The following is a 112,849-nucleotide window of genomic DNA, read 5'->3' as shown; positions in this document are numbered from 1 at the left end:
ATGTTTCTCATCTCATTCCTGTGTTTTTCCTGTGGTGCAATCAAACGATCATTCCTGTGTTTTTTCTGTATTTTTCAATCATCTACTCCCTCCGTCCCAAAATATAAACATTATTAGCATAGTGACAAGTCAAACATTTTTAACTTTAACAATTAATAGCAAAAAAGAAGATCAACCATATTTATCATTAAATAAACTATCATAATATGCAACTCTTTTTATTTAAAACATCTTACTTTTATAGATATTGTTGGTCAAAGAAGCATCTCGAAGACCGTGTCAGGTCCAAAAATTCTTATATTTTGGGACGGAGAGAGTATTTTACACTTGTTTTTTCTTATTTTTTTTAGAGAAGGGTATTTTTTACCCGGCCTCTACATCCAACCGGATATATACGGCCATTGAAATAGGGAACTTAGCCCCGCAAACAACCCAATCTGAAATTCGCTCCATAGGAGATTTGAACTCAGGACCTTAGGGTACTACGCAGGTCCCTGCACACTTGTATTTTTGTCAAAATCCTATGTTTTCTCTATTCCTCCGTTTTTCTATTGCTAAGATGCAAATGGACCCTTTACCTTACCACGACATCCGTGAACAATTGGATATAACCAGGAGTAAATTTTATAAAAATATATTTTATTTTTTTAGAATGCTTGATATAGTTTTCGGGCACTTGTAGTTACCGTTCTGCAGCGGCAAGACCAGTAAACGCGCAAGGGAAATCCTGGATCGTCTCCTAAGGCTGCGTTCTATACCACCAATGGTTCACAACTTTCCTCCTTTTCAAACTGCTAAATAATACTTTTTTAAAAAAATTCTATACGAAAGTTATTAAAAAAATCATATTAATCCATTTTTTTAAAAAATAGCAAATAATAAATTAATCACGTGCTAATCGCTGCTCCGTTAGTTCACAACCCTAAGAGCCCAAGTACCTTTTGGAACGTATCAAACTCATTTTAATTCCACAAATTTCCTGTGAATTTTAATAACTGTGTGCAGAAAATCCCGACTAGTCGCGCGCCACCGCCCCGCCCCCCCCCCCCCCCCCCGGCGCGCGACCACCACCACTAGTACTACAGTACTACTATATTAGCTAGTAGTCTACTACTATAGTACTATAACTACTACTTATACTACTATTACTAGTACTACTACTAGTATACTACTATAAAAAAATATATAATTTTATATGTATATTTTTTATGTATAAAAAAATACACACATACAAACTTTATATATGATGTGTACAAACTTTGTATACAACGTGTATAAACTTTATATATGATATATACAGACTTTATATAACGTGTACAAACTTTGTATACGTACATATTAAAAAAATCAAAAAAACTAAAAAAAACATCACGTATATTCGTATACACATATACAAACTTTATGTACACGTATACAAACTTTGTATACCTGTGTATAAACTTTATATATGTGTATACAAACTTTGTATACGTACATATAAAAATAAAAAAATACACGTATATAAAGTTTATATACATGCATATAAACTTTATGTACACGTATACAAACTTTATATACACGTATATAAACTTTATAAAAACCGAAAAAAACTGAAAACGATAAAAAAGAAAAAGAAACCAAAAGAAACCAAAAATACGGAAGAAAACAAAAAACGAAAACAAAGAAAAAGAAACCAAAAATACGGAAGAAAACAGAAAAAACGAAAACCAAGAAACCGTACACGCGCTGGAAGAAAACAGAAAAAAACAAAAAAAAAAGAGTACCGTACACGCGCCGTCCGCCGCTCCGCGCGACTTGTCGCGGATTAGCGTTTTCGTAAGATGTGACGGTGGTTCTCGTTTCACAAACGGGCCAAAATCTCTAGTTAGAAGCTTCCAATCGTTGGGCCTGCAAAGTGAAGAAAAATGAAGTGGCCGAAGAATTTCAGCCCATGATAAGCAGGCCTAATTTCAAACAGCAAAGAAGGGGTGATATGACTTTGGGCTTCACATCTCAACTCCAGATAGGCCTTGCCGCCTGGGCCGAGCTGTATGCATGCATGTTGATGACATAAGCATGACCTACTAAGCACAAGGCACGTACTCCCTCTGTTTCAAAATAGAGAAATTGTATAATCCTTTAAAAATTATCTCGAGATACCTATATTTTATATTTTTTTTACCTCAAAGTACATAGTAGCTGTAGTACCTGGATGCATCAAATTTTACATTAGAAAGTATGATACTTCCTGACACATTCTCAATGATAGTAAAATTGTCCTTCAAAATAAATCAATCATGATGGTAATGGGATAAAACTTAATACAGCAAATCTGGATAGATTGATTTGTTTAGAACGGGAGTATAAAACCTTCCAAAAACAAAAGTAAACATGTGAAAAAAAATAAAAAAAATGAGTGATAGGAAAGTCAGATGCAGTAGGTCAACGGCCCAAAGGCCAAGGCCAACGGATCCATTCCACAACTTACGGTGTGTTTTTTTTTTTTCAAAAAGTGATGAACAAACTAATCCTACCCACTAATCACACACATCAGCATCTCAGCTCCATCTAATCACATCACGTGGCAGCCACAACCGACCGTGATCATCTACTTACTCCCCACCGTTGACATTCCAGCGAAGATCATTCATTACACACTTACTCCGAGGATCTGACAGGTGGGGCCCACTGCGTGTTCACAGACAGCTAGACCAGCTAAGCGCCAGGTGGCGACAGATGAGTGGTCAACGTACGGTGTGGTTTCGTGGCTAGCGGAGCTGATGATTGTACGGATACCTCTGAGCTGTTGTCGTCTACTCTACCAAACGAGAAATGGTTTGTTTAGAGTACAAGGTACAAACTCTTTAGTTAGAGCATTGCATTCACATATCATTTGCCAAAGTTAAACCTAGGACAAACTAGTGTCATGAGGTTTTGGACAGAGAATTTATAGAAGGAGAATAATCTTGGGTGTGTTTAGTTTCTGAAAAAAGTTGGAAGTTTGAAGAAAGTTAGGAGTTTGGAAAAAAAGTTGGAATTTTATGTGTGTAGGAAAGTTTTTGTTGTGATATGATGTGATGGAAAGTTGAGAATATGGGGAAAACTAAACAATGCCCTTATCAAATACGCTCGATCCACACACCAACAAAGTGTATTAAAAAAGAAAACATGTTACCTGCTGAAATATATCCTGCACGAGATCGACATAGTATTTGCAAAGTAAAGCATATGATAAGTTAGCATGAATGTCGTCCTAGGTATCCCAAACGGTATATTTCATTTTCCATTGATGAAACAATGTGTGGTAAATTTTGTGGTGAAATTCTCTTTTTTTTCACACTTCAATACTAAGGATCTATTCGGTTTGTAGGATTTTCATAGAAATTTTGGAGGAATTAAACTGTTTTCTCTGAAAATCCTATAAAATTCCCGTATTCCGAAGAAGCCCTAAGTTGAGTTATGAGTTTTTTTTTATGCAACAAGTTTCTAAAAAGAGCATAATCCCATTGAATACGCCAAATCGATACGGCTTTAACGGAATGTTATCAACAAAACACATGTTACCGCTCAAATATATTATCCGTTGATTTCAAACGGATGGTTTAGATAGAAATAATGTCACGTAGTGACATTGCTACGTCAAGCCAGAGGATACGAATCCATCCATGAGAGCACGAAGAAAGATACACACATTATCCGATGGAGTAGCTTTAACAAACGGGCATAAACAATAACTCTCTCTCACACACACGCGTACCCATTACTAGCTTTTTTTTTTTTCCGTGCACACGGAAAGCCTCCTTGATTTGGAGCAACAAAGAATCCGGGCTAACCTTTTGGGCAAAGCTAGCTACCAGCTCGTGTGGGAAGCTTCGGCTAGTGGTTCACCTAGTGCAAAATGCAATGCAAATTGCAACCACACTGGCCATATAATTCCAGGGTCCAGATTCCTTGCATTGCATTGAGCCTCTCTATCTTTAATTTCTTAATCAAAAAACGGTTTAGGAGATAATGATGGTGTTGCTCCACTTTGGACCCCGACCAACACTCACCAACGTCCAGGATCTTAGAGACACCATCATCCTGCAGCCCACCACCAGAATTGTTCTCCGGCTTGAAAACACTAGTGCTACGTTGAAACTTTGCATGATTCCTCTCCTTTTTGAGTATGCTATATATGCCGTTTCTTTCATGAATAAGACCTAGTGTTGTCGCTATCATTTGTTTGTTCCATATATGTTCTCTTCTTGCTTGTATTAGTAGCCATGTTGTGGAGTTAATTTGGCTAACGGCTCATATCCCATCCATAAACGACACATTCATCAAATTCAACTTTTCATGGTTCTTCCTTTGAACTGTCGTATATACTCACGCATATGTAGATGCACTTCAACATTATCCTTGTTAGGTTACTCTATCCTTGATCTTAATTGCCTTGTGTTGGGTTTTGTCGCGGTAGCTTAAGTTAGCTATATATTGGTGTGGTGTTGCAGTTGTGGTTTTTGCTCACTTTCTCTAATTAACTGAGCACTAGGTTAGTCCCACTTACCTCTTAAAATGGGGCACCTTCTTCTTTATATAAAATATCAGCAACGGGTCTGACCGTTAAAAAAAATCTTAATTGGTTAAGCATGATTAGCAACAAAAATAATTTATGCGTAAATCTTTAAGATATGTGTACTTAGCAACTTTTAAGAATCAACTCAAATTTAAGTTTCAAATTTTAATTTTTGGCTACGGCTAGCTGGTCTGACTAGGGAATGTGCTAATTCATTTTTCCACCTCCGAAATGGACGCAAGCAAACGAACCCGTTGAAACCAGAAGGAAGCAAATTAAATGCAGTGCATCTCTCTTTCGCCCTCCTGTCGCTTTCCCACTCTGGTAGGCCAGCCAACCACACAACATTGCATTAGATCTTTCTTTCCCCTGATCAATCACTTGCAAAACAGAAAGAACAAGGACAAAAAATAATAAGCAAAAAAAAAAATAAAGGCATGCAAATGGCATTGCTTAAGAACAATTATTTGTAGCCCCACTAGAGGCACAACTTGTAGTGCTCCTTAAACCAATCCAGCAAAGAGGGCAACCATCACACATCGGCATGATCACCACATTAACTAAACAACAAATTTTTAGGAGATTGGGCCCTTTTTGTGTTTACTTTCTTTCTGGTTTTTCTTTTGCTTCTGTCCTACTTTGCATTTGCAGTTTTTTGGGACTCCTTTTGCGACATATAATTGGGTCGACATTGGAAAAAACAGAAGGAATTTTTTATAAACATAAGATTATTTTTTTTATAGAATGAATAACTTTGAGTGATTTGTACCAGGATGCGCTAGCTGCTTGCATATCCTTACTGATTTGTGAAGGTTCACCTATGTTTTTGCGTGAGTTGTAGAAAGAGTGTCACTACACTTGAGTGTATCTCAAACTACCGGGTCAAATTGCACATCTCATTTTCTTCAGTCTTTAACAACTTTACATGCATTGACATACTAGTACCTTATACTACTCCTATGTGCTAATACGGTCGCAGGGAAAAAAAATACTCGAAGTACAGACTGCATCTGTATTGGTGTCTAACGGTCTGTACCCCCCCCCCCCCAAAAAAAAAAAAAACAAATCCCGAAACGCATAATTTGTACTTCGAAAAAAAGACAAGACCTTACCACAACTGCTGCACCTAATTCAAACCAACCAAACACATTAGAACAATTCAAAGTCTCATACATCATCGTTCATACCTCTTCCTAACTAACCAGTCTGGCGAAAATCATTTTTTTCTTCTAGAGTCAACAACAAATACTATTCACTCTGTTAGAACAATCATTTAACCAACCAACATAAAATTGATGTTATTATATCTACATTTAAAAGTATTTGCTTATGATCGTAATTTGTTACTATATAAACAACCAACATATTAGTAGAACAATTGTTTATCAAAATCTTATCCTAATAAATCGTCTTACTCCATCCTAAGATTATTATGTCCAGATTCGTAGTCTACAATTTTTATGCGGAGGGATGAGTAGAGTACTACTGCTCAGGGTTCGACTTACCGCCGGTAACCGCGCGGTTACCGGGCTTACCGCGAGGGTACGGTAATATAAATACTGCGGTAACCTCCTTAAATTCAAATAAATTTAAAAAATAAATTAAAATTTTGATAAATTTTGCATGGTTTTGTACGGTTTTTCACGGTTACCGCGGTAACCGTTGGGAAACCCTGCTACTGCTCCAGTTAGTAACAAAAGCAAACAAGAGCAACAAGTCTCTAAGGTAAACTCCAAAGCCAAACCTAGAGCAATTTAAAATAAAACCTAGGGTTAAGATGAACAATGATTTAATTAATTAATTAATGGCCTTGTTATTGGATGCTCATTTCTTTCTCCTACCACCTATCAAAAAGCAAAGGCTTCCCCCTCCCCCCACCAACGAATACCCTCACCCCTCTCTCTCTCTCTCTCGCCCCACCCGGATGCCTCGCGCTGCCGGAGGCTGACCTCGCCGCCGGCGACTCCGCTCGGCCGCCGGAGCAGCCAGCGCGCGCGGGTAAGTCGACTCTCCCCCCTCCGCTACGTGCTGTCGGACGTTTTGTCGGGCGGTTTTGGTTTTGGCTTCTGCGTCGAGCAGCAAGGGTGGGTGGGTGCTCGATCTGCGCGGGCTCGAGTCGCGGGGAGACTTGCTCGTGGGGAGCGCTCTCTCACCGGAGGAGGAGGAGGAGGAGGAGGGGTTCCTCCTCCGGTGCGGCGGCCGCGTGGTCTGCGGGTTCTCTCCCTGGTGGGAATTTTGAATTTCGCGGCGCTCCCCCCATCTCCTGAATCCACGCGGTTTTATTCGTTTTGTTTTTTTTTCCGGGGAATGATCTCGGTGGGGATTTGTATGGAAAAGCCCGCGATTTTGGGGTTTCGAGAGCGCTAAAAAGCTTTGGATTTTCTCTGCTCGGTTTGTGTTCGTGCCCAGATTCAGTGGCCGAAGAAGCAAGGATGATGCACTGAGGTGGGGGGGGGGGGGGGGGGAGTCGGTGAGAGATTTCAGCGGAGAATCTCGTCTGATTCCAGCGTGTGGGACCTCCGGGCGATGGCCGCCGCTGGCGGCGGCGGCGACGCCAAGTACAACTCGTACAAGGCGGCGGGGCTACGCGGCGCCATACTGGAGGCGGCGCACGTGTCGTGCCTCGAGGATCGCTACGCGCTGGGGCCCCAGCTCGGGTGGGGCCAGTTCGGCGTGATCCGGTCGTGCTCCGACATGGTCACCGGCGAGGCGCTCGCCTGCAAGTCCATCGCCAAGGACCGCCTCGTGTCCCCCGACGACGTGAGGGGGGTCAAGCTCGAGATCGAGGTCATGGCGCGCCTCTCGGGCCACCCCAACGTCGTTGACCTCAAGGCCGTGTACGAGGACGAGGCGTCCGTGCACCTGGTCATGGAGCTCTGCGCCGGCGGGGAGCTCTTCCACCGCCTCGAGGAGCGCGGCTGCTTCTCCGAGCACGAGGCCGCCGCGCTCTTCCGCTACCTCATGGAGGTCGTGGCGCATTGCCATAGCAAGGGGATCGTGCACCGGGACCTCAAGCCCGAGAACATCCTCCTTGTCAGCAAATCGCCTTCTTCGCCGATCAAGCTCGCCGATTTCGGCCTCGCAACCTACATCCAGCCTGGTATAATTGGGAATTCTTGAGCAATTTCGTGGCTGCTCTCTGTCAAGGCTGGTGTTTCGAAGCTGAATTGGGTTTCGGTTTTGTCAGGTCGGAGCTTGAGTGGCATGGTGGGTAGTCCATTTTACATTGCGCCCGAGGTGCTCGCCGGTGGGTACAATGAGGCTGCCGATGTATGGAGCGCGGGTGTGATACTTTACATCCTCCTGAGTGGCATCCCCCCATTTTGGGGGAAAACCAAATCAAAGATTTTCGAATGTATCAGGTCGACTGAGCTGCGGTTTCCTTCTGATCCCTGGGACAAGGTTTCCGATTCAGCGAAGGAGCTAATAACCGAGATGCTGCGGCGCGATCCTCGACAGAGGCTCACAGCCAAGCAGGTCCTAGGTGAGACACGGCCTCAATCTTTTCAGAAACCACACACTTTCAATTTCCTGTCCTTGTTCTACATCACTAGCATCATATTGAGAACTTGGAACTGCCTTTTTTTTTTTAAGATGGAAAATGCTCACTGACTATTAATACATGCATGTAACTGGAATTGTAAATCGAAATTGATCAAAATTTTCCTGATGAGGTTAGCCTTGTTTACTTTACATATTGAATAAATTAACAAAACTTGGCTGCTAAGTACTGAGTTAGTGCCAGCTTAAGTTGGTGGTCTAATTTAAACTTGCACGGCTGGGGGAAAAAGCTGGGTTGCATCACAGTTTGTTGTAGGGTCATGTTCTGGTAGATCCACTGTGGTACAGATGAACTTTAAAATTTCTTGGCACTTCATCACCTTTTGTCTATTGTAGCCATTCCTTTAGTTGTGCTGGTTCATTCTGTCATCCTTCGTGGAATCTTTTGTTTGGTTGTCATTGCATCATTCCCGGACCTTACTGTACAGATCAGCTGCTAATGATTCCTTTCCCCATTTTTTTGTAATGCTTGCCATGTGGAGTAATCTAAACAACTGTTGTTACACAGAGCATTCCTGGATACAAGATCATGCCGACCAATCCCAAGATTCTTGTGGACATTGCCATGAGATCAATCTCAGAGGAGAGGACGCCGGCTCATGTTCGTTCTCGACGCCGCTGGCGTCATGCAGCCGCGATGTGAGCTTCAACACCGGTGGCCCGGTCGCCTGCCAAAGCATGTCTGAAGAAGCGTGCTCCCCCACATTCGCCTGCAGATCATCGTTCTCTGCATTTGTCGCTGAGAATGCTCCGTCGTGCGCGCTCTCGGGGTTCTCCTTCGGTGGCGTCTGCGAACCCTGCAACGCCGTGTTCCCGTCCCCGGTCGCTTCCATGCCGAGCTTCTCCTTCTTCTGCGGCCAAGAACCCGGCGAGCCTGAGTCGTCGCCTGATGGTGACGCCTTGGGCGAGAAAGCTCACTGCGACGCGACGGTGGTGGCCCTCGTCTCGTCCTCGGCTCCGAGGACAGCGGAGGTCCTGAGGGCCGCCGTAAGGGCGAACCCGTCGCGCGCCATCGGCATGAACAGCAGGAGGAACCACACCATCGGCGCCGGCGAGCGCGAGCACCTGGATGTGGCGGTCGCCGAGTCGGTGATACGGTGGGCGTCCTGCACCAACCTGTCGACGACGCACTCGCTCCGGGCTTCGCTGGTGTGCTAGCATTTTGTTTATCTGTGCAATTCACCATGTGTCCTGTGGCTGTGAGAGTGCTTCGCTAGTCTCTTGCCTTCCTCCTTGCACCTGCGATGCAAGCTGAAAGATAAGAGTGAGATGAGTGATGAGATGAGATGAGAGTGTGAGTGGTAGAATGTAACGTGGACCTGATGATATATAATGCTATAGTAGATTACCGAGTAGTGTGCTTGCTTTCTGTTTGTTGAATGTGTTCCTTATTTTTGGTCTCCTTTGTGCACTTGTCACTACTTATCACTAATACCATCCATCAACATCAGCTTGGTGCCATGCTCTCTCTTGAATGCTTGCAGACAAACTTAAACCGAAGTTGACCCCCATGTAATTAGCTCAAGAAACATTTCAAATACCTCATTATGAAAAGATGATCGAATAATATAGTGATTATTGGATAGAGATGACGTATTTGCTACTATAAAGCAAAGAAAAAATATGGCTCAAGAGATGATATATTTGGATCAAGTGATTACCAATTTATGATCAAGTCCCCTCTTCCAGTCTTCCAGTATCTACAAATTTGTGATCCTATGGGCCTTTGGGCCTGGTCGCTGACCCAGCCCACGGCCCAGCCAAGTCGTCGTCTTCCTCGATGCCGCTCCACCGCTTCTTCCACTTCGCCCGCGCCGGCGCCGCCCGTCGAACACCATGGCTGCCGCCGCCGCCGCAGCAGCAGTACCCGGCGACGCCAAGCTAGACTCCTTCCTCCAATGGCTCCAGGTTGCTCCTCGTCCCTCCTGCACATCCCCTTCTACTCGCGTGCACGCCAAATCCCTAAACCCCTGGCTCCTCTCCGCAGGCCAACGGCGCCGACCTCCGCGGCTGCACGATCCGCCGCTGCGGCCGCGAGGGCTACGGCGTCTTCTCCACCGCCGCCGAGGCCGGCGCCACCGACGGTAACATTTGCTATTCCACCTCTTCTCTCGGAGGTTTTAGGAGCTCGTCCTCCGCGCTGACTCGCGCGTTGGCTGTGTCTCGTTGCAGAGGTGGTGATGGTGGTGCCGCTCGATCTCGCCATCACTCCGATGCGGGTGCTGCAGGACCCGCTCGTCGGGCCGCGGTGCCGCGCGCTCTTCGAGGAAGGTGGCGTCGACGACCGCCTCCTCGTCATGCTCTTCCTCATGGTCGAGCGACTCCGCCCTAGCTCCCTCTGGAAGCCGTATGGTCGCAATCCACATCTCTCCATGTTAAACAACTTGATCAGTGATTGAATTTTGGTAATTTCTCTAGGTATTTGGATATGCTTCCAAGCACCTTCGGAAGCTCCATTTGGTTCACCGAAGATGAGCTTGCTGAGTTGGAAGGGACCACACTTCACCGGGCAACCGTGATGCAGGTTCATCAGTAGTGCAAACCTTTTCTTTCAGTTCCTTGGGGATATTTTGGGGAGCCAAGAGCAAATTCGTTTAAACGAACATGCTGCAATTTTGTTTCAGAGGAAGTCATTGCAAACCTTATTCGATAATAAGGTTAAAGGTCTGGTTGGGGAGCTCTTAAACGTCGATGAATCAGGAAGGTTTGTACTGATTTCGCATCATTTTCCAGCGCTGCTGCAACTTTATCACTATATTTCTGTATCAAGCACACATGCATAGTTTCTTTTACATTTTAGTATACACTTCTGTACTGGGGTTCTGCGATACATGGGGATTGCACCCCAAAGTATGATATGAAGAATAGCTTCTCATATAAAGTGATTTGGGGTAACGCATGTTCCATATCTTCATGTGTATGAGTGCACCATTTGTTGTCATCTGGGATAGCGCCTATGTTTTTATTTAATTTTATAGAAATGAGAATCACCAAGATGGCAATGCTGCACTATGAGATAAATTGCTACTTTTATTTTACAGAACATTTATGAATTTTGTTGACATGGCATAGGTTTAACTTATAAATACGTTAGAAATCATTTTAATGCACTGTATACTGGGCTTTGTGTACCTTTGAAATATTTTGATCTGAATATTCTTTTCAGCCAACCCTATTAAATGAATATTTTCTTGTGAAGGCTTCTAGTGCTAAGTAGAGTGTATCCAGCATGATTTTTGTTTATTGATTCTGTGCGTACTTAAAACCCATGAATCCACAAGCAATATCACTCAAATATTGTTCTGTTATACATCTGTATGCCCACCTACCGAGTTTGTGATTTTTACTGTCTAGTATGGCAATGATATACCAATATGGCTAATTCTCATGACTCCCTATCATATGTTTACTGACAAAGAAATTCGTTTTATTTAACAGTAATACTATCAAAATATTGTTTGCAGCTCAATTGAAGTGCGGTTCGAAGACTTCCTTTGGTATGTATAATTATGCTTTGCATTTGCAGTGATAATGTCATATTATAAGGCTTACATTTTTTTGGGGGGAATAATATAAGCCTTACTGATACTGTAGTTTCATAGTATTGACATGGCATATCATGTTAATTTCGTGTGCAAAAGATTCAGTGTGCTAATTTTTTTTTGGACAAATTAGGCATTAGTTTACAAAATGGTGGGGATGTTTTTGTACCTAGCATCAACTAACCTTTGCTACTATTACAATTTTCAAGCCATCAAGGTGGAAATTAGCTCATTCATAAGAAAATTGTACTTAATTGGGTGATGGCTTTGATTTGCAGCTCCTTCAATAAATATCTTGGAACAACAGTTTTATGTCAACAAATGAAAAATGCAATATACACATATGATGCAGGGTCCTTCACATAGTTGCTGGTTCAGTTCCCTGCTTTCTTTGTTTTATGTAACTCAGCAGCACGACTCTATGGCAGGGCAAACTCAATATTCTGGACTCGAGCATTGAATATACCATTGCCTCGTTTTTATGTTTTTCCGGAATCACTAGACGAAAAGCGGGCCAACATTGGTGATGATTGTGGTGATTCTAGTCTCAGTGCCCCTCAGGTTAATTGCATTTTTTCTGACCGCAGATCCTAGCTTCAGAGGTTCTTCTCAATTGTTTTATTTACTTATTGTGTGTGGCTTAATTTTTTCCCCTCGATTATATGTGGTCATTTAGGTTTCTTTTTTGCTCATGTACAACCTATCTGAAAAGTGAAAAAGAGGTTAAACATTGGTTACATGACTTTTTCTTGTCATGAAAGAGTAGCATAGGACCTTGAATGGAATTTTGTTGTCAAGAGAGAGGAACATCGCATAGGACCTTTCTTGGCCCTGAAAATTTTTCATACCAACAGAGAAATTCTGTTACTGAAGGCATATAGTGGTCTCAAGGTATGTGCCACAAAAAAAAAAAAAGAAACTGAATGGGGGCAAGAATATGTTTCTGTTGAACAAACTAGTTGCATAACTGGATATTATAACACGGAAACAGGGAAATGACTTTTATATTATAAGTTGTGGTTTTGTTAATTACAGCAGTAATCTACAATTATCTTAAACAAAATATACTTGTGACATGCTACAATTTGTCCTCAAGGAAACGCCATATACTTTTGAGGACTCATCATATACTTTGCCAATCTCGTGAATATAGATCCAACTTATCTGACAAATCATTGTTTATAATTATGCCAAATTGTATTTGTTTTTAACATCTCAATACTTCAATTAATTTGTTCACCCATATCTTCTTGTTCCAAATTTTAACATGCTAACTGTTTGTTTCCAGGGAACTGGGACTGCCATTACAGCTAAGAATATCAGTGGCAATGATAATCCTAAATCAAGTAATACAGAGTCAATTTGGGTTGAGGGCCTTGTCCCTGGAATCGACTTTTGTAATCATAGTAAGAGTTCTAATAAAAGTTTATGAATTATGTAGTATAGACGAAATATCTAGTTGGCAGATCATTCTATATTCAACTTTTGACAAAAAAAAAACTGTAGGCGAATTTGCAAGGATTTACATAAAAAAAATTGTTGTACTGAAAATAAATACTCATTGAAAAAACATGTTATTTTCAGTCTTACATAGGTATATCATATTTTTCAGATGTAAAGGCGCTGGCAACATGGGAAGTTGATTCCATGGGACATGTTACTGGATGTCCTTCTTCAATGTACCTTGTACTAGGTACATAAGTAGCTCCAGTTTCCTTTTGATAAGAGAACCTCATGATCTTTCCTTTAATCAAATATTTTGATATAAGATTATAGTTCCAATTTATGACTGTTTATTTTTGTATCTCCCTCTAGCTGATAAAAGCTTTGTGAAGGCTGAAACAGAGATCTGCATAAATTATGGCAACAAAGGAAATGAGGTATTACTCACATAGTTACATATGTGCAGATCTAGTCTGACTAGTTTATAAGCAAGTGTGTTATTTTTCTCAAGTTGTTGCTCTTAGTTTTATCGTACTTGTTATTGTGTGACTTGGATTGATGTCACTGTTTCATATTTTCGTGTATACTCATTCTGACTTCTCTGTCACGATTTCTCTATATACTGATACGGGCATTATTGATATATAGCCAAAATAGAACTACCCACAAGAAGATTCTTTTGATTTGTGCATTTAGATATTGGTTGCACTTCAGACAAACAATCCAGGAAAGCTTCATTAGTGCCGTCACCCTGGCCATTCTTTTTTTTTAAAAAAAAAAGAAAAGAAGAGGAAGGACATATGACGGTGATGAACTTCTTGGAGCTCTATGGCCCCCTTTGTTTCATCACTGGGCCTGGTTTGATTTGATTTCTTCATGGATTCACATATCCTTTAGTTCCTTATGGATTTGCATTAAACACACTTGCTAATGTTCTGAAGTATAAAATAATCTTACTTTGGGGCTTCTAACTGATAGATGACTTTGAGACTCAATAGTCAACGAAAAGAAGCTGCAGCGCTGCAGTCTTTTGTTCCGAGAAACTACAAAATGATTAAATGTCATCAAATATTCATACCGTTTATGATTACTGAAATATAGTTGCTGATGAAATGACATAGTTTTGTTTACTTGCAGGAACTACTATACCTCTATGGATTTGTAATTGACAACAATCCTGACGATTATCTCATGGTAACACTCAGTAAGAGATTACTTTTAGCAACAGGTGTTTGTCAACTCAGTTTTCTTTGTTTAGCATATTCCCTGCCAGATATTCTCTTTCTGTCAAACATTATAGTGGCAAAGCACTTGTCTGTCTTGAAACATTGTAGGTAGCCATTACTTAATTGTTCTCCAGCTAAATATTGTAAGTGTAACTCTATCGGTGTTCTGGGATACATAAAGGACCAAACTTTTAGTTAACATTTTAAAAGATAAGAAAACCATTATTCACTGAGAATATCTCCTTTCTTTTAGTTCAAATTATGAAATCGTATGTACCCACCCTTTTTCATTATCAAAGTTGCTGATTGTTTGAAGTGCTCCACATGTTCATAGTGATAAGATGGCTTATACTTGATATTTCCTCCGTTTGGCGTACTTCCTTAAGAAAGTAGCTACTTGTTTGAAATAAAAACTAGAGCTAACAAACGTTCCAAATGCAGATTCATTATCCAGTAGAAGCTCTTCGACAGGTTCAATCTGCTGATATTAAGATGAAGCTACTGGAGATACAGGTAGCAACATTTCTTAGCTCTAGTTTTTATTTACGATATGAAGAATGTTGTGAAAAATTTAGGCCCAACAAGTATCCTTGGACATCACGGGTCTCACTTTCCATATCTTCTGTGTTTACAGAATGCCGAATTGCGATGTCTTTTACCTCGTAGTTTGCTTGAAAATGGATTTTTTGGTAGCTGTTCTGGTGAAAACAAGGAGAACAAAAATAATACAAGTCCTTTTTCTAGTTATAGCTGGAGTGGTCAACGCAAGGTTCCATCATATATCGAGAAAATTGTTTTCTCTCAGGAATTTATAAGTACCCTGCGTACAATTGCTCTGCAAGAACATGAGCTTGAGCATACCGCTTCATTGCTTGGAGAGGTTAGTGTTTTTCACACTCTGTACCATGTGTTCAAAGGCATCAGTTGCATATGTGACATTGCCTTGCCCTGTCCTTTTTTTTTTTCCTTTTTCCTTTGGGACATTTTAGTACCCCAAATTTTACATGACATTGTTCGTAACCATCTAATCTGTTGAGAAGTGGTTAATATCTTTTTCATAAAGGGGACTAATGCCTGGGGATACTGGTTAATAAGATATTAACCACTTCTCAACAGACCATAGAGTTGTCTTATTAACCAGTATCCTCCTGTACTTGTACTGTAAGCTGGCAAACAGTATTTATGAAAATTAGCGCATTTGCTTTCAAACTAAAATATTATCCATGAGTCCAAAATTTTATCACACATGGTACTAATTTTGGCAGCATCATCAATCATAATTTCTTGGTGATATAAAAAAGGTTGTTTTACTCATCTAAAAGGATTAAGAAAGCTTCTCAAGAAGCATTTAGGCTATCTAGTTTCACATTTTCTGATATGACCTTAATATTCACATATTATTTATTTTCCCTAGTTTTCAGCATTATTCTGTATGAGCATATTTATTTCATGGTAAATTGATTGTAGAAATCCTTTGAATCTGTTCGTGTAGATTGGATCTAATGAAGATAGAGATGATGAGCTCCGGAGTGCTATATGGGAGGTCAGTGGTGATAATGGAGCACTGAGTTTGCTTGTGGATCTTCTTAGAGTCAAGTAACACACCCACAACTTGAGAAATTCGATGTCAGTGTACCTGTATTTTTTCTATGGCGTTGTCAATAATTTATTGATCAAGCCCTTCTCTTTTGCAAGAATGACTGAACTTGAAGAGGGCACTGGAACTGAAGCATCTGACAGCCAACTACTTGAGAAATTCGATCTCAGTGATTCAGAAGACGCAACGAGGTAGGGACGTAGGGCCTTTTGACGTTGCTTAATGGATACTTTTTTCTGCATATTAGCACTATCATGCTTGACATTTCCATCTGTACACCTCTTGTTTTTGTGTTTCACCATTACTCTCATTGTCTTTTTCACAGAAGTGACGAGAGCAACGAGACCAAGTCAAAAGTAAATATTAGGACGTGCATAGTGTACCGCAGAGGCCAAAAGCAGCTGACAAAGTTGTTCTTGAGGGAGGCAGAACATCTTCTGGAGCTGTCGTCAAAAGAAGAGAACTAAAGAAAGCAAGGAATGAAGGATCTCATCGGGTGCGCATTTCCCTTTCATGCTCTCTAAATTACAGCCGTTAGCCATAGCCAATAGTTATGCTACCAATTCAGCTGTTTTCTTCTGTAGTAGTAGCGTAACCCTTTTCAGTGATTTTACTGAAAAGAAAAGGCGTGTGTTACTGTAGCCATTATTTCTTGGTTTTCAGAAGCTAATTCAATTAAGAAACAGAAAATTGCTACTACTAATAAAATGCTTCATGTCTTCTGATGAACTAATTCAGAATGTATGGCTGTACATTGAAGTACAAAGCATAGACTTTCAGAGGTGAACCTCACTATAAAATACTACTACCTCCGTTTTTCAATAGATGACGCCGTTGACTTTTTTTCACATGTTTGACCATTCGTCTTATTTAAAAATTTTATGCAAATGTATAAGATATAAATCACACTTAAAGTACTATAAGTGATAAAACAACTCATAACAAAATAAATTATAATTACATAAATTTTTTTGAATAAGATGAATGGTCAAATATGTGAGAAAAAGTCAACGGCGTCATATATTAAAAAACGGAGGGAGTACTAAGGTTGTGTTTAGTTCCCTTCAAACTTTCAACTTTTCGGTCACATCAAATGTTTGGACACATGCATGGAGCATTAAATATGGACGAAAAAAACAATTGCACAGTTTGCATGTAAATTGCGAGACAAATCTTTTGAGCCTAATTACGCCATGATTTAATAATGTGGTGCTACATTAAACATTTGCTAATGACGGATTAATTAGGTTTAGTAGATTCGTCTCGTAGTTTACATGCGGAATCTGTAATTTGTTTTGTTATTAGTTTACATTTAATACTTCAAATGTGTGTCTGTATACGCCAACGTTTTTTTGCCAAAACAACTAAGGGTGTGTTTGCAAGAGCAAGTTCTCAACACTCCCCTCTCGTTTTCCGCGTGCACGCTTTTCAAACTGCTAAACGGTGCGTTTTTTTTTTGCAAAAAGTTTATATACAAAAGTTACTTAAAAAATCATATTGATCTATTTTTTAAAAAAAGGCTAATGGTTAATAATCACGCGTTAATGGGCCGCTCCGTTTTCCGTGTATGGGAATGGGTTCCCAGCACCCACCTCCAAACACAGCGTAAGTCCTTTTCTCTTAATAACTATGCTGCTGAAGACTAAAATTTCGCTACTAACTCTATTCTAAACTATAATAATCTCTGTTTTAAAATATACTAACCTATTAGGGCAGTCCCAACCCATAGTGTCCATAAGCGGTATCTATGGTGTTATGTCAATAAGACATCACAATAGAAACTACACTCTACAACCTATGGTTTCTTAAAGTGGGCCATTAATAAATACATCATCTCTCTTCTCTACCAACCATATTAATTCTTCATCTATTATGAAGACAATATTCTCTTCCAATACAAAAAACTTGATAGTGTCTGGTACATAGGTTCTCGTGTTGAAGCTGTGTCTTGCATGAGACCCAGTTTCTTCCTCTCTTCACTCTCTCTCTTAATTAATATAGTGCCACATAAGCTAAAAGTCCCACATGTCAATGTAGTTAATGTCATAGACATCATCCTAGGTGGAGGGTTGGGACTGCCCTTACAGACACATCATTTGTCCCTTGTATGCCTTGTTTAAATTCATAGTGCTAATACTGGGTTGTTTGAGACGGATTGAAAATACCACTGTTAAGAGTATTCTCCGGAGTGACGTGGCAAAGTTGACATGGTCGCTGCCATTTGGCCGTGACGGTGACTCAACATGAGCGCTAGCTGGCTGGCTGGACCATATCCGTATCCAGCCGTCCAGCGACGTGCACAAGATTCACAGAATCCTACTCCTCCTAACTAGCTAGCGCCAGCGCCGACCCCCCTAAGACCTTAACCTTTACTCTACTGTCTAATCTATTACAATTAGGATTACCACCTAAACAACAATTCTGGTGTCAATCGTGCAGAGTTGCTTCCTGCTTCGTGACATCTTGTCGTCGTCGTCCGCTGCGCCGCCCGCGGAAACGCGTCTTAATTCAGCGATCGATTAGGGCCGGTGTGTGTGTGCGTGTGTGACCACTAATCTAATCGATGGATTACCTACTATAATTGATAATTAATTAGACCGTGCAATCATCCGTCGTCACATGATGTAATCACTCGCACGGCTCCCCGTAATGAGTATCTTAAGCTCTCGGCAACATGTGCCCTTTACTATTAGGGTTACATTAGTACTCAGCACGTGCCATTGCCGAGTACTCGATCGTATGCACGGACGTATATATACAGCCATATATATAAGCACGGACGTATAGATACGAGGTGTTTTTGCAAAGTACTCGTATGATACTAGTACGAGGAAAATATCATATACAGTATATAGTACTTATTCTCGTAGGCGTAGGCATCGAACCACCATCAATCTGGTGCAACTATCTCTGCTTCTCCAGCTAGTGCGAACTGATCCGAAGCTTAAAAAAAAGGACGAAGTGACCTTCCCAACGTCCTGAATTTAAATATATATAGAAGCGAATTTTAGATTGGGTTATTTAAGAAATAAGTTTTCTGATTGATAGGCTAATTTGCTAATTTAAAAAGGTTGCATATATGAGGCCGAGTAAAAACACCCTTATCTCAAAAAATAAAAAAAAAGGACGAAGTTTTGATCCAGTAATAACTGAGCTGCGAACTACAGTTTCTAACTAATTGTAGACCGATGATAGCATGATAAACAAGTGCTCAATCTCACTTAAAATAAAGTGAAACCAAATTCTAGTACTTACAAGTACTGCTAAATTTTGTCTGCCAATAGCATATATGGTACACCCATTTTCTTAATTATTCTTTTATAGGATGATGAATGATCTCATTTATTCAGATAAGCAGTAGCACTCACTAATTTATCTGGAGCTTTCATTTGTCTTAACACTCCAAAAAAAAGTGAAAATCTGACCATAAGCAGAGCTGGCATTTTATTCCACTCCACACAAAAGAGAGAGAGAGAGAGAGAGAGCATAGCAATTATACTTCTTTTTTGCATGCTGTCCCTCGTAGTAGTATTACAAATCTCGTAATCTTTATTTCCTCCTTCTAGAACTCCCTACCAGCTCAGCCATTTTATCTTGGAAAAAATATAAAAAAAATAAAGAAGGAAAAAATCTCCATTAATTTCTCCTACAGTATTTAGCTGTATAGGAGGAGCAAAGCTGGTTGAGCTCAAAACTGCTAGCTCCAACTCGCGATCATCAGTAGCTCCAGAGTGTGACGTCGCCGCCGCCGTAGCCGCCGGCGCCACCATCGTCGTCGCCGTCCATCTGCCAGCTCTGGTACTCGCCGCCGCCGCCCATCCCGTCGTAGTAGTAGGACGGCTGGTCGAAGTCCATGTTGCCGTAGTACGCGTAGTCGTAGCTGGACGGCGTCGCCGCCATGTCGTCCTGGTACTGCATCATCATGGCGGGCGCGGCGGCGGCGGAGGCCTCGACGGCGGCGGCGGAGCTGGAGGCGGCGGCGGCGGCGGCGTCGTGCGGGCATGACTCGGCGAGCTCGATGGCGGCGCGGCGGATGTCGTCGGGGGTGGCGAGGGTGGCCGGGTCGACGCGGAGGAGGCGGGCCGAGTCGGCGAAGTTGAGGCACGCGCCGCGGCCGCGGAGGGCGAGCGCGGCGACGTCGTGGGCGCGCGCGGCGGCCTCGGCGGTGGCGAAGGTGCCGAGCCAGATGCGGGACTTCTTGTTGGGCTCCCTGACCTCGCACACCCACCGCCCCGCGGGCCCCCGCCGCCGCACGCCGCGGTACACCGGGTGCCTCGTCTCCCTGAACTTGGTCCTCCCCGCCGGCCGCTTCGGCGGCGCCGACGTCACCGTCGCGTACTCCTCCTGCTCGTAGTACTCCATGTCAGTAGTGTGTGTTGCTGCTGCTGGAAGAAGAAGAAGAGGAAGAAGGTGTTGGTGTTTGAGTTTGAGCGGGAAGGGGATGGAGAGGAAGAAGTTTATATAGGATTTGGTGTGTGAATTTTGATTTATTTATAGAAAAGGAAAAGAAAAGGAGATTTGGAGGAGGGGCGGCGCGCACGTGGCGGGAGAGGGGAGGGCGGCGAGAGCTGAGCTGGAATTGGCTGGAGATGTCGGAGGGGGAGATGGAGGTGGAAGAAGAGGCGTAGTACTACGGCAATAACGCGTTTTGGCGGGGTTGACGTCACGTGAGCTGAGAGCCGAGAGCGTGGCGTCCGCGACGGATGGAACGGTGGGATTCGGATTACTACGAGTACTTCGCTAGGTGTCGGGGTGGAACCGTGGAAGTGGAAAACTCAAACCGCGAGAGGGTGAGGTGACAGCGTTAAGCAATAGTATATGGGGGTGGCCACGTGGAGATGGCGACAAAGGCAAGCTTTTGGGCGGCGGCTGACCACTTCTGTGTGTGTATGAGATGCGGATATTTCTACCCCTTCGTTCCGTATTTATGAGTTACTTCCTCTGTTTTATAATGTAAGTCTTTCTAGTATTGTCCATATTCATATAGATGTTAATGAATCTAGATATATATGTGTGTCTAGATTCATTAACACATATATGAATATAACCAATGTTTGAAGTCTTACATTATGAAACGGAGGGAGTACTAGAAAAAATATCGTGCGTTGCAACGGGTGAAATCTATTTTAATTATATAGTTTAGTTAAGATAAAATTCACTGTGGGAGTTCACTTGGATATATATATTTTTAGAAAATCATGAGCTAAAGTTTGGAATCCGATCGTCTCAATTTAGCATGTGAGTTATTTTAAACAGATTTCTTATATGATTCCTTTTGTATCATACAAAAGTGAACGATCTTACAAACCAACTCAAATACGGATATATATTTTCAAAAGCAAACAAACTTAAAAACCGACTCATACACAGATGATGTACTAGAATACCGGCAAAAACATCTTCAATTTTATAATAGTAGAGATTTTTTTAAGTCAAACTTTAAGCAAAATATAGTAATGTTTTTTAATATAAAATAAACATTATATTAAAATATATACAATGTTAAATTTAATGAAATTTGATGTTGTACATGTTTCTTTTTTTCTATATATTTGATCAAACCTAATAAATTTTGACTAAGAAAAATATCAAACGATTTATAATATAAAACGGAAGGAGCACTATTTTCTATTTTTTTTTAAAAAAAAGAAAAACTATTTTCCATTTCCTCCCAATGGAGACGTGGAGTGTGCGGCTGCAGTGCTACAGTACTTATGCCTTCTTCCTTAATTGGCAAGTGGCAACTGATTGTCTCTATAATTAATTAATTGATTAATGTTTATTTAATCCAGCCGCACGTGAGGGAGTAGCTGGTTGGTCTCTGGCAAGTTCAATAGTATAGCCAACTAATAACTACCATTCATCTATAGCCAATATAATAGCTCATTCATATAATAGTTACATATTACACTATTAATATATGGTCCCATCTGTCATACACACTGTGTCTTGAAGTCCGTGCTACAGCTGGCTATAAATCTGTAGCCTGCTACCATTCTCTCTCCTTATTTATTTTTTTAAAATATGTTTGTAGCTGGTTTGTAGCCTGCTATGCTATGGTACCTGCTCTCAGGCAGCAGCAGTAGCAGAGGCAGACACAGGCAGTACGGACTACGGAGACGGAGGCAGCGACGGTTGGGTTGGGCGGCCGCGGCGCCGCCCGCGCAAACGCGTCGCCTCTCTACGGAGTAGGAGTAGTGGAGTACGTGGGCCGGTGGCCTTGCGCTTGCGCCCCGGATCGGAGCCGCGCGGCGATTCGCCGATGGATTCCTTCCCAAGTCCCAACGAACCCATCAAACAGCGGTGGATCTCTCGCGGTTTTGGGCATAAAATCCCATCGACTCCTTTCCACTCGCTGCTGTGCCTTTTTTTGTTTTTTTTTTTTGGTGATTGACACGCGCTCCTACTTCAAACCCTAGCACGTACTACTACTGTACAAGTTCTTTCCTGCCACGTGACCATCCAGATGCCAAGGGAAGCGGACAAGCGGGATTTTTTTTCCCTTTTACCTGTTCTAGTTAATTTTTTTTCTTTTAAAGTTTTGAGAAAGTAATTGGCAAGTGAGGCTTTATATGGGTAGTGAGATTGTCCACTTACATCCCTACAAGACAATATCTTATGGTCTACGTGACACAATATACCTTGTTGAGTACTAATCAACTGAAAATAATTTTACATGGAGATTTTTATACTACTATTCTTATTAATGAATTATACATTGGGCTATATTTTATTCCAGAGCTTCATTTTGGACCATCTATTCTAGAAAATGTAACATTCCCTAGTTTTAAAGTAAAAACCATGAATTAAGAGGTGATCTAAAGTAAAACTACGATAACAAAAAAAAAGATACTCAGATCAAGGTGCAATTCACTCTTAACACAATTTAACTAAAGCAACAAATTAACTGAGGATATATGCGGGCTACTAGCGAAAATATCAAAGCTGTTTAGTACTGGTATTACTTCTTCTAGTATGATACTGATGCAGTACTCTCTTCGTATTTTAATATATAACGCCGTTAACTTTACAACGCTTGACCATTCGTCTTATTTTATCATTTATTTTATTATGACTTGATTTATCTTCAAATGTTTTTAAAGCATGACATAAATACTTTTATATTTACACATAAATTTTGAATAAGACGATTGATCAAATGTTAATAAAAAGTCGACGGCATTTTTTTGTTCCTAGTAAATAATATGAATAGAGTACTACTTTAGGTAAACACATACTCCCTCCATCCCATAATATAAGTGATTTTGACTTTTTTTACACTGTTTGACCACTCTTCTTATTCAAAAAATTTGTGCAAATATAAAAAATAAAAAATTATGCTTAAAGTACTTTGGATAATAAAGTAAGATATAAATAAAATAAATAATAATTTCAAAGTTTCTTGATTAAGACGAATGGTCAAACAACATAAGAAAAAATCAAAATCAATATTACGGGGCAGAGGGAGTACTTAAACACATGGAGTGCTGAAAGTAGTAGTAGTACGTGGGGCGGTGGCCGGTGTGCCCACGCGCCGCCGCTCGTCGCTCCTCCGGACGGCCTCTCCATTTCCTTTTGTGTTTGTTTCTGCTGACGGCGGCAGCGGCAGCTCACAGGTGTACAACGCCACTGACACGTGTCCGTGGTCCAGGTGAGACGCCGTCGCCTGCCGGTGGCCACGTGGCGTATGCTACGGCCGTCGGTCTCTGACGACTCTTGTTGTCCTTGTGATTGGTTTTGCGAGAGCACCAGCCAAGCGGTCGCCGTATCTGTCACGCCCGGAATTTCTATCCAAAATTCCAAACGCTTACATGTGTGTGAACCCTCGTCTAGGAATCAGCCGAGGCACACAATAACAAATTGATAATAGAGTACAATTATTACTTTAATTAATAAGCGAATAAAATGTCATTACAGAGGTAGATAGTTCCTCTCAAACAATAAAGATCTAAGCAGCGGAAAAATAAGATAAACGGCGCAGACGGCTCCACTCCACAGGCAGCTTGACCAAGGTTACACCTAATCCTCCACACCATCAGCCTTATTGTAGAACTCTTCCTCTGATGAATGATTGCAAGGTGAGTATATGACATACTCAGCAAGCCACGCAGCAAATATGCAAGTGCACAGGATAACAAAGGATGGCATAGTAGGGTTTCATTTGCAAAAGCAGCATTTAGCAAACATTTGAGAATTTAATAAAACAGTTAAGTATTAAACAATATTAATCCAACGCTATACAACATACCTTGTTGTATAGGCCCAACCATTCTGAACAACCATCCCGGCTGCACAGTTCTATCTCCAAACCAGGAATGTACCATTCCAAACCAGGAGTTAATCAAATTATTACCAATTATAGCATCATTTACTATGGTGAGAAGTGTGAGACTAATCACGAAAGACATTGTTAGACCCGCCCATAACCGCGGGCACGGCTATTCGAATAGTTTTACTCTGATCAGAGGTGTACCACTGTACCCACAAGACACAACCCCACATCATGTCACCATGTGCCTCAATACCACCACGGTACCTCGGAAAGGAGTTGTGACAATACCCCTTACATAACACAATCCACCGCAGCGCACCTTCCTGAATCATAATCACCCCCTTATAAACAATGCATGGACTCCCCAGCGACCCCCGTGGGCTTATCTCCGCCACTTCTCAGTCTGGTGCCCCGCAATGAACCATGCTATACAAAAGATAAAGCCGTTGCCCACGCTGGCTTGTGGTTGGCACGGTTAATGTTTCACAACCGAAACTCGTGAACCGGTCCTTAATTGTCATGAGCACGACCATCAAAACCATGTGCTCACAACCCACCATTACCAGGTTTTAGTTGGCACATTAATTAATTAACCAATCACGATTGACCATCGTGAACTATCATTAAGCCATCATTAAGTAATAGTGAGTCATAAGTTATCCCGAAAGTGTGCTAATGTTTCTAAGCATGGCTAAGCAATCATACCTAATATCTAGTTGAACCAATATATATAAAGCTCAACTAGTCCAATTATAATAACCCAAGGTATCAAGGAATAAAGTAATCAAGAACAAAAGGGCTATAACAAACAATAGGTTAATTCCACCCAATGACATTCGAAAATAAATGCAATAGTTGAATAGAAACCATAGCTTTAAATGGGATCAACATGCTCAAAGGGTTGTTTGGGATCTGTGTGACTTGCCTTGCTGGCCTTGGAACTCTTCAAACTCTTCTCCGGTGAAAACGGACTCTCCGGAAACGACGGAATCTAAACAGAAAAGAGCAAAATCACCAAAACAGCACATAAACAAGCATGAACAGTACATGTGGATATTTTTAACATGTAGATCTCAATTTTAGAAAAATTTAGAGACTTGAACCAACTAAATCCGAGCTAAGATGAATTAGTTATGAATTTTTGAAGATTAAATCGGATTAAAACACTTAAATTGATTTTAATTGAATTATGACGCAATAATAAATTATTTTTGAAAAGGAAAAAGGGATTTATTGCGTCAGCGGGCTAGGGTTTCGGTGGACCGGGCGCACGGCGACGGTTCACGCGAACGGACGGCCGAGATCGACTTGATCCAAAACGGATGGCCGAGATCGAACGGTCCACGACCGGTTCACGGGAGAGGGCGATGATGGCGTCAGCGGTGACGTCACCACCGGCGGCGGCGGCTCGGCGGCTCGGGCTTGCATGCTCGCCGGCGAACGACGGCACGGCGGCGCGAACGGAAGGCACCAACGGGTAGAGCGCGACGCGGCGAACTCACCGGTGACCAAAAGAGCGGCGGAAGATCAACGGACGGCGACGACGACGAGGAAGAAGCGGCGACGCTCTTCGGGTTGACGGCGGCGACGGTGCTCCGGCGATCTTCGGCGACGGCGAAGGGGCGGACGAGGACGGAGACGCGACGGCGACCACGATGACGACCTTCCCGAGCGACGGCGACGACTGGAACGGCGGCGGCGCACGGCTGGAGCGACGGCGGCGCTAGGTCCCATGATGCTAGAGCGTTTCCGACGACGAGAGGCGAAGGCGAGGGTGGCGACGGGTAGAGGAGAGCTCGGGGAACCTTTTAAAGGGGCTCGGAGGCGACGGCGAAGGCCCACGGCGGCTGGCGACGAGAAGGAAGGTTTAGGGTTCGGAGGAAAGAGACGAATCCGATTCGAACTCGAATCCAACGATTTCCAAAAAGAATTAGCCGATGATTCCAAAAGAGAAAAGGTAGAGAAGATCCCGGAGATTGTTTCCCCTCTATCAATTCGGCCGGAGAAGGAAAGGATCGACCGAATTTGGAAAGGAACGGCGGCGGCGCGAAACTAGGGTTTCGGGCGGCGGCGGCCGGAGGTAGACGACGACCCTGACAGGTGGGCCCCACCTGTCAGCGGGCGGACGCGTGGGCGCGGCGGCTGCGGACTGGGCCGAACTGGGCCGAGGAGAGAGAGAAGGGTTTTGGGCCGACTTTCGGCCCAAAGCCAAAAGAAGACTTTTAAAACCTTTTTCAATTTAAATTATTCCTTAAATGCAATTCCATTTATTAAAAATACTTCCTTAGCTCAAATAAATCCCAGAAAAATCTAGGAATTAAAGGATTAAGCAAAGTATTTAATGAAATTTTATCTGGCCCCATTTTATATTGGAATTTATTAATTAAAAAATTAGATCTTCTCTTCTAGGCTTTTAAAATTATTTCTAAAAATTCCAATTAAACAACAATTTATATATTTTGAATTTTTAGGGTGTGACAGTATCGCTTCATAACATGTGGACATATCCCCTAAAAAAGAACATGTGGACATACAATAATGATAATATAATACTCTCTCCGTCTCTAAAATTTAACGCGCGTTGATTCTTTTTAACATGTTTAATTGTTCATCTTATTTAAAAAATTTAAGTAATTATTAATTTTTTTCTAATCATTTGATTCATGGTAAAATACTGTACAGTGCTTACATTACATATCAAAGTGGCTGTTTGCTTGCTTCGATCGGCCATGGCTTAACTCTCGCTAGCCCGACCAGCTGACGCGCACTCCTCCCCCACATAAAGGTTATCGATCTATTTGATCTATGGATGGATTCGTGAGTCGATACACTTAAGGGCGAAGACAGGGAGGGGCGAAGGGAGGCACAGAAATATTATTTTGTATGGTCAAAATATATTATATTTGCTATCCATGTCAAATACTTTAATTTTACTTAAAAAAATGCCCGTGTGTTGCAACGGGTGAATGCTATTTTAATCTTATTATAGTTCACTGTGAGAATTCGCTTGGATATATATGTCTAGAAAATCATGTTAAGTTTACGTGTGAGTTTTTTTAAATAGATTTCTTATATGTTATGTATTTCCAAAAATAAATGAACTTAAAACCCGATTCAAATACGGATCTGTATTTCTAAAAGCAAACGAGCTTAGAAACCGACTCATACACGGATGACGTACTAAATGTGCCGGCAAAAACATCTTCAATTTTTATAATAGTAGAGACATGTATTGCGATGCTTTTTTTTTTTATGGTTAGATCTTTTTTTCACTCAATAAATAGCTTGTCGGCGACGACAGTGGACAAGGAACGCAAACGGAGGCCCACGAGCTAGCTATGCCGGCCCACACAAACTACGGCCCACAGAAAAAGCCTTCCTCCACGATGCACCGAAACCGGACATCCATTGCTTTCACGCTACACACGCAGGAAGCAAGCACAGCATATTTAACCACTCATCAGTCTCGAACAAGGCACACAAACAGATGTTGATATAATGGCAATGTTCTTATTAGCTAGTCCCAACACTAAACCATTGGCAAACAATGCAACATTTTTCCCATGCTAAGTTTCTTATTTTTTGTCACAAGTACTGCACCTTAAAATTACAGCTGCAGCAATCCACTAGATCATCATATTAACCATAACCCACAAAGGATTTTCAAGTCCACATGAGTCAATCAAGCAGCTCCACTTTTATTTCTTACTGGTTGCAACATTGGAACTGCCCACTGACACCCCTTCAGGTGGATCACTTGGATTTGGCTGGGGCTGGGAGCAACTGCAGAGGAAATAAGCAGATCAAAATGAAAGTTTCAGGTTTTGCAGTTGCTAACTCTAAACAGACGATAGTCCACATGACAATATGTGAGAGTTAAGGTACCTGATAGCAAGCAATGAGTGAGCTAGCAAATCCAAACGCCCCTGTCACACGCGGAGTCACTTTCTTGGGAGCCAGTTGAAGCAGCCCTATAGCAACAACTATGTCGAGGCTCGATTTGATGAGAGCGAGACGCCTCTCGTTGCACTTCTGCAGTTTCATCTGGTATTGCTCGTTCTGCCAATACCATCACACGCCATTATGTCATCAAAAGCAAGATGTGAAAATTGTGGTTACATTGAGCTATGATCATATAAGACGGTACCTTTAACAGCTCCTGGTGTTTAAGCTCCTTCTCTAGTTTCTTCATCGACTTGGATAGCCGCTGAAGCTCGGCTACCTATAATGAAATACTAGTCAGATGGTATTCTCTTGATTGTAATAATATCAGGGGCAGGATTAAATAGATTCTACAGTCTGAAGTCTCATACCTCAATAATACTAGTACATGTGTTAGAACCCAGGAAGCAATAAAATGCTATCTTGCTGAGGAATTCTGCTCGCTCCTTGTTCTGTACAAACAATTAGATTACCTACCATTAATTTCTACTGTCAACATCTAGGTATGATAAAACCATATGCTGTATGGTGCTTATGTATATCAGTAATGATGTGAAGAGAAAATCAAACCTTGTATATTCCTGTCCTTCCAGCCCATACAATTTGGTCCAGAAAGAGGAAAGTTGATAGCAGTGCATTCTTCGACTGTGGATGGCACAAAGCAAAAAGATACAATGAGAAGTGAAAAAACGTATCTTTAGGTTCTCAGAGTTCCTACAAGGCAATACAAGCTTCAACATACCTTTCCAAGTAAGATCAGGGGTAGTGGAGTTCCTTTGGCAGGAGGACTAATCAAAGCATGCAGATCATTAACAAACTGCAAAATAATGTGGTGCCACAGATCATGTCAAGGTATGAAAAAATAGCTTCTCATTTGCAATATCTACTGCGGACAAGGATTAAAACTTTACCTTAAAAAGTCGGAAAACTTTACGAGCTAGACTAGTCGACTTGTCAACATTCTGTGCAGGCCCTGGTTGTCCATTACTCACAAATTTCGAGCCATATTGTATAGCTCTACAGATCTTATCTCTTGCTTCAGCCTTGTTTAGGTATAAAATAAGCAGAGCAAGATCTGCTCTTGCACTCTCCAGTGAACTCATACTGTATAGCTGGTGACTGCATCGGTGATAAGATGTTGGGTCACAATTATAGCAGTGAATAGATGAGCATTACCGTGACAGAATCAGGGACACAATTGAAGCAGGAAAAGAAACAAATTAATTCCAAAAATAATATAGGCTCAGTCGTGATCTCTGTTGCATAGTGATAACGAAGAAATTGCCAAAACCGAAAGCAATGTAACAGGGCTAACAGCTAAAGGTTTAAAGAATCTCGGAAAAATTGGCAGTAGCAGAATAAGGTTTGTCATCACTCATCAGGCTACCTATAAGACTATAATTTAAACAGCAGGCTCTGCTAAAAAAAAAGGAGCTCATATAACCTTTAGCACATATTCACAATTTCATAAACTCGGTAAAATTTACAGTGGCCTGTAAAGTAGCATAAAGGTTAACTCAATGACATGTGATTTAAATTTGATTGCATGGATACAGTTTAAGAGGCGTGCCACTATAAAAGGTGGTGATTTTGAGAACACCTAGACAGTGAACTACACCCCGACAACTCGACAAGTCACTTGACTAAGTTGATGATAGCTAATCCATGGCTGGGAGCTCGGCCCCTTCCAAAAGCTAGACTGGAAAAGGTCACCGTAGCTGATGAACGGCGGCATGGACGCACAAGAAGAAGACCAAAAGGGTAAAATCGAATCTGTACCAAATTTCTCCACCTAAACAACCCCCGAACTCGTACAAAATTAGGCCGCAGAAGAGGAACAAGCCGGGCGCATCAACCGGCGATCAATTCGAGAGGAATTCCTCTCCTCCTCCCCATCCTCGCTGCTCGCGAGACCAAGGTTGGCAAGAACGCGCGTGGCGTGGCGTGGCCGACGAAGCGAAGAGAAATTAGCAGGGGAGGAGGAAGAGGGCGGGTCGTACCTGACAGAGGCGATCCGCTCCGCGCGCAGGAGATCGGCTTCGACGGCGGCGGCGGCGTGGTGCTTGGATGAAATCGCTGCTGCCAACCGAGAAGCGAAGTTGTGATTTATTAGGAGAGGAGATCGGGACAGCGACTCCACCCTCTGCACGTCTAATAATTTGCTACGCGCACTTGGGAACGTACCCGCACCTGTTTTGCAAGTCCGTATGATTTGTGTACTCCATGCAAGTTCACCGAACCTAGGTGGGTTACCGTCACCCCACGCTTTAGCGGTTACTGTGATAATCGTACGATTACCGTGAAAACCGTACGGTTACCATGAGGTATATTGTGGTTTCAAAAACTGAGAAGGTTTATCTTATATGACAACTGCACGATTTTGAAAACCCCGAGTCTCCCTATCCAAATAATTATTTTTGTTAGTAATGTCACGTCTCACAATAGTAAAGGTACATTATCTTATTTTGCGGGATTGTAACCATTATGTTTAATCAATAAAGCCTAACCCTTTCTTTAAAAGGTAACTAAAATATTGTGAGACCATTATGTTTAATCAATAAAACCACTCTACACGCACTCGCTTGGCAAGCAAGACTCGGTTACCGAGGTCCTTTCTATGGATTTGAGAGATCACTTTGCTCTCCGCCTGTCGTCGATTATGGCTGAACAATTTAACTACCTTCGTGTTCTCTTGACTGAGCATACCACGGCAAATGACAGACCTGATGTGAGAAACTCGAAATATTCTAGTGACATTCTGAAGACGAGCCACCTCTATCTTGTCCAACGCAGTGAACTGCCTCCTTGCCTCAATTGGAAGTTTATCTGGAACAACAAAGCACCGCTCAAGGTCCAGTTCTTCGCCTGGCTCCTTGCTAAAGATCGGCTCCCAATGAAGAAAAACCTTTGTAAGAAGAACATTGTGTCCACCCCCGCCTGTGATCTTTGCAACTCGGCTAAAGAAACGGCTTCGTATCTGTGCCTACACTGCCCCTTTGCTGCTGCTTTTTAGGACAACCTTAATATTCAGGTCAACATTGCGTCAATGTGTGAGCTGGCTTCTCTTCTTCTGCCACATCAAATTCCCAACAAACATTCCAGGGTGTTCTACCTACTTTGTTTCTGGTGTCTTTGGAATCATCGTCATGGTGTGGTCTTCCGGCATGAGGAAGCTTCCCTGTGTCGGGTATGCATTATGTGTGTTTCGGAAGCCTCTCTATGGGCTGAGCGGTTAAAATTATATGATCGTCATGTAATCTCGGCGTGGAAGTCTCTATTTTCTTCCACTATTCGCTCTTTTGATGTATAATTGGATAAACTGAACTTTCAACTCCTTATATCAATGAATTCAGGTGGGAAAGCTCTCCCTCCCGGTAAATTTTCTAAAAAAAAGTAACTAAAATTTTAACTTCAAATCATATTATGATCAAATTTAGATGTTTTTTTCTAAGGACATGCACAAATCCACAAGCGCAAATCCTCGTGTTATGAAACATTAAGTATCATCAAATTTTGTTTCTTAATGGAATAAAACACTACTCAAAAGTGTACATAGTTAGAATTTCTTTTAGAAGTAAAACCATGATACTAATTAAGAACACAAAGCACCACATGCATCTATCAACCATCTCCATGCACATATATCAACATTTTTACGTGCGCCTATAAGAAAAATTAAAAATAAGATTATCCATTTGTTTGATTATAATAGTCAGTTGCTTGGATTTGGCAAAAAATTGTCAAAAAAAAAATAAGAACGTGTATCTTCATGAGCTACAGGTGGTTCACATTGGATCAAGGTTTGGCACCCGATGTTGGCTCTTCGTCACCGAGAGTTGCAGGTGCTTTCACGGATTAGAATGTTATTAATGTGGTGTATGAGATGGGTTCAAAATATCGTGAGACAGTTTGACTCATATCTCAAGTTTTAGTGTTACAATATTGAGAGAAATTTATAGTAGTTATCAGTGTCTTGTAAGTTGTAAATAGCCAAACGTGGAGGATAAGTGCCGAAAATCCGTGTAAGTTGTGGATGTGCCCGGATCAAAACGGGGCAAATTGGGATATGTTTAATAAATAATCGTTACAGTCCCGGAAGGAAGCTCTTTGTGGGTCCCAGCTGACCAAGACGAGAACGAACTCGTGCCTGAGTTGAGACTAGAGAAGTAGAGAGTAGTTGAGACGGCAGACGGCGTCGTTGGAAGCATGTTACGGTTCAAGCCTTGTTTCATGGGCCAAGGCATTACTGCTATTATGGGCCTCACCCTGTTTCGCAGCAGATGGGCCCTAACCCGACCCAAATCTCCTACCCGTTACTTCTCTTTTCTATTTTTGTCAAAGCAATTTTGCTATATGTGCTACAGCTACTTAGGCCCCTTTTAAACGTGGGATAGGGAAAAAAAAAAAAGGAGAAATAGAGAAACTGTTGGAATTGAAATAACGTGTTGCTTCAATCCTACAGAAATTGAAAATACAGAAAAACAGAAAGGTATGACCTTTGATTACACCACAGTAAAAAAATGGAAAGTTTCCAAGAGGTGTAACCTCTTACTTATTTTCTTACAAATTTGACCATAGAAATGCAATTTTGTTTAAAAAATATATACCTTTATATGAATAAAGAGTTCTATAGGAGAAAATCCCAAAGGAATTGAATCCTCTAGAAAAATTATTTGCCAATCCTACAATACAAAAGGCCCCTTAATGGTATTTACTATTTAGTCATGCAACAAGTTCAACGAGGTACAGGACACACTGACCCGTAGAGCATCTCCAACAGCCTCTCCAAGTATTCTCTAAGCTAAATTTTAGCCGTTCCAGTCAAAAAACGTCCTTCAATAGCCTCTCCAACCCGGCTGGCCAAAACCCTCCTTCCACTGGCCAAACTTGGCCAACCAAAAATCACTGGCCAACTGTGGCCCCACACACATTATCCTCCCATCTCCTTGCCGACTATTCTCTCTTGCATTGCCCCAGCGCCGCCGTCGTCGCTAGCCGCGACCATCGCCACCATCTGCGCCGTCACCGAGCGACTTCCGCCGCCTCCACGCGACTGGTGCGGGGTGCCGAGGTCAGCGCACCTAGAGGAGATGAGGAGTCGGTCGGCGAGGATGGTCCACCCACCAATGGCGGCTGCTTTGCCCCCCCCCCCCCCCACCTCCCTTTTCCCGCAATGGCTCCTTCTCCTCCTTGATCTGCCTGCCCACGCCGTCGTCGTCGCCCTCCATGTGCGGCAAGGGAGGGAGGGAGCGGCAGCGGGGCGGCTCGATGCCTTTGCCACCGCCTCCGCAGCGTCGCCGCCGCTGACCCCGCTAGCACGAGCAGGGGATTGGAGAGTGGAGGAAGAAGAAAGAGGAGGAGAAGAATGACAGGTGGGGTACATTGGTTAATAGAGAGTGAAATGTGTAGAGGCTGTTGGAATAGAAGATAAGTTTGACTCTCTAAATTTTTGTTAGGCTGGCCAAATAGTTATTTTGAGAGTCAAAAATGGTCGCTCTGTGTTGAAGATGTTCTAAGTGACTCATCAATATGCCCAACAGCTCAAGTTCTGTAGTAGTGAGTACGGCTATTTTCACTTTAGGCATGATCTCTCCCTCTTGCTCGCCTCTCACCATCTGAATTCTGATGATCAATAAGAAGAGATTTGAGAAACAAACAAAGCAAGAGAAGATCCTGGTATGTTCTTCCTACAGTTTCAAGGCATTATCAGTACTTACTCTTGTGTCATCCTCACCAGTGATGACAGTTTTAACTTTTTCACCACACGGTACAACTGGAATGAGATTGAAGAATCTAATCTAGCCATACTAAAAGGCAGGCAGCATATATAACAGTATCATGGTCAGGGCAAGTGCTGTCTGAAACCTGAGGAGGTACCCGTCGTACGCCAATAATTCTATGGCACTGTCAGATCTGTGGATTCAGCATCAAACAAGCACATATACAGTTTCAGCCATTCTCGATCTTCACCTGATGATCAGAACGAGACACGCACTTATGCATCGCATTGTCTGCAGATCGATCGATCAGCATCTTCTGGTCCCCGAGAACACTTTCGATCTCTACATAACTAAGATACGCACAGCCGAACTCGCACACCGGCAAAATTCAGAAGAAGAAAGAATACAGCAAATATCAAGCACCAGCATCTGAAACTCGTGGTCTCAGCAATTCAGCATCTTTGGTCGATGCAAAGAGAGCAGCTGCTCCTGTGTCTGTAGCTATGTGAGCACTGTTCAGCTTGTGCTCTGTCCCCCTGCTCCGATCCCTGCAGGCTGCAGCTTGCTTGTCACTGGATCATTTGGCAATTGGGCATGGCCTTCTTGATCGCGCTAGCTATCATATCGTGGTATGTAATGTACAGTACATATGCTTGATCGATCTGTCATTGGATTTGTGATGCTTCGCCTTTGTTCATCAATCCGAGCGGCCGGGAATCTTTGCTTCATACTCCGGATTATTAGATAGACATGATTAGCTTGTGCAATCAGTACCGGGACTTGTCACTGTTGCTGTATCATTATTAGTCGGTGATAATGTAAGGCATAAATTTGGTACTTTGGTTCAGCATGGACAGATAGATGAATCGATGGGGTAATGGATCTGTGTGAAGAAATCAAACTTTATTTTCATCGTTTTAATGTTTGCTTGGTTGGTTAATTTTTCCATCATGGGCTGAATTAAGGTTTGAAATCCGAGAGTTAAATTAAACGTGGAGACATATTAATTAGCCGAGAAGACGAGAATTAAGACCCCAAGATCTAATTGAGCATAGCTACTTCTCGTTTCCGTTAACATGTTTTTCAAACCGCTAAATGGTATGTTTTGTATGAAATTTTTTTAGTTAATACTAAAAAGCCAAACTAAATTTATTTTTCATGTTTCTAATAATTATTCCCTTCGTTCCAAAATATAGGGTATTTTGGTTGCATAGAATACATTCTAATACTATGAATTATGGACAATGTATTTCATCCAATCAAAATCTCATATATTTTAGGGCATATAAAGTATTTTTTTTAATTAATTATATGCTAATCTATTATATTATTAAAACAGCTTTGAAAGGAGGCACCACATTCGCTGTGGGAGCTAGAAATTCCCACATTAATCGGAGAAAAAGGAAAAAAAGAAAAGGAGAGTCCAAGTAGAAGTACAATTTAAAAATAGCTGAAATTCGGAATTAAAAATAAGCAATATTGAAAGAAGTTTCCACATAAGAACCCAATACGAGATTAATCAAAATTCAAAATAAAAATAAAATAAAATCCAAAATTAGAAAAAGGAAAGGAGAGTCCAAGTAGAAATACAATTTAAAAATAGCTGAATTCGGAATTAAAAATAAGGAATATTGAAATAAGTTTCCATATAAGAACCCAATACGAGATTAATCAAAATTCAAAATAAAAATAAAATGAAATAAAATTCAAAATTAGAAAAGAAAACGAGAGTCCAAGTAGGAATACAATTAGAAAATAGCTAAAATTCGGAATTAAAAATTAGGAATAATAAAAGAAGAGTCCATATAAGAATCTAATACAAGATTAATTGAAATTCGAAATAAAAATAAATAAATTTGAAATTAGGAAAATAAAATAAAATAAGAGTTCATGTAGGAATACAATTTAAAATTAGCTAAAATTTGGAATTAAAAATAAGCAACATTGAAAGAAGAATCCATATAAGAACCCAATACGAGATTAATTAAAATTTAGAATAAAAATAAAATAATATCTAAAATTAGAAAAATTAAAAGAGAGTTCAAGTAGGAATAAAATTTTAAAACAACTGAAATTGAAAATAAAAAATAAAAACATTAAAAATAACACAATACGATATTAACTTTTTTTTAAGAAAATCTGAAATTAGAAAAAGAAAAATAAGATTTCAATTAGGAATACAATTTAAAAATAACTAAAATTTGTGATAAAAATATAGATTATTAAAAGAAAAGACCATCTAAACACATGACGAGATAAATTAAGTAACAAGCCTATAAAGAAGTAGAGTGGTGGCGGTTGATACGAGATATAAAATTGTTAATAAAACACCAAATTGAATCCTAATGACGATTAAAAGGAGGGACGTCAGGCAGGCCGTGAAGCAAACGAGTAAGGCGGTTGCCGGGGCTTCTAGAAAGTAAAAAAAACAAATCCCATTGATAATCATATTGAATTTTTAAAATCTTAATGACAATAAAAAGAAGAAGCAGCGGGCGGGGTGTATAAGAGTATAATTGCATAGTCGCCGACGGTTGACGGGACTTCTAGAAAATAAAAAATGAATTCCGATGATAGTTATGTTCGATTATTAGAATCACAATGACAATAAAGAGTTTGGCGGCGGACAGGCTGTAGAGGGGCATAGTGGCATCGTTTGATGGGACTTCTAAAAATTATAAAAAATAAAACTACAAGTCCAGTTTTTAAAGGTTTGAAACTTCTAAAAAGTAAAAAAAAAACCAATGATAATCATGTTTGATTTTAAAATCTCAATGACAATAAAAAAAGATAGGCAGCGGACGAGCCGTAGAGGAGTACAATGGCAAAACCGCTGACGGTTGGCGGGACTTCTAGAAAGTAAAAATGAACCCAAACGATAATTATGTTCGATTTTTAAAATCTCAATGATAATAAAGAGAGGAGACAGTGGACGGGCCGCAGAGGAGTATAGTGGCAACGTTTGACGGGACATCTAGAAATTATAAAAATGAAGAGATGACATAAGGGGTAGCAACTGGTGTGACTTTTACAAACTATATATTAGAAACACGAGGATGATAAGGTTTGGTCTTTCAAAGTCTTAAGACAATGAGATAGCTATTTAATAAATTTTAAGTAAAATCATAAAAAAATATAAGATTTTGTTTGGGTGCTAGCCGCGCAATTGCGTGGGCCACCACCCAGCTAGTTAATAATTATGTTTCGGAGTTGCTAGAAATATGGCGTCATATGCTACAGTCGATTTTTTTTCAGCCACTTACACAGTAGTTACACCTCATTTACACCCCACTTACATATGTAATTAGTATGTAATTTTCGAATTTACATATGTAATTTTATTACTTACATATGTAATTTTGAGACTTACATTGTAAATACACTAAAATTACATATGTAATTTAAGGACTTACAATGTAAATACATGCCGACTATTTTTTAATAAAAAATATGACGCCATAAATATAACTACACCCTTATGTTTCTCATGTTTTAGCGTGCAGGTAGCTAATCAGCCAAACCGATCAGCCGAAAAGAAACGCGCGTTGCCCTGCATTGCCGGCGGCGTCGGTGTAGGCGAAGAGGAAGCGTGTTCATCCATGTGTCCGTCGTCGAAGTTCGCCGGGAGTGGTCGCTTTCAAGAACGCCGACCATCTCCTTTGTTCTCACCCCTCGACGGCGACCACGTAACCAACATCCCCCCATTTCTAGACTCACCTACAGCACCAGTTGCCACCTTAATTTCAGTTCAAACTTTACTATTATCACCTTCAAAAACACTTTATTTTTAAGCTATGTATTTGGCCAAGTATGACTAGTTTATCTATGGAATTTTCAGGATTTTTATTCTGCCTGACGAGCTTATGATTAGTTAGTTGAGGACTGTAAATCGATGATGACGATTGGCTGATGAACAACTCTGACGAGACATACATGATAAAGATCCTTCTGCCGTTAGACTCGTTACCTGCCCTTTTTGTTTCTTCTCTTGTTGTTTTTCTTAGTTATTTAAACATGAATAAATCAGTGTTTAACAAGCTGGTTCCACGCCATCTCGTGGAGTATGATCTCTCACCAAATTAAAGAAAAGGAAAGATTGGCCATCATCACTCGAGAAACATGTGACTCAAAACTCTCTCTCTATTCAGCACCAACCATGCAATGTTGCTAATTGGCAGATGGTACCATGTCATTACCTTCAGAAATAAATAGCCCAACTTTAAAAGAAACAACAAAAGAAGGAAGGAAGGATACTATCATGTAATTTGGTGTCATTAGCTTGGAGGAGAGGAGAGGAAGGAAGGCAACATCTCTCTCTAGCCAGCAATGCAATTGCAAATGTGACAGGCACAAGAGGAGAAGCTCAGCTCAACCACCAGGCAATGACTAGTCCACTACTAATACATCACTAATACACACATGATGCTTCACTCTCTCAATACTGACACTGCAACGGCAACCAGCTAGTAATTAATTGAATCAATCAATCAATCAATCAACGCTTGATCTCTCATTTCATCAGACATCCAAGCTGAATCAACAAGGAGGAAAAGAAAGAAAATTCATTCATTAGAGCTGATTAGTTTGTTGTAATAATCGCCAAATAGGCCAAAGCAACTCGCAAGTTTTCTTCTTCTTTTTACCTAAAACAAAACAGCTCGGACTCTGATGGCTTGATGCAACACCTAAATGTGGCACAGCAATAAAGTATTTAGATGCACACCAACCCCTGCACTATTCATTTCTGAAAGGAATCAAGCCTGACAGATAGGCGCCAACTAACTCAAGAACACAGACAACACCAACACCAACAACAACAAGGAGAAGAAAGAAACAATTTTTTTAATCATAACAACTAACAGGAAATAATAATAAAAAGATTTAAGAATTCATCATCCACAGTCCAAGTCCATGGCCTCTCCCCTTATCAAGAACGGTATGTATTGGTATCTGTATCCATATGGGTACAACATTTTCTTTGCCTTTTCTTCAAACGCCAATTGGAGAACAATAATAACCCTTTTTGACTTATTCCCAATCTGAATACACTTCAATTTCTCTCTTCCCCCCTAATTTCCTCTCTCTCTCTCTCTCTCTCTCTCTTTCTCAGAATATATGCACACAAAAGAATATCAAACATTTGATGGTGAAGAAGAAGAAGAAAGAAAGAAAGAAAGAAAAAACAAAATTAAAAAAAAATTACTCTCACATGATGAACTGAACTCATCTAGAAGTGGTAGTAGTACCATGTAATGTGGCCAACCAAATTGCTAGAGCAGCAGCAAATAATCCAGGGCAATTCAATCATCATCTTCATCATCATCTCATCAGGGACAGGACACCTCGGATTTTCCGGACATGGGTGCAATTCTTGCCAACCAAGCACCACCATTGCATCTGCCGATTCTGTGATGTGTGTGCTCAGAATAGCATCCAGTCGAGCCGGTTCGCCGGCGGCGGCAGCGGCGGCGGCGCGCCGGAGGAGGCCGTTGAGCTGACGGTGGTCGTTGAGGAGGCCGACGACGTCGACGGCAGCGAGGACAGCAGGTCGAACATCTCCCACCGCGTCTGCCCCGCCGCCGGCTGCTGATGGTGTTGGTGAGCTTGCTGCTGCTGCTGCCTCGCCGGCGGGTGATGGTGTTGTTTGGAGGTGAGCTTCTCGCCGGACTTGCGCACGATGGCGGCGTTCTTGGCCATGACGGCGTCGAGCGTCTCCACGTACTTCTGCACGCGCTTCACCTGCAGAGTCATGGGACGAACAGGTTGAGCTCATTAACCATGGCGGTCAAGCTAGTCGGTGGAGATTGGAGGAGGCGGCGAGGTAGCTCGTCAGCTCACCTGTAGCCGCCTCTGCGCCTTGACGTCGCCGTCGGCGACCACCGCGTCGAGCTTGAGCAGCTCGTTCATGAGCAGCTCGGTCACCTGCACCACGTCGTTCTCCGCCACCTTCTCCCCCTTCCTCACCGACGCGTCCAGCGCCGCCACCTGCCGAACCAACCAACCAACCAACCAACCAATCGGAGGTGAGCCTACTACCTCGGCGTCGGCGTCGCCATGGATGGCGGGCAATGTGGGTGGGTGCCTACCTTGGGGGCGAGCTTGTCGACCTCGGCGGTGACGGCGGCGACGGCCTTGGCGGCCTTCTCGAGGTGGCCATTGCGGCGCTCCTCGATGAGGCGGCGGGCGCGTGCCTCGGGGTCCTCGACGACCACCAGCTTGGACCTGTCCTTGACGCCGGCCATGTCCAGGAACGCCTTGGAGTCCCTCTCCTTGTCCTTGTACATCACCTTCTGGTCGTCCGGATGCAGCCCCGTTCGCGCCGCCACCATCTTCTTCAGCTCCCCTGCACCACCCACAACGAAATCAGACATGGCCCCCATCCATCGAGTTCGCCGTCGACGACGACGACGACGGCGGCGGCGGGCACTGACCGAAGGACGCCTGCGAGTTGATGTAGATCTCGTGGGTGATGCCGGCGTGCTTGACCTTGACGCGGATGGTGGGCACCGGCTTCACGTTGACGGGCTCCTCGTCGGCGCCGCCGCCCCTCTTCTGCACCAGCATCCCGCCTGGCCGCACCTCCCACACCTCCTCCGCCGGCACCTTCCCACCCGCCGCCGCCGCCGCTGCTCCGGCGGCGGCGCCAACCACCGGGGGAGGAGGAGGATTCTTCATCGACCCGAACTTCACCGTCGCGCCTTTCTTGGCCTTAGGGCTCGCTCCCAGCATCCTCCTCTCCTCCTCTTCTTCTCCCCAGCTATCACAGAGCTCGTCGGATCTTTGAAGCCAAGAAAGCGAAGCACACCAATGGCGGGAAAGGCGAGCGAGCAAAGCACAGAGCAGAGCTTGTGGCGGGAAGAATGGGGGTTTGGAGAAGCTGAAATCTCGAAGCTGAGGAGGAGGAAGAAGAAGACGAGATGGATGGAGAGCGAGGAGAGGAGAGGAGAGGAGGAAGAAGAGAAGAGGAGAGAAGAAAATAATGGTGGTGAGGTTGATGAGGGAACAAACCGCAACGCCATGGACAAGGGGAATATATACGCCAATTAGATTACTTGCCACTGGCCACATGACATTTTCCATTATCAAATTCCAAAGAGATTTATATAAATAAATGTTTCTGGAAAACTATATTTAATTAACATGATAATATATATATTCCTGTTCGATTTAGATTATTGGCGGACTATGCACTCAGATATAAATATAAAGTAGGAGTACATGTTTTGATGAATAAACTTAATAATAGTGTTTGAAACTCATAAGATTAAGATTAAGTTGACGCACGGTTAAACGATAAAGCTATTAGCACATTATTAGTTAAATTTTAATATTTATAAACTTAACAAATGAATATATTTGATATTTTAAATCAACTTTCATATTTAGAGTTTTCGCATACAGTTTAGTAGTTTTAAAAGCGTGCTTACGAAAATCGAAGTAAAATCTTTATATTAATGAGAAAATAACACTAGCGATAAGAAATGCAATAGAGGAGTGTAAATTATTTATAAAGAAAATATAGTTTTTAAAGTGTACGATAAATAATATGTTTCAATAATCTGGTAAATAAACTGAAAAGATCAGGGTCAGAGTTGCGTTGGTTCATGACAAAATTGATTTGATTCTACTGTGGAATGTGAGAGAAAGGAAGGGTGGATGCTCCACATTGTGCTAGATGCTTGATCATGGCGCCATCAGAAATGAATACACTTCATTTATTTGTTTATTTGCTGAATTTTTTGGTGTTTCCTCCTTGTCGTCTCTACTAGTATTCCACATGCCTGAGAAATTATTATTTTCTTGGCTTTTAAAACCAGGAAATTTGCAGCAAGCTAGTCCAAGTTTTGATTCGTTTTCGTTTGGTTAGATGGTGATTCGTATTGTGTCGGCTGATGCTGCTGCAAACCTTTTCCTTCCTGTTTGATTTGCTTGTCGATATAACGTCCCAACCATCGCCTAATAGATTTTTTAAATACTATATATTTTAGCACCGAGTACTTGTAATCAAAACAAAAAAAAATTAACGATGTAACTACCCGCTTTAAAAACAGTTACAAAGTAGCTAGCGTAGTAGATTAGCAGTGCTGGTACAGTTCAGCAGCTGATCATCAGTGGAGAATACGCAGCACATGCAGATGAAATAATCGCGGGAGCATTATTCGCGCCAAGGTGCGAAAATAATTTGTTTGTGATTAGTTAGCTAGATCCAACTACCGGAAAAAAATTGCTCTTGATTAATTTGAACTGTCCAACATAACAGGATATTTTTTTCCAAGTTTTTATTTAAAAAACAACTAAAAATAAACTTGCCTATATGATCAAAACCTTTTGGCAAGGCCATTGAGGTTGGCATTGGCATGGTCTTATTTGGAACAGAGGAATTTTGTGGAAATCTTGAAGGAAATGAATTGTTTCCTATGAAAATCTTGTGAAATTCTAGGTCAGCAGGCAGCATGACAATGCCAAATAATAATGTTGAAAAATGTAAGAGTTTGTTTTTTTAATTTATTTAGAGGTGTTTAAAATCTAGTAATACAATAGTAGTGGTCATAGGAAGGCTTTGTGTGCCAGGAGGGAGAGGAATAATAAATAAAGAGATCACATGATCCTAGAAAAAAGAAAAGGCACAAGTTAAGGGACATGAATCATGCTTGTGGAATTCATCTTCTATGATTCAAAAGTGAAGTGCAATGGTTCAGATATCAGAATTTATCACAGCTAGATTTGCTGTTGCAGGTTTGCAGGACAGCTACAGTAGTGCTGGCAATCAGCTTTTCGATGCATGAATTGAAGTGGCTCTTGAATTATGGTTTTAGAAACAAGCTACTCCCTCAGTTTTAAACTACTCGTCATTCTAGTAAGTCAATTTTTTTTCTTAATAAATTTGTATGGTTTAACATAATAAATTTCAAGTATATTTTTAGATTCAGCATGAGACTTTCATAACATATATATAATTCATATGTTATTAGACTATACGAACCTATTAAAAATTAATGGTTAAAGATAGACGTGTTTGACTTAAAAGAAAGCTAAAATGTTCAGTAATTTCAAATGTAGAGAGTACTATCTCTTTTGGTTAATAGTTCAAAAACAAAAGAAACTATAAAACTATAGTTCCAAATTGAGATGCACTTCATAGTACAATGACAAGGGGTATGTAGTTTTAACCCCAAGGTCTCGTGTTCAATTCCCGATACACTCATAATTTTTTCTTAAAAAAATATTTGGAGGGACGTCACTCCCTCTAAATGTCGTTTTTGGTTTATAGTTCAAAAACTACAGAAGAGTTATTGTAACCTGGTGTACATTTGTTACCAACCAGCTGAGTAAACTGCTGCTGTCTGTATGAGATTCATACACAAACACAGCTGACAGTATCAGCCAGTATGCAGTCTCTGTCTGGATGTGAGCTGATCAGCCTGACAATTACTAGTTTGTATTCCATTTATTAAGAAAAAAATATCATCATTGAATCATACAAGTCTGATGACAAAAGAAAGCAAAGCATCATGCTAATGATCCCCATAATTAACCATTGATTCCCAAACAGTGGAGCACGGAAAGTAAACAGTTGAATCCAATCAGGAACACAAGGCATTCAGCGATACGAGTCAATCTTTAATGAATGGCCGCCACCCTAACAGTGCTACTTTGTTGTGCCTTATTAGTGTGTTTTTGTGCACTGTCAAAAATATAATCCAATGAATAAAACATACAGGATCAGTTGCATTGTGTTCTTGTAATCACAACTGATACTGAATTGTTTTTTAGTTTTCAGAAACTGTTACTGAATTTTTAAATGACACTGCTACATGTGCGTGGTGCTGTGCATTAGTCGTTGGAGGGTGAGCTTAGTTTAACTGAAACTGAAGTAGTAACTACTATATGCTCATGTGCACAGCAATCAAGTCAGCTTGAGAGATTGGATTAGTAAACCAAAGCCACTGAATTCTCCTCAAAATACTACTACAAAAAAGATCAACAAGTTGCTAATAACAAGAGATCAACTTTTCCTTTTTTTTCTTTTTGTCTAACAACTCTTCATCAACAGTCTGAAACACGCAGGCCGGCGGCACAAGGTGACAGACAGTCTGAGCTCCACCGACAGTCAGGAGTGTCGCGCGTGTGGGGCCCACCTGGGGATGCCACGCTGGCACTGTCAACGCTCTCCTCTCGCCTGCGTTGACCGAGGAAAGAGACGCTGTAACCCACCTCCTCGTCTCTGCTTCCTTTCTTCCTCCTCTCTTCTCCTCCTTCTCAAGTTCTTCTTCTCCTTAATCAGCTTTGCTTTCTGATGAAAAAAAGACAGGTATCTGATTCGAAATGCAGCCAACCACGTTTTGATTTGCACAATGTTTTTTATTTCCTTTTCTTTGGCGATTGCTTTCTGTGGTTCTCCTCTTATTCCTTTCTTTGTCCGATTCCTTTCCTTTTCGTTTTGTTGTTTTTATTCGTTGCAGAGATTAGTTAATGTCGGTCTATGAGTTCTTAACTACTAAATGTGGTTTTATGTGTGTTGTGTTCGGACGCTTGCATTGCCGTATTTTACAGAAACAAAAACGCACGCCTGATTATTCTGTACTTAATCTTGGTTTGAGATCGCTTAATTGTTCTGCTCTGAATTTTCCATTCAGATCATTTGACACGTTTTAGTTAGTTGGTTTTTCAAATATGCAGTAGTTGTTGTTTTGAATTGTCAGCACCGTGCATTTTTATGGCACTTCTATTTCCATCTAGGCAATGCTATATTTAACCAGGCAATATGGATAGGATCAAGACTGAGCCAATTTTGATTACCAGAAATCCAGGCCCGGTTTAGTTTCCAAAACAAAAAAATTCACGCTGTCATATCGAATATTTGGACACATGCATAGAATATTAAATGTAGGCAAAAAAAATTACACATATTGCGTGTAAATTGCGAGACGAACTTTTTAAGCCTATTACGCCATGATTTGACAATGTGGTGCTACAGTAAATATTTACTAATGACGGATTAATTATGCTTAGTAAATTTGTCTCGTAGTTTTCTGGCGGAATCTATAATTTGTTTTGTTATTAGACTATGTTTAATACTTTAAACGTGCGTCCGTATATCCGATGTGACAATCAATCCTAAAAATTTTTCCCAGATAAAAAAGGCCTCAGAACTACACAAGGAAAAAATATCCAATTTTGAAGCATGTTTTTCGAAACACTTTTTGAAATATGTAAAGCATTGCTCTCTTATTCTTCCTCTTCCCAACAACTGTTCTTCACGAAACCTCACTATTCTTTTTGAACGACTCGCACGAGACGGTGCGAAGTTCTATTGATAGAGCAGGAAAAAAATTACAAGATTACAACCCTGGAGGGTCGTAACCAGGAAAAAGGAAAAAATATACAACCACCCACACACCGACATCGCCAACACATAATCCCAGGAGAAGGCTAGCACCGGATCGACCGCCGTTAAGCGTGACCGACCGCCGCTAGACCAACAAAGAGACACAGACGAGATCGCCCCCTAGGGATGCCAGAACGAAGCCTCACTATTCATTTCATCACTGATGAACCTTCCTATTAGTCGCAACAAGGCTCATGATCAAAAGCTAAGCTTACGATATCTTGTAGCTATACCGACACCGATGCTAAATCATGTAGATTTAAATTAAGCTAAACATATGGGAATATATATAGAGGCGTATGTACATTGCCAGTATGACATAAATCATAATAGCATATGGTTAGGGAGTCATATCAATCAGAGAGGCTAAAGACAATAATAGAGCCCTCCAAAGCTGCTTCCAAGCACACAGAAAATACAGATTAGCTATATATTGAGATGGATGGATGGATGAATGGATGGATGGATGGATGAATGGATGAATGGATGACCTGAGTGATCGGAAGGTGCCGCTTCCCTGTCATTGGTCATGCTGCCCATAGCCTCTACTTCCGTCCAAACACGGACCAACTCGCTCACTCACTTCGTATAATTTTCCTTTTTAAATGTATGATTCCCACGAGAATAATATAGAAAAATAGAAAAAATCTCATGAAATCTATATGGAGTTCTTTTGTTCGGCGAGGGTTTTCTTTTCCCTTTTCTTGTAACCCGTCTAGGTTTTTACTTTTGTTTATTGAAATGTAACTGACTATTGTTATGCGGTCATACCGGTTTCTTTTCTTTTCGTTTTTTTGAAAAAGAAATTATTTTGTTCGAGATGGAGTCCATAGTTTATGAGAGTTTGAATCATGGGCCTAGAGAAAATGTTTGTGTGAAAAAGACAGTTATTGTATTTATGTTAGAAAATACTTTTCAGAAAGTGTTTTAATCGCCTTTGGATTGCAGGGATTTGTTAAAAGGCAGAAGTTTCACATGCTGTCCATGCCTATATTTGTGGCCCATGGAATCCAAATGGCTTCCAAGACAGCCTGGGTGCCTGAATACGACACAAAAGGTTCAGAGCAACCAAAAATCATTTCATATATAATACTTTCTTAGCACGAACTAATTAAAATTAGAGAGATCTTGCGTGATCCTGGGCAGGTTTGAATTGACCACAAGTGTCGGTTTAAATCATTGCGAGTGTTCGTCCTACAGTATAGCCACACTGCACGTAAACCTGAAACCTGAATGGCCCATACTTCCATCATCATGCATGATAGTACTAGTTTAATACTGGTTTATAATACCAGTACTAGCAGTTGGTATGCGATCGTTGGAGTGTTAAACATAAGTGATCAAATAATTAAATCATTTGGCACAGTTTGCCTTGAGTATTCAGTTAGCAATTAATGGCCAAAAAAATAATAATAGAGAGAGAAGGAGCAATTGCCAGGTAGTTCGATCGTCTGGTGGCTTGTGCCATCTCTTTAATATAAAAGCAGATGGATCGATCAGGATCGGTTTAGCGAGGCATTACCATGTGCTCGATCTGCTGCTCATTAGCTCGCCTTGCTTAATTAGTCTGGTTACAACAACTGATCATGTGGAGTGGAGTCCTGTACTGCAGTCCTGCAGGCTAATTTCTCTCCCGAGTTTTGATTATATATTCCGGTGGGATGTAGAGCTTAATACAGTGGACATTGTTGTACTCATGTAATTTTAACAATTGTCAAGCTCTACATTTCACGACAGTTGCTTCTGCAATTTTCGCTTTGAAAAAAAAGGTGTACAAGCAACTGGCGTGAAATGTGGAGCTTAAGGGGTGCAATTTCTTCGTAACATTCTGATGGTCAAAGCAAGAGGCGATGCAGTAGTGCAGGAGTTTGGTAGAGAGCAGTTCAGTGCTTGAAGCATTTTCAAAATGTTTAGGCAATTCCAGACACAGCTGAATATGAGTTGCTACCACTTAGAAAACATGTATGGATGCAGAAAAACGGTAAAGAGAGAAGGGCAAGCAATGGGTGTACATTGTGAAGTGGGGTTGTGGAAATTTGCAGTGGATCTCCCAGAACAAGAAGCATGATGATCATGGTTTGCTACCACAGAAATTGCTTTTGGCAACAGAGAGAGAGATGCCTCCGGACCAATCATCTGATTCTGACTTTTTCTTATGTTCCAGACCACACCATCCAACCATCATCAACTCTTCTCTGCTCTGCTCTCTCTCTCTCTTTTTCTTTTTGAGGGATGACATTTGGAACGTTTAATAAGAAGCCAGGGGTTGAACCTAGTTAAAAAAAATTGATTAAATTAAAAACATGTCTAGCTAATTTACGTGCTACGCAATTTATCTTCCAATTACAATACCCAATAGAGACATTCTCTAAACCAAATCCTCGACTGTGTGTTCGCTCGGCAGGTCAGGTTCCGTGTGTTGTCGCCTCCTGGCTAGACCGCTCTCTCTTCCTCTTGTGGCAGTCGGCTTCAGGATTGGTGGCCAACCTCTAGGGCCTGCTTTATCTGAGCATCTCCGTGCCGGTTTCGACTCTCTGATACTTCTGGTCTCTTGGCACTATGGAAGGAACGGAACTCCAGAGTTTTCGATTCTACGCTCTCTTCGGTCTCAGTGGTTCTAGAGTATATCTGCTTGGAAGATCATCTGTGGTCTTTAGCGTGCATTGCTACTTTTGGAGATTTATTGAAAATGTAACGTGGCTCTACCCCTTCCCACCAATCGGAGTTTCATAGCCGCCGTAGTAGTTTTTTTTCCTTCCTAGCTACAATTTTTGTTTTGCTTTTCTTCATTCCCCTAGCATAAGCCGATCTGGCTGATTGCGTTGTGTATCAAAAACTATTTTTCCTCTAATATATTAACGTGCAATTATTTTACGCGTTCGTGAAAAAAAATAGACCAAATCTCAGGACATGACATTCATCAACTCTGCTCTCTTTCTTCAAAGAGATACGGAGTATCATGTTTTGTTGGTCTCCTGTTAATTACGACTACTCGGTGGGCCTCAAATTGGGCCTGGCATGTAGGCCTGCCACGAGGGCCATACAAAGCCCAACCCCAACAAATCCAGGCCCAGTATGACAGTGTCCAAGTCAAAGGTGCGCGCGCGAGGAGCGCGGGCCAGATTGCGGAGCCGAGTCCACGACCCGATCTTGGCTCCGCCCTCGCCGCCGCGCGCGGCCTTCTATATAAACCGTACCTGCCGCTGCGTGCTCCGGCGTGCAACCGCCATGGCCGACGTGCTCCTCGGCTCGGAGCGCCGCGTCCTCATCAGCGCCTCCGCCCTCCCTCCGCCGGAGACCCTCCTCGGCCGCCTCGACCAGCTCGACCTCCGGGTGAGCGCGAGAGAGCGTCGCCGTCGCGTGTCGATCGATCCATTCGTCGATTGATCAGTGATCACCATGTCGTTGTTTGATCTTTGTTTCAGTTGCGGCAGCTGGAGGAGCAGCGGCGGGCGAATGCCGGCGACGGCGACGGCGGGCCGGCGGCGCACCACCAGCACAGCAAGTCGCTGCCGGCGGCGGCGCTGCAGCATGTGCAGGCGAAGGGCAGCCTGATGGACCGCCTCAACCTGCTCGAGTCACGCATCAGGCAGCTCAGCTGCGAGCTGGACGTCGCGGCGGCGGCCGGCGGCTCGAGCGTGCCGGCGGTGGCGCGGCCGGCCGAGGACCGCGCGTGGTCGGAGCCGCCGCTGCCGGAGCCGTGCAAACACCAGGCGCCGGTTTGCGCCGCCGCCGCGGCCGGCGGCGGGAGCTGGAGCGGCGCGCATTTCCTGTACAAGGGCGCGCGGCAGCTTCATCGCACCAAACCGAACACATCCACGGTGACATGATTATTACAGATTAATTAATCGCATTCATTAGCAACACACACATTAAGCTCGCTAGATTAGTACTAATAATAATTGCAGAAATGTACAAAGAAAGAAAAGTCTGGAAACTGTGCATTATCAATACACATTTTATCGATCTGATATAAATCTGAATCTCTTGTTCGAAAAATATATAAATCTGAATTAATTTGATGGATATTTTTTTTATCTGAAGATGAAGAATCTGAAGGAAGCGAAATGTGCGTGCGAGAAGGAGAAGAGGAAGGCGGAGGAGCGGTGGAAGCCAGCAAGGAGGAGGTGGTTCAATGTCGGATGCTAATAATCAAACAAGATATCATGCGTGGATTAACTTATCTATCCTTATTCTCTAAGTGCTTATTACTCCTATTAGGAGCTAGCTACTATATACCGTACGTATACACAGTACTATTATGTACTCTCTCCGTTTCACAATGTAAATCATTCTAATATTCCCCACATTCATAGTGATATTAATGAATCTAGACATATATATTTATCTAGATTCATTAATATTAATATGAATATAGAAAATGCTAGAATGACTTATATTGTGAAACGGAGGAAGTAAGCGTTTTTGTTCTATACGTATTGTTTTAATTCTTCTGTTCGATGTTAGTGTCTGTTGTGTTATTGGTTGTAACGTGCAAGACGTATAAAATATAAACGGGAATTTTTAGCTACTTCGGTGTTTTGATCGTTAATGCACAAGAAATTAATATCTCCAGTTTCCCTGATCACTAATGACCATTGATTCGAGCCTGTTTGGGCCAAACAACCGCAGAATTTGCAGCAGGTGATCGATCGACTCCGTCATTGCAATTCAGCTGTGTAATTATTGGAGGCAAACAAGATAATAGTCAGTCACCCCTACTGAACAATAGTAACGTTACTGCAAACATAGGATTTTGGACCACTGCAAACACAAAACATAAACACGGGTTCCTAATTAATCGAACTTATTATGCATCCATGTGATGTGTTCGGTGCTTGCTCCATCAACCAGTGTTGTCTGCTGTCCAAGTTCATGCATTATTAGAAGAAGAAGAAATAACTGATGAAATCTCTGAATACAACCGATCCAAATTTGCAGCGCCATTTCTACCTCCCATTTGCCCAATTCCATTCTTCAACTCCAAAATTTTCAACTTCTTCATTTTCCGTTAGCACACTATTCACACTATTCAAACTATTAAATGATGTGTTTTTTAAAATTTTCTAAATAGAATTTTTTAAAATACAAATAAATCTATTTTTTAATTTTTATAATTATTAATATTTTATTAATTATATGCTAATTAGATTTCGTGCGCGGTACAAATCTTGCTCCTCCACCTGCAATCGAACGAAGCCGTCGCGTGCTAAGAATAGGCGGCCGACGCGGCGCGCGTATGCGAGAATTTGCGAGCGGTGGAGCGCACGAGGCGGGCCCAACCGTAGGGGCGGCCTGCTTAAACTAAACTTGGCGCTCTCGCTGGCCCACATAACCTCGAAAATACTTGAGATCATAAGTCCGACGAAAAGAAAAGATCGGATGAACAAACTACTAATAGTACCCTATGTCTCCACACATTCATACGATGGTCTTCAAAATGTTTTATCTTTTGAACTATTTATCCAATTTATGATATGATCACATCATTATATTTGTTACAATTAAATCTTTATAACAAGATATCATATAATTGCATTCCGATGAAAGAAAAATATATGTTTCAATCCATTAAATTTAATGTTTCAGACGCAGTAGCAATATGTTTCAATGTGTGTTTTTGTTATGTTTCATAAAAAAAATTAAATGTTTCAATAACTGAATTTTTTTTTGTTTCACTATGTGCAACTCAATGTTTCACCAATCACTGAAAAAATATGAGACGCTATTGCCCCTAGTCTCTCTTATGCTATTCTATTAGCTTTCTCCCCCACACCATGCATGATGCAAGTATTTAGTGATCTTAAAAAAAAATTTTCTTCTAAACTACTTATCCGTTGAACGATTCGATCACACCGTTGAAATCGTTATAATTAAATCTTTACAACAAGATATCGCATGATTATATTCTGATGAAAAAAAACATATGTTTCAGACAATAAAAACTCAATGTTTCATATGTGATAGAAATATGTTACACCATGTATTCTTATTGTTATGTTTCACAAAAGTTCTATATGTTTCATAGGCTGACTTTTTTGTTTCACTATGTATAACTTAATGTTGCACCAACAGTCAACCGAAACATTTGACTGTCCGATTTTTTTTACAACGTCGGACGTTCGATTTGTAGCTCTCTCCGTTTACTCCTTCTCTATTTAATAAAAATTGGCAGCTTGTCTTTTCTTAAAAAAACAAAATTTAAAGAAGAAAAATAAACCTTGGATTGGCTATGTCAATATGTTATGACCTCACCGCTCACCACTAGTCCACGGCCCAACGAAAAACAACGGGCTAAACCGGCGTGTCTCCTCGACCGCCACTGCGATGGGCTTAGAGTGCTGCACGCCGGCGCCCGACGGCAGAGGAAAAATTGGACGCCTCGGGCGCCCGCGCCTCCTATCGCTCCTTTTAAAACGATTTTTCTCTAAAACTAGTTATCCAATCTACGATCCGATCACACCGTTGTATTCGTTGCAATTAAATCTTTATAACAAGACCACACATGATTATATTTCGATAAAAAATATTTTAGCTTTTCTATTGATATTTTTTTGAATATTGCATATGATCTCTTTTGATGTTTCAGCTAGTAGTTTTACGATGTTTCAGCTAGTACTTGCGATGTTTCACTATGTACGGATCAAATATTGTAGTGTATTTTGACATTATGGAACGCGCCGTTACAACAAATCACCCACATATTTTGGAAACCCCCTATTAAGGGAATTTGGTTTATTTTTATTTCACAAAAAATATTTCATCTAGTGTACTCACAATATTTCACTATGTATAGATCCAATGTTGCAGTGAACTGAAATATTTCATTGCAACAAAAAACCCATATATTTTGGAAACCCCCTATTAAGGGAATTCATTTCATTTCTTATTCCACCAAAAAATATTTCACCTAGTGTACTTATAATGTTTCATTATGTATGGATCAAATATTGCAGTGAACTGAAACATTCTTTCGCTATTTGCTGAAACATTATTTTTAGGGACAATTGCTTATTTGACCCCGTTTTGAAGTCTAACTACCAATTTGACCCTACTTTTTTTAGTTTGCTTATTTGACCCTGCTTTTCAAAAATGAATCTTCCGTCTGACCCTATTTCCACTACACCGTTAAGATTTGATTTTAAAAAAAGAAAAAAATATAATTAAAATTCATAATGCCCAAAATACCCTTGAGGAAACCATATCCATCTCTAGCCCTATCCACATGTCTCTGAGTCTCCATGTCTCTCTCTTCTGCTAGCGATTTGCGGCGGCGGTGACAGCACGCGGCGAAGGGAGGGAGGGGAGCCGGGCCTAGCGGCGGCGGCGTCAACGCGCGCAGTGGGGATGGAGGCGGAGGCTGGCATGCGGCGCGGGGAGGGAGAGGAGCCGGGCCTGGCGGCGGCGGCGGTGTCTGCATCGGCGCGCGGGGAGGGAGGCGGAGGCCGGCGCCGGCGAAGGGAGGGGAGCCGGGCCTGCGGCAGAGGCGGCGCTGGCGGCATCTGCATCGGCGCGCGGGGAGGGAGGCGGAGGCCTGCGCCGGCGAAGGGAGGAGAGGAGCCGGGCCTAGCGGCGGGATGCGCGCGGAGGGGAGGCGGATCCGCGCCGGCGTCAGCTTGTGGAGGTAGGGGCGGCGGCGGCGGCGGCGGGATTCGCGCGGAGGGGAGGCGGATCCGCGCCGGCGTCAGCTTGTGGATGTAGGGGGCGGCGGCGGCGGCGGTATGCGCGCGGAGGGGACATGCGCCAGTGCCTGCTCGCCAAGGCCCCCACCGCCGCCGATGACGATGGCCTCGCCGCCGGCCCCGCCGATGTCCCTGGCCTCGTCGCCCGCTGACTCGTCGGCCGCGGCGCCGAGCCCCGCCGACACAAGCGCCGGGATGGCCCCGTGCAGCGAGCTCACGCCCGCACTCGCGCCCGCCGTGGCCGGGAAGAGCATCGTCGTCGCCGTCTCCGCCTCCGTCAGCTTCGTTGCCATCGCCGGTCGTCAGCTTCGTTGCAAGGGCAAAATAGACTATTTACCCCTAACTTAACACCGTCAACTCACCTTAACAGAACAGGGTCAGACCGATCGTTCGTTTTCGAAAAGCAGGGTCAAATAAGCAAACTCAAAAAAAGAGGGTCAAATTGGTAGTTAGCCTTCAAAACAGGGTCAAATAAGCAAATGGCCCTTATTTTTATATAAGGTGAAACAACACCCGATTTAAACGAGTGAAACATTTTCGATCTATTTAGTGAAACAATTCTGATATACCTGGTGGAACATCGTGCAACATTTAAAAATAATTCAACAGTAAGCTAAAAAAAATCGTCGGAATATATCCATGTGTGGTCTTATTTTGAAGATTTAATTGCAACGAATTTAATGGTGAAATCGAATCATGATTTAGATAAGTAATTTAAGAGAAAAATTAATTTAAAGTAGTTTTTGCACGTAAATCGGGCGCTGACATCAGCGCCCGATTTTTCCCCAAACGTCGGACGTCCGAGCCGGAGTTGCCTCCACCTGCAAATTAGATTTCGTGTGCGGTACAAATCTTGCTCCTCCACCTGCAATCGAACGAAGCCGTCGCGTGCTAAGAATAGGCGGCCGACGCGGCGCGCGTATGCGAGAATTTGCGAGCGGTGGAGCGCGCGAGGCGGGCCCAACCGTAGGGGCGGCCTGCTTAAACTAAACTTGGCGCGCTCATTGGCCCACATAACCCGCCCACCTCTCCGCCACCCTCTTCTAGACTCCCTGGCCCCACGCCCCCTCCTCCCTCTCCTCCGATTGGCCCCACCAACCAGAGAGAGAGGGCGAGAGGGCGCCGCGCGCCTCCTCCAATAATACACTGCCACGTCTTGCGTGCCACGTAGGCCACCCCACCACCATGCGCCGCCGCGGGAGGATGATCCCGCCGGCGCTGCTGCTGGCCGCCGCGGTGGCGGCGGCGCTCGCGACGGCCGTGTCGGGGCAGGGGCGGCCGGTCACCGAGAGCGGCGCGCAGACGGCGCCGACGCCGTCGACGTTCACGCCCAAGGACAACTTCCTCATCGACTGCGGCAGCACGAGCCCCGTCACCACCGGCGGCAAGGTGTACAAGACGGACGCGCAGTCGAACAGCCTTCTCTCCGCCAAGGACGCCATCAAGGTCGCCACCACCGACGCCGACGTGCCCTCGCCGCTCTACCTCACCGCCCGGATCTTCCGCGACGAGGCCGTCTACAGCTTCCCGCTCACCGTCCCGGGCTGGCACTTCGTCCGCCTCTACCTCTTCCCGCTCAAGAACTCCGACTTCGACCTCACCACCGCCACCTTCACCGTCTCCACCGACACCAACGTCCTCCTCCACAGCTTCACCGCCGAGAACAAGCCGGTCATGAAGGAGTTCCTCGTGAACGCCACCGAGAACCACCTCGCCGTCAAGTTCTACCCGCTCAAGGGCTCCGCCGCGTTCATCAACGCCATCGAGGTCGTGAACGCCCCCGACGAGCTCATCACAGACATGGCCATGGGGATCGCTCCCGTCGGAGAGATGACCGGGCTCGCCGAGGCGGCGTACCAGGTGGTGTACCGGATCAACGTCGGCGGCCCGGCCATCGCGCCCGACAAGGATACGCTGGGGCGGCAGTGGGACGTGGACGCGCCGTACGTGCAGTCGAAGGAGGCGGTGAAGGACGTGTCGGTGCCGGTGGGGAACATCAAGTTCCCCGACGGGACGTCGAAGCTGGTGGCGCCGGCGCAGGTGTACGCGAGCTGCGCGAAGATGGCGGACGCCGGCGTGGGGAGCCCGAGCTTCAACATGTCGTGGAAGATGGAGGTGGACCCGGCGTTCGGCTACCTGGTCCGGCTCTTCTTCGCGGACATCGTGAGCAAGAGCATGAACGACCTCTACTTCAACGTGTTCGTCAACGGGCGCAAGGCCATCTCCGGGCTGGACCTGTCGACGGTGACCGGCGAGCTGTCGGCGGCGTACTACAAGGACATCGTCGTCAACTCGTCGATCGCGACGGACAAGCTGAGCATCCAGGTGGGGCCGATGGGGGAGGACACGGGGCGCGTGGACGCGCTGCTCAGCGGCGTGGAGGTGCTCAAGATGAGCAACTCGGTGGGGAGCCTCGACGGCGAGTTCGGCGTGGACGGGAAGAAGGCCGACGACGGCAGCGGCAGCCGCAAGGCCGTGGCGGCGGTGGGGTTCGCGATGATGTTCGGCGCGTTCGCCGGCCTGGGAGCCATGGCCGTCAAGTGGTACAAGCGGCCCCAGGACTGGGAGCGCCGGAACAGCTTCTCGTCGTGGCTGCTCCCCATCCACACCGGCCAATCCTTCACCACCAGCAAGGGCGGGTCCAGCAAGAGCGGCTACACCTTCTCCTCCACCCTCGGCCTCGGCCGCTTCTTCTCCTTCGCCGAGATCCAGGCCGCGACCAAGAACTTCGAGGAGAGCGCCATCATCGGCGTCGGCGGCTTCGGCAACGTCTACATCGGCGAGATCGACGACGGCACCAAGGTCGCCGTGAAGCGCGGGAACCCGCAGTCGGAGCAAGGGATCAACGAGTTCAACACCGAGATCCAGATGCTGTCCAAGCTCCGCCACCGCCACCTCGTCTCCCTCATCGGCTACTGCGACGAGAACGCCGAGATGATCCTCGTCTACGAGTACATGCACAATGGCCCCTTCCGCGACCACATCTACGGCAAGGACCTGCCGGCGTTGACGTGGAAGCAGCGGCTGGAGATCTGCATCGGCGCCGCCCGCGGCCTCCACTACCTGCACACCGGCACGGCGCAGGGGATCATCCACCGCGACGTCAAGACCACCAACATCCTCCTCGACGACAACTTCGTCGCAAAGGTATCCGACTTTGGGCTGTCCAAGGACGGCCCCGGGATGAACCAGCTGCACGTCAGCACCGCCGTCAAGGGCAGCTTCGGCTACCTCGACCCGGAGTACTTCCGGTGCCAGCAGCTGACGGACAAGTCCGACGTCTACTCCTTCGGCGTCGTGCTCCTCGAGACGCTGTGCGCGCGGCCGCCCATCGACCCGCAGCTGCCGCGCGAGCAGGTCAGCCTCGCCGAGTGGGGGATGCAGTGGAAGCGGAAGGGCCTCATCGAGAAGATCATGGACCCCAAGCTCGCCGGGACGGTGAACCAGGAGTCGCTCAACAAGTTCGCCGAGGCCGCCGAGAAGTGCCTCGCCGAGTTCGGCAGCGACAGGATCTCCATGGGCGACGTGCTCTGGAACCTCGAGTACGCGCTCCAGCTGCAGGACGCCAACCCGCCCGAGGGGGCCGACAAGCCAGCCGACCACGACGGCGCCGGCGCGGCCCCGGCGACCTCCTCCGGCTCCGGCGTCTCCACCGTGCCCGACGTGTCCACCACCGCCGCCGGCGAGATGTTCGCGCAGCTCGCCGACATGAAGGGGAGGTGATCTCCGATTATTGATTGGACTCAGCAGCATGCATGATGCAGTGATCGATCGAGATTATTTCATCATCAATCCATCGATCGTCGCGGTGGAACGTAAACTGAAAGCTATCAAAATCGAATTACTTGTCGATTTCCTGCCCGATTTAAGATGGCCGGTCGCAGTGTCTTGGATTGGCGATGGCGAGAAACCAAATTGAAAATTCCGTAAATATATACAGAACGCAAATGTACCTACGTGTTCATGGTGTGTTACTGTTACTCTTCTCTCTGCTGCGTTTTGTTAGCTAGGAGACGTGTCGCTTCAAATTGGATTCTTTTTGACTTTTTTTTGGGTGGTCAAGGTTGATTGTACAATATCAGAAATCATACATGCTACTCGACGCGGCTCGTGTTAATTGATCCGTGTGAATGCATCGTTCAGGGCTTGTATATGAAGATAGTTAATTAGTTTCACATGTACTGCGTACTTACTAAATTAAAGCAAATCATCATGTGAGTTTTCTTTTAAATGTTTGAGTAAACTTGATCAAACATATTTCGGGCAACTTTCTCGTTTAACGTCAGCACGCTTACTAAACAATTAATCGTGTTTTCCTTTCTAAAAAAATATACATAAAAATTCTTTTAAAATTAGATTAATATTTTTTAAGTTTGTAATAGCTAGTATTAATACTTAATTAATTTAATCATGCTAATGATTTTTTTTAATTTTGCGTACGGTTGATAATTAAGCTCACTCCATACTCTATTTCGAAGGAAGCCTTAGTTCATCGGGGCTGCTGTCGGGAAAAAAAAAGATGAGTTGACATTGAGTTCTCTTTCTTTGAAAAAACCAGTCAAATTACAAGAAATATAATCAAGATATCGCGGTAGATCACGATAAGAACCTCGTATATGCACATGATGGAAAATTATATAGTGGCCGCTGACTTGTATCCTCGTCATGTATTCTTCCATGCGAAGGATGCAACCGCTACACGTCACACAGACTAATCAAGTAACCAGGGATGGCTTGGCTTGGCTTGGCTGGTTTAGCAACGCGGTTAACCTGGAATGCACTCCATCACAACGCTAGAAACCATCAGCTGAAGCGATTAATATGCTGGTTTGGAATATGTACATTAACTTTTAAAGCTGGTCAAAAACAGGCTAAACAGGTTCAAAATTCATCCCAGTTCGATTTGAAAAGAATTATCTGCATAGCATAGTCATGTACTCCCTATGTCCCAAAATATCTGGACAAAGCATTTGTCAAGATTCGTTGTCCTAAGATGGCCCATCTTAAGTTGAGTTATTTTGGGACGGAGGGAGTACAAGATAATAATATAATAATTTTATATTATTATTGGTAGAAATAATAATATAAAATTATTGGAATGCCACTCCAAGCATGATTATCTGATTTCTTTCAAAAATAGTATACTAAATATTTTACTAGATCCGACGTGCTAGACAAGTCTACTAATATCTTATAGATATAAAAGCATATAATAACCGTTTCATGTATTTTGGATAGGTTTCTATCCAGTTATTCCGCCGTATATTTCTCACTATCCGAAGTTGTGCTCTAGACAAGATATCACTTTTCTGTCTATGCTGAATCACGTTTTTAGGACAACCTACACTCCATAATTGTATTCCATTTATCACAAAATACATGTTCTATAACCACAACAACCATTGATCATCTTCAATCTTCATCCTTTTGTATTTCCCACATAAAAAAAATCCCTTATGCCCCCATTACAATGATTTAGGCTATGTAAGCTGCAATAATCAAGCTAAAGGAAAGCCTATTATGATAGTCTTCCAGCCTTGCATAGACAATGCAAAACCAGTCAAACTCAGCACAGCCTCTGCTGGCCCCCACCCTTTGTACAGCCACAAAAGGAAGCTCCCCCCACCCTTGTGTGTAGCCTTTTGTGTGCATGGAGCAATTCCACTTCCTAGGCAAAGCAGTGAGCAGTCGGTCCTTGAAAATTAAAGGGCAGAAACTTCACCGTTAATCCGAACACGCATAGCCATACCCACACACATGTTAGATCTGACTTACAGGTGGGCCATACATCAATGGACCCACCGTTCAGTGACGATAAAGTCAGTGTTACCAAGTCATTCCTGTCCTGGAAAAGACCCCTCCTATTTCTTCAAGCGACCAACGCAGCCACCCGCCCTGCATAAACCCTCACTTACATGTGGGCCCCACGAACCGTAGGTGTGGGCCCCACGAAGAGCTACCCGCGTGCTCGGCCAAAAAGATCACCCGAGCCTTCCACCGCAAAGCACCGAGGTTTCCACACCCGCCAAGCCACACGGTCGCTGACAAGATGGCCCCACCACCGCGTGTGTACGCGCGCGCGCGCGAGCGGGGTGCGCGTAGCGAGGAGCCGACCTGCCCGTCTCCCGGTTTCCCCCGCCCCCACCGGGAGCCAATCACGCGCGGCCGCGTGTACACACCCGCCTCGCGATGCGGCTCCGCGGCCGATCCGACGGCCCGGAGGCCTCCCGTGGGCCCCACGGAGACCGGTCAATGGCGGTCAATGTGGGCCCGGCCCACCGGCTGCAGCCGGTCGCCACCGTCCCGGGCGCCGCGAATCTATTTAACCGGTTTGCTCGTCGGCGAGGACGCCGCCTACAGGCGCAGGAAGAGGAGGAGAAGAAGCGGAAGAGGAGAGAAAAAAAAAATTCGCAGCAAAAAAGAAAAAAAAATCGCAGCTGCAAGGTAGAGGAGGAGAAGTTGGGGTTTGGGAGGGCCAGCGATTGAGCCGACGAACTCAAGGTGAGAGAGATGGTTTGGTAGTGGGGGGGGGGGGGTTGATGGCTCGGACCGCGGGAAGTGACCTAAGTATTTCTTGTTTTTGCTCCCCTTTTTGGGGGGCGATTTGTGGTTGGGTTGTGAGAGGAGGGGTTGGGTGATTTTTTTTTTGGGTTGATGGGTGCCGATTCCTGCAATGTAGCGTGGTAATTTTGGGGGTGTAGAGGTGGAATTTCTGTTCTTGGTCGAGTGTTAGCTTAATCTTTGTAGCTCGGTTTTTCGATTGGTTTTTGGGGGGCGAGTTTGGGCTAGGGTTTTTATCCATCTGCTACGGAGCAAAGATTAGGGGGGAATTTTTCTCCTTGTTTCGTCTCCTGCTCCTCTACTTTGCTAGGGTTGGCGATCCGGCTGCGGGCACATCTCCGGCCTTCGTTGTCCTCTCTCTCCATCCTCCCCGGACGTGGCAGTTTCCCCTCCCCTCCTCTCTCGATTCGTTGCCCTGGAGCCTTTTGTTGTGAAGTTAGTTCAGTATTCTATTTTGTCTGATGTGAACTTGATTTCTATTTCATTTCTTTCGTTGTTTGATCTGACCTGGAAGACATTTTGGTATATGCTCCATTCTTGTACTTGTATGAGAGGAACCTGGGAAAAATATTTTTTTTTGTGTGGTGGAAAGAATGCTAAAGCTCGGCTAATTTCAACCAAAAGAGTAAATTTCAGCTCACACCCTGCATAACCAGCATCAACTGTTTTGCAATTTGTGTTTCATGCTATATTTTCTGTCCCTTATTTTCTTTTCAAAGACGATTTTTTTATTTATTTACCATTTGTTGGATTCTAGTTTCATTTTCTGGTTATGCTATTGCAGTAGCGTAGTATGGTTAGAGAATTGAAAAATGGCCTTCTTCTGTTTTCTGTTTTTTCAACCATTGAATCGAGAAATTTCATGATGCTAAAATCTCATTACTACTTGCATCTGTTTGGCTTCAGTTACTGCTGACCATTTCTCAGTTCTCACGCATTAGGCTGTTAACAGTTCTTATCCAGTAAGATATTTGATGATTTATTTCCTAATAATTCATGTTCACCTTTTGCAGGTTCTTCAAAGTGATGATTGGGATCGAACCCTGGTAACCTCCATGTCTGGGGCGCCATGCTCCAACCTTGGACTTGTTCCCAGGGATATGCATGGTAGTATCCCTATTAGCACTACAAATTCCTCTGGGCCAAGCATTGGTGTTAGCTCTTTGGTGACGGATGCTAACTCATCGCTCTCCGGAGGTGCCCAGTTGCAGCCAAGTACGAGCATGAATGCTGATTCATTCATGCGCCTTCCTGCTTCCCCAATGTCGTTTTCATCCAATAACATCTCTGGATCTTCAGTTATTGATGGTCCCATTGTGCAACAAAGTCCTCCCCAAGAGCAGATGCAGAAGCGAAGGTCTTCTAGTGTAACATCACAACCTGTTATTGATGCTGCTGGTGCATTGCATGCTCAGAAGAAGTCAAGGGTTGATATTAGGCAAGATGATATCCTGCAACACAATTTAATCCAGCAACTGCTCCAAGGCCAGAGTTCTCTTCATCTGCAGGGTCAACAGAACCCTCAGATTCAAGCCTTGATCCATCAGCATAAACTGGCACAGATTCAGCAGCAACAGCAGCATCAGATGTTGCAACCATTTTCACAGATCCAACAATCTCAAGTTGGCATACCTCGGCAGCCACAGTTGAGGCCTCCACTAGCGCAGCCTGGAATGCAGCTAGCTGGACCTGTTAGGACTCCTGTCGAGAATGGGCTTTGTTCTCGAAGGTTAAAGCAATACTTATACCATAAGCGTCACCGACCAGAGGTGAGGTTCTGCGTTGTAAACATTTATTGCAAGACACATGTTCTTGGCTATAAGATTTACTATTTACTGGAGTACCTGCTTGTAGAATAATCCAATAACATACTGGAGGAAGCTTATTGATGAATATTTTGCACCACGAGCAAGAGAAAGATGGTGTGTATCCTCGTATGAGAAAAGAGGAAATCCTTCAGGTGCTGTTCCACACACAGCTCCGGTCAGTTCACGGTTCACACTTAAATCTTTATATCTGCATTGTACATTGACGCCCTTTACTTTCCTGTTTCAACAGAATACTTCTCAGTGTGATGTTCACAACAATATTGATTAGCATCTCTTTTAAACTTTGCTTGGATATTGAACACTATATTTTGACAGTCAAGTATCTTGTGATTGTAGTGAGAAACAAAATCCATATGAGCGTGTTCTATAGATGAATATTTTGAAATAGTTAGCATTGCATTTTCATTTTTTAATGATCGTTCTACTGAGAGCTGAGATAGCTGATGCTGTTGAGATTTTAGTAAACTGTGAAGCATAAATTCGTAGTTGCACCTTTTAAATTACTATTTTCTCCATGTTTCAGGATTCATGGCGCTGTGACATTTGTAATACACATGGGGGCAAAGGATATGGTTAGTTGACTACTTTTTTGGAACCTTATCCAGCTTCATTATCATAACAATGAACCTTGCAATTTGCTCTGTTCCCACTCCTGTCTTTTTTTATGGAAGATCAATTACTGCACTGTTTTGTGCCTATAGTACTTTTGGTAGATAAACTCAATATTCCTACATGTCTTGTGCTATAGAGATTGCCTCCTCATCTCAAGACAGAAAATGCAAATATATAAAACTGTATTATCTTGAGTGTATCTTTCATATGAGAAATTAGCCATCACGAGCAAAAAAGAAAGTATCCTATGAAGTTTATATCTCAAGAGGCTTTGTCTGTCTTGAATATACTTGGAATGATTGGTCAGACTGGCAGAAAATATTTTTCTTGAAACTACATGGTGATATCCTAGTATTGTTATGTAGTTCTGGTTCTGCATTTCTGCATAGTATATGTTACCATATATTGTGCAGTTTGCACCTGCCATTTCTTCAAAATGTACCTCACAACATATTTTTCCCTGGACTACTTTGTATTTTGCTCCTTTTTTAAAGTACTAGTGTGTTCTTCTCATAAGAAGTCATGATCTTTTTTGCTTTTTTCATTAGTTCAGTTCCATTGTATGATGTTGATCTCACTTTGTTATTATTGTTTCAATCTTATCTGGCAGAGGCTACCTATGAAATACTTCCTAGACTCTGTCAAATTAGATTTGACCATGGTGTTATAGATGAATACTTATTCCTTGACATGGCCAATGAATTCCGGTTGCCCAATGGACTAATGCTGCTGGAACATACTAAAGTTGTTCAGAAAAGCATTTATGAACATATGCATGTGATACACGAGGGGCAGTTGAGAATCATATTCACACCAGAACTGAAGGTAAAGGCTTATTTGTAATAGCTTGCATTTGTGAATATCTAGATGTTGCAAATGATTGGACAGTTTAGGATCATTCTTATCTGCTGTTTTCATGTGAAAATATGCAGATAATGTCCTGGGAGTTCTGTTCACGGCGACATGATGAGTATATCACTCGCAGGTTTCTTTCACCCCAGGTAGATTTATGCTGTTCTGTTTTATTTGATTAAACTTTGATCAATAGAGAGCAGATAGTAGATTAGCTGCTGTAATATACCCAATACACCTCTTATGTGATAGTTGTCAACACGTATGTAAGCAATTTTAATAAAGTGGTTTAGTTGGATGAATATTGCGAATCTTGGTAGGCTGGGTTGTAAAAAGCCCCTTCTTTTTCCTGCTAGACTGCTCCAACATCTATTTAGATTCTTGTTTAATTTTCCAATTTATGTACTGGCTTCCTGAGGGCTGCACATGCAAAAACACAAGATAATTTCGAATTTTAAGCCATCTTGACCGTCCTTGTCTAGTTTTTATTTTGGTAGTGCTGTCCTGATGGTAAACATCCCTGTTTTTTCTGCACATTTTGATCTCTGCCATTCTTTGGTGTACTCCAATTTTGGTGACTTGGTATCTCATTGTTCATATGTGCTTTTTCCAGGTTGCTCATCTGCTGCAAGTTGCCCAGAAATATCAAACTGTTGCCACTGAAAGTGGTCCAGCTGGGGTCTCAAACAGTGATGCACAGAACATTTGCAACATGTTAGTGAGCCAACTATGCCACTAGTTCCTTGACATGCAATTTTAATTCCTCTTCTGGCATGACAAATCATGATTTTTTAAAAATTCCATCTAGAGTTTTTTTTATTTATGATCTAATTGATCTCAGCACCCCATTACGCTCTTTAGGTTTGTGACGGCGTCACGACAGCTAGCGAAAAATATAGACCACCACACCTTAAATGAGCATGGTCTATCTAAAAGATATGTTCGCTGCTTGCAGGTAAGCATAGCATTTGTAGGTTATTTAATTATTTTTGTGATATTATCCATAAAGAAGCTCCTGAATTTTCTTTAGTTATTAATATCTCGCTGCTAACAGTATCCATATTTTCACGAGTTCTCCTTGTGTTATTTAACATTTGCTATAATATTATCCAGAATTTCCTGTAATATACTTCTGCACACAGCATCTTCATTGAATTTGTGTCCTCTTCAGATATCAGAGGTGGTGAATCACATGAAAGACCTGATTGAATTCAGCCACAAGAACAAGCTTGGTCCTATAGGTATGGTTTATGCAAATTCACCACTCAGTTCTCTATTGTTTGACTAGGCGCTCAATATTATATAATGAAGTTCTCCAGGCAGTTTTGCCTGACCAATGTTTTGCATGAAAATGGTAATAAGCATAAGCCTAGAAGTTCTTTTGGTCTGAAGTGTTGAGAGATATTCTATTGTTTGGGGAAAATGCTTACAGGGCTAGATAGTAAAAGCATATCCATGGCAAACCAAATCCAACATCATATACTTGTTGTTATGATATCACTTGGTAAACATGGTTTTTGAACTAGCTATGGTGGTGTGTGGTTGCCGTATGGAAGGATTACCTGGTAAATTATTATTATTGTTGCTGGATACTAGATTATAACAGCATACCAATTTAGATAATACAGTGATAACAGCGAAGCAGCTGTTTTTCCCCCTTTTTCCCTGTAAAATTCAGCAATTTTTTTATGCTTTGAAATGTTTAATGTTTTCCCTGTTCATCTGCAGAGGGTCTGAAGAGCTATCCCAAGCAAACTGCAGCAAAACTTCCAGTACAAAACATGCACGAGCCAAAGCAACTAATGGCAGCTGCTGGCCTTCCTAATGACCAGACTAACCTCAAAGCCATGGGTGTCAAAACAGAAATGAACACCCATGCGAATGAGACGCACGGTATTGGACCAATTGGAAATGGTCCGCAGAATGCTGCTGCACTTAACAATTACCAGAATCCCATTGGAAATGGTCTGCAGAATGCTGCTGCACTTAACAATTACCAGAATATCCTTAGAAGTTCAGTCGCAAACCAGAGTTTGCTTCAGCAGGAGGCATCAAGCATGTTTAAAGGTCCCACAGCAATGCACAATGGCATTCAGCTGGAAGCATCTAGATCCTTCCGTGGACCAAACCAGGTGCATCTCGCGCAGTTCCAACATCCGGCCTCATTTCAGCAGCCTATGCCTCAGCAGAGCAGCCTCCAGGGCTTGGGTGTGAGCCCACAATATCAGCAGCATGTGCTCCATCAGTTGCTGCAAGAGGCCAAGAACACTAACAACCGTGTCTTGGCGCAGCAGCAGCAGCAACAACAACTTCAACATGCTCCTGCTAACAGTGGTCTTGCATCAGGAGGAACGGCTATCACCGGCAGCGCCGCTAGCGGGGATCATATGAATAACAACGGCGCGGTGAAGGGTGGGACTCCAATGGTTACAACAGGTCCTAGCAGTGTGATCAACAATACAGCCAGCATCCTCCCCAGCAGAAGTAACAGCTTCAAGTCAGTGAGCAGCAACCCCCAAGTTGCAGCTGCTGCGGGCGGCGGCATTGGCAGCGGCGGCCATGCGGCTACCCCCAAGGCTGATGCTCTGCATGAGTTGGATGATCTTGACAATCTTGGGAATCTGATCAGTACTGAACTGGAGGAGAGTGGGCTGTTCCTGGGTGACCAGGCAGGTGGTGGCTACTCATGGAACATGTGACAAATGCTTGCCTGCTTGGCTTCTTGGTGATGATGGAAACTGCCGTAGATTCTAGCTTCTCGTCTTGTTCTTTTTTGTTTTGGGTATGTGGAGTTTTTGTTTGGGGTGTCTGAAACAGTTTCTGATGATGATGATACACTGATGTAATTTAAGCGTTATGTGCGCTGGTAAGTGAGTTGGCTTGGAATGCTGAGATCGAACCAGAGCTGCTTCTGCTAGCACACATCGAGGCCCATCATACTGCTGAATGACAACGTCTGGCGATTACTATTATTTACTTTAGTGGTAGTACTATTATTTTAATTTTTGTATCTTTATAATGCCATATGATTGTCGATTCAGCGAAGAAATTTTTATAGTAGGATTTACTCCAAAATCCTGGAATGGAAGGATTTTGCACGAGTTTTCTGGGATTTGAAATAGTTCCTGAAAGAAAAAACCCGCCTGTAATCTGCTGTATACAGAGTTTTTGATTTTCGACTATGTTTAATTCAGGTCAGGTTGGAAGGGTTTTATTCCACATGTTGTAGAGTTGGAATCAAATGGTTTTAGCTTAGAAAAAACAGAGCTTATTAAATTTAAATTTAGAAATTGAAGCACTACCAATTTTAATAGTATTAGAGCTAACATGTACTTCCTCCATTGTAGATTATTAATCGGCGTAAGTAAAACCCAAACATTTGAAATTAATCAAAATATAACGCTGGATTGATCAAAATATAACGCTGGGAGACCGCTTTTTCCACATGTAGGATTCAATGCGTGATTTTAGTCCACTAATAAAATCGGGATGCATACACAATCACAGTTTGTGGACGCCCGACGCAATATGTTGATCAATCTAAAATAGACTAGCTATTGGATTGCCTCCAATTTTTTTCGTCTCTTTCTTTCTCTCACTTAAGATTCGAGATAGTGATAGTAGGGCACGGATTAATGATCCAAACAATATATTGTTAGGCTGTTAGCTTAATACATCAGATTATCCATCAAATTATTCAAACGGATTATTTGCTACACATTTTAAAAAACATTTTCTAGAAGAAAATTTTCTACTGTATTGCTTATACGACTTATTTCAAACTGTTTGTTAAATTTAGTTATACAAAAAATTTAACTTCTCACTATATAAATTAATATTCGCATTAACAACCCGCTCTCTAATTCGCATTAGCATCTGGGTCCCTCTGCTGTTTGTGCAGCTCCTAACGCCGCCGCCGTCCCCGCCGCGCCCACCTTGCCCGCCGCTGCCACCGTCGCCTCCGCGCCCACCGGCCCCGCCGCTGCCACCGTCCCCGCCGCGCCCGCCTTTCCTGCCTTTCCCGCCGCCACCACCACCACCGCCACCGGCGCCGCCGTGCCCACCGGCCCCGCCTTTCCTGCCTTTCCCGCCGCCACCACCACCACCGCCACCGGCGCCGCCGTGCCCACCGGCCCCGCCTTTCCCTCCTTTCCCGCCGGCTCCGCCGCCACCGCCACCGCCACCACCACCGCCCCCGCCCCCGCCGCCGCCGCTAGCGCCTCCTCGGCCACCACGGCCGCCGCGGCCACCGCGACCGCGCCCTCCCGGTTGGCCGGGCTCACCGTCCACCGGAAGCTCTCCGAAGTTGTTGTCGGCCATGGCTGCGGTTGCTCTTGAGTTGGGTGAGAGATTCCGATGTGGAGGGGACAGCAAGGGGGTTGTCGTATTTATCAATTTATGGGATTTGCTTGCTTTGGTAATCACTCCGATCTTTCCTGATTCAGTGATAACGAGATGTGATATGTTTGAAATCCAAATCACCAGCTGATTGAAAATTTTCCTTTCCAAACAGAAAGGGGGAAGAAGAGCACATGCTGCTATTGGAATGTATTATAATTTCTCAGGTATTTTGATATCTCCTGTCTTTCCAAATTTTCTCTTTAGGGGGCCAACTGCCAAGGGCATGCAAAGTTTGTGACTGAATCTCATGATTCGTTTGTTCTCTGAGCATAATTGACTTCATGTTGGATTATCTGTGAGCGCAAAAATTGTTTTTCTGATCACATCCTATTCCTAACTGCAATGTTCATCCGTTCAATTTCGTCTATTCCTTTTGTTCCACCAAACGAAACTTTCAATAACTAGTGTTTCCATAAAGCCTTTGCTTGTGATGTTGGCCTGGTTTGTTTCGAACTTGGAGTACATGAAAAATATAGTTTCTTTATTATCCAATTTTAACTTATATTAATGGGATGCGTTAGAGCAAGCCAGCGTTCATGCAATTGCATATGCCACACTAACCATGAAGTAGGTAATTTTTGGTAATAGCATGTTGATCTGGGTGAGGTGATTACTTAGGCAGTATATTAAAATTGTGATAGCATTGATTCTTCTTCAGAAAAAAGTTTGTTACTGTTTATGTAACTATGCAAACCTAATAACTTAACATTGTTCTGAAAGACGTCTTCTGGTATTAGGCTTTATTCCACCACCTTGTCTGTCTAGCTGATCTGTGGTGCCTACGCATTGGTCTGCTTAGCCTGGTGCCTATTGAACACCAGAGTTTCCCTTACCACCTAGTGCCTAGTGAACACCAGGGTTTCCCTTACCGTCAGGGGAGGGGTATCCTTCACCGCTGTAACAGCGGTTACGGTGCAAAACAGAAGAAAGCCAGACAAATTTAACCAAAAATATATATTTTTTTATTCTTTTTAACTAAGTCGATATACTGGGCAGTTCCTATTACCGCTCCCTTGCGGTAAGCACAGACCACGATAACCGTGCAGTAACTGATCGGATGGGAAACCTTGGTTAACACATCCAAGGTTGCTGCATTTACCACATCCATGGCTATAGCGGCTGCCTCTAGCTACCGATCTCGTTGGCTAGGGTTCGCTGGGTCGACGGCAAGAGAGAAGTGGGAAATAAGAGGAGGCTTTAGAGTTCCGAAATGAGAGGAGGCAGCGGCGGCTTCTTCTGGACGTTGGGGATGTGAGCCCATGTTTTTGCTTTGTCTCGTTCGACTCCACGTGTCTCTTCTCGGGCACGCCACCCATGCCCGCTGCCTCGCTGGCGTCACACGTAAGGCAGCTGCCAGCCTGCCACTACCAGATGGGCCCACTATAAACGAGAGATATCATAGCTGGACTGCCTGTCAGGTAGTAAGTGAAGTGGCATAGCATACTTGTTGCTGCCTTGCTGGTACCAAGCCAAGCAAAGCACAAATTATTTAGGACGAGTACTCCTAGAGTAATATGTTCTTTTTTGTGATTTTGGAGTAATATGTTCTGGTTTGTACAAGTTGAACAAGAAGATTTTGACATGTACAAAAGTTGATTTATTTTGGACAGAGGGAGTATATATCAGTACATGTATTGATGTACACATGGCCTTCTTTTAGATGGGTGGTCGGCAGGAGAGAGATCTTTGACTCCGTTTCAAACAGAAAACATGTACTATACTACTATAGGCACACAATTGCACACTCATGCATATGAAGCTTTACGAAATTAAAGGCCTCGAGCGACTGCCTTGAGTCGATCAGGTCAAAATTACGCTTGTACACAGCCAAAAAAAAACATGAAAAAAATGCACAATCTTGACGAAGCATCTCTGTTTTCAAATTTCTTTTCTCCTTGTCTTTTCTTTTTCTTTTTCCTTTTTCCTTTTTGCTTTCTTTTTCTTCCCTTCTCTGTTTTTTTTGGGAGTTAAGGTTTCCCTTTTTAATTAATACTGCAGAGCAGATGCTGCAACCACTATATGCCGTCTCATCGAGTCATAGTTGGTCAGCCTTGTTGATCGCCTCCTCACACGCTAGGAAGGTCCAAACACTTCATATTTGCAAACTGGGCAGGCCTGTTTCATAAACAAAAATGTCAGGAATTCCACTGCACAAGCCCATGAAGTTCTTTTAATTTGGAAGAAGCTCAAGGAAACTGAAAGACAAAGACCATCTTGTTATATGAAATGGACAGTGCATATCAGTGCTCATGTAAACTTTGACAAATGGTATAATCTAAGATAGGTACACAATTCAGATAGCAAATCTAGTGTCCCAAGAAGGTGTTTACCTTGTCAATCTTGAGCCATCTAGCAATACAACCTTCATGGTAACTATGCTTGCAAGCCAATGTAATGAGTGTTTCTCGGCGTCTGAAAGCGGATAGACATATAGGACAGCTGCAATTTTGGGAGAAAAAAGAGGAGGAAATCATCAGTTGCATGCCATGATGAAGATTTTAATCAGAGTGTCATCAGTTACATGCTTGGATTATCTTCTGCAAGAAATCAGTATGTGATTGATTGAAAACTGAAATGGTAGACATACTTATCATGGTTTGCCTTCCTTGGGAAAAAGCCTGATTTGTACTTCCATGTCTCCAAGTAGGAGATAAGCAGATCAGATAAACCTCTGTTCTCATTTCCTACAGATTCCACAAGTGCCTGCCTTTGCTGGATTACAGAAAGAATAAGAATCAGCAACTTTTTCATAGATGGTGTAAACCTCTTTTACAGAAGAAATGTGATACAAGTGAATATAACACTAACCTCGTATGTCATGTTGTCTGGATCATCGTTATCATCCTGTGTGGCAGCCTGCAAACAAATGATAGGAATCTCAACTTTTCGTAGTACATGTTTATACATTATCCATTTGGAAAGGCTTTATTCTGAAACAGCTCATCTTTTTAGTGAATACGCAATTGTGTATCTTTGCATCAAGAAGTCTGAAACGAACAATGCTGAATAATTGCAATTCTGAAACAGCTCATATAATCACCTCTTCGTTGTTGCCTTCTGCCGGTTCATCGGTTTCAGAGTCAGATGGAGAGGGTACGCAGCTTATATCTGAATCAAACCAACATGGGCAACAAAATTTCAGAGGTGAAAAGATTAAGATTGCCACGACTGAAAATCATTATGCACATCAAGTGCTTACAAAAACTGAACGAGAATGAATGCATACCATCATCTTCATCTGCAGGTGTCTCAATTGTCAGATTATCCATTGCCTGCAGCTGCCTAGCGAACACCAAGTCATACTCAATCTGTTGGTCGATTTCTGAATTTCTCGAGGTTGTTGCTTCACCACTGCTGTTCTCTCCGTGATAGTAGTAATGTAAACCATCAGATTGGGCAAGAGCAGTGTTTCTTGCCCCTCTCATGTCATCCCCGTATTTGCCATACAATATCGATTGATACAGACCCTCCTAGAAAAAAGTTCAGAAAAACAAATAAGTTTATTCTCAAAAAAGTTTCAGAGAAACAGTGGAAAGTTTACTAAACAATGTTGAACTAAAGTAAAGAGGCCATATCAAAGGCTTAGAAACATATGTTTGATGCTAAAGCTCATCATTCTGCAAGCCTGTAAGAGCAGTATGCTAATAATGATGGAAAGGTTGGATCAAATGCATACCTGATCCTGAAGAACATCACCAATCACATAATCAAGAACCTCGTCGTCGAGGCCATCGACGTGTGCTTCTCCGGCGCCGGCGATCGGCGGCGGATTCACGTAGTGAACGGTGATCCTTCTCATGGCATCAGGCTGCCCCACGGTGGCCATGAATGGCCACCCGGACAAGACAAATGTCAGGCAAGAACCCGTTTACCTGCAGATCATGGCACACCAATTAATCAGTCAAGAACAAGATGCAACCTTCCTTGATTTAACCTCTTCTTTACAACTAATCCAAGAACTCTTTTTGGATAAAAAAACTGAAGAAAATTATCTATAAATTGCAGAGGGCACTCAAGAACAAGCAGCGGCAATAGAAGCTTCCAAGAACCAAAAAAAAAAAGGAATCCAGGCAATATAACAAGAGCAGAATTGAGGTGAAGAACAGGTCTCTGCAGGAGTTTGTGATGAGGAAAACAAGAGGAGAATCAATGAAGGGAAAGGGGAAGAAGAAAGAACATGCCAAGATCGAGATGCTTACTCAGTTACTCTATCTCTGTCTGTCTGTCTCTTGTTTCTCTCCTCTTCTCTGCTTCTCAAGGCTGGACGGATTCTTTGTTAATGAGGGTGGGTGGCTCCATGAGTATTTATATATCTGCAAGTCGTTCTCTCTCTCTCTCTCTCTCTCTGTGTGCAAGTGTTTTACTGTCCAGTAGTTGTCTTGACTGAAAGGGACTAGGCTAGGTAGGGGTCCAACTGTTACATATACTGTAATATTGTTTGTTTTGTAAAACATATGCAATTAATGTAATGCTATGGTAAATTTTATTTCTTCTACATGAATCACTCCGGATAACTTCTTGTCATGGAGAGGGCATCTTGTCTCTTGATTTCTGAAAAATGATATGTTAAATGTAAATCCTGGTCTCTAACTGTATCACAGGTGTTACAAACTTATTCACCATGTGCATTCTTTGCTCCATGCTTTTAGAAATACATTTTCCTAAAAAAAAAATCTTCTATTGTATTGCTAAGTGTCAAACATTGCTTAGACTACTTGTTCTAAACTATTTTGTTAAATTTACTTATCAAAATATTTAATTTATTCCAATAATGAAGTAGATAATCAGCAACAATAATCCAACAAGTAAATCTATTTCAAACGCTACCTACTTGTGCAGAGTGCCTTTTCTTACTTACAAGCTGTAATATTTTTACCCATGTTTATCTCTATACTTCCAGCGCATCACATCTAGTCCTTTTCTTTTCTTTTTCTTTTTCTTTTTATTTTCCTGAAACCAGGTCGTGTAGTCATTTTCTTGTTTATGACTGCACTGCATCCCAACTAGGAAGAGAAGCAATAAAAGACTGGATCACCTTGTGAAGTGTGAACCATTACTTTGATTTTAATTTAGTATCTGTTTATTTTGCAATTACCATTATTCCCTTTTTATTACTAAGTCAAGGTCTTCTTTGATGATGACATCTAAACATTAAGATTTGATCAAAGGGCTACCATATGCGACCGAAGACCTGACCTCAGCTTAGCGTCTCCACGGTTGCATCATCAGAAAAAAAATAAATCATTTTTTTTCAGCCATTGGCAACGACCTGCAGTCTTCCAACGATAATGATCAGCATAATAATGCTGGTCTAATTATCTGTTGCAGGATAGCTCCGTATCTCGAAATATTAGGTCAGCAAATACATGGATTCATCTATTGAAGTAGGTCAGTCAATTTGCTTACAAAGGAAAGGCTTTTGGACATGAAAACTTGTAATATCTCCCTTCAAACAGAAAAAAAATTCCCTTCAAGAAAAAAAGCTGTAATATCATCTGCTCAGTTCTTGGAAGTGTCCATGTTTGGAATTTTCGTTCATCTCTTCTCCAAACTCCAAAGGTAAAGCGTGTGGATTTTGTGCGTCCAATTGAACTCTTCTTGAAAAGAGGTTGAAGTTAAAGCCAAGTCTTAGCATCTGAAACCTGCAACCGAGAGCATTTTCTGGGTCACACAACTGACAGAAGAATATCCTAGTTGTTTCTCAACAAAATTTAGGAAAGATACATACAACATCCCAGTGATGATTGGCCTCATGCCATGTGCCCATCCACAAGAAAAATTAGTCACTGATTACCACTGATGATCTGCTGAAGATTGTGTTCTGGTGGTATAAAATGTGGGAATCTGCAGGTTCCAACCAGACACTGAATATTTTTTCACATCATTAGGTGGCAATCGTTTTCATGGCCATTAACATCTTAACACACACACACACACACACACACACACACACACACACACACACACACTCACACTCTTATCCAATTAGCAATTGTCTGGTAGTTTCTCATGTGGTTAAGCCACCGACCATGATAGTATGATACTGCTTTCGTCAAAGAAATCTTTGTGTCATTTTCATACGACGAAGTTTCCAAGTAAATCGATATTGTGTCGGCATATGAACAGATTGGGTGGCAAGCAAGAGAAGGCCAAAGACTTTGTTCAGGTCAACCATTAAGTAATACAGGCCGTTGGAGTTGGCAAATTGATTCAGCTTCTTGTTCTTTATTTATGTGTTTATTTAACCTGAAAGAAACAAGACGATCCATTTTCCCCCTGTTAGCTGATGGAGATAAGGATCAGAGATATTCTATGTGCACTGTAAATCCAGAGCTGGTTTTAACTGTACTTTGTTTCTTACAACTCTTGCCAAACATTTAATAGATGTTACTAACCCAGTGGCCCAGTATAAATGTACATAAATAATTTTCATAATATATGACAAGGTAATGACATCAAGAACCAATCCAACATAATGTCCTTATCTTTCTTTTTGTACGATCGTTCAGAAAGAACAACCACCCAACTGAGAACTCTTCAATGCAATAAGCTAGTATCAATGATCATGAACCACATGTTTATTTTTAATTTCACAGAAGAAATCAAGAAGGCTAGGGACTCTTCCAAACACTGTAGAAGGAAGCGAAGGGAGAGCAATGTCCAGGATACAAAAACCTGGAAGGAAATAACTAAAGGTTGGTGCAAATAAAGGGACCACTCTCAAGAAGAAAACAAAATGGTACTACTACAGCTCTAATGCCTTGTCTGCTCAACATTCTCCCCAGTGGACTGAAAATCTGCTGTACAATGCACACATTTCTTGAACCAACCAATTCTCTATCTGTTCAAATGCTCAGCAATGACCCAACTGTGAATTGTTCCAGTAAAAGAAACAAGGAAATGAGAACTTCTGCATCATTGTCCAGTATCAGTGCTTCCAAGTCATGTTGAGTGTCTTTTTCTTCAATAGCTATTAGCTAAGCCCCTAATTTTGTAATTGGCCCAAATGGAAGTGTTTTTCGCAACTGTGGACCCATCTGAGTGCAGACCGATGTCTTGGAGTGTGTCCTATCTGATCCTACTTTTCAGCATCTTTGTGCCTTTATGATCACAACTTAGCAGGTAATCACTTTCAGCATCTAGATTGATGCACGCAGGAGGAGCACATAAAAAAAATCTGCATATTGTCCCACACACACCAATTGATGACTTCATGTTATAATAACAAGAGAACCAAGTAATCCACACTAATTCCAAGCATGTGCAACAAAAATATAAAGTTAGAGCACAAAGGGCTAAAGGAGGCTTCTGATGTCTGTTATTTGCCCCTGCGCACAGCCGAGACGAGCGATTTCCAGGTCACTGGTGAAAATGATGGCAAAGGGGAGCCATGAGAGCACTGTGGCCACAAGGATATTAACATCTGTTCCTCATCATACATCTGAGATTCTGAACAATCATAAGCACCAAGTTCTATAGCCTGAGAATTCTAAATAACCATTTCCATGAAACTGGGGAGCTTCTATACAAAAAAGCTTTATCATGTTTTCTGTAACTGTAATGCCTATATAATGCCTTCCAGTTAGTAAGAACAGCATATCAGACTACTTTTCTAGCATCAAGTCATTTTCTAAAAAAGTTGTAAAAAAAAATCAAGGCAAATAGAAACAAACTGCAATGAAGCTTATAATACTGTATGGTTCAGTCTGCTGACTGTAAAGGGTACTTCCTCCGTTTCACAATGTAAGTCATTCTAGCATTTCCCACATTCATATTGATGTTAATGAATCTAGACATATATATCTATCTAGATTCATTAACATCAATATGAATGTGGGAAATGCTAGAATGACTTACATTGTGAAATGGAGGGAGTAACTAATATGACTAAAATACTCCAGAGAACCCTCCCAAAAAAAAAAAAGGTTAAGGCCACTGTTCCTAGTTTTTCTTGGGTATATAGTGTCAGGGTTATTGCAGTTCCATGGTTCAAACATATAATAGCAGGCATAAAAAAAAACATGATCTCAACCACAGCAAGTCAACAAGCATGCAAAGAAAATTTAAAATCACAAGTTAAGGTTTTTGAAATAACCATCACATGTCTGAAGCATAATATAGGGCACCAAATACACAACCATTGGAATTGGACGATTCATGCCATGCAATAAAACATAAGGAAAATCACTAAAGCAGTATTGTCAGTTCTAAATTTCACTATTAATAAGAAGAGATTTACCTTGTGGTATATCTGCCATTGACATGCTTTAGCTGCAATATGCCTAGTAGTCTTATACCAATGAATAACAAGCACAACAGAGAACCATTTTGTTATATTGAAATATGTGCTAGAGACTCAACATCCAGGCCATTATGTCTTTTGTCTGATTGTCTCCTTGGTGCATCCCTTTGCATGCCAATTCAACATGAAAGATCAGACAAATAGTTCACAAGAAATCTTGTACTACTTGGTCACGTTTTATTCCCATTGCTTGGTGTCTTACAGGCTACACCAAAGACTGACAGAGAACCTAGCCTTTCAATTCTTCCAGGTTTTCCAAGCCAACCAGCTTCATGGTCATTGTGACACTATTAAGGGTATTGTATACTTCCTCAAATCTTGGATGTGACTTATCCTCAACAAGGAACTTATGCATCGTACCATCTAACTCAATGAAGCTGTACCCAGCTGATTTCTTGTGGTCTTTCTCCTTTAGTAACTTCCATACTTGGGCAACACCATCCCATTTGCCAGATGACGCATATATGTTTGAAAGGATCACTAGGTTTGCCGTGTTTTGTGGCTCAAGGTGGATGAGCTTGTCCATTGCTAATTCTGCTAGTTCTACATTGCCATGGAAGCTGCAAGCACCAAGCAAGGCCCCCCAGATGACAGCGTCAGGCTCCACTGGCATGCTCGCAATCAGACTGTATGATTCAATCAGGAGACCAGCACGCCCGAGAAGGTCAACCATGCAGCCATAGTGCTCAATTCTCGGTTTCAGACTAAACTCTGCTTCCATCGAGTCAAAGAATAGCTTGCCTTCATTCACCAAACCTCCATGGGTACAAGCCAAGATGACCCCAACAAAAGTAATACCATCTGGTTTGACCCCTGCCATCTAAACACACGAAATCAGTTTCTAGCTTCAACATAAAAAAATGTGGATGGCTCTTGAACTGTTATAGTTGGCTATATGGTCTGCTAATTCTACGCTAAAACAAGTTTGCTTTTCACCTGCCAAGTGCCAAGTGAAGTCATGGCAACCAAATTTCATGTAAATGCTCTGAATTAGTGTGACTACTAAGAACACAAGACTATTCAAGCAAGAAATCCTCACCCGCAACTTATAGAACAAGGCAAGGGCCTCCCTCCACAGGCCATGCACAGCAAATGCCATGATCATAGAGTTCCAAGAACAGAGATCCTGCTGACGACCGATACCCTGAAACACCTGCCAAGCTTGTCGAATGCTGCCACACTTGGAATACATCTCCAGTAGTGCATTAGCCACGTACACATTCCTCAGGAGGCCTTTTCCCCTCGCATACTCCTCCACCTTCCTCCCAAGCTCCATCGCCCCAACTGCTGCGCATGCAGGCAGCACACTGCTCACTGTCAATTCATTCGGTTGTACCCCTGCCCTCTCCCACATCTCCAAGAACGTCTCCACCGCTTCCTCATGCCGACCGTTCTGCGCGTACCCAGACACCATCGCAGTCCAGGAAACCACATTCCTATCTGGCATTTCCTCGAACAGCTTCTCTGCCGAATCGACGAGGCCGCCTTTCGCGTAGGCCGAAAGAAGCGCATTGTACACGGCCGTGTCCCTGCACGTCAATTCGTCGAACACCTTCCTGGCTTCAACCAGGAGCTTGCTCTTGGCGTAGAATGAGACAAGCGCGGAGGAGAGGAAGGGATCGCTTGATGCGAAGTGGCCTAATTTGATAAGCAGGGAGTGGGAGCAGAGGAAGAAGGGGGTGGAGGAGGAGGCGGACGAGGAGGAGGAGGAGAAGAGGAGAGTGAATGACAGCGGAGTGAGGAGGCGAAGGCGATGGAGGCGGGAGAAGAAGGGGAGGAGGAGGGGGTGGGGGCGGTGGAGGGAGGCGAGAGCATGGAGGAGGCGGTTGTGGAGCGGCGCCGAAGGAGGCGCCGGGTAGGATTCGAGGAGGCGCGCGGCGTAGCGGTGGTCGCCGGCGGCGAGGACGCGGAGGAGCAGCGGCTGCAGCAGGCGCACCCCGCGGCGGAGCGCGCGCGCGTGCAGCTGCTTCGCCTCCTCCATGGAACATGGGAAACACAAGGCACCGTGCTAGTCGTTTCAGACACGACGACGCCGGCGGCTCGAGAGGATGCTGAGCTCACTGACGGTAGTGGACCGGAGAAGAGCGCGGCCGCGCCGTCGGCGGCGGGCGGCGAGCGGCGGCGGGTGGCGGGTGGCTGGTGGCGGCGAGAGATCGTCGCTGGAGAAGGTCCAAAGAGTAGGAGCCGAAAAAAGAGGCCCATCTAGCAGATTAGTACTAGAATTCTTTTTTTTTTCTCTCTCGAAGTTTCAAAAAAGCATGAAAATTTTTACGTGGTCCCCTTACATAACATGGAAGTTTATATCTAAGTTTCAAGTTTTTTTATATTTATTTTCTAGAAAAAAATATATTTGTATGGTATATTTGAGAGAATTTACTTACACAAAAGATAATAACACAAAAATATCTTATGTGGCATATGAAAGGTGATTTATATTAAAAACACCAAAAATTATTTTGTATAGCATAACACAAATAAGTTATATATTAAAAAAAATTGAAATGCAAAAAATTTGAAACTTATATACACCATATTGTATAAGGAAGCCATATGAAAATTTTCATAGTTTTTTTAAAACTTCTAGATAAATCGATTGTTAATCTTATATATCCATAGGGTATTTTCAAACAAAGGTTCGGTCCAATAGCATATTATATAACAATAGATAAAATTATTGGTATATTGTAAAAAGAGATAATATCAGTGATAAATTATAGAATAGATTCTCTCAATTAAATATGCGACGGAAGCGTCCCTTTCACCACCTTCTTCTAAAGTGGCAAGGCAAAATCCAATGAAATATCTGAACCAAAGCGACCACGTGAGACGGCTCGCAGCACACACAACCATGATGTCCCACCACGAAGCAAGTGTGCCAAGTTGGCAGGAAACCTGCTAGTCTATTGAGCCACTTGGCACCTCCAAATTGCTAGAACATTAGAATCATCTAAAAAAAAAGAATAAAAATCTTTAGGAGCATAAACTTCCGGAAACTTCCATGTTGCATATTTTCCAAATACTCTTTTCCCCTTTTGCACTATTTCCTTTGCAACAGTTTAACAATAACGACAAATTTCCATCAAGTCCCCAACTGAAGTCAACAAAAGAATATCAAAATGGAAAAAAAATAGCCCTTCTATTTCCTTTTGAATTGCTTGAGTAATATGTCTAGAAAACTACTGATAACTTGGAATGATCATATCTAGTAAATCACATGCATATAGCGAGTACTTTTACCTACTTCTCTATGCTTGAGAGAATGTAAGAAACAAAATGAGTCTAATACTAAATATATTTAAAAAAGAAATTATATTCTCTACCTTCTGTACACCACTAATAAATCAATATGAAAAATTTAGAATATGTTTCATATGAAAATATTAGGAATTCTGATTCTTAGGGATAATAGGAAAATCTCGATATGTCATAGGTTAAATAGAAAACTAAATGGCATTCACTAATTATTTTATATTATGCAAAATTGTTGTATTCTAAAGGAGAATATGAATTGTGGAAGAATGCCAATAAGTCCAATAGGAATACGAAAGGTGCCCCAATCGATCCAACCCCGAGGTTAGACTCATGAGAGCTAGCTAAGGGAATTTTGAGGTTTTTCAGTTAAAGAAATATATTACATGTTAAGTTAGAAATTAATAACCCATCAAGTGGTCCTTCTAGGTGTTGATAGAAATTCAATGGGATATGAACTAACTCCATAAAAAAAAGTTCTTAACTTTTGTGTGTTCTAAACATGACATAAACAATATAGAAGTACATTGACTTATTAAAAAAGTACTTACCAACCGCCTTATTTGATATTTATAGTTTGAAAGAAAAAATGAATATAACTTTTTAACAAAAAAATGACACATAAATATTTATGAGCTATTTGCTGAAATAAATTAAAACATATATTATTTTAGATTTTTTATAAGGATGGCAGTAATTTAGATAATAAAACTCATAATATAACAACTCTAAATAATACAGCAAATAGTGAATATCTAGAATATAATAAATGCAGTGGCTAAATCCAGTGGGTGCACCAACAGGGGCATCGATTATCTAGTATAGAATAAATGCTCTCAATTAAATATGCGACGCAAGCATCTCTTTCGCCACTTTTTTCTAAAGTGGCAAGGCAAAATCCAATTAAATATTGACGAACCGGAGGAACCAAAACGACCACGCGTGAGAACTGAGAAGGCTCGCAGCACACACAACCATGATGCTCCACCACGAAGCAAGTGTGCAACAAGCGCGAGAGGAAGAAGAAGAGCTTGATCACCATGGCGATCCGATGATCACCTCCCCTCTCTGTGAGCACCCAGAACCCAGAAGCAAGATCATATATTGTTATTTCATTTTCCTTTTTTTAACGAATAAGATCAACGAGATTATATATATATATATATGGCCTTCATCGTATATATGTTGCTGACTGATGATGCTCGTGCACAGTGCGACCATCGACGTCGGGCAGCTCGCCGGAGAATGGAGAGGAGGAGAACTCACCGGTGGAGCTGGTGGCGCTGACGGTGCCAGTGAGCGACGAGCCGGAGACGCCGGTGCTGACGTTCAGGATGTGGGTGCTGGGGACGGCGTCGTGCGCGGTGCTCTCCTTCCTTAACCAGTTCTTCTGGTACCGCAAGGAGCCGCTCACCATCACCGCCATCTCCGCGCAGATCGCCGTCGTGCCGCTCGGCCGCCTCATGGCGGCGACGCTGCCGGAGCACGCCTTCTTCCGTGGCCGGCCGTGGGAGTTCACGCTTAATCCGGGGCCGTTCAATGTCAAGGAGCACGTGCTCATCACCATCTTCGCCAACTCCGGCGCCGGCACCGTCTATGCCATCCACGTCATCACCGGCGTCCGTGTCTTCTACGGGAAAACCCTCTCCTTCTTCATCTCCCTCCTTGTCGTCCTCACAACACAGGTGCATGCAAACTAGCTTCTGCCTAAACATTTAATAAATTAAGTTGTCAACGCCCTGATGCTAGATTAGCTTAATTACCTGGCAATCAAAAATAGAAAAAAATATTTCTTCCTTCTCATGCGTGTACGATACAGTACCATCAGATGCTGGGGTTCGGCTGGGCGGGAATATTCCGGCGTTATCTTGTTGAGCCGGCGTCTATGTGGTGGCCATCCAACCTAGTGCAGGTCTCTCTGTTCAGGTACACTGCTTGAAAACCAGAGTAGATAGTATGACAAAAAATCTTCTCACCAGAGTTGAATTCTTGCAAAATTTTGATCCACTCAAACCTCCACACCGGCAATGCAAGAGTCTGAACCACCACATATGTTCCACTTGGAAGTTGGAACCGCTGCAGTGCTGCACCGAACTACAACAAAAATGGAAGAAGAAAAGTGACATAGTTAGGAGCTGAGGGACCTCTTATATATTTTCTCTATTATTTTTTCAAGAAGCTTCCCTAGCTAAGAATGACAGGACAAACACAAACCAAATTCTGTTTGAGTATAGTAAGAAATCCAAGATTTAAACATATGTAAAACTAAAACTAAAATGGAGTTGTGCATATACACATTCTTAGCTCTGAAACGACAAAGAAGTTTGCATTTGCATTCCGTAAGAAAATAACTTACATATTTCTTATACTAGCGCACTTCATGAGAAGGAAGCACGGAGAAAAGGTGGCTTGACGCGGAACCAGTTCTTCCTGGTGGCATTCGTCTGCAGCTTTGCATACTACATCTTCCCAGGCTACCTATTCCAGATGCTCACCTCCCTCTCCTGGATCTGCTGGGTCTTCCCCAGCTCTGTCCTTGCCCAACAGCTTGGTTCAGGTCTCCGAGGCCTCGGCGTTGGTGCAATCGGTCTCGACTGGTCATCTATCTCCTCCTACCTTGGGAGCCCTCTTGCTAGCCCATGGTTTGCCACTGTAAATGTTGGTGTTGGCTTCTTCATCGTCATGTACATAATCACACCAATTGCATACTGGTTTAATTTCTACAAGGCACAAAATTTCCCCATATTTTCTGATGGCCTCTTCACCTCGACTGGGCAAAAATACAATGTATCAAGCATTGTTGACTCCCATTTCCATTTTGACACCAAGGCCTATGAGAAGAATGGGCCACTATACCTCAGTACTTCCCTTCTTGTCACATACGGTGTTGGTTTTGCAACCCTTGCTGCAACAATTGTTCATGCTCTCCTCTTCCATGGAAGGTATTTTTTTTTCTTAGATTCGCCACTCCACTGTCTACAATATTAAAATAATGTGGTTAAGAACCATGATACTTGTCTCCAGTGAAATTTGGCTATTAAGTAAATCAGCTTTTCAAGAAAAAAGGATGGACATACACACGAAACTTATGAGGAGATATAAACAGGTCCCTGAGTGGTGGTTCATATGCATCCTTATTGCTAACATCGGAACGACCATATTTGCTTGTGAATACTACAATGAGGAACTCCAATTGCCCTGGTGGGGTGTTTTGTTTGCATGCTCCATTGCCTTTTTCTTCACCCTCCCAATAGGGATAATCAAAGCAACAACAAATCAGGTATGTGGATTTAACACATTGTGCATATTATGTCATACAGATCTAACCAGTTCAGCCTTTTTCATTATATACAGACTCCAGGCCTGAATGTCATCACGGAGTACATTATTGGGTATCTGTACCCTGGACGACCCGTTGCAAATATGTGCTTCAAGGTATATGGTTACATCAGCATGAAACAAGCTTTGGCATTTCTTGAAGATTTTAAGCTGGGTCACTACATGAAGATTCCACCGAGGACAATGTTTATGGCTCAGGTAAGTTCTATTAGCCCTATAATGACTTATGTATCATTTCTCCTAAAGAGTAGACATTTGGTTCTATTGTATCGTGTGATTTACAAACTTCTCCAAACATGACAGGTGGTGGGAACTTCAATTGCAGCATTTGTGTATATTGGCACAGCATGGTGGCTAATGGAGACAATCCCCAACATCTGCAACACTGAGCTCCTCCCGTCAGATAGCCCTTGGACCTGCCCAGGTGACCATGTATTCTATGATGCATCAGTCACATGGGGACTTATTAGCCCGCGCAGGATATTTGGGGACTTAGGCACTTATTCAGCTCTAAATTGGTTCTTTTTGTGTGGAGCTATTGCCCCTCTACTTGTCTGGTTTGCACACAAGACATTCCCAGGCCAGAACTGGATCTTACTCATCAAGACGCCTGTACTAATTGGTGCCACCTTCCAGATGCCTCCTGCTACTGCCGTCAACTACACGACTTGGATACTTGTTGGGTTCTTGTCAGGTTATGTGGTCTATAGATATCGACGTGATTGGTGGGAGAGACACAATTATCTGCTTTCAGGTGCACTGGATGCTGGTTTGGCTTTCATGGCGGTCTTAATTTACTTGTGCTTAGGCTTGGAGGACATCAGTCTGAACTGGTGGGGAAATGACTTGGATGGGTGTCCTTTGGCTTCTTGTCCCACTGCTAAAGGTATAGTTGTCAAGGGATGTGCAGTCTATACTTGAGGATCTCCTATTGCTTCTTGTCCCACTGCTACAGTGTTACCCAGACCTCCATGGGTGCAAGCCAATATGATTAGATCTAATTTGACCCTTGTCATCTATAAACATCAGTAGAACCAGCTTTGATTCATAGCTGGAAATTAGCAATGTAGTTTCAGGGTTAGTGGTCATAACTTGTATCCTATCAGTATTCTCGAAAAAACTTGTATCCTACCAAACAAGTTAAATTTTGATCTCTGAACTGTCCATTCTTTGCAAGTTGCAACCAAATTGATTGTAATGCTAAAATTCAAACATAAACATAAAAAATTGGGCAAGAAACACATACCATAAACGGTCAAGAAGAGGGTCTCCATCCGCTGACCATGCAAGAGAGAAATGTCATTCAGAAGAACACAGTTTTCGCCGACGTCCAATCCCCTGAAAACACCAAGACATAGGTGTGTCTCCCCTCACATACTCATCCCCCTCACTCCACAGCTCCATCGCCCCCAACTGTTGCGCATGAAGGCAGTGAACTGCTCACTGTCTCTCCTCTCTAGCATTTCCTCGAACAGCTTTGCGGTCCTCACCGCCTTTCCTCTATAGCATTTCGTCGAACAGCTTGTCCGCCTAGCCGACGAGGCGGACCTTTGCACACGCCGAAAGAAAGGCGTTGCACACGGGCCACGGCCGTGTGCCTGCATCACATGCCATCGAAGACCTTCCTGGCTTCAGCCTACCAGGAGTCAGTTCTCGGTATGGAATGAGAGTATTTTTTTTTTTGAACGGAAAAAACAGCACAGTAGTGCTTTTTCATTGAATATGAGAGTATGAGACAAGCGCGGATGCGAGGAAAAGGGTCGCCGGGTGCGAAGTGGCCGGATTTAATAGGTAGGGGGTGGTAGGAGGAGGAGGAGGAGGCGTAGCGGAGGTCGCCGGCGGCGAGGTTTGCGGTGGAGCAGCGGCTGCAGGGCGGCGCACGCCATGGCTGAAGAGCGCGTGCGTCGTGCGGTTGCTTCCCTTCCGCGAAGCAAACTGTTTTTTTTTCTTTTATAAAGAAAAATCCAACTAATGTCCTAGGAGTATTTGGAAAATGCGTGATTCCGCAGGGATCATTCTGCAATTTCACCACCCAAACGGCGTCCTCTTCTCTTCCCCAAACGGCTTACATGTTTGATCTCTTCAAGAGGCAGAAAATTTTCATATAATTTTTCTTCCTTTTTTTTGCGGGGATATATTTTTTCTTCATGAAACAGTTAACAGCACGTTTTCCTTTCCATTTGGTCTTTTGATATTGATCAACGGATTACAGTCCATGAAATGATGCAAAATAACCTAAGAAGGAACGGAACAACCGAATCTTCAATCAACAACAAATTCAATCAACAACAAATGTCTTGGACCGAAGTGGCGAAAGCAATGGCGGAGGAGGCCATGCTTTGGAAGTCGGCTAATCACGGGATCCCCGCTGTTTGGCCTTTACGAGGTCGTGGTAGCCAAATTTAGCGCGAGATATTTCTATAGTTTTCCATAGTGTCCTGTATTGATCCCCTGCTTGTTTTCCTTTTATCCTTGTAAATAACTTTTATTTCTCTTAATGGAAAAAATGCGCTCCTTGCGTATTCCAAAAAAAAAATAACCCAAGAATCAACTGAAGCTGAAGACGAGATCACTCACCCTTGGTTTCTTGGAGTCAGAACAGTTAAACGACAGGATCAATGTCCCTGTCCCAGATCCAGCATCCCATGAGCACTCTGTTTCTTGGGGGCTCATTGTATGATTTTTACTCGTTTGTATTTGCATCTTGTTGATCCTGGCACAAGAGTAGATGTTGTTGCTGCCTGTTGCTGGGTTTGGACCATCTAAAGATGTTGATTGGTACTGTGAGACTGAGAGGCTGCTTTCACTGGTTCAATGCTGCACCTTCATGTGCTGGTTGAGATTCTCTTTCGCTCTGCTGTCAACAAGGAAACAGCCAAAAATGCATATTCATCTGATTCTTACCTACACTGATGAGAGAGGTTTATTTTCTCTTCTTTCTTTTCTTGAGCAGGAGTGTGTGATTTTTTTTTCTTTCATTGGTCAAAGCTTGAAGTGTATTGAATCTATAGAACAAGTAGTAACTGTTTTTTTATACCCAAGAAAATGTTTATATGAACTGAATACACTATCAACAAGTACCTGAAAATCCTCACAGAAAACATATGAATCACTCTGGATTTCTAGATATTGAATTATTATTTTCTCCACCTAGATTACTACTGTTTCTAATCTTCGACATTTTGTCAGAGAGAGAGAGAGAGAGAGAGGCAGAAATCAATTTTAGTAATTTTTAGAACCAACGAACCTTTTGATTTTTCATATTAGCTTTCCGTGAAAGAAAGAGACAGGAAGAGAAGAACAAGACGCTGCTTAAATGTTTTGGATTACAATTTACACCTGTACGCAGTTGTGCATCAGGTTCTTCACTCCATATTCTCATCGCCTAATGACAAAAAATCAGAGGCTTCTAGCGTTGGTTCATTGAACCTGGACAGAAAAAATCCATCGAAAAGCTTGCCGGAATTTTGTCAGTGATGGAACGGATGTATGTTCTGCAGAGAAGGGACAAATGATGAGAGCACATGACAACATGCTTTGCTAAATGCATGCTAACAACAAAAAAGCAGGCAAAATTGCTTGTCATTTTTCATCATTTCTCAGACCTCATCGATCTGGCATGAAGCACGCACGTTAGACACTTTGATTAACAAAGAAAAACATTCCAGCTAAGCAAGCACGTTAATTAGTATAGTAATGTCTTCCATCTCACGCAGTTGCATCAAGTCAACCGTTTGAGTTTTCAGAGCTAGCGTGAACAGCATCAGCAGCAGTAGACTTAGACTGGTAGTTAATCACAATGGAGTACATTACTCTTCTAATTAGCAACAGGCATGCAAATAATATGTTCAGATCTCATGATCTCATCATCACAAATCAAGTCCAAAACAACCAACTCGATCGATTGATAGCTTATCAGTAATGGCACGCATCGTACGTTGCAGTTGCAGCAACGTCGTTTTCCTGCTAAAGATGAAGAGTAAAAGGCTCAGCTAGCCACACGCCTCCACACACACATGGCAGCCATGGCGTCCTCCCACCAAGAAGACCGCGAGGAGGAGGAGGAGCACAGCCATGGCGACGACGAGATCACCGCCCCGTTCTGTAAGCTCAGCAAGATCGTCGTCATCGAAGCTTAGCTCATAGCTTTTTCCGGTTGGTTGCTGCTCTGATCGGATCATGTGTATATGCAGTGCGGCCATCGACGTCGAGGGGGTCGCCGGAGTTGGAGGAGGAGGAGAACTCGCCGATCGAGCAGGTGGCGCTGACGGTGCCGGTGAGCGACGAGCCGGAGACGCCGGTGCTGACGTTCAGGATGTGGGTGCTGGGGACGGCGTCGTGCGCGGTGCTCTCCTTCCTCAACCAGTTCTTCTGGTACCGCAAGGAGCCGCTCACCATCACCGCCATCTCGGCGCAGATCGCCGTCGTGCCGCTCGGCCGCCTCATGGCGGCGGCGCTGCCGGAGCGCGCCTTCTTCCGTGGGCGGCCGTGGGAGTTCACGCTCAACCCGGGGCCGTTCAATGTCAAGGAGCACGTGCTCATCACCATCTTCGCCAACTCCGGCGCCGGCACGGTGTACGCCATCCACGTCATCACCGCCGTCCGCGTCTTCTACGGCAAGCACATCTCCTTCTTCGTCTCCCTCCTCGTCGTCCTCACCACCCAGGTACCGTACGTCACCTTGCTAGTTGCTACCATCCATGGCAGATCGAAAGTGACTTTGTTTTTTCTTTAGATTTCTTGTCGTCTTCAACCATCGATCATTCGATCGATCAGGTTATATGCATGATTGTTTTTGCGTTTGGTGTTCGTGTCGTGTAATGCGATCGAGGTTGTGGATGATCAGGTGCTTGGATTCGGGTGGGCGGGAATATTCCGGCGGTATCTGGTGGAGCCGGCGGCGATGTGGTGGCCGTCCAACCTCGTGCAGGTCTCCCTCTTCAGGTACCTACCATTCCTCTCTTCAACCAGCACATCTAGCTAGTATTTCTTTTTTAAGAAAATCATTTTTTTCTTTTGTTTAAGAATGAAGAGCAAATTTAAAATCGGTTCATGTGTATCTCATCTTGATTGATTAGAGATATTTTTGGCATTGATTATATACCTTAATTAATCAGCTGGAACATAGAGGTTGGACTTTGAATTAGTACTCCAAAATTTAGTGGTTGGACAGAGCTTGCTTTCTGCTGGTAAAACTATGAAAATTAAATTAAATGTAAATATGTGTGAGATGCGTATGCTTGCACGTAGGTGTTTAATTTGACGTTTCAGTTGTAAGACTCTCGCGCGTTTTGATAAGCGATTGATCGATCGATGAATCAAATGCCAAGTTAGCCAGCTGTCACTAATCATGACACGTCAGACTGGTCCTGCTTGCATTCAAGAGCATCAAAGAGGCTGGAATAGTTTGGGTCCTACAAGAAAATGAAACGGTTCAAACAAAAGAAGAGAAAAATATATGCATTCACATCACACAACATTTAGCAAATATAGTTAATGCAAACAGCAAAACCGTATAAACTGCCCATCATTGAGCTGGACAAGATGTGACCATTAATTAACTCGTGCTGTCTAAATTAATTTTTTTACGGTAAATTAAATTTGTTAGAGATTCGTAAGTTCAATGAATTGGTGGCCTCCCCAGGTCCCAGCCATGTAGGGTAGGAGGGCATATGATCCGGCCCAATAACAAGGCCCAGTTCGGGCTAATTTGTGGCCCAACACAGCTACATCCACCAGTTCTTCCCCAGATCATCAGCAAGGATCAAATGACCTTTTAAAGCCAAAGAACTTGGTACAAATGTTTGCAAGGATCAAATGACCTTTTAAAGCCAAAGAACTTGGTACTAAATGCAACTTACACATTTGCAAATGTATTTTGCTCATCAGGGCGCTTCACGAGAAGGAAGCAAGGAGCAAAGGTGGGCTGACGCGCAACCAGTTCTTCCTTGTGGCATTCATCTGCAGCTTCGCATACTACATCTTCCCAGGCTACCTGTTCCAGATGCTCACCTCCCTCTCCTGGATCTGCTGGGTCTTCCCCCACTCTGTGCTTGCACAGCAGCTCGGCTCAGGTCTCAGTGGCCTTGGCATTGGCGCGATCGGTCTCGACTGGTCCACCGTCTCCTCCTACCTCGGGAGTCCTCTTGCTAGCCCATGGTTTGCCACTGCAAATGTTGCTGCTGGCTTCTTCTTCATCATGTACATAATCACACCGATTGCTTACTGGTTCAATTTCTACAAGGCACAAAACTTCCCCATATTTTCTGATGGTCTCTTCACCTCAACTGGCCAAAAGTACAATATCTCAAGCATTGTTGATTCTCATTTCCATTTCGACACAAAGGCCTACGAGAAGAATGGTCCACTATACCTCAGCACTTTCTTTGCTGTCACATATGGCGTTGGTTTTGCATCCCTTACCGCAACAATTGTTCATGTTCTCCTCTTCCACGGAAGGTAAGTTTCATCTGGAATTGGACAGTCTATTGCCTGCGATATAAAATGAAGTAGGTAAGAATCATAATGTTTGCTTTCAGTGAAATATGGCAATTAAGTAAATCAGCTTTCCAAGAAAAAAGGATGGACATACATACAAAACTTATGAGGAGATATAAGCAGGTTCCTGAGTGGTGGTTTGTCTGCATCCTCATTGCTAACATTGCCGTCACCATATTTGCTTGTGAATACTACATTGAGCAACTCCAGTTGCCCTGGTGGGGTGTTTTACTTGCATGTGCCATTGCCTTCTTCTTCACCCTCCCAATTGGGATAATTACAGCAACAACGAACCAGGTACAAATTAAATTTTAATACCTTGTGCATATTATGTCATATAGCTCTAGAGCAAACAGTTCAGCACTTCATCATTTCCCATCGTGTGCAGACTCCAGGCTTGAACATCATCACAGAGTATATCATGGGGTACTTGTACCCTGGACGACCGGTAGCAAATATGTGTTTCAAGGTATATGGTTACATCAGCATGAGCCAGGCCCTGACATTTCTTCAAGATTTTAAGTTGGGTCACTACATGAAGATTCCACCAAGGACCATGTTTATGGCTCAGGTTAGCTTTACTAGCCATTTAGTTTATCTGCCATTTCTCCTAAAAGAAGTAAAAACATGATCCTGCTGCATTGTGCCACTAATGAACTTCTTGGAACATGGCAGGTGGTGGGAACTTTGATTGCAGCATTTGTGTACATTGGAACGGCATGGTGGCTGATGGAGACAATTCCCAACATCTGTAACACTGAGCTCCTCCCATCAGATAGCCCTTGGACCTGCCCAGGAGATCATGTGTTCTATGATGCATCAGTCATATGGGGTCTTATTAGCCCACGCAGAATATTTGGGGACTTAGGCACCTACTCGGCGGTAAACTGGTTCTTTTTGGGTGGAGCTATTGCCCCTGTCCTTGTCTGGTTTGCACACAAGGCATTCCCAAACCAGAACTGGATCTTGCTCATAAACATGCCTGTGCTGATTGGTGCCACTGGCCAGATGCCGCCTGCCACTGCCGTCAACTACACAACATGGATACTTGTTGGTTTCTTGTCAGGTTATGTGGTCTATAGATATCGACGTGACTGGTGGGAGCGGCACAATTATCTGCTTTCAGGTGCATTGGATGCTGGTTTGGCATTCATGGCTGTTTTGATTTACTTGTGCCTAGGCTTGGAGAACATCAGTTTGAACTGGTGGGGCAATGACTTGGATGGATGTCCTCTGGCTTCTTGCCCCACTGCTAAAGGTGTAGTTGTTGACGGATGCCCAGTCTATACTTGAGGATCTCCTATTGTATGTCAGTCCTGGGGAGAATTTGGACAATCTTAAGGAGCATGTAGGGGCCAACGTAAATAGGATAAACACTGTTTTTTTCCCAGACCATGTAAAGATGAGAAATTGGTGTTGTATTATTGTATTCCTTGAGTTTTCAGAATTGTAATGGAAGTTTTGAAAGGTACTTATTTGGGTCACCAAACCCATTGTTATTCAACACTGGAAACAAAATGTAGCATACTTGCGCGAAAGGAATATGCAGTTATATTGCCAAGTACAAATAAATAAACAAAGAATACTGATGCTTTGACATCAAAAGGCATGCCCTAGAGACTGATTAGTGCTTACCGGTGTGATGGTGTCAATATAGCTCACATTCTTTGATTTATCCAGTGTATCCCTATACCAATCTGCACATCCCAGGAATAGCAAGCCCAGAGAACCACAATATCCTGATATCTCTGTAGAAGGACACTGCTATTGAATTTGATGATTACATTTCTCAGCACCACATGATCACATATCTAATACTAAATCGAGATGCTTGTTCGAAGTATCAGTTGCATTTACCACCTTCCTGACAAAAATTTCCCAAGAATCACCATCCAGGAAATACCGACCATATAAAGCTGCAGTTTCAAGAATTTTTCTAATGGTATCCTCATGTCTTGGCTCCGAAAGACTATCAACCAAAACTTGGAAAAGAAGGCTGCTTGGCTTGCAACCTCTAGACACCATTTCCTCAAAGACTGTAGCCCCTTCATTTGGCTTCCCTGTTTTGCATAATCCCTTGATCAAGGCCTCATAAGTCATGGCATTTGGTTCATACCCTCGTTCAACCATGTCATCCCACACCCGCCCAGCCTCCTGTAGCTCTTCATTTTCACATAATCCTGAAATAAGTGAGTTGTACGTCAGCAAGCTTGGTTTGAAACCCCTCTCAAGCTCATCAAACAGGTTCCTCGCCTCTCGGACCATTCCATTCTTGCACAACCAATAGATCAATGTGCTTGTGACCATGTTATCAGGTGGCACGTTCTTCTTCTCCATCCATCTCCACAATTGATACGCCTCCTCTGATTTTCCATCCTGGCATAGCACATCAACCACCTTAGCACCTAGCGCTGTGTCTGGCACATATCCTGCCCCCAGCATCTCTCGCATAAAATCGCGTGCCTCAATAGGTTTTTCCTCCTTGCAGCATGCTTCTATCACCACGGAATATGTGACCTCATTTGGTTGCACTCTAGCAGCCTCCATCTCATCCATAATTCTGGCTGCATCCTGGAGGTTCCCGCACTGGCAGTAACCGTCGATGAGCACGGTGTACATCGTAACATCTGGTCTACGTCCACTAGCGATTATATCATCGAAGAGCTTCTGAGCACCTTCAATATCCCCCTTCCCACAGTAGGCAGAGAGAACCGTGGTGTAGGTGACGACATCCGGGGTGATTCCCAGGCCAGGCATTTCGTCGAGTACCTTGAGTGCGGCATCGAGGTCACCGATGCCAACAAGCCCCTTGAGCAGGATGTTGCAGGAGACGAGGTTGGGTGTGATGTAGAGCTTGGTGGGCGCGGCGCGGAAGAGCGCGGCGGCGAGACGGAGGCGGCGGGCGGAGACGAGAGAGTGGAGGAGGGCGTTGAAGGAGCGGACGGAGGGGTGGGAGTTGAAGGAGGGGAGGGAGAGGAAGAGGCGGAGGGAAGGGAGGGGCGGGAGCGAGCGGAGCAGGGGAAGGAAGGGGCGGTCGGAGAAGGCGGGGAGGTTGGCGGCGCGGAGGGCGGAGAGGACGGGGGGGAGGAGGGCGGGGTCGGCGGCGGGGAGGCGGGAGAGGACGGCGGCGAAGACGGGGAGCGAGGGGGGAAGCGGCGGGGCGGCGTGGAAGAGCGCGTGGCGGAAGGCGAGCACGGCGAGGTGCGGCGTCGGGAGGCGGAGCAGGAGGCGCGCGAGGCTGCGCGCGGTGAGGCGGCGCGGCCATGGCTGGACGGGCGGGGTGACGGTGTAGCGGGAGGTCGGGAGCGACGTGGGGAGTTCGGCCAGGTGGGCGAGCGGCACGGTGGCCTTCGCGGTGATGGTGGAGAAGGCGCGGGCTGGAGGTCCCCAAGCCCAGCGGCGCGCAGCCATGGCGGTGGCGGACACGGGCGGCGCTCGCCGGCGGCGTGGAGGAAGAGGGAGAACGCGGCGCGGCGCGGGAGGCTCGAAGGAGAGACGAGAGAGAGAAATACAGGGGCCAATCTGTAAAATTTCCGATCGCTACCAATCTGCAAATATGGGCCGCACACGTAAACTGAAATCCGTTTGTGGGCCGTGAGAAATCGAAATCCTGTTCAGGCCCAATTAGTCAGAATCCCATCATGGCCCAATTAGTATGGGCTAATCACTTCCCCATTCTTGGGCCGCAGGTAATCGTCCGTGCTGGGCCTCCAGATTAATCGGGAAGTTCGTCGTCGTCGTCGTCGTCTTCTTGCTCGGTCTCGACCGTGCAACGACTCATCGCCGGCGGAGCTCCGGCGATCTATGTTCCATCATTACGTAATGGATTAATTTATTTTGATATTTCTGTAGTCTTCATTCGGAAGGAAATTAAGGAATGAGCTGATCTCTTGGTCACGACCTCATCAACTTACACCTCCAGCATAGCTAATTATGGCGGAGATGGATCAAACCATCGGCAGAAGAAACTAATTCGTTTGCAGTACCTCAAGAGTACGGAATTCATAAATTTTTGCAGAAGGCTTAATTAATTAGCTGAAATCAAGCTCAAACCAAACCAGTACCAGTACTAGTTAATTCTACATGCATGATCGATCCTTCAACTTAGTACAGGCTCCAGCATGATGGAGAAAGCATGAACACTTATGTTACATGTCTCGATTTGGAATCTAATATCATCATGATCTCGATTGATTTCTCTTAATTTCAACACCTTTCTCTCTCCATAACCAGGAGATTACTACTATACTATATATAGATAGACTAGTGTTCGCATGGCCTCATCGTCTTCACCTCATGCATCTTGATTCTTGACATGGGCTAATAGCAGCTGAGCACAACGATGAACCATCTTGGAAGATGGCAAAAACATTCAGAGACAAACCACCGCTCGTCGATCGATCACACAGTGCCAGACACGGCGGGAGCAGCGTGGGTGGTGAGGTCAGCGACGGTGGGGCGGCGGGGGATCACCGCGAAGAGGCCCGCCTCGTTGGCGGCGCACTGTGCCGCAGCCGGCGCCGGCGAGGAGGAGGACGACATGTCCCTGCTGCGTTGCAGCGTGCGGTGGCGGCGCTTGACGGCGGCGAGCGCGGAGTCCATGTCCATCTGGTCCTGCCTGCAGTCGTCGCTGCAGAACGCCGCGTTCCCCCTGCACAAACAACACATATATACGCAATCAATCAATAAATGAATCACTGAATAATCGAAGAACCAATCAATCAATCAAATATGCATGAGATTGAACGAGAGAAAAAAAAAATCAAGATGGTGGTCGTGGTACGTACTTGTACATGAAGATGTGGCGGTTGAAGGTGATGTCCCGCTTGCAGAGGAAGCAGGCGTCGAGGTAGTGGTAATCGCCGTCGCCGCCACCGCCGCCGGCGGCGGCGCAGGAGGAGGAGGAGGAGGAGGAGTTGTCGTCGACGAGGAAGAAGCGCGAATCCACCTTGACGTACCTCGACTCCATCATATCTAACGGCAGGTTGGTTCTCTTAATGTAGATTTTTGCTCTCAAGAGAGTGCATGAGCAAGTTCATCAGTGTCGTTACTTCAACCATGTGAGCTAAGTAGAAAGCGTAGTAGACGACCGTGGCCACTCCTGTGTAATGTGCTCGACGATGGCCTTGAGGGAGGGAGAGATGGTCTGGGACGACTTGGCTTCGTTCAATTATATAGCTAGCTAGCTCATCTCTGCATGCATGTTGGTTGTTGTAAAAGGGTGGGTTTCTCTCCTGAAACCACGGGTGCAGAGTGAGAGTGCAACGTACTGTGCGAAGCGGTCGTCGCAGCTGCAATTAATCCGTTGGGCGACAGGTTGGTTTCCGGCGGGCGGGGTGGGGCGAAACAGACGGCAGCGCGCGTCCCACCGGTTTTCGTTTGGTTTGGTTTGGTGTTGCGCCGGATAAGACGGCCCTGGGCCAAGCCGCAACGTAAACGTAAACGTAACGCACGCGTGCGACTGCTGCGTGCTCATCCATCTAGTACTCGACTCCTATCTGCTGGATGGGTTGCTAGCTCGATCGTACTGTGGCACACAGGGAGGGAGTGTACGGGCAGCGCGAGAAACGACGGGCTATCCTGTCGGCCGCATGCGCCAATCCCGACCCAACCAAGATTCCCTTCCTTCTCCTCCTCTCGTCTCGTCGCTGTATTCCAGTAACTTCTCAGATGACAGCCCCGCGAATATAGTACACGGAGTCTATTTGATTTGGAAGAAAAACAATTAAATTTTAAAAGATTTTAGGGCCTGTTCACTTTGATGCTATTTTAAACCTTACCAAATTTTGGTAAATTTACTAAAAAAAGTGGCTATATTTAGTTTGCTACCAAATTTTGGTAACTATATAAGAAATCATGCCAAAATTTTAGTAACTTTACCAAAATTTGGTAAGGTTTTTTTTTTGACATCAAAGTGAACATGCCCTTAATTAAAAAATTTCAATGAATGACTTTGAATCAAAAGATTGATCATATCCAATCATTTGAAATTCCTATGGAACGAACAATCCTATGGAGATTTTGGAGGGAACTAACGTAATGTTTGGACCATTTAATCCATGTACTAAAAAATTTAGTCCCCTACCGTTTGGATCTAGGGACTAAAGGCATGTGGACCGAGGGAGAGAAGAGAGAGACTGCCACTTTAGTCACTATAATACCTCCAAGAGGGACTAATTGATTTTAGTTTCAATATGCACTTTTAGTCTCTTTAAATCACCCTTGTTTTAATTCTTATGGACTAAAATGGAGGGATTAATGGATTAGTCTCATGAACAAAAAGGACCTTAGCAAGAGCTCAAAGGTCTTGAAAAATTTCCTTCGAGTCTATCTCTCATCCGATTCTTGAGTTTTTTTTACAATCCAATCAAACGACCGTTCCTGTGTGTTTTGCAATCCTATGTTTTACACTTCCATTCCTATTAAAATCCTGTGTTTTTCCTATTTCTTCGTTTTTCATTCCTACGATTCAAAGGGGCCGTTTTGGCTCTCTGATTAGTACTCCATTTCATATTATAAGTTGTTTGATTTTTTTTCAAACTTTCCAAAGTTTTTTTTTAAAATATAGTAGAATTTTTAACGGCAAAACAAACATATTATCAAAATATATTCAATGTTAAATTTAATTAAACTAATTTAATACTTTAGATGCTGCTAAAGTTTTCAATAAACTTGGTCAAACTCAACAAAGTTTGATAAAAAAAATAAAAACAATTTATAATATGATGAAATGAAGGAAGTAGTATATCTGAGCCCGGTAGTTGTCCATATATTGGCCAAAAATGTTATTCTCCTTTTATCAAGGATTTGTCTTGTATATATGAGTATTAAACTAGATATTATGAGGATTCAACAGAGTATCAAAGGATGTGCATGCTTCTTCTGATTTCTGAAAGCTTTGACCTCGGTGCTCTGGACTCAGAAGCTGCAGCGCTCTATATATTTTTCAGTCATGTTTTATTATGCACATCATTTCCAGCTAATTTCTTTTTTCAGTAAATGCTCTCTTCTGTATAAGAGTACAGCTCGATTACTTTCACAGTCTTCTCTATCATATCTAATAATAAAAACAGGAAAGAAGAGTAAAAGACAGGCACGAGTTGCTTTCTGACTCGGATTGGTTTTGTTTATTTCGAAAAGATCCAAGATATGCTGCATCAGCGAACTCGAATATTGGCCGACGTCGTCTCAAGGAAAAGAAAACGCTTATTACTACGAGTTAACAGTAAAAAGCCGCACTTCAGATCATCAACTGAATAAAATTACAGTCGCTGTCTCTGACTGGATATCTTTGTTATTACTTGCTTACAAATATTCTATACACAACAACGCCACGAGCAGATGAACTGCACGTCTGCATCAGCAAATAGGATAATTATGCAGAATGCTTTAAGGAAGAAAAACACTGAGCTTTACGATTGATTATATTGCGGTATGGCCCACTAAAGTGCAAAAGTTGGCATTGATATTTACGATGTCCCGTCAAATGAAACAACCTTTATTCATTCAGAGCACCCAAAACACAAGTTGGACATCGACATGTCACACAAGTTGATCAAAACGAAGTAAAAATGCTTTGATAAACCAAGGGCTATCAGAGGCTAAAGCGAAATCGTCAAATCATTTTATACAAGGGCTGCACAGCAGCCAGAAACTAGAGCTAAAGCTCATTTCCATGTTTCAGCCACGAGCCTCACGATTTATTGTGGAGTTAGTTTAGAGAGTACAAAGAGCCAAAGCCATTGGAGGGGGAAAATTTGTCAAATACACCTGTTGCGCCATCGAAATTGCCTGAGGTCTTTCGCTAGTTCTTGCCCATCGCCGCTCTGTCCTGCTGCCTGAGCCTCTGGCCTTCACCGGAAAGATACTTCTGGAACTTCTCCTGCCAGAATACAAGAAATGGTTATACATCCAATTAACTGTAAACAAGCTCACAAGTACTGTACAGCATAGCTGTGAACATCCAAACTAAACAAAAACAGACTGAAAAGAAAAACAAGGAACTTAGATCAGGCACGCTTGGATTTCTTGTGAACAAAAGTGCAGTCACACTTGGATCAGTTCTGGAAGGCAGCCTAAGAACAGGTGGCTGTAGGCAACTTGGCATTAATAGGTTGATCACCAAGGGAAACTGACCAAGTTCTGGAACATATTGACGGACTTTGGATATTGATAACAAGACTAATTCAAGCTGGACGATAAGAAAAAAAGTGTTCCCAACTAATAACTGAGCCTCATGACTACAAACATATAAATGTCAAAAGTAGGAGCCAAACTGCACGAGAAGAACTATCCATCAACTGAAACCTCACAAGTATAAACATATAATGTCAAAAGTAGGAGTCGAAAGCTAAACAGTTTACAAGAACAGATAGAATAGTCAATGCACAAGTAAAGTCCCATACTCCTATTGCACCAAAATAGAACTGCACCAAATTAAAGATGACTAAAATATATGTTCCATTTTACCTCAATAGTGACAACCTCTACAATTTAGGGATTAAAATCTTATTCTAGTAAGCAATTCAATACTACTGATTATTGTTACTTAGAATCAGAATCAGAAACCAATAGACACCGAAAGATATTTATTAAATATGGATATAGTTCCAACTCATTCCAATGGAAATGGGTGGTATACCAGAACCCTTGCAGCCTCAAGGAACCAAAATGGAGAAATTTAACAAAAGCAGTTCTGTAATGAGAACTTGAAAAGACACGGTTTAACTTAGTTGACTAGCTCTGAGAAACAGTAGCCTGGTAGCCTATACACGGAAGATAGCATGACTTCAGCAGTTCAGATGCCTGAAGGAAATCGCCAGAACAAATAACAATTTCCAGCCATAATCTGCACATTTCATGGTTATAAGTCTATCATTGTATGGAGATGCTTATTATATTACTTGTCCAGTGGCGCCCACAACACAGTGGTTTCAAGGAATACCAACAATCTCCTCGAATTCGTCTCACGGATGCTTGAGATGAGCTTCAAGTTTATCATCATCAAAGATAAGATATTTGGCTCATATTATTGCTCAACTCCCAACAGGCCCCAAATTAGCGTGTTAATATGTCAGAAAGCATGACAAAGCTGACAACCCCCCTCAACCCATCCCGAGCTCATAACAATAACATAGCTTTTGTGTTTGTTGATCCATCCATTCTTGCATAATCAATAGATCACTGTGCTCAAAGGTAGATTATTTTGTAGCATTAATGCATTGTAACTGATAACTCCATTCCAACATGAGCTCCATGATTTTTTACAAGCCATGCAAATAGATTAATATTAGACTCAAAACATAAACAATAATTTTTCTGTTCTTACAAGGTGAACAAATCAAGCCTTTTCTCAACTGGAAAGAAAGATATAATGAAGACCTTGCAGGCTTAATAAACTGAATGGGTGAGTGGAGTGTGTAATCTGCCGAAATTGCATGTGATTGACTACTTGTGAACCACAATCATCTAACCCAGAAATCCAACTGAGTCTATTGGTCCCAGGCTAATTCATCAAAAAATTAGAGGGCTGCAGGCATATAATGAACAACACCTGAGGATTAATTGAATGACATAAACGAACAACTAAGCACTGACACATCTAATAACTGTTCATGGTTCTTTTCTGATTCTAGATTTTCGTTTGCACGCTTCTCAAGCTCTTAAACGGCCGATATAAATGATAAATCTATAAATTGTACAGCACAATCTAGCTTTGCATTGTAAGTTTCCTAAAGAAATAAAAATTCACGAGCTAAGAGCACTAGAGATGACAACGAAGTAACAGATGCACCAAGGATAACAGCTATTACTACTATTATTCTAAAACTAATACACTCTTCCTGCAAGCATTGAAACGAACAATTTGGTGTGCAAATCAGAAGGCACAAGATACTCAACGCAAGTCGAATTCGAGCATTCCAGGAGCCAAGATACTCTAATCACCCACATGATTATTCCTAACTACTACTACCACTATATCGGACTTAAAATCATCAACTAATGAACTGAACAGGGGGCAAAAAAAAAAAAAAAACAAAAACAAACTGCCCCAAACCTAGAGTTCTCAACGGGCGCGGCATTCCACGCTGAAGGCGCCGGATCCAGGCTGTTACAAGAACAAATCTAGGAAGGGGAAACGAAGGGAGCAAGCAAGCTACCACACGTGAAGGGGCAAGGAACGCATGGGGAGGGGAGGGGGGGCATGGCGGGTAAACCTTGGCGTTGAAGAGGAAGACCCCGGCGAGGCCGGCGGTGGCGGCGCCGCCCCAGATGAGGATGGTGGAGGAGAGCAGCGACCACTTGCGGTAGATCATCTTCACTTTGCTCCTTCCCTTCCGGCGCCGGTCGATGAGGAGAGGACAGGGCAGACGGCGTTGGGGGAGGAGAACGGGACGACGTGTCAGGTGGTGGAGGTGGTGGTGGACAAATGGGCCGGGCCCAACCTTGCCGGCCCAGGGGCGGTGGGACCATCCTATAGCGGGCTTAATATGAGTAGGCTTTGATCAATAGTTTTAGGAATAAGTTCATCTGAGATCCCTTAGACTCGTCAACGAATCCGATTTTCGTCCTTTAACTAGAAAACCATATGCAACAGGTCCCTCAACTGTTAAAACCGGTGCAAAATAAGTCCCAATGTGGTTTGGGCGGTGGTTTCAACCGACGTGATGCCTATGTGACTACTTTAACTATGAAAAACGTAGCATTGATGTGACACATGAAGCAAAATTTAACAATATTAAAGATAAGGTAAAATATGTGAGCCCACATGTCAGTTAAATAATAAAATTTAAAAATAGTGGGACACTTCATCCACCTCTGTCCTCTCTTTCTCTTTATCCTATTCCTCCCCTCCTCCTTCCCAAAAGTGATGGAGGAGGCCGTTGAAGCCACAGCCGGACCCAGCCATGGCATCTCAGTTCGCATCCGGCACGCACCACGGAAGCGGTGCATGGGGAGTGGCGCCTTGGCTATGGCTGCTTGTGATGTGGCGATGGTGTTGATGGGAAGAAGGGGAAGGGGAAGGCTCACTGATACGTGGGTTCTACTATTTTTTATATTATTATTTGAATTTTTTTAGTTTCCTTCTTACCCAACATGGAAATTTGTATATAAGTTTCAAGTTTTTTATGGTACATTTATTTTTTAGGATAAATATTTTTTACGGTGTATAAGAGAGAATATGCTTACACAAAAGATAATAGCAAAAAATATCTTATGTATCGTATGAAATATGATTTACATTAAAAACAATAACATAAAAAAGTATTTTATATAGCATGTAACGGATAAGTCATATTTATAAAACTAGAAATGCAAAAAAAAACTTGAAATTTATACACAAACATTCATACTGTGTAAGGAGACCACATGAAATTTTTTATATTTTTTTAAACTTCTAATGATATAAATCAATTGTTAACTTTGTATATCCATAAGAGTATTTTTAAAAAGAATACCCAAACCAATAATATATTGTAGAATAATTGATAAAATTATCGGTATATTATAGATAGACATAATATAAATGGTAAATTAAAAACTCAACAATGAGTGATATAGAATATATTCTTCCCATTATTTTTCACCTAATGCCTAGGAGGTCGTCCTACAGCTGCAGGTCGTCTAGGTCTCCCAACATTTTTTATTGATAGGCTTAACATGGTGTCACACATATTAAAATACCAAATTAGTATAATCTGCAAACCATGCACACATACGACCTGCTCCACTTGGAACAAATTTGTGATACTCCGTGAGATGGAGAGATTACGAAGGGACTGCCAGCCTGCCCACTAGCGCGACCACCCAAGCTCACCGACAAAAACTTCATCAAATTTCTATGCTGTCGAACGAATTGATGATAAAATTTATATAGCAAATACTAGTTGTAATAGTAAAGTTTGTTTAGGCTCAAAAGTCTTTTTGCTCTGCCCCACTGGAGAGGAGAATTTTCAGAATATGCTACCGAATACACACTGTTTTCAGGATAAACCACTTAATTCGGACTACTTTCAGAACATGCCATTTGGACGCGAATTTTCTTCGTTCCGTGACACTCCTGTTCTTCCACCATCATTTCGTGCCAGCGCCAGCAATTCCGTTGTCGACGGCTGCTCGGGCGCGGTGGCGGACAAGATCGACAGCCGCTACGCGGGAGGAGGAGGAGGAGGAGGAAGAGGTGGGACCTGGCGGCCGGGGATGTCAACGGAGAGACGGCGGAGGTGGTGGAGCACGCAGCCCTCGGAGAAGTCCCCGAGCGGCGCGTCGGCGCCCAGGGGAACGTGGCGCATGTGAATGACGCGGTAGGCGACGAGGGACATGGCACCGTAGAGCGCCACCAGGGCGAGCAACACGAGTGCGACCTCCGCGGCGCCTCTTCCTCCACCGCGGGTCAACGCCGCCGTGGCGCGGGGTCCACCATCGTTGGCGGCGTGGATGGATCGGCCGGTCGGTCTGGCCGCCGAGGTCCTCCACGTGCCGCTCCCCGCATGCGCATCTGGAGCTCGCAGGCATGGGGGAGGAGGAGCTCGCCGTCGTGCGTGAAGAAGCTCGCCGGTGTGGGGGAGGAGGAGCTCGCCGGCAGGGGAACAGGAGTTCGCTGGCGATGCCCACGCTTGCAAATGGCGCGAGAGAAGAGGAACTGATGCCGCGCGGCTTCGGGAGACGGAGTGTAACGGACGGAAGAAAATTCGCGTCCAAATAGCATGTTCTAAAAGTAGTACGAATTGAATGGCCTATTGTAAAAATGGTGCATATCCGGAGAGAGCGAGGACTGCCTTGCTCGTACTAGTGGACATCCAACTCTGCTGTGCTGATTTCTCTCTGTATGCGTCTTGCTCTGATCTTTCCCGCTTAACTTAAACGACTAAATCTTTAGGTGTGATTCGATCGGCCGGGCATCCAGCTCAATCTCACGGTAACCCTTTTTCAAGTCGTAGGTATTCGTGCTCACTGTCGATCGGGCGGTGATCAGATCCGTTTCTGATTCTATTTTCCCTTTAATCGGCAAGAAGTCTATATTAGAAGACCGGGTCCATTTTAGAGCAGGTACAATAGTAATAAGATATAAGCCGGTTACAAACATATTTTAAAAAGATAAATAAGAAGAGAGAATGGCAGCATGCTACAGATTTGTAGCCAGTTACAGCACGGACTCCAAGACGCAGTGTGTGTATGACAGGTGGGACCAGGTATTAATAGTGTAGTATGTAACTATTATATGAATGAGCTATTAGATTAGCTATAGATAAATTAGAGCTAGTAGTTGGCTATACTATTAAACTTGCTCTAGCCCCAGCTTGGTCAATTTATTTGGACATGCATCTCACGGAGTATCACAAATTTGTTCCAACTGGAGCAGGTCGTATGTGTGCATGGTTTGCATCTCACGGAGTACTAATTTGAAACTTGATATGTGTGACACCAGTTGGCATGTTTTGCAGGAGACCATGTGACACCATGTTCGCATGTTTAGCAGGAGACCATGTGACACCAGACATAGCAGGACGACCTCCTAGGCATTAGGAGAAAAATAATGGCGAGAATCTATTATACTCCCTCTATCCCATAATATAAAAGATTTAGATGAGATATGACGTATCTTACTACTACGAATCTGGATATGCTCCTGTTATATTATTTTTCGTAATACTAATACTTCACATCCCACCAAAATCCCTTATATTATAGAAAGTAGGGAGTCAATTTGTCACTAAGTTTATTCGAGTATAATAATTTGCCACTTACATTGTTTTTTCTATAATATACCAGTGACTTATATCAATTATTCTACAATATGTTATTGGATTAGATATCCTTTTAAAAATACCTAAAATACCCTTATGGACATATAAGGTTAACACTTGATTTATTATCTCATTATTAGAAGTTCAAAAATATAAAAAGCTTCATATTTTTTTAAAACTTCTAATGAGGTAGATCAATTGTTAACCTAGTATGTCTCTAAGGGTATTTGTTTTTTTTTAAAAAAATGAAGGCCAAGCCCAATACCATAATAGAACAATTGATAAAATCAACAGTATATTATAGAAAGAGACAAGATCAATGGCAAATTGTTAAACTATGACAAACTCAGTGACATAGAGTAGATTCTCTCAACATATTACTCATCGTACTAATGTTAAGTTCTCCCTTCATTCTAAAATAAGTTAACCTACTATATGATATGATATGATATATCCTCGGAGTACGAATTTAAAATGACATATGTTTAGATTTGTAAAACTAGAATACGTCACATCTCGTACTATATTAATATTTACTTATTTTGAGACAAAAAAGTAGTCGTAAACACTACTAAGAACATAATTAGTAGCCTAGCCAGTAAAAATTATCACATCATCTATAACTAATATAGTAGCCAACTCATATAATAGTTACCTGCACATATATTTAAATCATTAATATCTTGGTCCAACTCATTTTGGCCGAGTTTAGTTCCAAAATTTTTCTTCAAACTTCCAACTTTTCCATCAATCAAAACTTTCCTACACACAAACTTCCAACTTTTCTGTCACATCGTTCCAATTTTAACCAAACTTTCAATTTTGGTGTGAACTAAACACATCCTTTCTCGTGAAGCTCCAAAGAAACAGAAACAATGATGTAGTTGGCTATAGATCTATAGACCGCCTTTTCGCCTGTCTGTTTTATAACTCACCATTATAAATGGAGTAAATTTCAGAAAACTGCAACTTACTCCCTCCGTCCAAAAAAAGACAAACCCTGGTTTCTGTGTCCAACGTTTGACCATCCGTCTTATTTGAAAAAAATATGAAAAAAATTAAAAAGATAAGTCACGCATAAAGTATTAATCATGTTTTATCATCTAACAACAACGAAAATACTAATTATAAAAAAATTTCATATAAGACAGACAGTCAAACGTTGGCACGAGAACCCATGGTTTGCCTTTTTTTTGGGACGGAGGGAGTAAGTGACAAATGTATCAGTTTGCTGCAACTTTAGCGACATGTTTCAGTTTGCTGCAACAATAGCACGGAAAATTATCACAAAACAGCAACTTTTCCGTTATATGTTGCTACAGTTGTCACATATATGTACTGTAGCAGCATATAACGTAAAAGTTGCAGTTTTGTGATAATTTTCTACGCTATTGTTGCAGCAAACTGAAATATGTCACTAATGTTGTAGCAAACTGATAGTTTTGTCACTAAAGTTATAGTTTTCTGAAATTTAAAACTGGAGGGATATATATATATATATATATATATATATATATATATATATATATATATATATATATATAATATATATATATACACCGTTGCGTAGCCTCAGCTCCCAAGCGCTCGCTATAAGTGCATGCCATTAGAGGCTTATTTGGTGCGCCAACGGCTGTATTCCTCTTCTTGCTCCTGAGAAATTAAGCTGCTACTATACAGCGAGAGTCTGATATTTCAAGGAGTAAATTAAAGCAAGCGAGATGGCGGAGACGGCGCTGAGCATGGCGAGGTCCATGCTGGGGGGCGCCATCAGCGCGGCTTCGGCGGCCGCCGGCGAAGAGATGAGCTTGCTCATGGGTGTGCAGAAGGAGATATGGTGAGTGCGTGTGTACTGTGTCCCCATTTGATTAGTACTGGTTTCTTACTTCCTTCTGTTTAATTAGTTCCCTTAAAGAAAGAGGCGTTTCAAAGAAAGCTAATTGCATGGTTATTCTCGAACAGCGATATTTCGTTCTTGCTGACCATGCAGTGACGGAGCTGCTTTTCGAGTCTGGGATAAACTTAAATTTATTACAGTTTGCTACAAGATTTTTAATTTTAATTAATTCTTTTTTTTTAAAAAAAAATAAATCAATCATGTATTTGACGGTGAGCCTAGGCGATGGCTCTGCCCCTTTTACATGTGAATTTGGACATGTATAAAGTACAGATATTGATCCATTTATTGATCTATTTAAAACCTAACGCATCATATAATGTGAAAATGCATGGGGAAAGTATAATATTTCATTTATCACTGTGATCAAATCCATCTCTCCGCAAAAAAAAAAGATAATTAATTCATCAGATTTCATCCGTGAGCAATCCATTTAGATCTCATTCTACTTTATTTGTTATAATTAAAGAGATGTGATATGAGTCCACATGGTAAGGGTATCAATGGGAAATATACTCCCTGATGTACATGGCATGTTTTGTCATCTCCGTTGTCATTGCTCCATGATTTGAGAAAATTCGTTTGAAGTTTGTACTCTTAAAATTTCAAACATCATCTTTTTGAGATATTTTTACATGCATATATAGGACCTAGGCATGTAGAGGTAGAAAAATACGCTGAGTCACAATACCTTTAATAATTCTTCTAATCTGAATTAATAAAACAAGAATTTAGACTTCCAGAGCAAAATCAGTTATTCGGAATTCCATATACTCAAGAGTGCTAAATTTTGTTTTACCACTGTTTTTTTTTTTGGCAGGTTCATGAATGATGAGCTAAAAACAATGCAAGCGTTCCTAATAGCTGCTGAAACAATGAAGAAGAAGGACCTGCTGTTGAAGGTGTGGGCTGAGCAAGTAAGGAGCTTGTCCTACGACATTGAAGATTGTCTTGAAGAGTTTATGGTCCATGTCGGAAACCAAAGCCTCTTGCAGCAATTGACAAATCTCAAAGATCGCCACCGAATAGCTGTCAAGATTCGCAACCTCAAATCAAGACTTGAAGAAGTGAGCAGCAGAAACACACGTTACAACTCGATCAAGATGGAGGCGAACAACACCTTCGATGAGATCGAGTCCATGGAGGATGTTCGGAATCATTCTCGTAGCAACATCGACGAAGCAAAGCTTGTAGGCTTTGACACCCCCAAAAAGGAGTTACTTGACAAGATAAACATGGATGCCAATGATGATGACCACTGTCGGGTGCTTTGTGTGGTTGGCATGGGAGGATTGGGTAAGACTACTCTGGTAAGGAAGATCTTTGAAAGTAAGGAAGACATCATAAATAATTTTCCACATCGTGCTTGGATCGTTGTGTCACAGTCATTTTCGATGATAGAGATGCTCAAAGATATGATTAGCCAACTTCTAGGTCATGAATCATTGAAAAGATTTGAAGGGAAGCCGATCCGAGCACACGACCTTGGTACGCACCTACGAGATGGACTGAAAGAATTGAGGTACTTTGTTGTTTTTGATGACTTGTGGAACACAGATCACTGGGAATGGATTAGGGAATTTGCTTTGCCTAGTAAAAACAACAAAAGGAGTCGGGTGATTGTAACAACCAGATTAGATGGAGTAGCTAATGCATGCACCACTGAACCATTTGTCTACCGCCTTAAGCTCCTAGAGACGGAATGTGCCATAGATTTGCTACTAAGGAAGATGGGGGAAAGTAAAGAAGATATGAAGAATGATAACAACCTGAAGAGCATAGTTACACAATTAGTAAAAAAGTGTGGTTGTTTACCACTAGCCATAGTAACGATAGGAGCAATGTTTGCTAATAAACCTTCGTCGAAGTGGGAAGAAATGTGCAGACAACTTCCTTCAGAGCTTGAGAACAACCCAAGCCCTGGAGTCGAAGCAATAAGGAGGGTGGTGACCCTAAGCTATGGCCATTTGCCATCTCATCTTAAACCATGCTATCTATATCTAAGCATTTTTCCTGAGGATATTGAAATTAAAAGGAGGCATTTGGTAAACAGATGGGTAGCGGAGGGGTTGGTTAGAGCTAGAGTTGGAATGACCATTAGTGATGTCGGAGAAAGCTACTTTGATGAGCTAATTAGCCGAAGTATGATTCAACCATCAAGGGTGAATATGGAAGGACATGTTAAGAGCTGCCGGGTCCATGATATAATGCGTGATATTATAGTCTCAATTTCTAAAGAGGAGAATTTTGTTTACTCAACAGGAGATAATGTATCTACAGTAATAGTGGAGAAGTTCCGTCATCTGTCATGCCATGGCGGCAACTACCCAATAGTTGGAATGGATTTCAGTCGTGTCCGATCGTTAACTGTATTTGGTGAGTTTGATCAGAGACCCATGTTGGTGGGCTCTTCAATTTGTTCAGCTCAATTCACGATGCTAAGAGTCTTGGATCTAGAGAATGCAGTATTTTCAGTGACACAAAAAGACATAAACAAAATTGGGTTGTTGCGGCACTTGAGATATTTGAATACGCATACTAGAAGACGGTCCACTATTTATGCACTTCCAAGCTCTATCGGGAAATTACAGAACTTACAAGTTTTGGACATAAGAGAGAGTGAAATTTCTACACTACCAACTGATATCAGTAAGCTCCTTATGCTTCGTATCCTCCGTTGTAGCAAGGGACCGTGGTACTTCTACTTCTATTTTGATCCAGATGAACCAATAAAATGCTTGAAGCATACGTTGCGCATGCCCTTGATGTTGACACCATTAGTTGGTTCTGCAGCACGCAATTATACTATTGCTGAGCTACACAGGGCCTACTCTAGCCATTGGTCAGAGACACCAGGCGTGAGGGTTCCAACAGGAATCAGCAAACTAAAGGAGTTGCAGGTCTTAGAGGTTGTAGACCTTAAACTAACTAAAAGCAAAGCAATTGAAGAGCTGGGTGAACTTCGCTGGCTACAAAAATTACGGGTGTCAACAAAGGGGGCCCAGGACAAGAAGCGCAAGACACTTTGTGAAGCCATCGAGAAGCTATCATCCCTCCAATCTCTCTGTGTTTATGAGGGTTACTACTTCATAACTGGGACACTTGAGTGGCTGGGTCCTTGCAATTTCTCCCCTCCTCCCCTGCTGAGAAAGCTAGAGTTGCATGGACGTATTCGCGTGATGCCCGACTCTTTTAGGAACCTTAAGCAGCTGCGGAAGATTTTTTTGCGGCTAAGCGAACTAGATGGTAGAGCCATAGAGATACTTGGAACACTACCCAACCTCATGCTCCTGAATCTCGATGGCAGAGCATATGTTGGGAATGAATTAGCATTCAAAAAGCACGAGTTCCCAAATCTCAAGGAGCTTCGTATCAGTATGCTGTCCGAACTAAGAGGGATAAGATTTGAGAAGGACGCCTTGCCCCACATGGAAAGAATGGAAATCGAATGTTGCCAGTTGAGATCAGGGATTGTTGGCATCAAGCACCTCGAACAGCTCAACGAGATTTCACTTGGGTGTGATGTGGCGGGGCTTGATCTGCTGGAACAGGAAGTAAAGGCGCACCCCAAGACACCCGCATTGCGGCTGCTTCAAGACCGAAGCAAAATCGACTTGGGGCTCCCTGTAGTCCTGACGAAAGACGAAGGCTCCAATGTTGAAGAGGAAGCAAAGGAATCCGTCCATGACGATGCCGGGGAGAGCTCGCAAGTGATCTCATCACCGTGATGGCATGGGAACCGGCAAGGAGGTCAGTCCTTAATTTGGGGGCAGCGCGTTCGATTTACCTACTCTATTCTTGTGCAATATATCTATCAACTGATGAGCTCTTCTAATTTTCTGTCCATTGTTTTACCCAGCAGCTAGCGAAGATGATATGATTGACGTACGCTACTTCTTCTTCACCTGGAATACCACCACTGCCCATGTTGGTTGGTTGCTCTATATCAACTTCCTTCCTCCGGCTGTGCGCCTCCTGCTCTGTGCTAGTTTGGATGTACTGCTCGAGTGAATCTCACTCAGTGTTTTTATTATTTGGCACCATCTCATTTGTTTCTTGCTATCAACTGTGAATTCCTAAGAGCAGCTTAGACCGTTGCATTTTGTGGTTAGCATGATAAGTTTTAATTATACTATCAGTAGAGACCATCATAAAATTTTATTTTTGTATTGCTCGACTAGATATAGGTATTTTCAGTTGTTCAAAAAATTATAGTTCACCTACAAATGTCAGGACACTAGACATATCTCAGATTCGTCGTGGATGCATCACACCACCTACCAGGGGTTCAAATCCCGGTGTCCATCTATTTAGAATTTTAGATGTTTATGAGTTTAATTTTATTTGATGTACATGTAAATGACACTTTCTATATAAGCTGAATGATTTCTTGGACTCAACACTGTCAATTGGTCTCTGTTATCTTGAATTTTTCTTTTTCTAATTTGAAGCTGCCTTTTGCTGGTGAAACTTAACACTGTCGATTGGACTCACTATGCAGACTGACTTGCAGGCCACATTTGTTAGTCTCAAAATCTGCCGGATCCCTTTGTGAGCCAGGAAAGATTTCTGCCAATAGGTCAGTTTTGCACAGTAATACGGTACTATTTTATGACTTCAACAACTGTGGATCGATGTTATAATTGCTTTTCTTTTTCATGTTGTGAACTGAGGTGTACTCTTCTTGTATTGGTGCATAAGTTGCTTGTAGCTTGGATCAACTGTAGCTGCTGCAAGGCATTTTTGTCGCCTGTATATAAGATGCCATATTTATGCTTGATTATCAAATGTTGCAGTAGAAAGTAGAATGCAAAACTTTTGTTGAGTTTATTCTCCATGATTACCATTTCACTTTCCTTTCTGTAAAAAAGAAGATTAGCAAGGACTGGTGAACATACCAGTGAGAGATCAGACTTTGATCGCTTTGGTTGTAGTTCACATGCTAGAAATTTGAAACTTTGGACACTTATTTTTTTTGAAAGGACACTTATTTCATCTTGTGACCACATGATTTTGGCCCCCTGTTTATCTGAAAGATAATTCATTTGCTGATACTGCTGTTTTCTGGTTGTTTCACTACTTGTGTGTTGTTTTAATTAATTTTCTCTTACAGGGAACAGAGTTTGACATCTCATTTGGATGAAGTAAACACATGCTTTGTGAGGATTCTGCCGGAGAGTTTAACACTGAAGATCCGAATTCAAGTTGCCTTGCTGCATTTGTTCATCCACTGCCTACCTACATATGAAAGTTGGATGCTTAACTGGGCCTGAAACTCTATGCTTGGTAGGTTATTACACTATAACCCTTGCAATATTTTAGACAGATTGGGTTGGGGAATCTCAACACTAACTCTACAAATTTTTGCCAGGTTCAGGCAGAATAAAGCCAACATCGCGGGCTATAATCCAACAACAACCAATGTTCAGCATCCATAGCCACGAATACATAGGGAAAAATCATGCTGAGGGCATCTACTGAGTGAAAGGGCCCTGATTCAGATTGGAGGACCATTCACCAATAAGGGAACAACACCATGGACATAAAAATTCAGCTTGATGAGCAGTCTTGGTCAGTTCATTAGTTACTTAATTACCTGCTGCATTGTTTCGTGTTCCTTGTTACCCGCAACCATTTCCAAAATCCAAATCGAGGTGTTTAAGTTTGCATTGAATATGTGTACGTAATCGGTTACAGTTTAGAATTTGGAGTTGTACTAGGTATAGGAATAGACTAAGAGTCGGACTCTATTCTAAGATCTCTCTTAAATAGAGGGGCAGACTTGTGGTAACCGCATGGCGACCGGTCGTGAGTCATTGTAACTCTGATACGCTATAATATGCTGAATCGGGGAGGAGCGCCCATAATCAGTGCCCCAGGGATGTAGGCTTCGGCTGAACCTCGTTAACAAATATCGTGCCTTGGTATCATCATCATGTTTGGATCTTCTATGGCGTTTCTTCTGTCTTTAGCTACCGATGTCGATTTCGGGGCTGGTTTTATAACACGAGAAACATTAGTTGATTATTACCTGCTGCACTGTTCATAGTCGCCTCCTGATCAGTGACTGTCTTCATAACTGAAGACTTGAGGTTGCTGATGCTACTAAGCTACTCTGCTTGCTTGCTGCTATTGATACGTTTTTCTTTACAGTATTTTGTGTTAAGATTGTGTGTGCGTCATTGGCATTTTGGTCTCTTCCATCTATTGTACAAAACATATATGCTCTCTTCGGGCCTAAGTCAATTGATCAAGTGTTCAATCCCTATTTCTCTCCTCTCTCAAATTAACATTTCGTTTGTACAGAGTTTGGCATTTGAACTGGATGAAACTCAGCTTCTACGACTGCAGCTCACTGCAGCTCTGCCTTTCACAAGTAATAACATGTGCAGATGATGCTACTATGAGTTACAGAAGTAGGGCACTTCACCTCTCTATTTGTCAAAACTATTAGCCAAATATTGCAACTCACATATTGGCGTGTGACCCTGTAATTGAGAGAGGTAGAATGATATTTATGATGTCCCGTCAACTGAAACAACCTTTTATTGAGTACCCACAAACAAGTTGGACATCGACATGTCACACAAGTTGATAAAAACAAGTAAAAAGCTTTGACAAACATGGCTATCAGCGGCTAAAACGATATCGTCAACCATTTTATACAGATGATTAACAACAGCCAGAAACTAGAGAAGAAGAGATAAGAGTTCCTTCCAGGCATCACAATTTATTGTGGAGATAGTTTGAGTGAGCCAACGCCACTGGGGTTCTCTCTAGGAGGAAATTTGTTCTAGTGCATTATCTTAGGTCTTCAGCTAGTTCTTGCCCATTGCTGCTCTGTCCTGTTGCCTAAGCCTCTCACCTTCACGGCAAAGATAGTTCTGGAATTTCTCCTGCCAGAATGCAAGAAATGGTTATACCTCCAATTAAGAGTAAACAAACTTACACAAGTATTGCATAGCTGTTAGCATACAAACTGAAAAAAAAGAGACTAAAAAAAAATACACGCAGCTTGGATCAAGCACACTTGGGTTCTTGTAACAAAAATGCAGTCACAATTGGATCAGTTATAGATGGCACCCCAAGAACCGGTGGCTATAGGCAACTTGGCATTAACTGAAGGAAACAAGTGTTCCCAACCATTAATTGAGCCCGCACATCTACAAACATACTAATGCCAAAAGTAGGAGCAAAGCTGCACGATAATAAACAAGTGCCTCGGACCATCAACTGAGCCCTCTCCCAAGTACAAACATATATGTCAAAAGTAGGAGCTGACAGCTAACCAATTTACAAAAACAAGATCATATTCAATGCACAAGTATGAGTCCTATATCTTATGACACCAAAATAGAGCTACAAGTTAAAGATGACCATGATACATGTGCCATTTTACATTTACAGTGATGACCTCTAAATACTTGAGTCAGAATCATCAACCAAATAGACATCATAACATATTTCACTGAAAAGGCATAATATAACAGAAACTTTGCAGCCTCAAGCAACTAAAGTGGAGAAATCTAGCAAGTTGAGAAAAGGCAGGATTTAGTTTAGTTGACTAGCTCTGAGAAACAGTCGCCAGGTAACTTATACACTGAAGACAACATGCCTTCAGAAGTTCAGATGCCTCAAGGAAATTAACAGAACGAATAACAAGTTCCAGTCATAATCTGCGCATTTCAAGCATAGCACTTTATGGAGATGCTTATTGCAAGTATTGCTTCTATTAACCAGTTTCTGAACAAATACTTCTGACAATACAATACCCAGTATTTCATATCCAACGGGCCCACAAAGCAGCAGTTTGAAGGAATACCAACAATCTCCTCATATTCGTCTCTTGGATGCTTGTGATGAGCTTCAAGGTTATCATCTCATCCAAGATATGATATTTGATCTGTACCATTGCTCAACTCCTAAAACTATTTACACACTGCCCCAAATCAGCGTGTTGCATGTCAGCAAGCATGAAAACCGCCCTAACCCCATCCCAAGATTAAATTACATAGCTTCCTTTTCTGATGATCCATCCATTCTTCTAAAGTCAATAGATCAGTGTGTTCAAAAGTAGATTGTTTTGTATCACTACTTCACTAGTGCATTATAACTCCAATCAAACAGAAGTTCCACGATTCTACATTCCATGGCTCCACATGAATAGTTTCAGCCTTTTCTCCACTGGAAAGAAAGATATAACAAAGATTGTGCAGGCTTAAAAAAATGAATAGGGGAGTGGAGCATCTAATCTGCAAATTAAATGAATACGATTGACTAATTGTGAACCATAGACATCTGACCCCAGAAATCCAATTTGAATCTATTAATCCCAGTCTAATTCATCAAAAAAGTACAGTGCTATTGGCATATAACGAACAACACCTGATGACCCAAACGACATAAATGAACTACTAAGCACTGACATCTAATAACCTTTCATGGTTTCTTAGTATCCAAATACTCTGGTTTACAGTGTAACTGTCCCATAAAAATAAATGAAAGGTTATATACGAGGACTACATGGCAACATCTAAGTCACTAATTCTCCTGCTATCTTTCGACTAACAAAAAGTCATCATTCAGGTAACAATTTGTACAGAAATCGACAAGTTTTGTATAGCACAATCTAGTTCCATATGCAATTCTG

At 42.8% G+C, this 112,849-nt stretch overlaps 17 protein-coding genes and 3 long non-coding RNA genes across 33 annotated transcripts in view; 9 read left to right on the top strand and 11 right to left on the bottom strand.

Annotated features, from left to right (window-relative positions):
- Nucleotides 1-6,416: 6,416 nt before the first annotated feature.
- Nucleotides 6,417-9,453, top strand: LOC4339976 (calcium-dependent protein kinase 17-like). 2 transcript variants are annotated; one of them, XM_066311541.1, is made up of 4 exons: nt 6,417-6,535; nt 6,953-7,637; nt 7,725-8,021; nt 8,607-9,453. In XM_066311541.1, the coding sequence occupies exons 2-4, from the start codon at nt 7,064-7,066 to the stop codon at nt 9,254-9,256; spliced, it is 1,521 nt and encodes a 506-aa protein (XP_066167638.1). In that variant the 5' UTR covers nt 6,417-6,535; nt 6,953-7,063; the 3' UTR covers nt 9,257-9,453. The 2 variants fall into 2 exon arrangements, with proteins under 2 accessions (XP_066167638.1, XP_015643555.1); XM_015788069.3 differs by having other exon boundaries at nt 6,947-7,637.
- Nucleotides 9,454-9,905: 452 nt separating this feature from the next.
- On the top strand, nt 9,906-16,639 carry LOC4339975 (fructose-bisphosphate aldolase-lysine N-methyltransferase, chloroplastic). 4 transcript variants are annotated; one of them, XR_010741969.1, is made up of 16 exons: nt 9,906-10,006; nt 10,086-10,182; nt 10,271-10,445; nt 10,517-10,622; nt 10,723-10,802; nt 11,563-11,595; nt 12,069-12,201; nt 12,929-13,046; nt 13,253-13,333; nt 13,456-13,520; nt 14,221-14,277; nt 14,751-14,822; nt 15,054-15,189; nt 15,802-15,905; nt 16,005-16,097; nt 16,232-16,639. XR_010741969.1 is itself a non-coding variant. In XM_015788066.3 (16 exons), exons 1-16 carry the CDS (start codon nt 9,935-9,937, stop codon nt 16,371-16,373), a joined length of 1,671 nt encoding a protein of 556 aa, XP_015643552.1. In that variant the 5' UTR covers nt 9,906-9,934; the 3' UTR covers nt 16,374-16,639. The 4 variants fall into 4 exon arrangements, 3 of the variants coding, with proteins under 3 accessions (XP_015643552.1, XP_015643551.1, XP_015643553.1); XM_015788066.3 differs by having other exon boundaries at nt 14,944-15,189; nt 16,235-16,639; XM_015788065.3 differs by having other exon boundaries at nt 14,944-15,189.
- Nucleotides 16,640-19,327: 2,688 nt separating this feature from the next.
- LOC4339974 (dehydration-responsive element-binding protein 1C) lies at nt 19,328-20,347 on the bottom strand. The gene has a single exon (NM_001421017.1). It carries the CDS (start codon nt 20,266-20,268, stop codon nt 19,624-19,626), a length of 645 nt encoding a protein of 214 aa, NP_001407946.1. The 5' UTR covers nt 20,269-20,347; the 3' UTR covers nt 19,328-19,623.
- Nucleotides 20,348-27,386: 7,039 nt separating this feature from the next.
- LOC4339973 (peroxisomal membrane protein 11-5-like) lies at nt 27,387-30,288 on the bottom strand. Its single transcript, NM_001402713.1, has 8 exons — nt 30,121-30,288; nt 29,032-29,239; nt 28,863-28,937; nt 28,691-28,765; nt 28,492-28,572; nt 28,326-28,400; nt 28,064-28,237; nt 27,387-27,961 (listed from the first exon to the last, which is right to left on the bottom strand). The coding sequence occupies exons 2-8, from the start codon at nt 29,221-29,223 to the stop codon at nt 27,932-27,934; spliced, it is 702 nt and encodes a 233-aa protein (NP_001389642.1). The 5' UTR covers nt 29,224-29,239; nt 30,121-30,288; the 3' UTR covers nt 27,387-27,931.
- Nucleotides 30,289-38,764: 8,476 nt separating this feature from the next.
- On the bottom strand, nt 38,765-40,844 carry LOC4339971 (BAG family molecular chaperone regulator 3). The gene is made up of 4 exons (XM_015785648.3): nt 40,272-40,844; nt 39,927-40,183; nt 39,679-39,825; nt 38,765-39,579 (listed from the first exon to the last, which is right to left on the bottom strand). The coding sequence occupies exons 1-4, from the start codon at nt 40,567-40,569 to the stop codon at nt 39,262-39,264; spliced, it is 1,020 nt and encodes a 339-aa protein (XP_015641134.1). The 5' UTR covers nt 40,570-40,844; the 3' UTR covers nt 38,765-39,261.
- Nucleotides 40,845-48,358: 7,514 nt separating this feature from the next.
- On the top strand, nt 48,359-49,760 carry LOC4339970 (uncharacterized). The gene is made up of 3 exons (XM_026026505.2): nt 48,359-48,562; nt 48,655-49,050; nt 49,274-49,760. The coding sequence occupies exons 1-3, from the start codon at nt 48,458-48,460 to the stop codon at nt 49,376-49,378; spliced, it is 606 nt and encodes a 201-aa protein (XP_025882290.1). The 5' UTR covers nt 48,359-48,457; the 3' UTR covers nt 49,379-49,760.
- Nucleotides 49,761-53,920: 4,160 nt separating this feature from the next.
- Nucleotides 53,921-57,034, top strand: LOC107275938 (probable receptor-like protein kinase At2g21480). Its single transcript, XM_015786712.3, has one exon. It carries the CDS (start codon nt 54,097-54,099, stop codon nt 56,632-56,634), a length of 2,538 nt encoding a protein of 845 aa, XP_015642198.1. The 5' UTR covers nt 53,921-54,096; the 3' UTR covers nt 56,635-57,034.
- Nucleotides 57,035-60,498: 3,464 nt separating this feature from the next.
- Nucleotides 60,499-65,737, top strand: LOC4339967 (probable transcriptional regulator SLK3). The gene is given in 10 exon segments (XM_026026115.2): nt 60,499-60,519; nt 60,522-61,241; nt 61,327-61,455; nt 61,825-61,873; nt 62,524-62,738; nt 62,846-62,914; nt 63,379-63,479; nt 63,627-63,720; nt 63,937-64,006; nt 64,494-65,737. Coding segments are annotated over 10 exon segments (2,439 nt in total). The 3' UTR covers nt 65,465-65,737.
- Nucleotides 65,738-66,626: 889 nt separating this feature from the next.
- LOC136356945 (uncharacterized) lies at nt 66,627-71,663 on the top strand. Its single transcript, XR_010742027.1, has 3 exons — nt 66,627-67,182; nt 67,279-67,330; nt 69,165-71,663. It is a non-coding gene; the product is annotated as an uncharacterized lncRNA (long non-coding RNA).
- On the bottom strand, nt 68,741-71,444 carry LOC4339966 (E3 ubiquitin-protein ligase BIG BROTHER). The gene is made up of 8 exons (XM_015785385.3): nt 71,366-71,444; nt 70,843-71,038; nt 70,393-70,636; nt 70,207-70,274; nt 69,975-70,022; nt 69,754-69,878; nt 69,497-69,605; nt 68,741-69,281 (listed from the first exon to the last, which is right to left on the bottom strand). The coding sequence occupies exons 2-8, from the start codon at nt 70,990-70,992 to the stop codon at nt 69,240-69,242; spliced, it is 786 nt and encodes a 261-aa protein (XP_015640871.1). The 5' UTR covers nt 70,993-71,038; nt 71,366-71,444; the 3' UTR covers nt 68,741-69,239.
- Nucleotides 71,664-73,726: 2,063 nt separating the features above from the next.
- On the bottom strand, nt 73,727-77,647 carry LOC4339964 (pentatricopeptide repeat-containing protein At5g08510). 6 transcript variants are annotated; one of them, XR_003242840.2, is made up of 3 exons: nt 76,508-77,647; nt 75,406-76,288; nt 73,727-74,528 (listed from the first exon to the last, which is right to left on the bottom strand). XR_003242840.2 is itself a non-coding variant. In XM_026026118.2 (2 exons), exons 1-2 carry the CDS (start codon nt 77,447-77,449, stop codon nt 75,698-75,700), a joined length of 1,533 nt encoding a protein of 510 aa, XP_025881903.1. In that variant the 5' UTR covers nt 77,450-77,647; the 3' UTR covers nt 75,365-75,697. The 6 variants fall into 6 exon arrangements, 2 of the variants coding, with proteins under 2 accessions (XP_025881903.1, XP_025881904.1); XR_003242841.2 differs by having other exon boundaries at nt 73,727-74,343; XR_010742023.1 differs by having other exon boundaries at nt 75,406-76,281.
- A 1,944-nt stretch (nt 77,648-79,591) lies between these two features.
- Nucleotides 79,592-83,222, top strand: LOC4339963 (oligopeptide transporter 7). Of its 2 annotated transcripts, none has more exons than XM_015788027.3 (7): nt 79,592-79,787; nt 79,930-80,402; nt 80,537-80,643; nt 81,090-81,659; nt 81,742-81,997; nt 82,072-82,254; nt 82,360-83,222. In XM_015788027.3, exons 1-7 carry the CDS (start codon nt 79,694-79,696, stop codon nt 82,975-82,977), a joined length of 2,301 nt encoding a protein of 766 aa, XP_015643513.1. In that variant the 5' UTR covers nt 79,592-79,693; the 3' UTR covers nt 82,978-83,222. The 2 variants fall into 2 exon arrangements, with proteins under 2 accessions (XP_015643513.1, XP_015643514.1); XM_015788028.3 differs by having other exon boundaries at nt 79,623-79,787; nt 80,546-80,643.
- Nucleotides 80,547-83,981, bottom strand: LOC112939269 (uncharacterized). Its single transcript, XR_003242844.2, has 5 exons — nt 83,303-83,981; nt 81,574-81,693; nt 81,074-81,487; nt 80,694-80,811; nt 80,547-80,620 (listed from the first exon to the last, which is right to left on the bottom strand). It is a non-coding gene; the product is annotated as an uncharacterized lncRNA (long non-coding RNA).
- Nucleotides 83,982-85,879: 1,898 nt separating this feature from the next.
- LOC4339962 (oligopeptide transporter 7) lies at nt 85,880-90,058 on the top strand. Its single transcript, XM_015788639.3, has 7 exons — nt 85,880-86,160; nt 86,250-86,722; nt 86,903-87,000; nt 87,946-88,515; nt 88,596-88,851; nt 88,943-89,125; nt 89,230-90,058. Exons 1-7 carry the CDS (start codon nt 86,073-86,075, stop codon nt 89,845-89,847), a joined length of 2,286 nt encoding a protein of 761 aa, XP_015644125.1. The 5' UTR covers nt 85,880-86,072; the 3' UTR covers nt 89,848-90,058.
- On the bottom strand, nt 87,629-92,080 carry LOC4339961 (pentatricopeptide repeat-containing protein At5g16420, mitochondrial). 3 transcript variants are annotated; one of them, XM_066311555.1, is made up of 3 exons: nt 90,190-92,080; nt 88,649-89,870; nt 87,811-88,548 (listed from the first exon to the last, which is right to left on the bottom strand). In XM_066311555.1, exon 1 carries the CDS (start codon nt 91,963-91,965, stop codon nt 90,358-90,360), a length of 1,608 nt encoding a protein of 535 aa, XP_066167652.1. In that variant the 5' UTR covers nt 91,966-92,080; the 3' UTR covers nt 87,811-88,548; nt 88,649-89,870; nt 90,190-90,357. The 3 variants fall into 3 exon arrangements, with proteins under 3 accessions (XP_025882000.1, XP_066167652.1, XP_066167653.1); XM_066311556.1 differs by having other exon boundaries at nt 88,653-89,870; XM_026026215.2 differs by lacking the exon at nt 88,649-89,870 and having other exon boundaries at nt 87,629-88,548.
- A 475-nt stretch (nt 92,081-92,555) lies between these two features.
- Nucleotides 92,556-93,697, bottom strand: LOC4339960 (FCS-Like Zinc finger 15). Its single transcript, XM_015785948.3, has 2 exons — nt 93,342-93,697; nt 92,556-93,205 (listed from the first exon to the last, which is right to left on the bottom strand). Exons 1-2 carry the CDS (start codon nt 93,524-93,526, stop codon nt 92,956-92,958), a joined length of 435 nt encoding a protein of 144 aa, XP_015641434.1. The 5' UTR covers nt 93,527-93,697; the 3' UTR covers nt 92,556-92,955.
- Nucleotides 93,698-96,022: 2,325 nt separating this feature from the next.
- Nucleotides 96,023-98,932, bottom strand: LOC112939253 (succinate dehydrogenase subunit 8B, mitochondrial). The gene is made up of 2 exons (NM_001426616.1): nt 98,772-98,932; nt 96,023-96,436 (listed from the first exon to the last, which is right to left on the bottom strand). Exons 1-2 carry the CDS (start codon nt 98,868-98,870, stop codon nt 96,359-96,361), a joined length of 177 nt encoding a protein of 58 aa, NP_001413545.1. The 5' UTR covers nt 98,871-98,932; the 3' UTR covers nt 96,023-96,358.
- Nucleotides 98,933-101,534: 2,602 nt separating this feature from the next.
- LOC107281415 (uncharacterized) lies at nt 101,535-105,457 on the bottom strand. Of its 2 annotated transcripts, XR_010741968.1 has the most exons (3): nt 105,320-105,457; nt 105,090-105,228; nt 101,535-102,070 (listed from the first exon to the last, which is right to left on the bottom strand). It is a non-coding gene; the product is annotated as an uncharacterized lncRNA (long non-coding RNA). The 2 variants fall into 2 exon arrangements; XR_001546836.3 differs by lacking the exon at nt 101,535-102,070 and having other exon boundaries at nt 104,892-105,228.
- On the top strand, nt 103,868-105,919 carry LOC4339959 (putative disease resistance RPP13-like protein 2). Its single transcript, XM_015787880.3, is given in 3 exon segments — nt 103,868-104,139; nt 105,020-105,741; nt 105,744-105,919. Coding segments are annotated over 3 exon segments (870 nt in total). The 5' UTR covers nt 103,868-104,023; the 3' UTR covers nt 105,776-105,919.
- A 4,774-nt stretch (nt 105,920-110,693) lies between these two features.
- LOC112939252 (succinate dehydrogenase subunit 8A, mitochondrial) overlaps nt 110,694-112,849 on the bottom strand; it is a 2,921-nt gene continuing 765 nt past the window's right edge. The window contains exon 2 of the mRNA NM_001426615.1: nt 110,694-111,095. Within this exon, the coding sequence (NP_001413544.1) occupies nt 111,018-111,095 (78 nt within the window). The 3' untranslated portion in view covers nt 110,694-111,017. The remainder of the gene's footprint in view (nt 111,096-112,849) is intronic.

This window comes from Oryza sativa, chromosome 6 (genome assembly GCF_034140825.1).
Source record: "Oryza sativa Japonica Group chromosome 6, ASM3414082v1".
Lineage (NCBI taxonomy): Eukaryota > Viridiplantae > Streptophyta > Magnoliopsida > Poales > Poaceae > Oryza > Oryza sativa.
The sequence above is the reverse complement of the archived record's forward strand: the minus strand, read 5'-3'. Positions and strand labels throughout refer to the sequence as shown.

What these genes read in the sequence shown, in the direction of transcription:
- LOC112939253 (NM_001426616.1), bottom strand. Translation starts at nt 98,870, where the DNA reads ATGATCTACCGCAAGTGGTCGCTGCTCTCCTCCACCATCCTCATCTGG. An exon ending in TCTTCCTCTTCAACGCCAAG is followed by an intron (nt 96,437 to 98,771) that starts GTTTACCCGCCA and finishes GTATTCTGGCAG; the next exon opens with GAGAAGTTCCAGAAGTATCT.
- LOC4339973 (NM_001402713.1), bottom strand. Translation starts at nt 29,223, where the DNA reads ATGAGTTCACTGGAGAGTGCAAGAGCAGATCTTGCTCTGCTTATTTTA. An exon ending in AAGTTTTCCGACTTTTTAAG is followed by an intron (nt 28,938 to 29,031) that starts GTAAAGTTTTAA and finishes ATTATTTTGCAG; the next exon opens with TTTGTTAATGATCTGCATGC. An exon ending in CATGTACTAGTATTATTGAG is followed by an intron (nt 28,401 to 28,491) that starts GTATGAGACTTC and finishes ATTTCATTATAG; the next exon opens with GTAGCCGAGCTTCAGCGGCT.
- LOC4339976 (XM_066311541.1), top strand. Translation starts at nt 7,064, where the DNA reads ATGGCCGCCGCTGGCGGCGGCGGCGACGCCAAGTACAACTCGTACAAG. An exon ending in CGCAACCTACATCCAGCCTG is followed by an intron (nt 7,638 to 7,724) that starts GTATAATTGGGA and finishes CGGTTTTGTCAG; the next exon opens with GTCGGAGCTTGAGTGGCATG. An exon ending in CACAGCCAAGCAGGTCCTAG is followed by an intron (nt 8,022 to 8,606) that starts GTGAGACACGGC and finishes GTTGTTACACAG; the next exon opens with AGCATTCCTGGATACAAGAT.
- LOC4339964 (XM_026026118.2), bottom strand. Translation starts at nt 77,449, where the DNA reads ATGGAGGAGGCGAAGCAGCTGCACGCGCGCGCGCTCCGCCGCGGGGTG. An exon ending in CCTTGTTCTATAAGTTGCGG is followed by an intron (nt 76,289 to 76,507) that starts GTGAGGATTTCT and finishes TCGTGTGTTTAG; the next exon opens with ATGGCAGGGGTCAAACCAGA.
- LOC4339970 (XM_026026505.2), top strand. Translation starts at nt 48,458, where the DNA reads ATGGCCGACGTGCTCCTCGGCTCGGAGCGCCGCGTCCTCATCAGCGCC. An exon ending in TCGACCAGCTCGACCTCCGG is followed by an intron (nt 48,563 to 48,654) that starts GTGAGCGCGAGA and finishes TCTTTGTTTCAG; the next exon opens with TTGCGGCAGCTGGAGGAGCA. An exon ending in CCAAACCGAACACATCCACG is followed by an intron (nt 49,051 to 49,273) that starts GTGACATGATTA and finishes TTTTATCTGAAG; the next exon opens with ATGAAGAATCTGAAGGAAGC.
- LOC4339960 (XM_015785948.3), bottom strand. Translation starts at nt 93,526, where the DNA reads ATGATGGAGTCGAGGTACGTCAAGGTGGATTCGCGCTTCTTCCTCGTC. An exon ending in CGCCACATCTTCATGTACAA is followed by an intron (nt 93,206 to 93,341) that starts GTACGTACCACG and finishes TTGTTTGTGCAG; the next exon opens with GGGGAACGCGGCGTTCTGCA.
- LOC4339971 (XM_015785648.3), bottom strand. Translation starts at nt 40,569, where the DNA reads ATGCTGGGAGCGAGCCCTAAGGCCAAGAAAGGCGCGACGGTGAAGTTC. An exon ending in TCGACAAGCTCGCCCCCAAG is followed by an intron (nt 39,826 to 39,926) that starts GTAGGCACCCAC and finishes TTGGTTCGGCAG; the next exon opens with GTGGCGGCGCTGGACGCGTC. An exon ending in AGGCGCAGAGGCGGCTACAG is followed by an intron (nt 39,580 to 39,678) that starts GTGAGCTGACGA and finishes ATGACTCTGCAG; the next exon opens with GTGAAGCGCGTGCAGAAGTA.
- LOC4339974 (NM_001421017.1), bottom strand. Translation starts at nt 20,268, where the DNA reads ATGGAGTACTACGAGCAGGAGGAGTACGCGACGGTGACGTCGGCGCCG.
- LOC4339962 (XM_015788639.3), top strand. Translation starts at nt 86,073, where the DNA reads ATGGCAGCCATGGCGTCCTCCCACCAAGAAGACCGCGAGGAGGAGGAG. An exon ending in CGAGATCACCGCCCCGTTCT is followed by an intron (nt 86,161 to 86,249) that starts GTAAGCTCAGCA and finishes GTGTATATGCAG; the next exon opens with TGCGGCCATCGACGTCGAGG. An exon ending in GTGCAGGTCTCCCTCTTCAG is followed by an intron (nt 87,001 to 87,945) that starts GTACCTACCATT and finishes TTTGCTCATCAG; the next exon opens with GGCGCTTCACGAGAAGGAAG.
- LOC4339961 (XM_026026215.2), bottom strand. Translation starts at nt 91,965, where the DNA reads ATGGCTGCGCGCCGCTGGGCTTGGGGACCTCCAGCCCGCGCCTTCTCC.
- LOC107275938 (XM_015786712.3), top strand. Translation starts at nt 54,097, where the DNA reads ATGCGCCGCCGCGGGAGGATGATCCCGCCGGCGCTGCTGCTGGCCGCC.
- LOC4339966 (XM_015785385.3), bottom strand. Translation starts at nt 70,992, where the DNA reads ATGGCCACCGTGGGGCAGCCTGATGCCATGAGAAGGATCACCGTTCAC. An exon ending in GTGATGTTCTTCAGGATCAG is followed by an intron (nt 70,637 to 70,842) that starts GTATGCATTTGA and finishes ACTTTTTTCTAG; the next exon opens with GAGGGTCTGTATCAATCGAT. An exon ending in AGGAAGGCAAACCATGATAA is followed by an intron (nt 69,606 to 69,753) that starts GTATGTCTACCA and finishes CCAAAATTGCAG; the next exon opens with CTGTCCTATATGTCTATCCG.
- LOC4339963 (XM_015788027.3), top strand. Translation starts at nt 79,694, where the DNA reads ATGATGCTCCACCACGAAGCAAGTGTGCAACAAGCGCGAGAGGAAGAA. An exon ending in TTGTCGTCCTCACAACACAG is followed by an intron (nt 80,403 to 80,536) that starts GTGCATGCAAAC and finishes TGTACGATACAG; the next exon opens with TACCATCAGATGCTGGGGTT. An exon ending in TCAAAGCAACAACAAATCAG is followed by an intron (nt 81,998 to 82,071) that starts GTATGTGGATTT and finishes CATTATATACAG; the next exon opens with ACTCCAGGCCTGAATGTCAT.
- LOC4339975 (XM_015788065.3), top strand. Translation starts at nt 9,935, where the DNA reads ATGGCTGCCGCCGCCGCCGCAGCAGCAGTACCCGGCGACGCCAAGCTA. An exon ending in CGAGGCCGGCGCCACCGACG is followed by an intron (nt 10,183 to 10,270) that starts GTAACATTTGCT and finishes GTCTCGTTGCAG; the next exon opens with AGGTGGTGATGGTGGTGCCG. An exon ending in AATCGACTTTTGTAATCATA is followed by an intron (nt 13,047 to 13,252) that starts GTAAGAGTTCTA and finishes CATATTTTTCAG; the next exon opens with ATGTAAAGGCGCTGGCAACA.